This window comes from Dipodomys spectabilis, unplaced genomic scaffold (assembly GCF_019054845.1).
Source record: "Dipodomys spectabilis isolate Male_0828 unplaced genomic scaffold, ASM1905484v1 ptg000157l, whole genome shotgun sequence".
Lineage (NCBI taxonomy): Eukaryota > Metazoa > Chordata > Mammalia > Rodentia > Heteromyidae > Dipodomys > Dipodomys spectabilis.
In genome coordinates, this window is record NW_024870834.1 from 10,053,119 (window position 1) to 10,197,297 (window position 144,179).

Here is a 144,179-nt window from a genome sequence, read left to right on the forward strand (position 1 = left end):
ACGGGCAAGATGTGACTCCTGCAGGCAGCAGATAGAAGGGTCTTGTTTTTTAATCCAACTAGACAGTCTATGTCGCTTAATTGGAGAGTTCAGTCCTTTAACGTTAAGAGATAGGACTGAGAGGTATTTGGGAGTTCCTGCCATGTTATCCACCTTCTTGGGGGCTGCGAAAACTGGGTTCTTCCTATGGTTCTTGGCTTCTCAGTTTGGGTGCAGTTTCTTGGCCTTTATTGCGGTCTTGTTGGTTTTCTATGTGTAGGACATCTTTAAGAATCTTTTGTAGGGCTGGTTTGGTGGAGATGTATTGTTTCAATTTTTCTTTGCTATGGAAGGTTTTTATTTGGCCTTCAGTTATGAAGGAGAGTTTAGCTGGGTACAGTATTCTTGGTTGATAGTTGTTTGTTTTTAGGGCATGGCATACATCATTCCAGGCTCTTCTTGCTTTGATTGTCTCTGCTGAGAAATCTGAGGTGATTCTAATTGGTTTTCCTTTATAGATGATTACCCTTTTCTCCTTGACAGCTTTAAGGATCTTTTCCTTGGTCTGAGTTGATCCTGTGTGGATTATAATGTGGCGGTGGGATGTCCTATTCTGGTCTGGTCTATTTGGGGTTCTAAAGGCTTCTTGTATCTGAATAGGCCTATCTTTTTGCATGTTTGGGAAGTTCTCTGCTAGGATCCTGTTAAACAAATTTCCTAGACCATTAATTTCTGTTTCTAGGTGTTTCTCTACACCCATTATCCTTAGATTAGGCCTTCTGATGGTGTCTTCCAGGTGTTGGATAGATCTATCATATTTCTCGGACTTGTCTTGGATGGTTGTATGTTCTTTCTCTATAATACCTAGGCTGTCTTCAATCCCTGAGATTCGATCTTCTGCATGGTCTAACCTGCTGTCAAGACTCTCTACTTTGTTTTTTATCTCTTTTCCTTTTAATTGGTCAGCTTTGATGGCTTCAAGTTCTTTGTTGAAGCTCTGTTTTAGGTCTTGTATGAATTTCTTTACTTCCTTAATTTGGTGTTCAGTGTTTGTTCTCAAATCACTTAGTTGATTGGTTATGGTTTCTTTGGACTCCCATTCCTTCTGTTGGGTTCCATTCAGCATTCTCTTTGTGGTCTCCCTGACTTCCTTCAGCTCTTTGTTAATGGATTCCATGAATGCCTTTAGTGATCTTTGTGTGTTCTCTACCTGGTCTCTCAATTCCTGTATTACTCTTTGATTAGCTTCCTCCCGTTCGTAGGATTCCTGCAGTTCTCTTTGAGTGTTCTCAGCCTGCTCATGCCATTCCTCCCTTTCTCTTTGAGTATTCTCAAGTTGTTCACGCAAATCCTGTATCAGTTTTTGAGTAGCTTCCTCACGCTTATGATATTCCTGTATAAGCTTTTGGGATGCCTCCTCTCTCTCCCTCTCACGCTCATACAGAGTCCTTTGTAAGTTGTCAAAGTTCTCCTTTATCATGTTTGCCAGCAGTGTTTATAGAGCTATTTGGGAATTCTCCTCTGGATTATTCATTATCTGTTCTGTCCCCTGATTATCAAGGTTGGGAATTGAGATATCCAGATTTGCCATTTTTCTTGTGTTTTTCCGGCTTACTCTGCCCATTTGAGATGAAAATAGCACCAGTTTTGTGCTAGAACACTATCTTAAGGCAACCATCAATCAAAGTTTGCATTTGTACATTCAATAGTCTACAGATACAATCTAGTTCAACAGATACATCTATTCAACATCAAACAACTATATGTTAATGGGCTTCGAACCGCAGAGAAGAATTTGGAATACCAGAAATTCTTAGGGTTAGGGAGAGATGTGGGTAAAAAATAGGAATAGATTGGTGTGGGGAGGCACAGGGAGAGTTAACTATGTCCTAATCCCAATGCAGGAAATAGGTTGTGTAGGATGCAAGTAGAGAGAGAGAGAAAAAGAAGAAAGGGAAAGGGAAATGAAAAGAGACCAGAAAAAAATAGAAATGTAAAAATTAATATTATTGTGGAGATTAAAAGACCATCTATTTAGAGAGGAATGTGAGTATATTAAGAGAAGAGGAGGGACATAGAGGAGATGTGAAAAACTTAAAAAAATGCTTAAAATATTAGATAAGTATAAAGAGGTAGTACTGCTATTAAGGAATTTAAGTCTCAGAGGTTTTGAATTGAGTAATAAATTTGTGGATTAAGTGTGTACACAATGGGGGATAGGGTCTACTAGTTAACTACGGGTTTATCTGAGGATGTGCAGGACAAGAGTTAAGTCACATAAAGAAGTTCAAAAGAGAAGAAAAGGTGAAAAGGTTAAGAAAGGGAGAAAAAAGATCAGAAATTCAGTAGAGCTAGACAAAAAACAAAAAGATAAGAAAGATAAAGAGAAAGAAGACAAGAAAGGAAAGGAAACCGCACATTCACGTATTCCTAAAATAAAAATTATAAGAGGAAAAAAAAAGTTACTGGAAAACAATTATTTTTTCAAAAAAGGCAAAAATTAAAGATTAATAAAATTTTTAGAAAAGGAAAAAAAAATTTTATATATATAAGGTACCAAAAAAAAAAAAAGAAGAAAAGAAGAAAAAAAAAAAAAGTTCTTTGATTTTTTTTTTGATTTTTTTGGGAGGGGTGGGAAGAATCCTGTATCTCCCTTTTGTCTATAATGAGCCTCTTGTTGGAGTCTCTGGTCAGCTTGAGGTCCTGTGGCTTGATTGGTTTCTTAAGTCAGTTTGTTCAAGCAGGCAGAAAAATGCTCTGCTTTACCCAAGATTTTGAGATCCCCCTCCCAGATTAGTTTAATGGGAGGTTGATCTGCTTTAAGAATCACAAAAGAGAGGGATGCAGTGGTGAGGCTAGGTTCTGGGTAGAGTTGAGGCCTTTCAACAATCAGTAGCTTTTCCCTGGGGCTATTTTGTGAAAAAACTCACAGAGCCCAGCCTGGAGCCATTCTCAGGGTTTCTGTTTTTCAATTGATTGTTGAGGCTGCTAGAGGGAGGGGCAGCCTCTGGCTCTGGTTACCCAGTGAGGAAAGCCACTCTAATGGTTGGCGCCTGAGCTGGGTGACTTTTCCCTGGATGGAGCTGAGTCTGGCAGGTCACTTCGCCGTTAAGTTCTTGTGACCTGCTAAATGACTCGTTTTATTCCAAGGCCTGAGCTGGAGCTGGCAGCTCCTCCGAGCTTTGTCTGTATCCAAGATGGAGATCACCGGTGCTGGGGGGGAGGGGTGGCCTTCCCTCCTCTGCTCCCTGAGAAGGAGTGAGGAAGTCGGGCTTCTTCTCACGCTGAGTCTTGGATCCTGGGTCGTCTCTGGTCTGCAAAGTGCAGGATGAAGATGTCTGCTCCTTGTCGGTTCTTGCTGGTGTTGAGTAGAATCCGCTCGCCCGCTGCGTCTGACTCCGTCCCGGACTCTCTGTGTGAGCGCTCAGCTATGGCCCGGCTGCGGTCTCCGCCAAGACCCTGCTGCTGCCGCCCCAGCGGTTGCTGGCAAGTGCTCAGATGTGTCTTCTTGCCTTGGCTTTCCCTCTCTTGACTAACTCTCTGTCCTGTGATGGCACACTTGGTGTGATTCTCTGGCTTAGGACTGTTCACTGGAACTCTAAAAGTGCTTTCTATGCAAGAGCTTGTTCAGATTCCAGCTTCTCCTCCGCCATCTTCCCGGAACCGCCACCTTTGTTTATTTTCATACCTGTTCCTTGTGCACAGAAAATATCCTGGGCACTCTTTTTCAACTGTCAAATTTCTCCTCAAATTTCAAAACCTAGTGAAAGGTCACCACTGAGAACCATCCCTGACTTTCTCTGGCAGAACAAGGTACGCCATGTTTTTTATGATTCCTTGCCCTTGCGTACAAGTCTGTTTTAGAAATTACCAGATTGTATGAAATATGAAGACAAGAATTCATGAATGTTTTGGAGTTAGAGTTAGTTTTACTAGAATTCCAGCTTGTCCATTGACTTATTGACTGCCTGGTTGTCAGTTCAGTTTTTGTTTTCAAATCCTAAGCTGACCTCAGTTTCCTCCTTAAATTGGTATTATTTTGGTATTTCCTTTTCCCCCTTATTTTTAAAATAACATTCAGGGCCAACCCATAGGAAGCACTTAGTAATTAATTAAAATTGTTGGAAGCATCATCCTCTAATCTCTTCCAGCCTCATTACAGAAGACACATCATTCTGGTTGATATGAAGACAAAGCCAGGCAAAATTCTTGACTTCCTAGTGCTTTGATTCAAGTAGAGAAGAGTTAAACAATAATTACCAAGCATATAAATATGCAATGTCAAGTGAAAATGATACATATGTTGAAGTAAAATAAGCTAGGATAACAAGATAGTGAAAACATACATTTGCGGCAATGCAGAAGAATGGGATTTGCTTTTCTATTTAAATTTATTTTCTTTAAGTAGTTGTACGGAGTGGTTTAAATCCAGCATCTCAGCTTGAGTATCCTGTATTTTGATCAGTGTCATCTTTCCATCATTCTCTCCCATCTCTCCCAACCCTACTTATCCAATCATTTTATCTGGTTCTATTTCACACATACACATGGAGGTTATAACTGCATGCATCCACCATTTCTCTCTTGATTCCTCAGATTCTTCTTCTTGACCTCCCTGTTCTCCTGATGACACAGGCTGCAGCTTCATAGGTACTCTTCCCTGCATACAGTGAAATTTTTATGATGGTACAGCCAGCTAACGACAGTTGATAAGAAGCCAAAAAGCTGTTAGTAAAACATGGAGAAATGTGTTTTAAGGAAAAGGAAAGAGCAGGTGCAGATCCTAAACATGGGAAGGTTTGTCTGGAGGCAGGGGAGGTTGAAGAGTCCAGGGAGCTCTGAGGAGGTCATTTGGAGGTAAATGGCATCTGGGAAGAGCCAGGGGACTTTGCTTAAAGCTGAAGCCACCAAGAAACGAATTCTGAAATGTAATCCAAGTGGACAGAATTTGTATTTTTCTGCTTGGGAAATATTCTGTATTATCATGAGGTATGTCAGGAACTGAAACATTTACCTGGAAATTCTGGAAATTATCTGTTGTTTTGTTCACAGAAAGGAGATTGACAAAGAAGGAACAGCACTTATAAATTAACTTTGCTATGGATTTCAACTTACTGCACCACTGGAGCAGGGCTCTGGCCAGGGATATGTTCTCTGTCTACACTAACATCACTTGCTCATTGAGTGATCCTGGGCAAATAACCTGGTCTCTACATCTATGTCTTCATCTGTGAGCAAGAAATAATGCGGTTTGACATGAAATTGAAGAGGTTTTGGGAGAAGAGGGGTTTAAGGAAGGTGCTTTGCCTTATATGTTCCTCACCAATCTAGTTCATCCATCTAGTTCAGCAGATAAATTCACTGTTAATGATGTCACATGAGTGAGCTGGGTGCCGGGCTCACACCTATAATCCTAGCTACTCAGGAGGTTGAGATCTGAGGATAGAGGTCCAAAGCCAGCCTGGGCAGATAGTCCATTAGACTCTTATCTCCAATAAACCACCAGAAAATCAGAAGTGGTGCTGTGGCTCAAGTGGTAGAGCACTAGCCTTGAGATGAAGAGCTGAAGGACAGTGCCCAGGCCCAAACTTCATGCCCCACAACCGACAAAAAATAAAAGGTGTTGTCAGGTGTTTGTATGTTGATTGCTTCTGTTCATTTAGGCATCACCTCTGATCTCTACTGCCTCTTTTCCATGTCATTCTGTGTATCTCATTTAATGCTGTTCATTATCATGTTGGACTTGCCTACACACATGTCTGTTTTTGAGACATCCCACTCCATGATGCACTGTGGACTTGAGAAACCCCTCTTACTATTGTATTTCTTTCTCTATCCCAGACAGAATGTGGTGATAGCAGGTGCAGAATGATTACATGTTCATTGCTCCCCAAATGTAGGAGGGGGAGGGAATTATTAAGCTTCTTTATTTTCTCCTCATTTAGTGGAGAAGCTGCATGTCATCAAATTTAGGATTAACTAAAAGTTATTTGCTACTGCCAACACAGTGATTTCATGGTGCAAGTAATAACTACCCAAAGTGAGAGAGTCCAGACCAGCACCAGATGACCAGAAGCAGAAATACTGGAGAGGTAATGTGAGCATCATATAGATGCTTTGAGAGATTTCCCAACAGGTCTGCTGTGATGCTGGAATGTTTGTATGTAAGTGTTTTCATGCAGCATGTAGTAATAAAAACAATTCTATTGGGAGGATGAGAATAACAGCACTTATGGTAATAGCCACACTTCATGATTCCCAAAGCAAAATTAGTTTCCATGTAACTTCTTATCACCTCTTGAAGACCGTTTTGGACATTTCACCTTCTCTTACTGCTTCTGAAGGTGACAGGCAGGTAGCAATTACTTGCCAAATGTGCTTAATAATCTTGTCTTCCAATTCATCTGGTAATAAGTGAGTCGAAGAAGAGTATGGATAACTGCATTTCCATTGAGCGAAGGAGCCATGGAAAGCAGCAAGTATCTATTGACTGACAGAGAGTTACAGAACAAGTCAATGACAAGATGATTGAAACATCTGCCATTATCTTTCCATCTCCTGTCCCGTCAAATAAATGGAAGTATACTTTATCAATGACATGTTCAGATTGGGAGAAGCAGGGACATGCACAGTGCCTGATGCTGGCTTCTACAACTATTAGTAGAAAAATACCCAGCTGTGTTTGGATCCTACATAGCTGTTTATTATTTCAAATACTTGGAGGGAAGGAAAGATACCTGCATGTTTTGTCTGGGTGGTGCAGCCCCACTAAAACATATGATATGTGTATATCAAACTCAGTAAGCGAGGGAATTCTTTCCAACTTCAAATCTTGATGAGGCTTTTTGCTTATTTCTTATAGTGCCCCATTCAGTTAACACAGCCTAAATCATCTCTAAAACATTACCTCAGCAGAGTTTGTTAATGCATTCTTTTATGCCTCCCTACCTTTACAAAAATATCAGTTTACACTTACTCTCTCCTGGTTGACTTCACCCAGCACATAGGAAAACTTTGTCTGAAGGAGTAAAATGAACCTTACTATTTAAGCAACTAACTGATATACATTGTATATTTATATCAGGTCAAATTTAAAACTAAAAATCATCTTCTTACGTTTAAGAAGTCTCTGTTTCCTTAGCAATGCAGATTGAACCTTGTTTACAGAAAGACACCAAATGATATTCATTTTCAGCTTTTTTTTGGTTTTCATATTTCCTTGTATAGGACCCAGCATAATTTTATTTTATCCCCTGGTTATTTTTTAAAGCAAGTTAGCATGTTTTATTGAAGAGCAAGTACATAAATGTGGAAAGTGCATTCAGATATTTGATGGTATTTTCAAGACTTATCGAATTATATTCTTTCTTTATATGTTCAATAATTTATTTTTGATGAAAACGCTTTGTATTAATTAGGTGCTTAGAACATTTCACTAAAACCCAGACACAATAACTGTAATAAAAAAGTGGATAGAAATAGTCGAATCTTTTTGTTTGCACTTAACTTGTATCAGGTACTTAATGGGTGTTATTTCATTTAATCATCCACACAGCTCTATGATAAGGTTCTGTACATAATTTAATACATTATGGAGATATTAAAATAGTTAAAGGACTTGTCCAAACACATATTTCTAATATCTGAGGCAATGTTATAGCCTAGTTTGGTCTGCTTTGAAAGGTGTACCTTTTGAGCTGGATGTTGGTGATTCATACCTCGAATACAAGCAACTCAAAAGGCTAAGATCTGAGGATTGCAGTTCAAAGCCAGGCTGGGCAGGAAATTTCATGACACTCTGATGTCTAATTAACCACAAAAAGCCAGAAGTGGCTTTTTCATCAAGAATAATTCATTGAATTTATGAAGAAAGAATATAATTAGGCAAGTCTTGAAAATACATCAAATACTTAAGTGTGCATTCCCAAGTTTAGAGTGCTAGCCTTGAGTGAAAAAGTTGAGGGATAGGACCCAGTCCCTGCGCAGGTTCAAGCCCTGAGATCTGGAAAAAAGTGTACCTTTTACCTTGATGTATTCACATAGGAATCACATTCTACAGGGATTTTGGCTTCATCCATTTCAGACGGATGCAGCATAAGTACAATAATAATCTGAATGAATAACCTCAACTATCTTATGAATAAGAAGGATCTCTATGGAAAAAATAGAAAGTAGTTACGTATGAAGGAAAAAATCACAATAAATTACAAGTAAAACTTAACTCAGGTTTCCTTTGGGGTTAAAAAATAAAATCAGTCTTACAGGGTGCCAGTGACTCATGCCTGTCATCCTATCTACTCAGGAGGCCGAGATCTGAGGATAGCGGTTCAAAGCTAGCCTGGGCAGGAAGTCTGTGAGACTTTTATCTCCAATTGACCAGCAGAAAACTAGAAGTGGGGCTGTGTCTCAAGTGGTAGAGCACTCACCTTGAGCTGAAGAGCTGAGGGACAGCACCCAGGACCAACGTTCAAGCCCCATGGCTGACAAACAAAATAAGAAAATAAATAAATTAAATAAGAAAAAAATTTGATACAGATGAGCTGATTTTTAAAAAATCATTGGAAAAGAGTTACTAATTCCATTCTCTGTACTAATTGTTGCAGTGTAAAAGAGTTATGTCATTTGATCATTTTTTTTGAAATTTTAAAATGCTATGACTTTATTGTTTGATTTGAGGTAGGAAAAAAAGAAACAAAAGTGGAAAAAAAACAACAACAAGTATAAAACTAAGAGGTCTTCAAGTTAATGTTATTACAATCTCAAGAAGATGTACAGGTTTCTCCATTGTTGTCATAAATTGATCATCATTATAGTGGGCACTGAGGTTGAATATACCAAAAGAACTTACAGTTTCTGATTTAAAATCAAGTTTTTTTAAATCCATCATCAACAAGTAATATTAATTTCGGTTACATTTTACAATAGTCAGAGATGACAAAATGTCAATGAGATATTTAGGAAGCTTATTCAGAATTATCATATTAAATTCCTTGGTCTCTACTATGTAGGCAGATTTATACTGGTGCAAACCCCAAATAATTTGCCTGGGAATATCACCACAAGAAATATTATTATGAAAAAATGAAATATGTATCCACCATTGTGGTTTTGAAAGACCTAAGTCAAGATTTCCCTGAATGGTAGTTATTTTTATAAATATATTATTCTCTTTGGTAAATTGTTTCAGGTGTGTCTTCCAGAAAGAAAGCACACAGGTTGGAAAGAAGTAGATTTCTTTTGTTTGATTTACAATACCATTCTCCTTTTGGTCAATTCTGCATTTTTCCTGTGCAGTTTTCTCCAGGCATCTTTGAGCCTCAGTGTGAGAACTGAGCTGAACGAATCTTGGGACAGAGATGGTCCTTTTTCTTTTCAAGCATGGAGAGACTTTTACAAGAGTATGCAAATGAAAGAATAAGGTATTGTGGGGGTGAAGCTTTGACATTCTTTAAGGCATAAGATTGTGTGAAAACTGGGTCCTTCCTAGAGGGACTGGTGTTTCCCAGTCAGGAAATTTAGAAAAGAAATTCAGGAAATGGCTGACATAGGTTCCTAAGCCTCAGTACGGGTTCACAGTGTCTTTTTGTCTGCTCAAACTTCAGTAAACCCAGGTGTTCATGTGACTTTGATGATGATTGGTCTTGTATATTAGAAAACAAGACGATTCAGCACTTGAGATTTCAGATGAGTAAATAGACCACATCAAGAAATTACTGACTTTGGATGCACAAATGACCTGATGTGGCTTTCATTTGAATATTCCTGAAGATTGAGTTCCATTGGTTGTACCAATAATACCCAAAGGAGTGGTTTATGCAGTACGGGTGATAGTTTATTGTGCATTAAATGCCTTAGTATGGCTTTCTTGACATACCATGTTGGTTACCCACAGGTATTTCTGTGACAAAATAAACAAGAGGCCTACACATTTTGTTACCTAGTAATAAGCCACTAGGGGGCAGCAGGAGGTTATTGAATTTGAAGAGAACTGAACGATTTTCTAAGGTACACAACTAATTAAGACTTGCTCATGTCTTTCCAATGGATGGTACTTAAATACACATGTATTTATTTTTTCTTTTTTAATACTTTTTTATTGTAAAAATACGGTGCAGAAGGGTTACAGTTACATGAGCAAGGTAATGAGTACATTTCCTATCAAGCGTTGTTGCCTCCTCCTGTTTTTCCCCTACCATCCCTTCTCTCCCACCTCCACAACTACACTCCTCCCCCCCCATCTAAATTGTAAAGCTCATTTTTCAATATATATATATGATATATACATATATGATGACTATAAGCAAAGAAATTAATACTTGCTAAGAAGAACATAATGAGATTTTAAGAAAATTTCACTTTTATAAGGAACAAAAGAGATCATGTTCTATAGTCCAGGTCATCTCAACTTGTTCCAAAAACTTTGTTTCACTCTTATCTCAAGCTACCAGGGCAGCCACTGCGACATCAGTTTAATGTTTCTACACAAAACCTGCTCTGTATCATTTTCATAATTTTTCAAATGACTCAGTCTTTAATTAAGAGATCCACTTGATAGGAGAATCTAAAACTCCAAATTTCACATTTAGGGAGGGTAAAATCTTCCCAAACAAGACAACAGCAATGAAACCTTTAGCGGTGTGCCAATGTGTTGAAGGATTTGGAATCAGGTTCTTTGCTTTCCTAAATGATTTCCATAGCCTCTCCCAATACTCCCCACGAAATTTAGGACTGGCATGTTTCCTTGCATTTTTTTGTTCCAGCCTCCCTGCCTGTTTGTCTCTGTTTGGCTCCTTTAGCCAACTCTAATCTTCCCGCTGCTAGCATTATCGTTAACACAATCTGAAGATAATGCTGTCAATTTGCCCTTGCTCTCCTCTGCAGGACCTTCCTTCTTTTCTTGACCTCACAATCCTTCCAGTTTAGCGTTATCTATTTATACCTCCTCCCTTAGTAACATAACACCGTCCAATGGCTTTAAAGACCGGATAAATGTCTTTGACTCTCTTTACACTTTGAGCTGTTACATCTCAGTGCTCAGTTTCCAAATCCATTTGAATGCTGAATAAGCATCTTCCCTTTGCCTGACAACACATATCATATTTAATAACAATTTCTATCACTCTAACCTGCAGATCATTTCAGAACCTATCTACCTCTTATATCTCTAAGGATACCATGAATAATAAGTCCTGTCATGTTCCCCTGTACAAGGGGAAGATCACTTCCTAACTCACCTCTGCTTCAACCCTTTCCCTAAGCAGACAATTGGCACAGAAGACAAATGAGTTTTTAATTAAATTATGTCACTTCATTGGATTTTACTCTTCAAAGGTTTCCTACTGATAAGATTATAAAATTGAATCTTGATCATTAAGACCTATATGACATGAATTCTGTTTTTCATTTCTCTCTTTTGGTTCTTATTTCTTACACCCTCACTCTATCAGCCATACAACCACTTCCCAGCTGAAAATGACTTATTTTTATGTCCATTCTGTTAGTTTAAAAAGGATTTCCAAATCGATTCATCACATAATCTCTCAAATTATTGGGTCTCAGTTTTCTTCTCTGAGTCAAACTCAGACAGAGAAAGAGAAACTCAGTTCTCTTTCTCTAGTCAAACTTCATTAAGTTATAATGCAATGCTTACATAAATACACATGCAGTATGTATAGGCATACATTTGTTCATTTCTGTTTCCTTCCACATAGATGAGATCAAAAGTAGAAGATTTGGTTTTGTTCAATTTTGTCACCTCAACATGTTACTAATATGAATACGTTTGTGAATCTGTCTTTCATGTAAAGTTGGATTAGCGTAGCTTCTGATCTAGGAAATCCCTTCTACCTTCTCTCCTATGAGAGAAAGCTTTTTCAAACTAAGGTTGCATAGCTTCTCCAGTCCTCAATTATTGAACTCAAAGAAGTTAGAAATGGGAGCAACATCAAAAAGAAAGTGCAGTTCGGTGTGTTCTTTGCTTGCATGGCCATAGAAATCTTCACTAAGTGAAACCCATTGTCTAGTGCCCAAGGAGCAATCAATAGCTGCAATCTGATCTATAATATGAACATTTTCTTTTCTTTCCTTCAGAACATCTTCAATAGCACTTCTTAAAACTGTAAGACATTAACAAAACATAGTAATTTTTCTTTTCTTTTTTGTTAATATGAACTTGATAAATATGGAAATGATCATAAAGACATGACTTGCCAAGGCAAAGACCAAAGACAACTGTTGTTGGGGCAGAACTGGTCCAATTCCATGCAATGAGTTTTGGTGGTAGCTCAGGAGAATTTCTTTTAACAGGATTTGGCTTCATAGTAGAAGACAGATTTAAATGAATTTCCTTATAGGTAATTAGTTAGCGTGAGACTAGTTTATTGGGATTGTTAGAATTTTACCAGTTGATGCATATACTAATTCAAGTTATGCCATCAGGTTACCAATCAGATTCATGACCACAGCTGGATCTGCTAATACCTATAACAAAGGTTTTTTTTTGTTTTTTGTTTTGTCCATTGTGGGGCTTGAACTCGGGGCCTGGGCACTATTTCTGATCGCTTCAGCTCAAGGTGAGCGCTCTACCAGTTGAGCCACAGTGCCACTTCCGGTTTCCTGGTGGTTAATTTGAGATAAGAATCTCATGGATATTCCTACTCTGGCTGGCTTTGAACCACGATCCTCAGATCTCAGCCTCCTGAGTAGCTAGGATTACAGGCGCTAGCAACCGGCACCCAGCTTTAAAAGTCATTTTTATGAGGCCAAGGACATTAAAAGGAAAAGAAAAAAATGTTGGACAAATTTTGAATTGTCATAGCCAGAAAAAGCCCTAGGCATTGTCAAAAGATACATGTGAATAATGAGCAATTATAGTGTAGGAAAAAAATAGAAGAAATATTCAACAGAAGGTATTGTTCATTAGTATTTAGAGTTTTACCATGGCTTTAAAAAATGTCCTTTATAGTTTCTAGAAATCAAAAGTTTATTAAAGATCTGCTTAATCCAATACAGTATTTTTATTTTTTTTAGGTTGAAGGATATGGTATGAATTTTTTTAAAAAAAACCTTAAAAATATATATGTATATATGAAAAATAAATTAAAATTCTCTTCTCTTGGATTTCTAATTTCTGATATTTTAAAGAACAGGGATTGCTGCTTTTTTAGTGATTATTTGCTTTGGGCTAGAAATTATCCATACTCACGCACCTTTTCTAATTTGAATTAGAACCTTGAAAGATGGATTCATTGTTTTCCTTGCTTAAGTAGCAGTAGAGTTGAAGTGAGTAAAGTACTTTGACCATCATTCTATGGTTAAATAAGTGGGAAAATGGGCTTTGATCTCATGCCAGGCTTCAAATTACAAGCTATTTTGCTAATCAGATCTGTGGATCTGAACTTATGAGGCTATTAAAATACTTAATGTTTAATTGTTTTGAATAGCTAAGGTGTAAGAAGGCTAAATGATTTGATGATTATAAACTGAAAACCAGACCTAAAAAAGGAGTCCAACTCAATTATATATACATGAAAAGGGAGAGAGAATGATAAATAGAGAGGAGAGAGAGAGGCGAGATTAAGATTGACTTAACTATTTTTTCTTTGTATATTTATTTACTATTTATTTACATGTTAACTTTCTTTTAAGGGTTACATATATAATATAGACAATTATATGTGTGTGTATGTAGTAAACCATCGCTTTATTTTGTAACTCAACTATCCTTGTATCTTCTTTCCACTTCAGAAGCATATCAACGCATGTTAATACTTGATTCCTCTTTTTCTCTCTTCTCCCACTTTTCAATCCATTCTCTTTCATTTCCACCCTCATCTGTCCATGAATTCTAACCAAGGCTTACCCTGCTTGAGGTCACCTGCCAATTTCACTTTTCTGTGCCTTATTTCTTAGTAGTGTTTTAAACTGAAGACCCTTTCCTTCCTCTGAGATTCTGCTAGTACTGGCTTCCATGACACAATGCAGATCTCATTGTCTTGATTTTCACCATCAGGAGCCTTTGCTTCTGTTGCTTCTGTGGTCTGCTCATTCCCTTGGCTGGACCACTCCCATGCAGGGTTCCTCAGGAACCCTTGGGTCTTGGCCTTTTGTTCATAGTTCTGCATCACTGCCCCTAGGCATCACTATCAATGTGCAGGAAGTTTCAACATTAGGAGATGCTTCCTTTGACTTCCACTGCTATCCACTCAAAAGCTACTGTATGTACCTGTCTTGCCCAGTGTATCTGAGGCACTTGAAAAGTTGATCAAATGGGTATAGGCTGTACCCACCTAACCTACCTACATTTCTTTTCTTCGTGTTTCTTTACTGATTACCATCATCAGTCACCAGGACCTGCTTTACTGACCAAAACTGAGCAAGGTATATATATTGTATACCCTCCGACTCTCCTTCTCCTCTGTTTCCTCTTCTTTCGCCTGTCCTAGGGCTTGAACTCAGAGTCTGTCCCTAAGCTTTCTTTTCTCTTTTAACTTTTTAATTTGGTGCTTAATTGAAGATAAGAGTCTTTTGGATTTTGCTGCCCAAGCTGACTTTGAACTGAGATCTTCAGAGTTCAGCTTCCTGAGTAGCTAGGATTACAGATGTGAGCCACTGGCACCCAGATATACCTTCTTTTAATTGTTAATAACATTTTAGATTGAACATGGCTATTGAGTAAATGTAAACTCAATGGTGTATGTGCATATACATAGTAACTCACATTTATTTATTTTTTAATTTTCCAAATAAAAATAGGGAAATGCCAGAACATCAGCCTCACATCTTGCTAAAACTTTCCAAACGCTTCCTACTGCTCTTCAACAAGTCACCAACTTCTCCACTGATAAACTGGAAATGCTTCCTTATTACTCTCTAGCCATTTTCATCTTTTTTTAAAATAAATTTTTTATTGTGAAAATATAGTACAGAGGGTTACAATCATATGAGCAAGGTAATGAGTACATTTCTTATCAAGCATTGTTGCCTCCTCCTTTGTTTTTCCCCTACCATCCCTTCCTTCTGTAGGCAATACCTTCATTTCTAACCACACTGGACTTATTTTAGTCTCTTTCAGCCTCTGCTTCCTCCTGGAAAGGGTCATTATCTCTTTGAAAGTTCCCTATTTCCACACCTTTCTCTCTCCTTCTCCTCCTGCTCCCCCTCCTCCTCCTGCTCCTCTTCCTCCTCTTCCTTCTTTTTGTCAATTGTGGGGCTTGAACTCTGGGCCTGGGCACTGTCCCTCAGCTCTTCAGCTAAAGGGGAGTGCTCTACCACTTAAGCCACATCACCATTTTCTGGTGGCTAATTGGAGATAAGAGTTCCATGGCCTTTCCTGCCTGGGCTGGTTTTAAACTACTATCCTCACATCTCTGCCTCCTGAGTAACTAGGGTTAGAGGCGTGAGCCACCAGCCCTCAGCTTCTCTCTCTTCTTTACCCTTCTCATATACAGTCATTCTTCAGTGACATTTCCTCTCCAGTATTAATTTCCTTGCACGATAATATCATTTCTAACAAGGATCCTTCTCCCATTATATCTACCGGGTATTCTACCTCTTTTTATTTTATGCTTACTGTGGACATTTCGCTCACTGGTGATGATCTGTTAATCTCTTGCTAACACAATGATGAATCTTCGAGGAAAGGGTCTATAGCCAGTTACATCTGTTCTCTCCAAATCGAACACCTGGCTTTTATAGTTATTTGCTGGACAGTGATCAGCTTTCCTAACTGATTCCATGAGAGCAGGAAAGGTAACGTTTCCTACCGAAACAACCCGGAGAAGGCTGTGGTGTTATAACGGATCATTATTGAAGAGAACTTTGGAAAACAGTAAACTTACTCTGATTTTGTTCCTGAGGAATTTACTGAAACCGGCGCAATGAATTACGATGATCCTCTAGGGCTCTATGTGTATTTAAATCTTGTTTGTCATGGGGAGAACTAGTGAATTAAGTAGCACCCAATCAGGAGAAGAATAAGAAAAAAGATCATCTGGCATTGTTGATGTGTGGTGAGTCTAGGACGTCCACAGGTCACAAAGATTTAAATGAGTAAAGTTTGGCAACTGAACTGCCAAAGTAAAGAAGTTATGAGTTTCTTTGTGAATGTTGCATAGCATTCAGGTGTCAAGGCTGAATGAGTTCAGCAGCCCATGAGAGGCTGAATGCAGACAGTGATGCTACTCCAACTCTTATTTATAAGTATAGCTTGTTCCCTCATCCCAGAGTATTCCTCTGGGCTTCTGGCTTGCTGGACTAGGACTACGGATGACAAATGCTCTGGAAAAGCACAGGTACAATGCAAGATTTCCTACCCAAGGTGCCAAGTGCCTCCACTTGGAAAAGGATGCGGGTGGATGAGTTCCTTGAGGTCGGGGTTTGTGATGTTCCTCTGGATATTCTAACAGCAGTCACAGTGCCTGACCTTCGGGAGATGCATCTTGGATGCCTAGGTATTTCAGTTACTTGCCAATCACCTAGATAGCATTATAGAAATGAATAAATGTATGACCTGATATTGATTTGGTGGGGGGAGGAGGGACCGTAGGAAGACTTGTATCTTGAGCAGAGATGGGAAAGGGCAATCCATTGTCTATGTAATAAGCAAAAAAAAAAAAAAAAAAAAGGAAAAAAGTAATCATCAGCATAGATCCATTCTGGAGAAAGAAGTGGTAACTGCAATTGGAAAGCAAGACTAAAACGTGAGCTAGGTTTGAATTCCCATGTTCTGCCATGAACGCTGCAAGTGGAATCAGTGGGTTATTCTAGGCCTCCTGTGTCACCAGGAAGAAGACTTACGGGGCCTCAGAGGGACTGTGTGAAAAAGAGCAGGCGTTTCCATGCGTGCATGGTGGCGTGAGGAGGGGCAGGGGTACAGGGGAGCAAAGGAAGAGAAAGCATCAACAGGGCTTGTCATCTGCCTGTGGTTTTCAATTCCCCCATAGCCTACCGTTGTCCTCTGCCATGGAGACACACTTTTTAGTCAGACTCAGCGTAACAGCGCTGAAGCACCAAGGGTAATCGTATCGATTGTGAAGGAATGTCTGGTTAATTTTTCACCAGGGGTAGATCCCTCAAAAATCAATAGCTTTCTGCTGTATCTTTATTCCTCCGAATAAACTGTGTCTGTCGAAGAAACTTGATTCTCAAGCTCAATTGGATTCATAAAACATTCACAGACACATTGCACAAAAGAAATGTAAGCTTTCCCTGGGAGGGGTATGTGTTTAACCTCAACGTAGGACAAAGGCGCCTTCCTTTTCGATATATTCTTGTCCTTGGACAGACATGGGCTAAACTAAGATTTCTTTGATGAACATTCTTTCTTTAAACCATACTTCACCAAAGGGAAGAAGTTTTAATGGGAAATACAAAGAATACTTCTGGAAAGCAGAGTCTAAGCAAAGATTTTTATTTTAAAGTAACTTAAAAAAAAACACCCTTGATGTTATTGTGAGAAATATATTAATTTTATTGTCCTTTTATTTACCAGAATCAGTATACAATGGTTTAAAAAAGTAAGAAGGAAATGAAAATATTCTTCGGAAGTAGTGCGAAAATGTTGCTAAGTAAGAGAACTTAAGGAAGTCTCTGTGTGATTCCTTTACTCTCGTGTTAAGATGGTATTGCTCAGAGAGGTTAAGTATTTTTATCCCCCCAAGATTACACAGTAAGTGCTTCATTTATTGAACTGAAATGCCCCACTGAAAAAGAAATCAATGAACATTTATTTATCAAAACCAGAGAAGGATGTGCAAGACTAGAAACTATGATGATGATGGAGGGTTGAGACAGGAACAAATGTAAGAACTGAAATGGTGTGATCACAATAGAGGGAAAAATGAATATTCCACAAATGCTTTACAATGCTTGTAGAAAAGTTCCCACATTTAACTAAATCATCAATGACTCATTCTCCTATAAATCAGCTCTACTTTTTGATAAGAGGTCATTGCTCTTCAGGTAATTATTTGCTAGGATGTTGAATTAAGTGTTGTACAAAAAACAGAGCTTTAAATATATGTAGACATACATACGCAGTTTATAAGGAACTTAGATATTATTTCTAAGAGATAAATTAAGAGAAAATAAAGTTCCAAAATGAACCTCATGATTAATTAAACAATTCTTTCCACCCTCCCAAAGCTTCTAACCTTCCATTTGTATCTTAGCCATATGAATGTGAGGTTCTATTTGTTCATGTGGTTGTATGTGTATTTGTGTGTGCTACAAAATACATCTGAGCTTGTGCACAATCCTGCATTGTGTTTATTAGTATTTTAAGTAAGATCATGGTAAGCCAGTCATTGCGGGCTGGCTTCTCTAGCCCTGGCAAAAATCAAGACCCTATTTCCAAAGTAGCCACAGCAAAAAGGGCTGTAGGCATGGCTCAAGTTTTAGCATCCTCTCTCAGCAAGCAGGATCTGAGTTCAAACCTCAGCCCCATGGAAAGAAAAACAGAACAAGGATATTATCAGATGTAGCAGAGAAATATAAATTTGATTGGAAATTTCTTAATTCGTTTAGTGGATTCTTTGAAAAGCAGAAATAAATCAGGATAGCAAAACCCATTGGGTATTATATTAGTTTCTGATGTTGTTTAGATCTTAAATGCTCCCCCAGTATTCACATGATAAAAACCTTGATACCCAGCATGGTTCTACTGAGAAGGGAGAAACTTTAAGACTTGGCGTCCAATGGGAGGATTTTAAATCATTGGGAGACTTGCCATGAGGAGAACATAGGTCCTCATTCTTTTATCTTCCTCTAGTTCTTTTCAGCCCAGGAGGTGAATGGTCTTCCTCTACCATAAGCTGCTGCTGTGATAAGCTGCCAGGTATCCAAAGCAATGGGGATCAACTGAGTTTGAAGCCTGTATATCCGTGAATCAAAACAGTCTTTTATCTTAATAGGTTCATGATCTCATGTACACTTTACAGTGTTAGGAAGCTGACTAACCGTTTCCTAACAGGATGTTCTGTGTCATTCAACAAAGAACATTAAATAGTCTAAAAAGTGACCAAGGACAAACCCTATAGACTCTTTCTCCCTAATAGGATGCTCTGCATGTTAACTACAAATTAGAAGTATTTTAAAAAGAGGAGGTAGAGCGCTGCTGTTGGTCCCAGGTGTCGCCGATGTTACAAAGTCAACATTGGAGGGGAAGTTTTGTCTAGTGCTGTTGCTTAGTCAGGCCAGCTATCATACATCACTCCCAATTAACTTCAGAGAAAACGGCTTTTAATTGAGAATTATGTTTATGTTTTCTTCTTGATCAAATCCAGTTTAAAGGTAGAAGTTCGAGTATCCCCATGGCTACTTATAATCTAAACCTCTCAGCAGTCACATTTATTTAAAACACATTGGGAATAAAGCTTCTGGATGTCCTTTTTACATCCTGTGTAGATTAAAAAAAAACAATGCATTTTCTGACAAGCACTTAGTTGTAGCTAGCAGTTCTCAAGTAATGGGTCCCACAAGGAGACAGGAATGAGCTTGGTAGGAGCAGAGTTGCACAAAAGGGATGGCTTACCTGGGTCCCTGGTATGCCTATTGTGCTGCAAAGTCTATTGTCTGCACCTGTCAGCTGAGATGTACTCAACTAGATTTTTTTTTAATTGGGAAAATACTGTACAGAGGGGTTACAATTACATGGGCAAGATAATGAGTACATCTCTTATCAAGCATTGTGGCCTCCTCCTTTTCAACTAGATTTTTGATTACAAAAATACCCCAAGATATTTTAAATCTGGGTTTGGAAAAAGAGATACATTGAATATTACCAAATGCCCAAAGATAATTAGAATTACCAATTATTACTGAAAAGACGATGTAAACACATGACATATGTAAACACAAAAACAGCATCCAATAGCTCTAAGTGAGTCAGTGGAGAACTGTTATCAATTTTTTTAGAATCTGGAATAATTAGTAGATGGATATATTTTCTTAATTTGTTTTTCTTTCTTTTTTTTTTGGTTGGTAGTGGAGCTTGAACTCTGGGCCTAGGCTCTGTCCCTGAACTCTTCAGCTCAAGGCTAGTGCTCTACCACTTGAGCCACTGCACCACTTCTGGTTTTCTGGTGGTTTATTGGGAATAAGAATCTCATGGACTTTCTTGCCTGAGCTGGCTTTGAACCATGATCCTCAGATCTCAGCCTCCTGAGTACATAGGATTACAGGCATGAACCACCAGTGCTCGTTTTTTTTCTTAATTTTTAAAAATATTTAACTGAGTGCTGGTGGCTCACGCCTATAATCCTAACTACTCAGGAGGCTGAGATCTGAGAATTGTGGTTCAAAGTCAGCCCAGGCAGGAAAAGTCTATGAGACTCTTTTCTCCAATAAACCACTCAGAAACCCAGAAGTGGTGCTATGGTTCAATTGGTAGAGCGCTAGCCTTGAGCTGAAGACCTGAGGGATAGTGCCCAGGCTCAAAGTTCAAGTCCCATGACTGACCAAAAATAATATTAGTTTTACAGAGGAACTGTCATACAAAAAAACCGTTTATGAGTATAATGTGCCTTGATCAATGTTACCTTCTAACATTCTCACCCACTCCTCCCAACTGATGCTTTCCCCCCGCTTTCCTTAGTTTTGTAAGAAATGTATTAGATTTCTTTTGCCATTAAAAAACGCAGTTTATACATACAATGCATCTTGATCTGTGTCATCCCTTCAACATTTCACCCTCTTGAACCCACCCTTTCCCTTATTTTACTGAGTTTTGTCATATATATAATGAATATTTGAATGCATTCTCCTGCTTTCCCTCTTCATTTTTCTATTTTGCTCCCCTTGGACCACCATTCCTTGCAAGTACTCATTTCCTGGTACATATTTTGTTAGACTTTGTCTTAGTTGTTCTAAAGAATCATACTATTTGAGCCCTTCATAAAGTCCATTGTACTTCAGTTAATTAATTTTCAACCACTTTCATAGCATCCAGTGGGTTTACTTATAGATTTACAGGCACACTCTAGCTATTACAAATGAGGGAAACCATTCAACGTTTGTTTCTCTGGGTGTGGAGAAAATGTGGAATTCTACTCATCCATCAGAAACAATGATATTATAAGGAAAAGGAAAGAAGGTATCTTTTAAGAGAAAAGATAATGCTTTCTTAAATTTTCTTTGTGTCTCCATAGATACGTCATATGTCATTAATGGCCCAAATGAATACAAAATGGGGTGCTAGTGGCCTTCATTTTATGCTGAAAATTCATAAGAATAAGGATTTTGTATGTCAATTTTCAACTGATTTGTTGGAAAAATGCCATTTCAGACACTACATTTATATTCCATGGAAAGCTCTACTAGTAATCTGTATTTTTGATGATGCATACTGAAAACTTTCATGCTTCTACCTCAAATCTTAAATGACATACTTTCAGTGATGAATCCTAAATCACTGCCTCTTGATGTCTACTGCCGTATTTTAACATAGATCTCAGTTTCTCTGTGTCCAAGCATTTCATGATGTGTCTCATACTGTTCAACACAAGAAGGTTAATTTATAAGCTCTGGATATATGTTAGTAGGTGTGTAGAGTGTCCTGGTTGAGTCTCTGCCAATTCACACAAAAGTTCATGGGGCCATCTATCAATACTCTTCATCAGGAATGTTTTAATCAGTTCTTGGCAAGCACTGTGAAGACTTCTACATCCAGAACCTACATTATCTTTGTTGAGATTACTTTATGAGATAGAGTATTGAGGACACCTGATGACATAGACATCCTGTGCATCTGTAGTCATCTGACACCATTTGGGATTATTTGCGTTTCTCATTTCAGGCCAAATATTTATCCTCCAACTTGGAATTATAAGGCAAGGGAGAAGGCCGGGGTCGCTGTGCCCAACTGCTTTCACCTAGGAGCCACATATGCCAATTTTGCTCATATTTCAATGGCTGTCAACAGTCATATGACCACGATCTTATTAAAAATGAAATTTCAAAAAAAAAACCCAAAAAACAAAATGAGAGAGTATCCCATGGGCATTTCCTAAGAAATAACTGTTTCTGCCATGCTTCCATTTACCTATGATGTGAACTATAGCATAAAGGAGCCTACTGGGGGATAGTAATTGGTGGCTCACACTTATAGCTAATCAGGAGGCTCAGGGCAGAAGAACTTGGCCCAAACCTAGCCTGAAAAAAAAAACACATGAGACTATTATTTCTATTTAATGGACAAAAAGCCAGAGATGGAGATGTAGCTCAAGTGGTTAAGTATCATCCTTAATTGAAAAGCCAAGCAGGAGCAAGAGGCCTTGAGTTGGAGCCCCAGTACTGGCACAGTTTTTTTTAATTCTACTGATTTTTGTTCTCTATGGAAGGGGTCTCCACATTCTTCCTCTCATACTTCACCCAGTATCATCTGGAAACACAAGTTGAACATCAAAACACCTAAAGTAAGCCTTTCTCTCTCTCTGTATATCTATGTCTGTCTGTCTGTCTGTATCTATAAACTATAGTTCAAAAATACAAAAAAGTAACTCAGCAACTGATATATTATCATAGTTAGTTCAGAATCAAAAGAACTTTTAAAGGTGTTTGTAAAGGTAAAAATCCTTGAAGTGAAAAAACAAACTGGCTTTGAATTTGACTTTCAAATTTTATTATATCACTTTGCTTTAATGTCCTTATCTGAAAACTGATGTTTACACCAAAATACTTATTGTTGATTGTTCCACAAAGATGGATGCTGACCAGCTGAGATCAGAGTTCAGAAAGCCTTTTGAAAATGTAAATTGCTAGATTAATATACTCTACGTTGTCAATTGTTTATTGCTTTCAGAAAAGAATGATAGCTTCTAGAAGTATAGGTTAGATATCAAATGTATTTAATACACAATGCTTTACATTTTTATGGAGAAAGAAAGCTTCCGATTTCTACTTCAACTCCTAGTATAGAAATACTTAAAAAAATTGGGATAATTTATTAAAATTTTCTAAATTGAAACCTAGTTAAAATGATTTTTAAATGCTGACATTTTTAAATGCTGACATTGTTTATAGTCATGTTGCTAAGCAAATAGGTCATTTTAATAATACTGCTAATGATGACTGAAGTTCATGGATCATTAAAAATTATTTTATTTCAAAAGAATTTATGTAGCTATCTTCTATCAATGTTTTCTTTTCTAGTGATAAATATCTCTCTCCTTTCCCTTTTTTAAATATCTTATTCAGAAAGACAAAAGATGGTTTTATGAGGATCTTAATATCTCAACTTCTCTGCTTAGGACAACCAAGCACATATTGAGTTTATGTGTGTTGCTTTATATTTTCCTCTATTATCCTTGAAATATGAGATCTAAAAATCAATATGTATAATTTTACTACACTGATGTTTTCACAAAAATGCAGAATCTCTTGTCTACATTTATAGCAGTATCTTGGGAGTGATGCCTCAAAAAAAATCTTTCTCTGGAGCCTTTGGTCAGACCAGTCTGCAACAATTTCTTTTGAATGAAACCCATCATTTACTTATAATAAATACAAATTCCCCTCTATGTCTACTCCCTTTAAATGCCAGTGGCCTTTTCTTTGACTACACATTAGATATTCAGCAATTCTTTCTTAGATGTGAGTTATTTCAAAAGAGTTTCAGTGGAATCATAAATTTGTATGGTGTTTACAATATTTGACATTTAAGCCCATATTATTTTCTTCTTTCACAATAGGATTTTGAGTCATTGATGGTTAGTTTTACAACAGTAATGTAATTATCTGATCATTAACAGCTACAAAATAATACCTGTACTCCATGGGAGGAAAGGGGAATAATACATTTTCTCATCTAAAACTTACTCCACTAATGCTTCATCCTTGTGTAGTATATTTTCTTTTTTTTGTGGGGTTGTAGAGGAAAGGAAAACTCTATGATTGGGCCTGTGCTTCTTCTTCTGTATGTTTGTGTGTATTTACAATAGGTCTATTTTCTATTATAAGTTAGCGGACAGCCTTTATGACATTCTTGACAGTTCTTTATATTTAAAGGTATGTTATTTTGTGAAATATCTGTACCTGAATTCTTTTATCAAAGACCAATAATATAATCAATATATAAAAAAGCTTTTACTTATTCATAAATGTGACATCCACGTAATATATTAAAAGACATATAACATAATTAGTGGGAGCTTTAATCAAGTTAAAAAAAAACCCAAAACAGAATGCAAGCATTGAATGGATCTTACTTTTTGATCCAATCTGCTATTCTTCTTTTGATTGGAGAATTGAGTCCATTAATATTTAGGGTTATTAAAGGAAGATGTATTATGTTTCCTGCTGTTTTGATTCCCTATATTTTGTTTGTTTCCTCTGTCTATGTTTACTAAATTGATCTTTACTGGTTTTGTTCCTGCTGTGTTTATTTGATTTTTACTGTTTCCTCCAATTCCTTTAGAATTCTTTGTAATACTGGTCTAGTGATCATGAATTCCTCTAATTTTTGTTTGTCACAGAAGGTTTTGTTTTCACCATCTAATGTAAATCATAACTTTGCTGTGTATATCAGTTTGGGTTGGCAGTTTCTGATCTTCAGTGCTTAGATTATGCCTTTCCAGGCTCTCCTTGTGTTGAAGGTTTGTATGGAGAGGTCTGCAGTGATTCTTATTTTCATTCCATTGTAATATAGCTCCTTTAATATTGCAGCATTTAAAATCAGCCCCTATTCACATCTAATGTTCTTACTATAACGTGTCTAGAAGTGTTTCTTCTTGGATCTGATCTACTGGGCAGTCTATATGCTTTTGTTAAGCAGGCAAGATTTTCTCTCTTAAGAGTGAAGAAGTTCTCAGCTATTATTTTACTGAATAGGTTTTCAATGCCTTTACTATTAAATTCTTCTCCCTCTCCCCATATTGATTCCAATTATGCCTAGATTTGATTTCTTAGCTGAATCTGCTGATTTCTGGACACCTCTTTGCTGGGTTCTGAATGTTTTATCATGATTTCTGAAGTTTTGTTTTCCATTTTACTTATTCTGTCACCAATGTTTTCCACTCTGGTTTGCATTTTGGAAATCGAACCTTTTATGATTGGAAAGTGAGTTCTTACAGTGTCTATTTCGTCTTTTAATGTGGTGTACAGTGTGTCAATTTTTCTTTCTGTATCTTTCTGGGAATCTTGGATTTTGTCTGGTTATTTCTTCTTTGTGCTCTTGAAGTTGTTTTTGCATCTCCTATTTTATTTTATAGACCAATTCTGTCATTGTTTCTTTAATGGGTCTTTTGTCATTCATCTGTTTTTCATTCTCACTGGAGTCCTCCCCTGGATTGTTCTTGGCTATTAGATTTGGTTTGCTGTCTTGATTGCTCATGAATCCTATAATCTTTCTTTGTCATTTAGGCTTTGGGTTCAGAGATTGTCAGGGCTGTGACCTCAGCTTGGTCTGTCTGTGTCTGACAAGTAGCAGCCCTTGCTTGGCTTGGCATAGCTCACTCTGGGTAGGCTAGCCCACACTGGGTCCCAGGCCAGTGAATGCCTCTGTGTGTGTGTGTGTGTGTGTGTGTGTGTGTGTGTGTGTGTGTGTGTGTGTGTGTGTGTGTGTGTGTGTATGTTTGGCCTGAGCTAGTTTTAGGGAGCTCATTCAGGTCTGCAGTGGGGACTAGACAGGTTAGATTTGGGTCTCTGGGATGGACATACACTAGGCTGCTCCTGCTGCCAGCCACTCCTGCAAACTGAGTTGTTCCTACCACTGGACCTCTGGGCCATTCCCACCACTGGGGCCTCTCCTGCCACTCAGCCACTGGGCCAAGCATTGCTGGTAGGTTCACCGGTGACACGGTGGGAGTTCTCTGGGGCTGGGTATTGCAGTGGCTTGCTGCTGGTCTCTGTCTCCATCTGCACTGTCCTGGTCAGTACTGTGGGAGTTTTCTGAATCAGAATGTTGTGGTCCACTAGTGGGTGATAGAATCCAAGGCAGCTTCCAGGCTGCTTTGGGGCATGCTGCCAAAGCAGGATGGGGGTGAGGCATTGTCCTGATGTGTAGAAAGTATGAGTTTGTTTTTTTTTCAATTCCCACGACTCTCTGCTTGTGCATATATTTGTGGGAGAGAAGGCCACGTTTCTGGGTAGAGGGAGCTGGATTGTTTCCCTATTGTTTGGCTGCCATCATTCTTCCTCTTTCCTGTAGTATATTTTCTTTGCCTCGGTTTTCCATGTTGTCATCTTGCTCTTGTTGTAAAGAGGTGATTTTAATGGAATATAAGGAATAAGGAGTTCCTGAAGCTGGAGTTCCTGAAGATGAAGTGTTACAGTTTTTGATGATCATAGTAGTGGGTTTTTGTCTCCTGAGGGACACATCTATAAAGAGCAAAACATTACATAGAAAGAATGTAAGTCTCTGATTCCCTACATCGTTATCCATATTTGGCTTGGCAGAGCCCACATTGTGTCATCTAAGCTTTTCAGATATATTTGGCAGAAGAAAATGATCTTATCATCCACTCTCCACAATGTTGGTAATTCTTTTCTGAGTCATGCTAATACACTCTTAATAACCACTCTTTATCTATTAAATGATTAGAGGATGTGACAGATTAAAAGTGGCCACAAAATTGTTCAGCATAAATCATTGAAAGCTGTGGTCTAAGCAACTTTGGCTTGGATCTAGGAAAGATACTGGACCACTTGCTACAAGAGAATACAGAAAAAGTAAAAATGATGAATTTGCTTCCCGGATGAGGATTAAGAACCTGACTTCCCTCTACTTCCTTTTGCTTGAGTCACTATCTTTTGAACTCCTGAGTCAGGATACATATATGTCATCCTGCTGGAGAGACCATGAAGACAGGCTTCCGTCACTATGTAGGGAGACATTGGTATTGTCCACTTAATAGTATTGTCCACGTGCCCAGCCATAGATCCAGCCCAAAGTATCAGGAAAGTGATGAGGACTTTCTTGGTTCCTCTGAAACAGCAAAGACTCGAGTTTAATACCCAGTTGATGACACCAGGAATAACTGTCAAGCTGAATCCTGCACACTGTAAAGATCCACATCATCATAAAATACGATACAATGCTTACTTTAAAAAGATTACTTTAAAAATGATGTATCAAGTCTTTATTTTCTTGGAATCCTTCATGTTTTGGGTTTCAGACAATTTATTGAGTGTATATATATATATATATATATATATATGGAAGTTGATTGTTGAGTGATGGAAAGATATATAAAGGGATTGGAATTTTGATTCACTTGCGAAATCATTGTGTAAAACTACATGATTAAACCATGTAACTTTCTGAGTTTGGATACAAGAAGTTTGGCATAAAGAAGCATTATTTATCTTATGTGAAATTGTAAGGCCAACATATATATTTGGTTTTATGCCTTCCAAAAGAGTTGAAGGAAAATTACTTTATATGTTTTCATATCTATGGCTTAAACTGATAAATTTCCAGGTTGTATTAAGAAATTCTCCAAACATGAGAATCATGGAAACAGTATCTGTTTTCCATACCTTCTTTCAGCAGTGTAAAAAGGTACAATTATACTATAGGTAAATCATGCATCCTTAGATGGTTTTATTTAAGTCATGATGATTTGCTGTGAATAGCCATTCCAGAAGTTCAGCAGGGTTTATCTGTACAACTGTATACTGTCTTCCTGCTTTCTAGAAACTCTTATGGGATGGAATAGAATCAGTTCTCCAAGTATTTTGCAACTGTTTCTTTTTCTCACAAAAAAGAAGAAATAAGAATGTGCCCCTTTAATTTTCTCGCCAATATTATTTTTAACAGGGCCTATTTACTATGCGCAGGTGACTTCTTTTCTTGGTCAGAGATGCATTCAGGGGAACAATGTCAAAGGGATGAGAAAACACACATAATAGGGTTCACTACTTCCCAGAGTATTAATGAAGCAATCACAGCAACAAACTGCAATCTGGCTTTGCCTTTTCTCCTCCATTAAACAGCTTTTCCTGGGTCACGGATCATGCTTACACTCCAGAATACAATGGTCACTTTCCAGTCCTCATCTCATTCAGGTGTCATGTAAACACACTCTCAGTTCATCTCCATTCTCTGTGCTACACCATGTACCTTCTGATGTTCTTCCTTCAATGACTATTAACCTTCACAGTCTGCAAGACTGGTTCCCCATTGGAGACACTCATCTTTTAATAGAAAGCATCCAATCTTTGTATCACTTCCCATTTAGTCTGGATAGCCATACATATCTCCTGTGCATGCTGCAGGTATTTTATTTTGTAGCTGTTCTCTGAATGCCAGGCTCATAATAAAGTTGTCTGACATCTACACTTAGATGCATATTAAACATACAATAGACATATCATCACCACCACATTAAAATGAAATATTTTGTTAATTCCACCATTCCCTCAAATGTTTTTCCTGTCTTTAATAGAAATTCTCTCTCTCATTCTTCAATGTAACATTACATAGCTACTTGTCTCCATTCTTATTATCATAGCTCCGATCCAATCTATAATAAAGTTTTCTGGCTCTACTTTGAAAATATAAGCATTTTACTTCCACCTAAAAAATAACCGTATTCCCAACAATCACGTCTCATAAATATAGTATTTTTATTTTTGTTCAATATCAATTAACAAATCTATTCCTGCACACAATGATTTTAATTGGAGAATTGAATACATTACTATTGTATTTTAAAATCAAGAGAAATATAACAGTTTCTGTTATTTTCCCCTACAACTTTAGCTTTATATACTCTTATGTTCCTTTTATGCTTATCTACTCACCCGGAAGCATTTTCCACTATATATATTTATATATATTATTGTAAAGATACTGTAGAAAGGGAATACAGTACACTTCCTACTGAGCATCGTTACCCTCTCCTTTGTTTTTCCCCTACCATCCCTTACCTCCCCAATCCCCCAAATCCTCCCTTCCACCAAGCTGTAAAGTTTGTTTTCAACATAGTACTTTGTATATCTCTTTCTTACAGTAGGTCAACCTGTATCCTTATTTCAGCATTTCATTATTTCCCTTCCCCTCCTCAAATTAGAAAAATGTATATATATACACAAGATTCAGGGCACTAGAACCAAATAGAGTGAAAACAGGGGAATAACATGAGGGAAGAACATACAAAAGAAACAAAAAAATCACATAGTACATGAAAAACAACAGCAAGAAAGATAAAACCTCTTGTGTCACTATCTTGGGGTAAATTTTGCTTAACATTTTCTTATATGGTCATATGTACATAGCTTTTGACCTTTTCTGCTTGTCTGGTAAGATTATCCTAGATGTATAATAGTTATTGCAAATAAGGGAAACCACAGGACCCATCTTCCTTTGGGCATGGCTTATTTCACTTAATATAATTTTTTTCCAAGTCTTTCCATTTCCTAACAACAGGGCAGTGTCGTTCTTTCTGATGCAGCCATATAAAATGTGATATATATATATATATATATATATGTGTATATATATATATACACACACACACACACATATATATATATATATATATATATATATATATATATATATATATATATATATATATCACAATTTCTTGACCCATTCATCTACTGAGGGACATTTGGGTTGGTTCCATATCTTAGCTATGGAGAATAATGCTGTGATAAACAGTTGTGCTGGTAGCTTTAGTATGGTCTTGTTTGTGATCATTTGGATAAATGCCCAAAAGTGGGATTGCTAGGTCATAGGGGAGCTCTATGTGGAGTCTTGATATTCTGACATTGATTCTCAGAAATTCCTGGAAGACTAGGGTCATTTTTTTGAAGTCCCTGTGCAGATATATGCTAGACAAGAACATATAAGCACTAACACTGTACTTCTATATGCGGTAAAGTCATATTGTACATTGTAACAGGTTTTTGTTCTGATTTAAAAAATTAATCAAATTAAATTAAACATATATCCATCATATTTATTACATATTTATAGACTCATATGTAAAATACAACAAAGGCATTCCTGATACCACAATTTGGCTGAAAGATAATTTGTAAAATAAGCCATTTCCTTCAATTAAAATTATTGACTAAATACATAAATAAATGCCTTATAGAGTTGAAAAACAATCTGAGCTATTACTTGAAAGGATATCAGTAACAATTGCAATATTGCATATGCAATATATTTTATAGATTCATATTGAACATTTAAACCTTATTACTATATAGCTCAAAAACAATTTACATTCACTTCAATGCTAACCTTTCCTGAAACTTTACATTGTTATCGCTGAACATGTTTTAAATATGTCTATAATCTGTTCCATTTTATTATGTAAATTTAAATACCATTTCAAAATTATCTCAGTTACCCTTATTCATGTTTTTGTAGAGTAAATGTAATTTTTAAATTACATTAATAGTGTTGGTTGCTACTTAAAATAGTCAAATTCATGCTGCAACTAGAATAATTTATTCTGGAAACATTAGAATGTATAAAATGAATAGAAACACATTAGACACTGAAACAAGTACAGTTAGCTCTGTCTCTTATAGGTTTTTGCATTACATATGTACATCTCTATATATGCATATATGTGTGTATATACATATATATAGTTAAACTCCTTTGCATATTTGTCTATATTTAGAGTAATATAAAATTTATCTCTTAAATATTACTGGGTAGAAGTCATTCCAGGTGGTATTTTTCATGATTTAGATAAAAAGATGTATGTTTCTATAACAAATATCCCCAAGAATTGGAAAAACACTAGGAAGCATTTTTTTTTTTGGTTGTGGGGCTTGAACTCTGGGTTTGGACACTGTCCCTGCACTCTTCAGCTCAAGGTGAGTGCTCTACCACTTGAGCCACAGCACCGCTTCCTGTTTTCTGGTAATTAATTGGAGATAAGTGTCTTAAGGACTTTCCTGCCTGGGTTGGCTGTGAACCAAGATTCTACTATCTCAGAATCCTGAGTAACTGGGATTACAAACGTGACCTGGGCGTAGGGAGGATTTTAAAGAAAAGATGGCCCAATAAAGGATTAAATGGTAGCATCAATAAACAACACTAATCTCATTCTTTCTTTTTAAAACATTTATTGTCTTTTTTGTGTCTCAGACTCCTTGGTCACATATTACTATTCTGTGTCACATGAATTATGCTGAATTATTTCGTACATAGTTTATGTCTAGATTAAATTAAACTGCTTTGTTTTGGAATGATACTAAACAATCTTGTGCTTCATGAATTCTAAATTAACCAGAAACTTACATATAAGAAACTATTTAAAAGTTTCTTTTGGTTTTCAAAATTGGAACCAATCTTAAGCATTCGTATATAATTGCTCTCAATTTCAGTAGGATGAATAATCTTGAATTAGCCCTAATATTATGTAGTAAAGGCAGAAAATTTAAAAGACTGCAATTTTCTATGCCTATTTCCAAATGTGCATCTATAAATAACAGCCAGATGCATTATACTTAAAGACAAATACAAGTACAGGCAACAGTTCATGTTTGGCAGTGAGCTTGATCCATTTCATATTGCCCAAGACAGCTAATGACCTAGAAAGATACATTTCAACTTCAAGATTTTTGTTTCCCATGATGAGTGCTTATTCAGTCTTTTTGGAAATATTTTACTAAGTAGGAAATGCTGTCAATTTTATGTAAGGAAAAAATTATAAAAAGATAATTTGAAGCAGACCATTTGAGAAAAATCATCCATACAAACCCTTAAAGAGTCCATCTCTTTGGCACCTCGCTTTTTTTCCTCCAATTTTAGTCCACTCATCTGGGACAAAGATATAAAGACCAGCAGTCAATCTTATTTCTTTGAATAGATGTCAGATTTTTGTTTAAATACTTGACTGGAGGGAGCTGTCATGTCTGCTTTGAAATTGCTGTCATTGCCTTACTCAATTGTATGTGTCTCAGATGACTGGAAAGAAGGGTAAAAATTGTAGTCACTAACTAGGGAAAATATAAATAGAACAGTGATCTACAATATCTGCAGTTTTTTTTAATGGTAGACACTTTTATATAATATACAAGCTTCAGCTAGATCTTGAAGATGAATCTATATAAGCTTCATTTTCAGGAAGAATCCATGACGTGAAGTGCAGCATATAGCAAAAGATAAATTTTATAATAATGAAGTCTCATGCATCATAGAAAACCATGCGTGGAAAGAAAAAACCCCACAAGTGGTCATGAAACTTGGCTGCAATTGAATCACTGATGACATATTTCTACCGCATTTATCACGAAGGGTTTTCTTATGATACGTTGCAGATGCTGCTGATTCAAACATCGCTTCCTTCTCTGTTCATTGACTTTGCACCTTAATGGTGTCATAAAAGATTCACCAAGACGTATCTTCCATATGAGATATCTTAGCCAATTGCACATGCCATATCTGTACATGTCTAAAATTTGTCCATTGAATTTATTTCCATTGAATAAGAATCAGATTAGGCCCATGTTTAAATTCATCAAAGTTTGCCATTCACTTCTATTTCCTTAGTGTCCATAAGGTAACAGCAGTCTATTTGGCAATATGATTTCTTGCTTGCTTTTTTTTTTTTTTTCGTCAGATGTGGGGCTTGAACTCAGGATCTGAGCACTGTCCTTGATCTTTTACCCCAAAAGCTAGTGCTCTACCACTTTGAGCCACAGCAGTACTTCTGATTTTCTGGTTGTTAATTGGAGGTGAATCTCATGGACGTTCCTGACAGCGCTGGCTTCATACCATGATCAGTGTCCTGAGTAGCTAAGATTACAGGTATGAACTACCAGTGCCCTCTGGCAATATTATTTATCACTTCTGTTTATACACTTCAATTTCAAGTCCTAAGAAGCAGCTTACTTTCAACACAAGATGGAAACCAGTTGTCTGTCTCCTCAGTAATGAAAACAATATCACTTTTTCAACTCAAATATGTGAGAATAGAATGACTATAATGGATAAGTATACTGTTTTAATATACCCACACAACAATTCACTGGATTGTTCACATTTTCTAGCACATTTACATACGCTTAAGATAAGAGCAGGAATATTTTACTGAGTGGATAATGAAATATTTACTGAGTTGTGAATGAAATTATCTTCATGTATTATACCCATTATGACTCAGAACTGCCAGGGAACTTATTGCACAATTTCTACAGGAACGCAGTACAATTGCAGTGTAAGACGTCTGCAGTTGAGATAATGACCCAGAAGACCCTCATTTAAATAAGATCTTCACTTACCAGGTGAGGTGTTATCGTCTTTATAGTCAGACAACACTATTTATTCAGACAGGCTTAATACACATATTTTCACATTTTCTAAGTGTTATTGTGTTTTAATAAACTCTTATTTCAGTTCTGATAAATTCTGTGTCCTTGGATTCACATAACACATTATCAGAGACCTACAAACTACAGAAATTCATATAAGACAATCACATTCTTGTCACTAAGAAAAGAGAAATGGAAATATACCAAATTAAGCAATAAATATTGAGATCCTATGTTAATGTCCAATGAAGATAATTTCTTAATAGACTTCAGTATTATCAGTAAATGCACTTCTTTCTTCTCATCTGTGGCTTACAAGTTTTTTTTTTTTACTTCAGTGTCTAAAGCTCCCTGTCAGTGAAATAACTGGACTGCTTTTTATTAAGTAAAGAACCACTAGGCTGACATTTTCAGATTGAATTCATGGAAAATAATTGCATTTTAACATTGCCAATTTATCATGTCAGGTTTATAATAGTTACAAGATCATCTTAGCTTTGAAAAGTTTAGAGAGAAAAAAAACCTCCTCAAACACTCCCTTCCGTAGCAATGCATTTTTTTTACCTCTGTCATTCAACATTCCAATTATTTTCTCAGAGAAGGCTACCTTTAACCCCCCCTCCCCCACTGAAGTACCACAGAATATATACATCGATCTTTGATGGTGCTGTTTGGTAATTTTTTATTGTTCTTGGGTATTTCAAGTTCTCAAGAGCCCTATTAGTATAGGAATGCCCTGAATCTCTTTAGTTCCTTACATCTCTGCTCTGGGTTTCTGACATAGCAGACATTAATACCTTCTCCAGCAGTGGAATGGCCATGAGATTTCATCTTGTGTATGATCAGAACCTGTCTCTGGTCACTTAGTATCGGTCTTGTGCTAGCCCCTGGGCATGTATACTTGCAATGTAGTATCATCTTTTCAGTATCCCAACACATCCTTCATTTGCTTCTACCACATTTGTTCATATCTTTCCTATCACCAATTCCCATACCCTTTAAAATCCTAGGATTTTTAATACTCATCTTCTTTTGTCCAAGGTCGCATTGATTTTCTCTTAGGTAACACTCATTTTAATTTTTGCGAAAAAAATTGTTTGTAGTGTGTGTGTGTATGGATGTGTATGTACAAATACATTTCTCCACACATATAGACACATACTATAGACACACCATTCTTACCTTATTTAAATCCTTTTATCCTTCAGCCATGATGAATTTTATAATCAAGCACCAGACAAACATGGTTCTGTACAAAAGATAATCCATCCCTTGTTACGGTAAATGTAATTCTACTAAAGTAACATGGCCATGCTAATTTGTTTATGTGTTATCTTACCCAGATTCATTGAATTGTTAGTCCAGAAAATCTGATTATTTGCTATCTGTTCTTTGCAGAAAGCTTTCTGCTTTCTGGGCACTGTTCAAAATCATTCCATTCCTACCTTAGGATGTCTCAATGGTTTGCTATTGTCCTCAAGAACGAAGTCCATATCAACTGTGTCTAGCCTGTCTTCATCTACTCCAAATTCACACTCCAGCTTTCTATAGCCAGCATTTTTTAGACTCACCACTTTCAATCACTAGGCATTTCAGTAAACTACCTTGGATTATCAACAACTGATTATCAATAGTTCCATTTATGGACAATTTCTCTTGACCCAGGAAGTCTAAGATAAATAGATTAATACCTAGATTAAGAATGAATCTTTGACTATTTCTTTTGCCTCCCTGCTAAAGTTTCCTCAAATGAATAACAAAATCCCCAGTCTATAGCAAACTCTCAGCCACGTTTTATAAGTGAAGGAATAAATGTTGTTTATATCTTTCTGAACCTTTCACATAATAAAATGTAATGGTACTTATTTTAAAAAGTTTTTCATTTCAACATCATGACAATGATGGTGATATTGCATTAAGATGCTTGTCTGCCTTGAGCCTCTGAAGCAAAGGCAGTAGCAAATAACATTATGTAATATTTGAGAACTTCAAAGTGTGTTTTGTATATTTTCTCAGTAAAATGATTCTTTATTTTTTTGTCGGTCATGGGGCTTGAACTCTGGGCCTGGGCCCTGTCCCTGAGCTCTTCAGCTCAAGGCGACCTCTCTACCACTTGAGCCACAGTGCCACTTTCAGTAAAATGACTCTTACAAGAGCTGTATGTGTAACATCTCGTAGAGATCCTCAGAAACACCATGCACCTCAGTGGAGTGCTGTAAAAACATATTTTTTAATGTGATGCCAAAAATTGATCCTTAAAAGACATGGACTCATGTGATGGGTTAAAATTAAAAGAGTGTTAAAAAAAAAGGTTTCTGTGAAAATTCTGTAGCATAGCGTTTTCCTTCATTTCTGCCTGTAACTCAGGCTCCTCTTGTTCTTAGCTATGCTGCATTCTCTTGTCAGAAAGCAAAACCACAGGGTCTTATGCTGTTATTATTCTTAAGCAATGAATTCCTGAGTGTTTTTCTCCTAAAATTTAACTTTCTAAATTAAAAAATCTTTATTGTGTTCAAAAAGTTAGGACTCCTTAAGTCTCAAATATATTGGAAATAATTTGTAGAGTATACACTTTACAATATTGAGATGCAATAAATGTCTTTATTAACTTTTTATTTTTTTATTTTTTATTTATTTATTTATTTTTTTGTCGGTTGTGGGGCTTGAACTCTGGGCCTGGGCGCTGTCCCTCAGCTCTTCAGCTCAAGGCGAGCGCTCTACCACTTGAGCTACAGCGCCACTTCCAAATGTCTTTATTAACTAATATCTCACTTACCGGTCATGGGGCCTGAACTCTGGGCCTGGGCGCTGTCCTTCAGCTCTTCAGCTCAAGGCTAGCGCTCTACCACTTGAGCCACAGCGCCACTTCTGGCTTTTTTCTTTTTGCTTATGTGGTACTGAGGAATCGAACCCAGGGCCTCAGGCATGCAAGGCAAGCACTCTACCACTGAGCCACCTTCCCAGCCCCTCACTTACCTTGACATTGTATTCCTCCACCCAAAGAGCCTGTATTGATTGGACATTGGTATTCATAGATACAATATCTGAAAATTCATCAATTTGTTAAACTTTATGTATAAACCTTAACTCTGCCTTCAAAGGGCTGTTAGAGTCACTGGTGGACTCTGGGAAGGAGTGGAAAAATTATAGTTTCTTTTTTACATACATTCCCAGCTGTGGTTAAACAAGCTTTGACTTTTAGCCCTTACACTGGAAGCTAGTGTCTTTATCAAAGACTACATAGTGCCAAGATTTTCATTTTCTATGTTCTTTGTGGCTGATTTTATTGTTTTAAATACCCCCAAGCATTTTGTGTGCTGGAGTACAATACTTCTAGGCACAAGGCAATGGTAGGAAAACACACATTTGTCAGATAAGCTACTTCAGGTATGACATATAGTATATTCTAGGCCCTTGTGTTTAACAATGAACCAAAAATATGTTCAATGAGGTATCTTTAAACAGAAACACACATAATATTAGGATAATATTAAGGGCTAATGAAAGAATTTTGATTAAGTATTTTCAGGTATGTAACTCTGAATTTCCATTCTAATAGTATACGGTGTCTAGATATTTGATTAAACATCCAATCTTCATGTATTTCTTTGAGCCTTTCTGAATGAGATGAAAGTTTGCCTCATGATCTGAGTGAAGAAGTTTGTGTCCACCAATGTGGTTGGGAACAGACCGGTCAGTTGAACATTTGAGTAGAACAAAAGACTGAGGGAGAAAACATTCTTTCTGACAGTTTCATCCTGGGATGAAATCCTGTGTGATTTCAGACTTGACTGTGGACTGCAACTTCTACCATTGGCAATCTTGTATGTCACTCAGCCTTTTAGAAGTAGGCTGAAAGTGACATCAGTCCTCATGGAGCTCCAGCTAGTAGACTGAAAACTCTGGATTTGGATTTCTCATTCTCTGTAATTCATATTCAATTCTTTATAGTAAATTTTCTCTTTCCTTGTCATCATATGTACACATATACATATGTATACATAAATACACAAATATATAGGCATAAATACATATATACATAAACATACATGTATATGAGTATGTAAGTATATATGCTTATACAAGTTATGTATACATATATCTGTATATATATGACCATATATGTTTAAGAGTTTACCTAAGTATTCATGTAAGAATAATAAATAGCAAAACACACATTCACACTGAGAACAGACTGATTGGCAAGGCAGCATTGCTTTTCTGTCTCTTTATGCTTTGGGAAAGTATTAGCTCTAACATAAAGACTGGTTACCAGTTTATGCTGTTGTTAATGCATATACATATTTAATAATTATCAATCTAATGAAGGTGTCTAAATAAATATACATATTCATTTATATGTTGAGTTGTTCTTTTTCTCTGTCTCCAATGAAAATAATATATGATTTTAGAAACAGGAGTTCGGCATTTACTAATTCATCACTTGTAGCAATTTTATAAAAACTAAACAACTGTGAATGCTGAAAATCAAGTGTCTACATAGCATCTTAGGACCTATATTGTTCTGTAACAACTTTCATACTACAATTATTACCATTTTAAGTAATACTTAATATATATTTATTAGGGAAATACATATGTATATAATTGCATATCGTAATAGTGCTGGCGGAATATTTTATGGTGTTGAATATTATAACACATTAACAGCATGTCTCTTAATCTTGAATAGTAAAATATATTCCAATATTTGCTACTCATGCAAAGAAAGATTTTTTTGGGGGGCGGTAACTTCCTAGAACCAAATATCCAGGTATCAGAGTAATTAATATTTTTATGTACTTGTGAACGATATTCACAAATTCATAAAGGAGTACATCCAAAATTGTTTATTTTCTGAAATAATTTTCAATATTCTACATGGTTATTCATTTTATATTTCTTAAGTGCATTAGGAAAATGTATTTTGCATTTTCTTTTATGTTTTATTGTCCATGTTGGGTAATTTATAATACAACTATGCCATCATGAGTGTTTGAGGATGGTAACTTGTTTTCTTCATTAATATACAAACTATTTCTGTGTAAAATAAGCTAATTTTGTTAAAGAAGTTTTATTTAGCATATTGATAACTAAATTAATTTTTAGAAAAATATAGTTCTGTAGAAGTCTTTAATATTTTTCTTGGTTACTTACTTGTCCTTTAACATAACATACTTTGTAGTAATTTTTGAATATAAATTCAACCAAGTATAGCAATATTTATCTTGTTTTCTACTCTGAATCTTTGCTTAAAATTCCTCAAATTTCTGCTTTTTTGTACCTATGACAGAACTTTTATTAACTTTAGTTTTCTTATATGTTCTCTGCTGAAGGTGAAAGAAAAGTAGATTCATGTATTTAGTTTAACATTTTTGATAGCAAGTCATATCACATTTTATTGTTCCTTAACTTGAAATAAGTTGGATATTACCATTTTGTCATTAGTAAGACATTATTGCATTCCTGGAATTTCCCTGATATGATCATATTGTAATACCATGTGGGATTCAATATGTTAATTCATTCAGATTTTTTAATGAACATATTCATGTTAGATTGATAAACCTGAACACATGTGCTAAGAGGTATATTTGCAAAGCAACCTTCATCCTATTTCTCCACCCTTTGGGAAGTTTTGTGTATAAGGTTCAGATTCCAACGCTTGTTTATGTTGTTCTTTTTTAAAATATATTTTATTATAAAGATACTGTACAGAGGGGTCAGAGTTACATGAGTAAGGTAATGAGTACATTTCCTATAGGGCATTGTTACCCCCTCCTTTGTTTTCCCCTACCATCCCATCCCTTCCCACCTTTCCAGCTCCTCCTGACCCCACTCTCCAAACTGTAAAGTTCATTTTCAACATAGTGTATTGTACATCTCACTGTTACAATAAAATATACATATAGCGCTACTCAGAATTATCAGTCATATGTGCCTTTTAAAATTAAATATACATAGATTAATGATACAGATTCAGACATTTTACTTTGACAATTAGTTTATTAATATTTATAGCCTTTCTTACACAGAAAATTGCTTTAATGTTACTTAATATCAGAAACTTTTTAAAACTTTGGTGTGTTGAACCTTTTTTTTAATTTTGTCCACTATCATCATCTGGTATCTTTTGTGTGCCAGAGAGTTTCATATTTATTTAAGTCACAATACAATTTACCATTGTTTTATACTTTAATTTTGTTTGTTTGCTAATATTTTGCATAATATTTTTATTCATTCTATTACAGTTTCATGTAAGATAAACCTGAGACACAGAAGAGATTTTGTTATTTAACTGCATACGGCTAGCAACTTGAACAACTAGGGTTAAAACTGAGTTGTCTGCAGTCTTCTAATCATTATACTACGTAATAAGAAAACTCTCATGTGTGTGTTTATGCTTTTTTTTAACTTCTGCCAAACTTTTTCCTCTTTAAATTCCTGCTAGATACCCCCATCTTGATGGCTAATTGTTTCTTTTCTTTTTTTTTTTTGAAACTTTTTTTTATTATGAAAATATCTTACGAGGGGTTATAATTACATGAGCAAGGTAATAAGTACATTTCTTATCAAGCATTGTTGCCTCCTGCTTTGTTTCCCCTTACCATCCCTGCCCTCCCATCTCCCACCCCCCTCCACCCCCCATAGCCAAAGTTATAAAGTTTGTTTTTCAACATAACGTCTTGTACACCTCATTGTTGCCATGGGTCCACCTGTATCCCTATTTAAACAATTTGTTTTTTCCCTTCCCCTCCACAAATTATACCAACATCAAATACAGTGAAAACAGGGGTTATACCATGGGGGGAGGGACATACAAAGCAACAAAGAAATCATCTTACAAATATGTTAAAAACACTAGCAAGAAAGAAAAACCATTTGAGTCCTTATCTTGGGGTTCATTTCACCTAACATCAACTAAAATATACCTGGAACTCAAAAAATTAAATCCCCCAATAATTTTTTCAAAAATGCCTTTGCTTGTTCAAATAAATAGTCAGTATGAGACAGAAATTCCCTTAAGAGATGTTAAATCTATATTGAACAAAAGCATGAAAATAAAGGAGACAAAGAAAGGAATGAAACAAGAAAGAAAGAACTTTGCTTAAGTAAAAAAAATTGCTTTTATCGGTAAAACCTAAGGCCAATCACAGTTAGGAGCGCTATGACCTTAGGTGCCCACAGTCATTAAAGGTAATGAGGTGTGAGTACCAGCCAATGACTGATGAGAACGCAATATCTTCTCCAGGCCTCATGCTGCAACATCCAAAATTAATGTATTAGTATCAGTAGATGAAACATGACGAATCCGAAAGCTCATTTGCATAATGGATGCAACTTGGGAAACAGTTCCAGATGGCTGATGAGCACCTTGAGCCAAAAGAAGAATTTTTTTAAGCCTCAGCATTTATTGGCTTAGCATATTGAGATGAAGTAACTAAACAATCGGAATATGTTTAAGAGACTGTGGACTTCTGAATAATGTTGTTTGCTTACATTTGAAATAAATTAGGTAACACTGTCTCTATAGGAGGGTAGTGAGGAAACCAATGATCACTTCCATCACAATCCATTCTCAACTCCCGACAAAATGAGAAATAATAAATTCATGGTGTAAACTTTGTGTGAATATAGTCAAATCTTAGTGCAGACGTAGAAAAACTCCAACTATGTTTTATGCAATTTCTCATTTGTGCCAGAATTTGAATGAAAAATTACATTGTATACTTACATCGACTGGGAATTGAACATGATAGACAGGTGAATTACCATGGAACTATGCCGCAGTGAAAAAGACTTCTCTCTAAAAGAAAACATTTGTAAGACTTAGGCTTAAAATTAAGCTTACAAGGAAGTAATTCCTTTAATTCAGAATAGCACAAAATTATAACACATTTAGACCTATACTTAAAGAAGTATAAAACCTGTAAACAAAACTCTGAAAACAGTGTTGACACATGCCCCACAATGAGCAATATTCTAGCTCAAAATTTCTCTGATTGAGAAACGTCAGAGACATTACATTCTAGGAGGTAATGTGGGAGATAAGAGCTTGAATAAAAAAGAACCAACTGCATATTTATCTGGAAGGGGAATGATGCAAGTAATGGGTAGAAATATTACAAAACCTTTGAAGGCGGGCTGGGAAGGTGGCTCAGTGGTAGAGCGCTTGCCTTGCATGCCTGAGGCCCTGGGTTCGATTCCTCAGCACCACATAAGCAAAAAGAAAAAAGCCAGAAGTGGTGCTGTGGCTCAAGTGGTAGAGTGCTAGCCTTGAGCTGAAGAGCTGAGGGACAGCGCCCAGGCCCAGAGTTCAGGCCCCATGACCGGACCCCCCACCCGCCCCCCAACAAAAGCTTTGAAGGGGGTTAGTAGTTTTAAGTCTAAGTGACAACTGGGTGTTGGTGGTTTACATTTGTCATTCTAGCTACCCAGGAGGCTGAGATCCAAGGATCATGGTTCAGAGCCAGCCCTGGCTTGAAAATACATGGTACTCTCTTACCCTCCATTTAACCATCAAGAAGCCAGAAGTAGACAGCTATGGCTCAGGTTAGAGAGTATTACCCTTGAGCAACAATGCGTAAGGACAGACCCTGAGTTTAAAGGGTAAGACCAGATCAAACAAATAAACAAAAACAAATAACTAATTAAAACCTAAGTGAGAGAAAAATGACTACTCCTGTTCTTCTGGAATGCAAACTATCACTTGCAATAAATAACTAAATATTTCAAGAAAGAAGGGCAGGATCAGGATTATATTCAAAATATATTTGCATAGGGGAAGAAGTAAGGTATGTAATTTTAATATGGTTGAGTACATTCCCAACTGATTAAATGAATTCAAATACAAATAGGATTTACACATGAGAGGAGTCCCAGCATTGTTGTTGCTATTGTTTGTTGGCTCTGTTTTGCTTTCTCTTTTCTATTTGTACATTGGTTATATACTGTTAGTTATTTTAACATTGGATAAGAACCAAGAAGATAGGCTATCCAATCTGTGCCTGAAAACAATATCAAAAAGATAACAAGCATAAAGATTGACAGAGTCAAACTCAAAGGCTATTGGACAGGCTGAAATAGTAGGTTGCCTCTAAGAATATGTCATTTAATAAAGATAAATGCAGTATCTGCAACTTGGGTCAAGAAGCATATAGTTCAAAACAGAGTAAAAGTGAGGCCAGGTCAAACAGTAACACAGGTTAAAATGGTACAGGCTTTCTTTCTTTTTTTCTTTCTTTTTTCCAACTATAAGATTAATGTCAGCCAGTGAGGTGACTGGGTCAAAATTGAACTCAACATGGACCTGGGATGCATTGATCAATATATGCTGTCCACTTCCAAGAGGACTTCATTCTTTGTCTACAATTCTCTGGCTGTACTAGATTTAAGAATTTAACAGACCAGGGCATATGAAAAGGTCAAAGAAAATGAGGAAGAAGGGTCTTGGATCTGCGACTAGACTCACAAATTTTTCACTTACAAAAGGACTACTACAACTCATGTATTTGAAGGTCAGTAATCTTTCTGTGAGGAATTAGACTTAATTGAAGGTAAAATATTTGAATATAGATTAGAAAGAAGAAATATAAGTGGTCATATTGAGTTCACTTGGGTTGATTTTCAAGGTGGTAAATTCTTCCTTACTTGAAACTCATGCACAGGCAAGAACAATGTGCTCCATGGAGTATTTCATAAAGAGGCAATTCATTTGTAAAGACAGTTAAATTCATTCCAAAAATGGATTATGGTTGGTGTCTAGTATGTTGAGTCCTTAAAAAAAGATTGTCAGCTGTGCCAGTGGCTCATGCCTATAATTGAAGCTACTCAGGAGGCTGAGATTTGGGGATAGTGATTCAAAGGCAGCCCATTTGGTAAAGTGCCTCGACCCTTATGTCCCATTATCCACCAGAAAACTGGAAGTGGCGCTGTGGCTCAAAGTGATAGAGCACTAGCCTTGAGCTGAGGAACTCAGGGTCAACACCTAAGCCAAGAGTTCAAGCCTCACAACTGAAAAGAAGTAGAAGAAAAGAAGAGGTGTTATTTCAACTATGCTATTCATTTTCGTGAACAAATTTTTGTTTTCTTCAACCCTATGTTGGTTTGGATAAACTAATGTTTCTGTTTCCAGGGGCTTCTTCTTTAATTTGGGCTGATGCTTCTTTTTCACAGGCTGGTCCACTTCTTATATACCTTTAGGTAGTTAAACAGCTCAAGGGGAAAAACAAAGGAGCACGCAAAAAAAATGCTGGATAAGAAATGTACTCATTACCTTGCTCATGTAACTGTAACCCCTCTGTACAGTATTTTCACAAATAAAAAACTCATTTAATAAAAAGTAAATCATGGCCTACATCACAGCATCTAACATCTGAGATGGAAAAAGCAAAAGGGTATATGTATAAATTTTTATTTGTAATATATATAATATAATATATATGTATATGTATATATATATATATATTTCCTACTGGCAGAAAAGACATTCACTTGCAACAGAATCATTTGGTAGCACAATTTTTTTTTACAGGGAAATGCCAGAACCTTGGGTATGAATTCCATATTTAGGCTTGTTTAGTCTTCTATAAGGAATTGCAGCCATCAGAAGATCCTTGAAGAAGGTTAAGAAACTATAGAGTTGAAATCAGTTTCAAGGGTCTTTGGTCTTGTTCTACTTCAATTTCATTATTATGTTGTCCATGAGTTGAAGCATCAATAATGTAACTAGGAAGGATAAAAGAAAAAGTGACTTCAGTGGTTACAGAAACTGAGTCATTGTAATTGTCCTCTCACTTCATGTATTTTTTTTATTGTGAAAATACCGTACAGAGGGGTTACAATTACATGGGCAAGATAATGAGTACATTTCTTATCAAGCATTGTAGCCTCCTCCCTTGTTTCCCCTTCCCATCCATTCCCATCCTCCCCCTGTCCCCCCACCCAATCCTCACGCTCACCCCCACACCCAAGTTGTAAAGTTCGTTTTCAACATAACGAATTGTACATCTCATTGTTGATCTCATTGTTGCAATGAGTCCACCTGTATTCCTATTTAAATGATTTGATTTTCCCCTTCCCCTCCACAAATTATACCAACATCAAATACAGTGAAAGCAGGGGTTATACTGTGGGGGAGGGACATACAAAGCAACAAAAGAAATAATCTTATAAATGTCTTAGAAACAATCGCATGAAAGAAAAAAAAAAAAACATTTGAATACATATCTTAGGGTTCATTTCCCTAACTTTACCTTATCTGACCTTTTCTGCTTGACTCAGACATATACTAGAATTTACAAATAAGGGAAACCTTGGGACCTATGTTTCTTTGGGCCTGGCTTACTTCACTTAATATAATTTTTTCCAAGTATTTCCATTTCCTAACAAATGGGGCAATGTCATTCTTTCTGATGGAGGCATAGAATTCCATTGTGTATATGTACCACATTTTCTTGATCCATTCATCTACTGAGGGACATCTGGGTTGGTTCCATATCTTAGCTATGGTAAATAATGCTGCAATAAACATAGTCGTGCTGGTAGCTTTAGTGTGGTCTTGTTTGTGAACATTTGGGTAAATGCCCAAAAGTGGGATTGCTGGGTCATAGGGGAGCTCTATGTGGAGTCTTTTGAGGAACCTCCATACTACTTTCCAAAGTGGTTGAACAAGTTTACACTCCCACCAACAATGAAGTAAGGTTCCCTTCTGTCCACATCCCCTCCAGCATCTGTTGTTATTAGAGTTCTTGATTTTAGCCATTCTAACTGGGGTGAGGTGGTATCTCAATGTTGTTTTGATTTGCATTTCTTTTATGGCTAGGGAGGTTGAGTATTTCTTCATGTGTCTATTGGCCATCCTTCTTTCCTCTTCAGAGAAGTTTCTCTTTAAGTCTTTAGCCCACTTATTTATTGTCCTCTCACTTCAAAGAGAAGAAAAGCAAGACAGGCTGATAACCTACATGCACTATTTAATCCTGGTCTCATGTGGGAATTGATGAGGGATTTTTCTTAAAAGAAACTGTTGTTGTAAAAACTTTTTGCCTGGGTTTTCTAGGACTTTAGCATTCTGATATACTAGATGGTCATTCAAATGTATTTTATCATTTGGTTGGATTTTAGAAATAAGCAGTCTTTTAGCCAGTAACTATTCTATAATGGGAAATGCTAAGTAAATATGGATTTATGTTTTTACTAAATGCTTATGATATTTGAATATATTTCCCCCCAAAAAGGAAATGAAGTCTGTCAGACCGACTACAATGTAATGGCTTCAGAAAATTGAGATTTAAGTAATCAAATTATTAATACCTTTAATTTCTCTTTTAAAAATGGAAAGGGGTGTGGTGCTAAAATTAAACTGTAGAAAAATTGCCAAGTATATTTTCAGATTTATGATCACTTTGACTCATTTCTCAGAATTCTTCAAAAATATTTAAAATGTCTGTGTATATGTGTGAGAGTGTGTATATTTAGACATTCTCTACTATCTATAGTTGGCACGAAGAAACTTTACATATATAGATAAACTAGGTTAGATGCTTATTACCCTTAGCTTTGGTAACAAATACCACAAACGTGGATGATAGAAAATTATTGTCTCACAATTACAAAGATCAATCTATGATCAGGATGCAATTGCTTAAGTACCTCTCTAAAATTCTGTGATTTCCTTATAAAATTCAGTATAAAAATGATAAAACAAGGAACCAGAAGATCAACAAAAAGGTATTTCCCAACATTTTTGTACTTCAGAGGCATATTCTTCCTCTGAAGCAGCAGAGATTTTACTTTTCCTCAAGTTGGATTCACCAGTCAATGCTTAGTCTTGAGCTTTAAACTTTCTGGGGCTTTTACAACTTGAGTTTCCAGGGAATCAAAGCAAGTCAAGAGAGATAGGAGACCAGGTTGAGAATCTTGAACTGAAGGTGTACTATAGTTCAAGCATATCTGCAGGGTTAAAAGTAGATTGCATGGAATGTATATCTGTGATCTTTTATATTATTCTCATTTTATCTTGACGTATGGTAGAGAGTACATAGCAAAGTCAAATTGCATGAATTACAGTAAATGGGTTATGGAAACAGACTATCACTGTATTTTACCTGCTCTCTGATAGAATTTTTTTGTGACACTAGTGATAGTAACATGTATTCTCATTGTTCAGTACAGTATTATCTGTCTTGCATATAGCTACCATGAACTTGCAATGTAGCCAGTGGATGACTGATGCTCACCATTTTTTAACAGAAGAATTCCAAGGTATGACAAGCATGCCAACAAGTTTGATCAAAACTATAAACTATATCAAATAAAGATCTAATCCTGATGAAGTCAGACATTATCCCCTTGATAAAAAATAAATTAAAAAATCACTTATTGAGTGGTGATATGCACCTATCTGCAATGTGGCCACCATGCCCATGTGGTTTCTGACTCAGGTATCAGAAAAAATATCATATTGTATTCATGATACAACAAAGGTGAGAGATTCTGCAAAGCAAAAATTTTAAAGAATCCCACTGTATATCTTGGACCAATCATCCTTTTAACATAACTTTTTAAAATCTCACTTTGGGCCGGGCGCTGGTGGCTCACACCTGTAATCCTAGCTACTCAGGAGGCTGAGATCTGAGGATCGTGGTTCAAAGCCAGCCTGGGCAGGAAAGACTGTGAGACTCCTATCTCAAATAAACCACTAGAAAACCGGAAGTGGCACTGTAGCTCAAGTGGTAGAGCGCTCTCCTTGAGCTGATGAGCTGAGGGACAGTGCTCAGGCCCAGAGTTCAAGCCCGCGACAGAAAAAAAAAAAAAAAATCTTACTTTGGTAAAGAGTTCTTCTGCCTCAATTAATTTCCACTTCTGTCTATAGCCCACTATTCCTATTAAGACCTTAAATGGAGCCTGACCATTTGCATACATCCAGCCTTCCCGGCATGGTAATGACACTCACAGCTTTTCTTAGTTGTGTCATAACTTTGCTTTAAACTAATTGTGAGTGCCATAGAGTCAGTTTGTGGCTTCTTGTCTTCTTCTAAGCAATAATTTGATGATACTATCAAATCTCCAGACATTTTCCTTGGCAAGAGCCCTTAGATTTCTCTGTTTCAGCAATTATTCTTCTGGCCATATTCTAGATTTTTCTTCACTCAGAATCAGTTTATATGTCAAATCTCCAAAATTCTGTATACTTACAGAATGTCTCAAAATACTAGGCATCATGGTAGGATAAAAAAGATACTGATTAGTAATATCCCATGTACCTTACATGCTAGTGAGTAATACACATAGAGAAGACATTGGGGAAATAATAAACAAGAGGTTAGCCTACATGAGAAGAAGAGATAGCTTTCATAGGACGGTAAAACTTGAGCTAAAATCTGAAAAACAAGCAAATAATTAACAAATCAAGATCTTGGGGGAAATTCTGTTCTATTCAGAAGCATGAAGTGGAACCAAGTTATGATTGAGAATATTCTTGCTGTTTACAAGGAACTCTGGGAAATCCAATGTGACCAGAGTTGACTGTTTATGGATACATGTGTGAGAGTCTTACTAATTTCTTCTATCTCCTTTCCTTCTGAAGTCTAGTCCTAGTACACAGGTACTTTGATGATTTTTTAGTGTCTAATTTCTTGTTTCTTCTTTCTGTTTGCCTTACCAACTCCTGGCAAAGACTTCTTTATTTCTAAATCTAAGTTTGATGCACTACATAATTTTCATTTTGATAGTAGCCAAACTCATAGTATCTGGGATTGGGAATTTTATATCATTGAACAGTTATTTTATTTGATATGTGTAAAATCTTTTTCTAGAGCTATCTTCCTCAAACCTTATAGTCATTTTCTACAGCTCTCATTTTCAGCAGAGTAAGTAATTTCTGAGTAACTAATTATTGACCTCTTGACCTCTCTGATTCTGTTAAATTAAACCTATAGTCTCCTCAACTCAAGCTCTTGTGAGTCAATCATTTCTTTCCAGATTGTTTGTTGTCCGAACTATGTTCCCTATCATCCCTTTCACTGTCTGCCACTTTGTTCTTACAAGTGCCCTTCTGTTGGTCTCAATTATTCGTAACTCTTGGGATGCAGCATTCACTACTATGACACCTATAACCCACACCTAATCAAATCAGAATTGTAAACTAGGATCTTGTGATTTATGTCAAAGCTCCATAAAGCTTCTCAAATTTGGCTCATTTTAACATGTGCCATATGGACTCAGGTAAAATATCCTTTCCTTACTTTCTCATATTAAATAGTGAAAAAGACAGCACCAACTTATGATAGTCACTATCATAACAACAAAACTATAGAACACATAGAGCAATCACTTTCCTTGGAGCTTGCTGCTCAGTAAAACACATATTGCAAAGATTCACAAGTCCAAAGAACATCCAAACACAGTTATACAATTTTTATTATTTTATTGTCTACATTACCATGTCAGATATATAGACTATATTTGGACCTTAAAAATGTGTCTCCCAACTGGATACTGGTGGCTCAGACCTGTAATCCTAGCTACTCACGGAGCTGAGATCTGATGATCATTGTTAGGAGCAAGTTTAGTCAGATTTACCTAGAGACACTTAATTCCATACAACCAGCAAATAGCCAGAATTGGAGGCAGTAGATAAAGCAACAGTCATAAGAAGAAAAATCCAGGGAAATGTGAACCTCTGAATTTAAGTTCTACCACTAACAAATAAATGAAAGTTTAAAAATTATGCCATTATTTAGTATCTTCTTACATTTAGAACTAAGATTTTCTCAACTATTCTGTACTACTCAAATATCCCTTTTTCTATCTTTTTAACTCATTGGAGCATCATTATGTAGAATGTGGGTCTTCCTTTATGTTTGTACATGTGAAACAATGTCATTATTTGTATGTCCCACCATTAATTGTGATCATCTCTTTGTTTCAGGTACCATGCCTTATGTCCCAGTAGCTTCAAGTGTAACATGATATAGAGTGAAAAGCAGATGAATTTTTTTTACAAGAGATTGCTTACTAATGTTCAATTTATTTCAAACCTAGGGAAAGTTATTTAATACAAATAATGTCACAATCATTGAAATTTAGAGCTGGGGGTAGAAAACGAGCCCTTTCTGCCCTTCTGGGCATAGCTTTTTAGACTCTTCTATTTTAAGCTTCCACAGTGAATGTGAAATGAGCTCTTCCTATTTTCATTATTTTGGGAACAAAGTGAAATTGCTTACATAATAATTATTTGTTCATGGTCTTAAAACATAAATTTGATCAAACTCATTAAAATCCAGGAAATGTGATGGCTAAATGCAGATATCCAAATGTAGACTGTCTACTAAATGACAAATGTGATTGAAATAAATTCAGTATGGCTTAATTGATATATAGAAGAGAGAAGAGGGTGAAGATTTCTGCACATTATTCAAGACTATGGGACCAATTTGCAGATGCTTGGATAAATGAACACCCACTGCTTTCAAGAGCTGTGTATTCCATTAAGAAAATGTCAACATGAATTATACACTAAGCAGATAAGATACAAGCATAGGTCAGGAAAGACCTCAAAGTAAAATGTAGAATCTAAGCTATCTGTGTGGTCTTTCATAATAGCAAATGAATCAAGAATAATAGCCAAAGGGATAAAGACCTTTGTGGTCAAGTGATTATTATTTCACTAAATCATTCTGCTAATATAAAATAACAGGGAAGAATAAACTCATGAATCTTTAGTGCAAATTGCATGTGTTTCTACAAAAACACTAAGAGGCCCAAGAGCATGGTGGTGGCACGTGGTGAATAGTATTTGTGTTCTGCATCAGGACAAGAGAAAGCATCCCTCTCCTAGTTGTACGACAGCATTGATAATCTCAGGAGATCTCCAATTCATGACTTCACCTAATGTTCATAGGCTCCACTTTCTCGTATAATCAACACATTTATTTGGGAACTGTTAATAATAAATAAACTTTGGGGAAATGGTAAAAGGTAACTTGTCCAATGATGTTCTTCACTTCTAAGTAGTTATAGAATTTAGTAGATATTATAATCTCCTTATATTCTAAATATTTGGCCATATGGATTTATGAAATTTGCCTATTTCTAGTGGACAAAGACTCTTTGTCTTAGAGATTATAATGTTTCTATAGAATAGTGTTTGATCAAGGATAAAGAGGAGATGGACAATTTATAAATTAGGAATGAGAAGGGGAATTCATAAGAGATCTTGTAGCTCTGAAGAATATACTCAGGGTGTTAAGTAAAGTGATACCAAAATAAATGTAATAATTCTTATGTAAAACAAACAAACATGGGCTGGGAAGGTAGCTTAGTGGTAGAGCGCTTGCCTTGCATGCATAAAACCCTGGGTTCAATTCCTCAGCACCACATAAGCAGAAAAAGCTGGAAGTGGTGCTGTGGCTCAAATGGTAGTGCACTATCTTTGAGCTGAAGAAGAGCTGAGGGACAGTGCCCAGGCCCAGAGGTCAGGCCCCATGACCAACCAAAAACAGCAACGAAAAACAAAAACAACCCCAATAACTTGAAGGTGATAGTGGCCTCCACCTATAATCTCTATAATCCTAGCTAGTCAGGGATCTGAGGATTGTGGTTAAAAGCCAGCTCAGTAAGGAAAGTCTGTGAGACTTATCCTCAATTAACCCAAAAATCCAGAAGTGAAGCTGTGGCTTAAGTGGTAGAGAGCCAGACTTGAGAAAACATGTGCAGGGACAGTGACCAGGACCTGAGTTCAAGCCCCAGGACCACCACAGAAAAACAAAGTGAACAAACAAACCAACCAATAGAAACAATCTTACCAAACTAGTCCTATCAAGCCTAAAATGGGAAGAAAGTAAATACATATACATGCACTGAAAGAAATGTACTTCTGAGTGCTGGTGTCTCACTCCAATAATCTTAGCTACATAGGAGGCTGGTACCTGGAGGACTAGGGTAACAAGCCATCCTGGATAGAACAGCACTTGAGACTCTATAACTAAACAGCTAAAAGCAGAGCTTGGGGTGTGGCTTAAGTGCTAGAGTTCCATAGGTATGCCAAGAAGCCACTGAGCCATTCAAGGTTCTGAGTTCAAGTCCTGGTAATGGCACACACACACACTCCTCCCTCTCGTGTGTGTGTGTGTGTGTGTGTGAGAGAGAGAGAGAGAGAGAGAGAGAGAGAGAGAAGATTTGACTTCCACTTGTAGGCAAGAGATAGGAGAGTTAAATTCACCCTACTTACTCTAAAACAACTGTACCTTTGAACAAATACAACAAATGCATGAAGAAACATTTTTTTCCTGCATCTGATCTGACAACTGACCCTGGAATGACAGTAACAGATTGGAACCATAGGAAATAAACATTAAGAAAATGTTGATTTTTTCCATTTTAAGGTATATTAGAGTCGAGGTAATGAGGATGAGCCCAGATAGTCTTAACAAATGTTTTAGGTAACTGTAGACTTGATTTTTGAAGCTAGTTTTTTGTTTTTTTTTTGTGAACATACTGTACAGAGGGATTACAATTACATGGGCAAGATAATGAGTACATTTCTTATCAAGCATTGCTGCCTCCTCCTTTGTTTACTCTTCATATCCCTTCCCTGCCTCCCCCCGCCCCCCACCCAATCCTCCCCCCCCCCCCACCAAAGTTGTAAAGTTCGTTTTCGACATGACAACTTGTACTTCTCATTGTTGCAATGGGTCCACCTGTAGCTAGTTTTCAATAACATGCAACATGCTTCAGTTACCCCTTCTAAGGACAATCCTTTTCATTTGCCTCAGAAATTATACTGTAAGTATCACAGCTAATGCAAACTTGATTATGCAAATTCATATTTCATCCACAGGAGCCTTTTTTCTCACCCTTATATGACTCAATGCTTGGAGAAAATAGATAATCCTTTTAATGTTTCCTGCATGCCACTAGCTCACCGGTTACTCCAGGCAGTTATAAAAGACTACTCAATATTCTTTTACATATTAAACATTTCATTTACTTTTATTATTTTAATGAAAGTCATATACTCACCTGCCTTGCAGGGTAAATGAGGATCAACTAAATAGCATATGGGGAAGAACAAACATTAAAATGGCACATCGCAAAGTACTTCGAGTTATTAGTTTTGAACTGAGTGCAAATTATCATTATGGTTGGATCATATTCAGCCCAGTAATGTAATATATTTATTAATGACAAACGTACTACATTGCTACTAAAGATGTAACAACTAAGTGCTTTGTGGCATTTATTATAAAAACTATTGCTTGTGATGGCATACTCACTAAGGTTTTTCTTTGTTTGCTTCTTTAAGAATGCAGAGTCTAAAACTTTTTCCTCTGATTTGTAGACAAAAATCAAATTTTTCACAAGTACAAAATTGGGTTTTATTGGAATGATTATGGAAACAAAGGCAGAAGGTATTTCTCACCAAGAGTCTGAATACTGGCTTTCTACTTAAGTCAATTTGTTGGCAACATTTTCTCATGTAGGTTTGTGGTGTGTGAATGTGTGTGTGTGTATGTGTGTGCGTGTGTGTGTGTGATGTAATGTAATGTGACACAATGTGTGGTGTAACACAGACCACAAAGGCTATGCTTTTAAGGTGACTTTCTCTGGTTGTAAGTTGATAGGAAATTCTCAGGGACAGTGAAGAGGAGCCGTTCAAGCAGCCACAAAGCACACATCAAACAAACTTGTCGAGTTTTCTGTCAGCTCAATCTCTGTGGGCAAGATGGATACGCAGGAAAATAATCCCAGTGGACTATAAAATACAGTGTAAGGCTACACTACTGAACAAATAATGGGCTGTATGTAGAGTGAGTGGCTTACAGGTCAAGCTGAAAGGTTACAGGAATGGGAGAGGCCACAGGGAACAGAATGTGGGAAAACTCCCTCTTGGGCTCACCAAAAGTATACATTCATGAAATCGGAAGGCAGAGAGTTTGGGCTGTTGATTTTGTGTCATATGGACTCTCTATAGTGCAGAGGTTTTTTTAAAGAGTTTAAAAATAAAAATTATGTAAAAATTAATATTTTAGGGAGAAAGGGAAGCAGAGAAAAAAAATTAGGTAATGTTTGGCTTACAGTCTTTTTGTTGTTTTATGAAGAGATTTGTACCTTAGAGGATTCGCTGGATATAATGCTGATCAACTAAGCAAAATGAGTTGGGAATGCAAAAGCACTGGACAATTTTTTTTCTACTCACCAAGCAATGACTCCAATTTAAAACATGGTAACCAATTTTTCTCTAGCGAGGAAGAGACCAATAATAATAGTGAGCAAAATTATGAATCTTCTACTTAGTCAATCCTGGACTAGACCAACCCTGGAAATTTTTCAGTTACTCAGACTTTTCATTCACTGTCTGTCTCAAAATTTCTCTATGACAGTCTCACCCTTAACCACAAATTCAGTCCATGGGTTATTTTTATATCTATTGATTTTATTTCTATTTCTCTGTGTAAGTCCAAAGCCTAAGGCCCATTGTACGTGGATAACACACTGCAAAGTAGGAAGCACTTAAATTAATCACTGTAAACTCAACATTTTGGGCACTGATCATTGTAAATTGATCAAAGAGGTAGTCGTGAGCCTCTAATCTTAGAATATTATTTATTGGTGTTAAAAATTGAAATATTCATAGTTTGAAGGTTTTTCTAATATTTGAGGTTGCTTTATATTATTAAAATGAATAAAATGGCTGGATTCTACAGGACATATTAGTAGTGAATGAGGATAGTCACAGGGAGATGCACAGAAGCTTAAACATGTCTAAATATGTTTGTTTCATGATTAATCTTTTAAAGGAGAAACATCAAAAATTACATCAAACTTATTTATTATCTTTCTGACACATCTTAAGGGGTGCTAGTTTTTTTTTTTAACGAAGCACTATTTTACAAAAGGTATCAGTGGATCTTAATGAGTAAGCTGATAGGTGCTTGGGTCATTGATTTATATAATTCTGTTGCTTTCAAGCAGCCCCTGGATATTAATTATTCAATGTAACAGAAAAAAGGAATCATTCATGTTAATATGGCCTGTTTTTAAGTAAAAACACCTACTCAGGTTTTCTCGACAATGGTGTTAAAATCCAAAAAGTCTGGTTGCATTTGGAAGTTTTGGGGGACTGAGATTTGGAGGAATTGAGGAATTAAAGGTGTTGAGGTGCTAGTCAATCAGTCCATTTGATTTATGTAAAATTTAAATCTACATCTTAGTATTTCTTTATAAATCTTTATAAATATAAGGGAATCTTAAATCCCCTTCCTCACTATCTCCAAAGATGTTTTACAGGAAGTTTGATTGTACCAAATTGCTGATATTTTAACAAAAGTAGTTGAGGACAGAAATAAAATAATGGGAGAGTAGTAATAGAATCTATGTTACATAGGCAAAAATTTATTCTAAGGTAAAGATTGAACTTCAAACAGGAACTAAAATACTTAAGGGGAAAGGAGAGAAAGAATAAAGGAAGATGACATTAAACTGTCTTGTCTACATATGAAAATGGCATAAGGAATATCAATGAATGGAATTTAGAAGGAATAAGAGGAAAGAGAAACAGACAGGGCTATTCTGATTAAATACATAATGTAATAATCTCTGAAATATCAATTGGAATAATTAATAAATAACAAATGGATGACAGGAAAGTAAAACCGGCTCCTCTTGGGAACTGTTTTGAGCAGAAGGAAGGGGGGTCATCTAAGAGGGTGCATAAGGATGAATATGGTTAAGATACTTTACGTGCTTATATGACAATACAAAAAGGAAACCTGTTGAAGTTATTTGAAGTATGGGGAAGGGAGGGAAAGACCCAATGATAGAAAGGGTAAAATTGATTGGGGTATATTGTAAGCATGTATACAAATGTCAACTAATGTGTGGTAATAAAAGATTTGAAGACTAAAGTGGCTAGATAATGTTACTTAGTCTATGAGATCTAATATGTATGAAAATACAAGTGTTGATCTATCATTAAAAGATAATCTTCGAAATTTGTATTTTTTCCCCCATCGTGGTGTTTGAACTCAGAGCCACTGTCCCTGAGCTCTTTTGCTCAAAGCTAATGCTCTACCATTTTGATTCATAGCACCACTTCTGTTTTTTCTGATGTTTAATTAGAGATAACAGTCTCATGGACTTTTCTTCTCCAGACTGGCTTTGAACTATGATCCTAACATCTCAGCCTCCTGAGAAGCTAGGATTATAGAAATGAGCTACTAGTGCCTGGCATATCACAGTTTTTATAACAGAAAATAAGAAATGGAAGGAAATATGAAATTAGGGTGTACAAATAGAAAATAACAACAACAATAAAAGGACAGGACCTCTTAGCTAGAAAAGCATTAATTTCATGTGTAATGTATTATTCTTGTCTATAGACATTTAAATTTCTTAATGAAGGTGAATTTCCAGCTGCTACTAGAACAACTACAGTTATAGTTTGATGTATTCATACTTTAAGGCTTGTGTCATTCCAAGTCATAATTAATTAGGTGACTTTTCCTATCTATATCATGCTCTTATTTAATATACTGTTCATTAAATTTTCCTCAGCTGCTGTGTAAGCCCCTTAAGAACTATGTCAGTTTTCCATCTCTGAATCCCTAACACCTGAATGAGTGCTTTGCCCTAATAATCACTCAATGAATATTTATGAATAACTAAATTAGTATACTATTAAATATAGGACAACATATGTGTGACATTATACGTTCATTTACCATGTGTAATGTACTATTTTATATATCTTCATAATAATTCATTTTAGCAATCATTAAATTGGAACAGAGATGTTAAGCGGCAGGCTAAAGCATAGATATAATGTATTATTCAAACCTGATTAAGGTCAAATCTATGTTTATTACATGAGAGTCTATAATCATTTTTAATTTTTTAAATAAAAATTTCAGCTACATAAATTTGTTCCTGCTTAAAGAAAGAAGACTTCCTCACCTGGGGTTAAACAAAATAAATAAATAAATATTTTTGCCTCTCAATTTGATAGCTAGCAAAAAAAAGCTCATTATGAAATGCTACCTGTACAGGGGCACAGTTTTTGCCCAGATTTTCTAGAAATTTATCTACATATATTTGTTTCCTAACTATCTTAACATTCAATGGTACCTAGGACTTTAGAATTTCTGCAGAGATTCTTTGGAGGGGTTTTAAAATACTATAAAAATTATGTTTTCCAGCTGGGAAGGTGTCTAAGGGTAGAGTGCTTGCCTGGCATGCATGAGGCCCTGGGTTTGATCCTCAGCACCTTATAAACCAAAAAAGCCAGAAGTGACGCTATGGCTCAAGTGGTAGAGCATTAGCCTTGAGCTGGAGAGCTCAGAAACAGACCCCAAGCCTAGAGTTCAAGCCCCGTGACCCATTAAAAAAAAAAAAATCATGTATTTCATCTTGGGTGTTGACATTTTCTAAGTCATCCCTCTAACAACAACAATAGCAAACAACAACCACATTTCATTGATCGGCTTATTTGTGTATATCTGTTTCTTTCCACTAACATACCATAGAGGTTTTCTCTAGGTACTAGGAAATAAAACCCTGTTACTATGTATCTACCGTTAAGTCCCTAACAAAGTATATCACAGCTTGCATATAGCAGATGCCAGCTAAGAAAAGGGCTGATAATCGTAGAGCTAAGTCTTGCACAGACATTCCCCAATTCTAGCTGTGGGTTGACTCACCATCAGTTCATCCATAATTGTTAGTAGGAACCAAAGTGAGTCACCCTGGCATAAAAGACTTGCCAGAATTGTGGAAATAATTACAAGATTTAAACTTCAAGTGCCCGAGCACTGCTGTCTGATATTGCTTTCCGGTCTCAGTGTTCTCAGCCATTACTTTCCTCTCATGTAGTTTCAGATTTTCTATAAGTTGACAGAAATTGTTTTACACGGAGAGAAGATGAAGTCAGAATAATTACATAGACTTACTCAATCATAAATATATGTAATGATATCACTGTAATGATGGCATTATCTAATATTAACCTTAGTTCCAGCCATTTGTATTTTTATTTTTAGTCTGTTCTGAATTTACCATGTTTAGTGACACTCTGACATTTTATATTTTGTAGTTTAAATATTCCAGAACTGATATGTTAACAAATTTACATATTTCCCTTTTGAAGGGAAACTTCAAACTACTCTAATTCTCTCAAAAATAATAACTATTGAGGGCTGGGAAGGTGGCTCAGTGGTAGAGTGCTTGCCTTGCAAGCCGGAGGCCCTGGGTTTGATTCCTCAGCACCACATAAGCAAAAAGAAAAAAGCCGGAAGTGGAGCTGTGGCTTGAGTGGTAGAGTACTAGCCTTGAGCTGAAGAGCTAAGGGACAGCGCCCAGGCCCAGAATTCAAGCCCCACGACCGGACCCAAAAAATAATAATAATAATAATAACTATTGAAAGATGTTTATACAGGTTGCAGAAGCTCAAGATAAAATTATAGGCCTTGAAGGATATGGTATTCTTTACAAACACTTTATCAGGTCTTAAAAACCAAAGTGACCCATGAATTGTTGGATTATTATTCCTGTCAAATGTCTGGCATGAAGCTGAACTAGGATCTACAGCAGGAACTTTACCTAACAATATCCCTGGAATTCCAGATTCTTTCAAGAAAGAACATTTCTTTCACTGATTTTCACTTTTTACACTATGTCATTTACTATGACAAGTATGGTGTCTCTATTGTGGGTGGTGTATATGAAAAATGGTTATGAACAAGAGATAAAATACTAAAGCTAGAGAGCATTTATTTTCCTTTTTAAATTAATGTATTTCATAGGAAATTAAAATGAATTATCTGTTATTATTTTAGCAGAAGCCATAAAGTTCAAAAATCAAACAGTTGAACCAAATGCTTCACAGTCCTGGATGAGGAGCAGGCCGAGAATTTAGCCAGAAGCCAGTTTTGCGCACTTTGACTTTCTTGAGAGGTGGGTCAGAGGAAGGAAGCGAGTTCTGTTCAAGGTTAGATGATGGCTGAGTGCTTTCTCCTCATGCCACCTTTTATGAGGAGGGTTACAGGGACCATGTTGCAAAATTTGGTATGTATCACTCACACTTTATTAGATCCAATGGAGTCCCTGACTCCAATGTATGAATTATAAAGACAAGAGACTGTGTATGTGAGGATAATGAAATACTTTTGTCTTCTCCACCCATTAGAAATAGTATCTAAGTAAGGAGCTGCAGTGAAAACCAAAGGTCTGTTATGTCTAAGGGAGAATGAGAAGACATTTGAAGAAGAGAGGAGGTCTTTGCTGGTGTTTTTAGGTATTTTTTCAGTTACTTTAATACTTTCTTTGGTCTTGGTTATAAATTTTTTTCTGTTTTTTTTTTTTAATTTTATTTCTGGTACTGAGGTATAGCTCAAGGCTTTTAAACTTGCTTAGCTTACATGCTTGGGTGGCATTCTACCACCTGAGCAACTCCAATACCTTTGCTCTTCACTGGTTCATTAGAGATGAAGTCTTGCAGATTTTTCTGGCCAGGCTGGCTATAAAAGCCATGATCGTTCAGGTACCTAGGATTACAGGTCTACGTCACCATGCCCATGAAGGGACTTTCACATTCCTGATCATCCCTAACTCAGACAGTGAAGCACTGTAGAGTCCTAGTTTACAATGTGGAGCAGAAGCAGGCTTTGATATGCACTGTGTCTTTCTTTTATTGTAGAACTCCTTCTTGGAGTTATTTTAAGGAGAATCTTCTTCATTTGCGTAAGTCACCTTCCCTTATTTTATCTTCTTTTCATATGTGTGTGTGTGTGTGTGTGTGTGTGTGTGTGTATGCATCACTTGCTGATAACAAGAACTCTACCATCTCAAAATAGTAGATATTAAAATAATTTTACAGGTGTCAGTGACCCGAAGATAAAAATTATAGTCCTTTAAAAATTGGATTTTGTTGTGTGGAAGTGGCGCTGTGGCTCAAGTGGTAGAGCACTTGCCTTGAGCTGAAAAGCTGAGGGACAGTGCCTAGGCCCAGAGTTCAAGCCCCATAACTGACAAAAAAAATGGATTTTGTTTAAATAACAGTATTTTATCAGGTCCTCAAAACTATACACAAACCAAATTTAAAAAAAACTCACAGTTTAAAGAACTATAGTTTAAAGAACCACATGTTTAAATCAAGAAAAATTCAAGATATTGAAATATTTAACACTTACCTCCTATTTATTAAGTAAGCTACGAAATTCTTCATACTGAACTAATTTTTACCTGCATATATTTTCTTATGGCTGAATTTATATCATAGGCATTTTTACTCTCTTATATTATAATAATGGATAAAAAAGACTACTGTACTTCTAAAACTTGATATAAATAACATCTTTCCTGACAGTATAAGGCTCTTATATGAGAAAGTTTACATGCACTTGTGCATACACACACACACACACATACAATTTCTTTATAATTCAAATTGTAAGCATTAATTTCAAGGATTTCTCAACCATGTCATAAATACAAGAAATGTTTCATTTGCAATTGAGTTTAGGGATTCACCTAGAATTTTCATGTTTAATAATGTTTTAGCAAAATTTTATGTTACTTTTTAAAAATGCGTTTTCATGCCCACATATGTCAAAATGAACAAAGCTCTCTGCATGCTTAATTTGATATCAGTTTAATTTAAAGTACTTTCAGCAAGCACGTTGACATAGACATACAAATACATACCTATATACTCACAGATATACACAGACAGAAAAGGAAACAGAGCGAGAAAGTGAGAGAAACAGAGAGAAGAAGAAAGAGAGAATCTATGGATTTGTAAAATTCAGCTGACAAAATAAACAAAGAGTTGAGAGATTTTAGTGCAAAGGTCTCATTTCCATTTTCAATTTTCTGTGCTTAAGATATGTTTTTTTATGTAGAATTACACATATTCACCTGCCTGCATAAATGGACTCAAAATAAATACCAATCAATATTTTCTTGACTGTGGAATAAATTGAGAGCACTTTGCTGAATTTATTGTACAATCTCAGTGGTACTTGGGAAGTCAAACAAAAGACTTCGTCTTTAAGAGTAAACCCAACTAACTCAATTCTATATATTTGCACAGATGTCAGTCTCATTATTTCTTGTACTATGATAATTTCCAAGGCTAATTTTAACTTAAATTAGTGTGGTCTTTAAATCAGAAAAGGTCAGTAAAACTCTTCCTATATATTGAGGGTATGTTGTAGAAATAAATAGGTTGATATTCAAATCTAGGACTTACAACAATGAAGGTGCAATAAGGATGGATATTGTATTGTAACTCTACACAACACATTTTCCAGAAAATATTACCTGAATTCAGTAAGAAAGTGAGCATGTTGAATAGAAAAAGGAGGCAAATATTTTTGACAACTGCTCATTGCAGCCATTAGGTAATTTCATTTAAATTTCATGGCTCATACCAACCATAACTTCATTCATCTTCCCTTCCACTAGCTTCTAGTCCTCCTGTGTTTCTGTTGAACTCTTCATGATTTTTCAAATGGAAAATGAAGAGGGTTATTTATGAAATGCTGATAAACATGCTATGAGATGGTGGCTATTCTGCATATAAAGGGCTGAAAACATATCAGAAGAATGAACTATTGGATAAGAGAATAGGAGCCAAATTCTTGTTTTGGACAAACTTAGGTGCTTTTTAGATATTTGGGGTTTTTTATGTGCAGAGGCCATAGCTGAATAGAAGGGATTTTAATTTAAGAGAAGGTATTAAGATACTGGTCTTTTGAAATATATGACTAAACATCATGATTCTAGAACTCTTCCAGTTTTAAATAATAGATTGAGTATCTCTACAAAACTATGCAAGTATGTGTCCCTCAGAGTTCAGCTCCTCTAACCCCAGAAGAAGAAACAAGAGGGTCAAGTCTCCAAAGATGCCAAGCAGTGTTGGCGGGAGACCCCTGAAAGCAAAAGGACACACGAATGGAGAGAGAATAGGTGAGCAACTACAGTCATTATATTCAATGCTCACTATGTAAACCCTGACCTATATATCTGAGGGGAAGGAGAGGATGGGGCGAGATTGTAAAGTGTGATGGAAGGGGTGGCATTGACCAGGATGCATTGTATCCATGACCTGACATCAGTAAGTGAAACCCCTTTGTACAATTATGACATAAAACGAAGCGTTTGTTCATCGCCAAAGGACAGAAGCAGGGGGAATGTCCAGCTGTAGAGCGCTGGAGGCGGCAGCCCTGAGTTTATCCCTACCCCTTCCTCACACAAAGGTGAAAGGTGGCCTTTGGTATGACCTATTTTGGTCAAGTCAGCGTTTAGAATGACTCTATGGCATCTTCATCCTGGTATTCATGACCTTGTTTAGTTTCCTCTTCATGGTACTGAAGTTAAATCTATATACATAATCATGCATAGTAAAGATGGTTGTGCACTGCAGTATCAAACTATGAAGGCCCTAGCTTCCACCTGACCCTTACCCCTCCTTCTGTCTCTTTCCATCTCCTCTGATCTCTGTGTCATCACTCCCTGGAGACGGCCAGCTGTCAGGTAACTTGCTTCTTTGTAAAGCCAGCTGTCAGCCAGGCTGCCTATGCAGCCCTACTCAGGGCCAGGAATGAACTGAAACCTGCCAAGAATAGAGTGAATTTGGAAGTGTATTTTCAACTGCAGGTAGGCCTTGAGAATCCCGACAGACAGCCTGTTAAAGACCCTAAGCCAGAGTCTTGAAGCTTAGTTGCTGTTTTTCCCTCAGAAGCTCTGTGGGGTGATCTGTCTGCTGTTTTAAGCTGCTAATTTTTTTTTAGCAATTCATTATGTTGATGTGATAGCTAATGTGATAGCTAATTGTGCTGTGACTGATCATGGTTTCCAGGATCTGATGGAATTTGGTCACTTATCATTTTGTCTGGGTTACCATTTGACCCGTTGTTCTTTGATAGCTTTCTAAGAACTAATGGAAAGAATTTCTTCTTTGGAAATTTGGAGTAAATGCTTTATTAATTCCTGAGAAATATGTTAAAATATGTTTTTTCTTACATAAAATGAAAACACTGTACAGTTTTTGGCATATTATGTGATTTTTTCGTGTGTTTATATTAGAATGTTTACCATCCAACCTGTGATATGTTTGGACTTGTTTTGACATTATATGCAAATGCATCTAATAAAATAAATAAGGTAAGTTTTGCCTGAGTTGCCTTTTATCACACACAGCAGATGTATTTTGCGATTTTTACCATAAATTGTATAAATACAAGTTATGACACAATAATTAAAATATATGCATAAATCCAGTAATGTATAATAACTATAATTAAGTAATTCCTTTCCATAGAATTCTTGCTATTTAGTTGGACTCTATTATAACTTTGTCTTTGTGAAAATAAATTTATGAATAGGACTTTAATCCGTAGGGTGAAATGCTTCTAAGGGTACAATTATCTCTAGCTTTCACATATTTAGATCAAGATTCAGAAAAGATAGCAATGTATATGAGGATGTGAGAGTAGGTAATGAAAGTCAAATAAAAGTCACACAGAGTTCCTTTCAGATTGCAGTTTGCAACTTTCTGTCATGTCAATCTGCATCTATTCCAGTCATGTTACATTGAATTTACAATAGTTTCTCTTGTCATTTCTTTGCACAGAGTACTTTCACTTTGAATATACTTGGCTCAGAGTTTTTATTCCGAACATGACCTAAACAGACATATCTGCTGAAATAGTAAAACCTTTAGCCATATAATATGTTTGGGGAAAAAGAAACATGGCTTCCCCTTGAAGAGGTGCTTTTCCTGTAAATTAGAGATGGGCTTTGTTGATTCTAAGTATCTCTGGGTGCAGTTGTCTGATAACTGAGTTCTTATTCTTCAAAATAGCTACTTAATCATCTCTCAGTTTTTCAAACATTACCTCTCAGTCCCCATCTTTGCCTTTGCAAATATTATCTACATCCGTCAAAACTCCAGATAGAAGATTTTCTCACATTGCCTTCAATACTACAAATTTTATCACTGACTGAGTACACCTAACTGAATGGATACTTTAGGAAAAGTTATTAAGTTAATGCAAATTATGTATTTATGGTAGGCTACTTTTTGTTTGGAAGAATGTGTTTTTTATTTATATTTTTAGTTTAATTTTATTGTCAGCGTGATGTACAGAGGGGTTACAGCTATATAAGGTAGTGAGTACATTTCTTATTGAACTTCTTATCCCCTTCCTCATTTTTCCTACCACTTTCTCTTCCCTCCAACCTCGCCCACCCAGTTGTACAGTTCATTTCCAACATATTGTCTTGTGAATATCACTGTTGCCTTGGCTCACTCTTTGTCCTTTGTCTCACCCTTTAATATCATTATTTTTCCCTGTGGAAGTGATCATAGATCCTCTGTGTAATATTTTCTCTATCCCCTCTATGAAAATCAACAAGAGTCTTGGAGAACTGAATGAATATAGATCCTAGGCCAGGTCTTTTCAGATGGTTGAGGTTTAAAATGCCTTCCATAAAATTTAAAAGTCATCATTCAATCCAGTGTTTCAGGTTTTTTTTTCCTCAAGGAATTTTAATTCAGATTTATTGAGTAATGTCACGCTCTGATAAAGACATGCATTTTATAGAGAAAGCAATACTGACGGCAAATGTTTATAAAACTTTAAACGTGGCCCGTGCTGTAAAACTGTTCTAGGCATCACCCTAATGCGTGCAAGCCAAAGGACATGAGAAAGGAAGGAAGGGAGACTCCACAGGGAGAGTTGGGAGAAGTAAGCAAGAGTCACAAGGACCAGAGCAATGTGGTGAGGCTGAGGGAAAGGACCAGGCCTTTGGTCTTTTCATATTTCTTCTCAATGTTCAACTTGTTATTAACTAAAATGAATCTACTCTATCAGAAGAGGCAGAAACACAGAAAAAATAATAATCTAAGGTTTTATGTCAATATATCAAGCAATACCTACATTACTTTAAGAGTGTTCTTAAAACCCTCAACTTCCTATTCCTTTAAAAGAATAGATTTAAAATTTACTAGCTTAGGAGTTGGAGAGTTTATTAAGTGGGACAAAATGTGGAACAAAATGTTTTAAAAAATACAGGAAATTTGAGTTCATAATATCACAGAGCTCTTTGGCAAGTGAAAGATCTCAAACAATGTAGCCAGTGATTAGACTTTGATGGAAAGTAAGGAAAAGAAAGAATTCAAAATAGAAAAGTGTGTTGCTATAAACATAGATTTTGTGTTCATTTGGATTCCCTAACACCTTTCTTTAGCTCAAATTTCAGGCTATAGACTCACTATCATAGCCTGTGTCTTGGGGCAAAATGCTTATGATAGTCAATTCTTTCCCTGATACAGGATTTCTGGGACTGAAAATGCAGTTGTATTTCTTATTACCAAGGCTTCCCAGAATATCTCCTGTATTCAAGTCACTTGTTCACAGGTAGGAGCTCAATTCTACTTGTTTGCTGGATTTTTCTTTCTCTAGTGATGCACAAATTAAATATTCTCAAAATAATAACCAGCTCAAGGGTGAGCACACTTTTCCCTTTTCCTCCTGTAGTTTTAATTAGCATCTCAAAAGAGATTTCCCTTTCTTTCCTTTATACCTGTCTATATCTTTATACCTGTCTATATCTTTATTATAAGATATTAGCTGTAAAGGATTTGTTCTTTTTTATTGTAAAGATCCTGTACAGAGGGGTTATAGTTACATGTGTAAAGTAATGAATACATTTCCTATGAAGCATTGTTACCTCCTCCTTTGTTTTTCCCCTACCATCCCTTCCCACCCCACCTCCTCAACTCTTCCCTCCCTCCTGCCCAAAGTTGTAAAGTTTGTTTTTACATAGCATCTTTTTTTAAATTTTTATTTTTTTATTGTGAAAATACTGTACAGACGGGTTACAATTACATGGGCAAGATAATGAGTACATTTCTTTTTTTTTTTTTTTTTAAATTTTATTTTATTTTATTTGAGAACATACTGTACAGAGGGGTTACAATTACATGGGCAGGATAATGCATACATTTCTTACCAAGCATTGCAGCCTCCTCCTTTGTTTACCCTTCACCTCCCTTCCCAGCCTCCCCCCTCCCTCCCACCCAATCATACCCCCCCTCCCCCCCCACCGACATTGTAAAGCTGGTTTTGACATGACTTTTTATACTTCTCATTGTTGCAACAGGTCCACCTGAATCCTTAAACGACTTGTTTGTCCCCATCTCCTCCACATGTTATACTGACATCAAATATAGTGAAAGCGGGGGTTACACTGTGGGGGAGGGACATACAAAGCAACAAAGAAATAATCTTATAAATGCGTTAGAAACACATGCATGAAAGAAACAAAAACATTAAAATACATATTTGAGGTTTCGTTTTCCTAACATCACATTATCTGACTTTTCCGCTTGACTCATACCTATACTAGATATTGCAAATAAGGGAAACCATGGGACCTATGTTTCTTTGGGCCTGGCTTACTTCACTTAATATAATTTTTTCCAAGCCTTTCCATTTCCTAACAAATGGGGAAATGTCATTCTTTCTGATGGAGGCATAGAATTCCATTGTGTATATATGCCACATCTTCTTGATCCATTCATCTACTGAGGGGCATCTGGGTTGGTTCCATGTCTTAGCTATGGTAAATAATGCTGCAATAAACATAGTTGTGCTGGTAGCTTTAGTGTGGCCTTGTTTGTGATCATTTGGGTAAATGCCCAAAAGTGGGATTGCTGGGTCATTGGGAAGCTCTATGTGGAGTCTTTTGAGGAACCTCCATACTGCTTTCCACAGTGGTTGAACAAGTTTACATTCCCACCAACAATGAAGTAAGGTTCCTTTCTGTCCACATCCCCTCCAGCATCTGTTGTTGTTAGAGTTCTTGATTTTTGCTGTTCTAACTGGAGTGAGGTGATATCTCAATGTTGTTTTGATTTGCATTTCTTTTATGGCTAGGGATGTTGAACATTTCTTCATGTGTCTATTGGCCATCCTTCTTTCTTCTTCAGAGAAGCTTCTCTTTAAGTCTTTCGCCCACTTACTTATTGGGCAGTTGTTTCTTTGAGGATTTGTTGTTGGGTGGTTTAATTTTTTGAGTTCCAAGTATATTTTAGATATGAGACCCTTGTCCGTTGTATGGCTAGTAAAGATCTTCTCCCAGTCCGTGGGCTTTCTATTGATCTTGCTAGCTATGTCATTTGCCCTGCAGAAGCTCTGCAACCTTATACAATCCCATTTGTCCAGCCTTTCTTTGATTTGTTGTGTTTCCGGGTCTCTATTCAGAAAATTTTGGCCTGAGCCAAGGAGACCCAGGGTTTCTCCTATTCCATCCTGTAATGTTTTCAGAGTGTCTGCTTTGAGTTCAAGGTCTTTGATCCATTTGGAGTTGATTCTGGTGCAGGGTGATATATAAGGATCTAGCTTTAGTTTTCTACATGTAGTTAACCAGTTTTGCCAGCACCATTTACTGAAGAGGCTGTCTGATTTCCATTCTATTGTTTTAGCTCCCTTATCGAAGATTAGATGGCTATAGGTCTGTAGGTTCATTTCTGGGTTTTCAATTCTATTCCATTGGTCCTGAGGTCTGTTCTTATGCCAATACCAAGCTGTTTTGATTACTATGGCTTTATAGTAGAGTTTGAAATTTGGTATTGATATTCCTCCAGCAGTGTTCTTTCCGTTGAGGAGCGTTTTTGCTATTCGGGGTCTTTTATTGTTCCATATGAATTTTTGGATTGCCTCTTCTATTTCCTTGAAGAATGAGGGTGGAATTTTGATAGGTATTGCGTTGAATTTGTAGATAGCCTTGGGAAGTATTGCCATTTTCACGATGTTAATCTTTCCAATCCAGGAGCATGGGAGGTTTTGCCATTTTTTAAGTTCTGTGTTGATTTCCTTTTTCAAGATTTTAAAGTTTTCATCATAGAGGTCCTTCACTTCTTTAGTTAAGTTAATTCCTAGGTATTTTATTTTTTGTGGGGCTATTACAAATGGAGTTGCTTTCCTAACTTCAGCCACACTTTTCTCATTGTTGGCATACAGAAAAGCCATTGATTTTTGGGGGTTAATTTTATAACCTGCTACTTTGCCAAAGTTTTGAATCAGCTTGAGTAATTTGGGAGTGGAGTCTATGGGATTCTTTAAATACAAGATCATGTCATCTGCAAAAAGGGAGAGTTTTATTTCTTCTTTCCCTATTTGGATCCCCTTTATGTCTGCATCTTGTCTTATTGCTGTAGCTAGGCATTCTAATACTAGATTGAAGAGAAGTGGAGAGAGTGGGCAACCTTGTCTTGTTCCTGAGTTAAGAGGAAATGGCTTTAGTTTTTCACCATTGAGTATAATGCTGGCTGTAGGTTTGTCATATACAGCCTTTATTGTATTGAGGAATGTTCCATGGATTCCTAATTTTTCCAAAACCTTCATCATAAAGGGGTGTTGGATCTTGTCGAATGCTTTTTCTGCGTCTATTGAGATAACCATGTGGTTCTTATTCTTGCTCCTGTTGATGTGATGAATAATATTAATTGATTTGTGTATAATGAACCAGCTTTGCATCCCTGAAATGAATCCTGTTTGATCGTGGTGTATGATTTTTTGGATGAATTGTTGAAGTCGGTTGGCCAAAATTTCGTTGAGAAGTTTTGCATCAATGTTCATCAAAGAAATGGGTCTATAGTTCTCTTTCTTTGATGAGTCCCTGCCTGGTTTTGGGATGAGGGTTATGATGGCTTCATAGAATGTGTTCGGTAGTGAGCTTTCTCTTTCAATTTCATTGAAGAGTTGGAGGAGAATTGGTGTGAGCTCTGCTTTGAAGGCCTTGTAAAATTCCGCTGTGAAACCATCTGGTCCTGGACTTTTCTTAGCTGGGAGGTCTCTTATTGCTGTTTCTATTTCAATGCTTGATATGGGCCTGTTAAGATAGTTTGCCTCATCTTGGTTTAGTTTTGGCATGTCAATATTTGCTAGGAAGAGGTCCATTTCTGTCAAGTTCTCAAACTTATTAGCATAAAGTTTTGAGAAGTATTCCCTTATAATGTTCTGAATCTTGCTTGTTTCCGTGGTGATGTTTCCATTCTCATCTCTGAGTTTATTGATTTGGGTGTGTTCTATTCTTTTTCTGATAAGATTTGCTAAGGGTCTGTCAATTTTGTTAAGTTTTTCGAAGAACCAACTCTTTGTTTTGTTGATTCTTTCTATAGTTTTTTTGGATTCTAATTCATTTAATTCTGATTTAATTTTGATTATTTCTTTCCGTCTACTGGATTGGGGTTTATCTTGCTGCTCTTTTTCAAGGAGGTTTAGATGTGTCATTAAATTGTTGGTTTCAGATCTCTCCAATTTGTTGATGTAGGGGCTCAGAGCTATAAACTTGACTCTGAGTACTGCCTTTGCTGTGTCCCAGAGGAGCTGGTATTTTGTGTGTTCATTTTTGTTGAATAGCATGAACATTTGAATTTCCTTTCTAATCTCTTCCATGACCCACTCATGATTCAGCAGTGTGTTGTTCAGCCTCCATGTGATACCGGACTTTCTTTGGTGGCTTTTGGTGTTGAGTTCTAACTTTATTCCCTTGTGGTCAGAGAGAATGCAAGGTATAACTTCAATGTTTCTGGATTTAGACAAGTTTGCTTTGTGGCCTAAAATGTGGTCTATTTTAGAAAACGTTCCATGTGCTGCTGAGAAAAACGTGTATTCTGATGCTGCTGGGTGAAATGTTCGGTAAATGTCTGTTAAGTCTAGTTGATCTATGCAGCTGTTTAGATCTGCGGTTTCTCTGTTGAGTTTTTGCCGAGTTGATCTATCTAGTGGGGAGAGTGGTGTGTTAAAATCCCCAACAATTAATGTCTTTGGATCTATATGGGATTTGAGGGAAAGTAGTGTTTCTTTGATAAATTTGGGTGCTCCATTGTTTGGCGAATAGATATTTAGAATTGTAATATCCTCCTGAAGGAGAGATCGTTTAATTAGTATGTAGCGACCTTCTTTATCTCTTTTCACCAATTTTAATTTGAAGTCTATTTTATCTGATATTAGGATTGCAACTCCCGCCTGTTTATGCGGTCCGTTTGCTTGGTAGATTTTGTTCCAGCCTTTAACATTGAAAATGTGTTTGTTTTTACGGGCAAGATGTGACTCCTGCAGGCAGCAGATAGAAGGGTCTTGTTTTTTAATCCAACTAGACAGTCTATGTCGCTTAATTGGAGAGTTCAGTCCGTTAACATTAAGAGATAGGACTGAGAGGTATTTGGGAGTTCCTGTCATGTTATCTACCTTCTTGGGGGCTGCGAAAACTGGGTTCTTCCTATGGTTCTTGGATTCTCAGTTTGGGTGCAGTTTCTTGGCCTTTATTGCGGTCTTGTTGGTTTTCTATGTGTAGGACATCTTTAAGGATCTTTTGTAGGGCTGGTTTGGTGGAGATGTATTGTTTCAATTTTTCTTTGCTATGGAAGGTTTTTATTTGGCCTTCAGTTATGAAGGAGAGTTTAGCTGGGTACAGTATTCTTGGTTGATAGTTGTTTGTTTTTAGGGCATGGCATACATCATTCCAGGCTCTTCTTGCTTTGATTGTCTCTGCTGAGAAATCTGAGGTGATTCTAATTGGTTTCCCTTTATAAGTGATTACCCTTTTCTCTCTGACAGCTTTAAGGATCTTTTCCTTGTTCTGAGTTGATCCTGTGTGGATTATAATGTGACGGTGGGATGTCCTATTCTGGTCTGGTCTATTTGGGGTTCTAAAGGCTTCTTGTATCTGGACAGGCCTATCTTTTTGCATGTTTGGGAAGTTCTCTGCTAGGATCCTGTTAAACAGATTTCCTAGACCATTAACTTCTGTTTCTAGGTGCTCCTCTACACCCATTATCCTTAGATTAGGCCTTCTGATGGTGTCTTCCAGGTGTTGGATAGATCTATCATATTTCTTGGACTTGTCTTGGATGGTTGTATGTTCTTTCTCTATAATATCTAGGCTGTCTTCAATCCCTGAGATTCGATCTTCTGCATGGTCTAACCTGCTGTCAAGACTCTCTACTTTGTTTTTTATCTCTTTTCCTTCTAGTTGGTCAGCTTTGATGGCTTCAAGTTCTTTGTTGAAGCTCTGTTTTAGGTCTTGTATGAATTTCTTTACTTCCTTAATTTGGTGTTCAGTGTTTGTCCTCAAATCACTTAGTTGATTGGTTATGGTTTCTTTGGGCTCCCATTCCTTCTGTTGGGTTCCATTCAGCATTCCCTTTGTGGTCTCCCTGACTTCCTTCAGCTCTTTGTTAATGGATTCCATGAATGCCTTTAGTGATCTTTGTGTGTTCTCTACCTGGTCTCTCAATTCCTGTATTACTCTTTGATTAGCTTCCTCCCGTTCGTGGGATTCCTGCAGATCTCTTTGAGTGTTCTCAGCCTGCTCACGCCATTCCTCTCTTTCTCTTTGAGTATTCTCAAGTTGTTCATGCAAATCCTGTATCAGTTTTTGAGTAGCTTCCTCACGCTTCTGATATTCCTGTATAAACTTCTGGGATGCCTCCTCTCTCTCCCTATCACGCTCATACAGAGTCCTTTGTACGTTGTCAAACTTTTCATTTATCATGTTTGCCAGTAGTGTTTGTAGAACTGTTTGGGAACTCTCCTCTGGATTATTCATTATCTGTTCTAACCCCTGATTATCAGGATTGGGAATTGAGATACCCGAATTTGCCATTTTTCTTGTGTTTTTCCGGCTTACTCTGCCCATTTGAGATGAAGATAGCACCAGTTTTGTGCTAGAACACTATCTTAAGGCAACCATCAACCAAAGTTTGCATTTGTACAGTCAATAGTCTACAGATACAATCTAGTTCAACAGATACATCTATTCGACATCAAACAACTATATGTTAAAGGACTTCGAACCGCAGAGAAGAATTTGGAAAACCAGAAATTATTAGGGCTAGGGAGAGATGTGGGTAAAAAATAGGAATAGATTGGTGTGGGGAGGCACAGGGAGAGTTAACTATGTCCTAATCACAATGCAGGAAATAGGTTGGGTAGGATGTAAGTAGAGAGAGAGAAAAAGAAGAAAGTGAAAGGTGAATGAAAAGAGACCAGAAAATAAAATAGAAACGTAAAAATTAATGTTATTTTAGAGATTAAAAGACCATCTATTTATAGAGGAATATGAATATGTTGAGAGAAAGGGAGGGACATAGAGGAGATGAGAAAAACTTTAAAAAAATGCTTAAAATATTATATAGGTATAAAGAGGTAGTACTGCTATTAATGAATTTAAGTCTCAGAGGTTTTGAATTGAGTAATAAGTTTGTGGATTAAGTGTGTACACAATGGGGGATAGGGTCTACTGGTTAACTACGGGTTTATCTGAGGATGTGCAGGACAAGGGTTAAGTCACATACAGATGAACAAAGAGGAAAAGATGGAAAGGATAGGAAAGTGAGAAGAAAAGATCAGAAGTTCAGTAGAGCTAGAAAAAAAAACAAAAAGATAATTAAGAATGAAAGAAAAAGAGAAAGAAGACAAGAAAAGAAAAGAAAACACACATTCACGTATTCCTAAAATAAAAATTATGAGAGGAGAAAAAAAAAAAAAGTTAATGGAAAACAATTATTTTTTCAGAAGAGGCAAAAATTAAAGATTAATAAAAGTTTTAGAAAAGCAAAAAAAAAAATTTTATATATATATAAGGTAACAAAAAATGAAAAAAAAACAAAACAAGGAAAAGAAAAAAAAAAGAAAAGAAGAAGAAGAAGAAAAAAAAAAGTTCTTTGATTTTTTTTTTTTTTTTTTTTTTTAGGAGGGGTGGGAAGAGTCCTGTATCTCCCTTTTGTCTGTAACCAGAGTCTGGTTGGAGTCTCTGGTCAGCTTGAGGTCCTGTGGCTTGATTGGTTTCTTAAGTCAGTTTGTTGGAACAAGCAGAAAAATGCTCTGCTTTACCCAAGTTTTTGAGATCCCCCTCCCAGGTTAGTTTACTGGGAGGGTGATCTGCTTTGAGAATCACAAAAGAGGGGGATGCAGTGATGAGGCTAGGTTCTGGGTAGAGTTGAGGCCTTTCAACAATCAGTAGCTTTTCCCTGGTGCTGTTTTGTGAAAAAAAACTCACAGCACCCAGCCTGGAGCCATTCTCAGGGTTTCTGTTTTTCAATTGATTGTGGAGGCTGCTAGAGGGCGGGGCAGCCTCTGGCTCTGGTTACCTGGTGAGGAGAGCCACTCCAATGGCTGGCGCCTGAGCTGGGTGACTTTTCCCTGGATGGAACTGAGTCTGTGAGGTCACTTCGCCGTTAAGTTCTTGTGACCTGCTAAATGACTCGTTTTATTCCAAGGCCTGAGCTGGAGCTAGCCGCTCCTCCGAGCTTTGTCGGTATCCAAGATGGAGATCACCGGTGCTGGGGGGGGGGAGGGGTGGCCTTCCCTCCTCTGCTCCCAGAGGAGTGAGGAAGTGGGGCTTCTACTCACGCGGAGTCTTGGATCCCGGGTCGTCTCTGGTCTGCAAAGTGCAGGATGAAGTTGTCCGCTCCTTGTCGGTTCTTGCTGGTGTTGAGTAGAATCCGCTAGTCCACTGCGTCTGGCTCCTTCGTCCCGGACTGCGTCTCAGGTATGCCTCCGCGGCGGTGGTCGCCGCTGCGACCCTGCCGCCGCAGCGGCAGCTGCTCAGATGTGTCTGCTTGGCTTCCCCTCTCTTGACTAACTCTCTGTCCTGTGATGGCACACTTGGTGTGATTCTCTGGCTTGGGACTGTTCACTGGAACTCTGAAACTGTTTTCTATGCAAGAGCTTGTTCAGATTCCAGCTTCTCCTCCGCCATCTTCCCGGAACTGATGAGTACATTTCTTATCAAGCATTGTAGCCTCCTCCTTTGTTTTCCCTTCCCATCCTCCCCCTCCCCCTCAACCTCCCTGCCCCCCGCCCCCAACAAAGTTGTAAAGTTCATTTTCCACATAACGACTTGTACTTCTCATTGTTGCAATGAGTCCACCTGTATCCCTATTTAAAAGACTTGTTTTTTCCCCTTCCCCTCCACAAATTATACCGACATCAAATACAGTGAAAGCAGGGGTTATACTGTGGGGGAGGGACATACAAAGCAACAAAGAAATTATCTTATAAATGCATTAGAAACAATTATACTGTGGGGGAGGGACATACAAAGCAACAAAGAAATTATCTTATAAATGCATTAGAAACAATCGCATGAAAGAAAAAAAACCATTTGAATACATATCTTAGGGTTCATTTCCCTAACATCACCTTATCTGACCTTTTATGCTTGACTCAGACATATACTAGATATTGCAAATAAAGGAAACCATGGGACCTATGTTTCTTTGGGCTTGGCTTACTTCACTTAATATAATTTTTCCAAGACTTTCCATTTCCTAACAAATAGGGCAATGTCATTCTTTCTGATGGAGGCATAGAATTCCATTGTGTATATATTCCACATTTTCTTGATCCATTAATCTACTGAGGGGCATCTGGGTTGGTTCCATATCTTAGCTATGGTAAATAATGCTGCAATAAACATAGTTGTGCTGGTAGCTTTAGTGTGGTCTTGTTTGTAACCATTTGGGTAAATACCCAAAAGTGGGATTGCTAGGTCATAGGGGAGCTCTATGTGGAGTCTTTTGAGGAACCTCCAGACTACTTTCCAACGTGGTTGAACCAGTTTACACTCCCACCAACAATGCAGTAAGATTCCTTTCTGTCCACATCCCCTCCAGCGTCTTTACATAGCATCTTGTATATCTCATCTCTCGTACATCTCATCCTGTGTCCTAATTTCAACATTATGTTATTTCTCTTATTTCTACATTTCCATGTACTTGATCCAACTCATCCCTCTGTTACTCTCCCTCATCCCATTTTCCTAAACTCAATTTCAAAAAGGTTCATTTTTCCATTTGCACATATATACATAAGATATTTTCATCATATTTATCATTTTTCATTCTCTCTGTTTGCCTCCCATTTTCTATTAGTACCCCACTGGAATCAAGAGTTATTGGTTTTTTTTTGGGGGGTGGGTCCAGTCGTGGGTCCTGAACGCTGGGCCTGGGTCCTGTCCCTCAGCTCTTCAGCTCAATTCTAGCACTGTACCACTTGAGCCACACCACCACTTCTGGCTTTTATTTTCTTTTTGCTTATGTGGTGCTGAGGAATCGAACCCAGGTCCTCATGCTTGCAAGGCAAGTGCTCTACCACTGAGCCACATTCCCAGCCCCAAGAGTTAGTGTGTATTCTTGTTGTTCAGCTTTATTTAGCGTATCATAATTGTTCAACCATGGATTTCCACATTCACATATACAATATTTTAATGAGATTGTTTTTTTTCTCATTTTTCTATTCTATCAGTGAGTTTCCAAATGCAATATATTTGAGGATTATTTATCTCTAATTTTCTCTTAGCATCAATCCAAGGGAGTAACAGTTGCCTTCAAAACTGACAGTCTTTTCGCACAAAGCAAGTTGCATGTCCTAAAGAGAGACTGAAGCTTTCTTTTCTCACTATGCTTTAGCAGCAGTGTGATGCAAAGTGAAAGTCCCCACATAAATTGGATGTGTGCCTCACTTACTGGCTGCCAAGAGCATGGCAGACGAAGTGGTACAGTGTATGTTTTGATTGAGGATGTTTTTGTGCCTCCTTTCCTTTTGGGATGGAGCTAATTGTAGCATTTGTGAACGTTGTCACATTGCTTTTCCGCAGCATTTTCATTACTAAATGTTTATTAGCATGATATCATCCATCAGGCCTAAGAAGTACACTAAACATAGAATGAGTTGCTTCTTAAAACTAGCTCTTATTTTACTATTACTGGGTCAACAATTTAGTACTACTAAGTAGTACTAAATTTAGACACCAGGCTAGAATTTTATGTGTTGTCCCATTAATTCTTATAATAATCAGGGGAGAGAGATCAACAGCCCCCTCTGACTAAAGATTCTAATACAGCTTTACCTGACTCTACAGGAGGCAGCCATTATGCCAGTGCAGGCATGAACAAAATTGCCCATTGATGCCTTCATTATGTGTGCTGAATTATACACATAAAAATCAGATCATGTGACCGATTATGTAACTTTCTCCCTTTTACTTAGTGTGTTAGTCTGGAATGGGAAATACACCCACCTGACTACTGGCTTCATAGCACTCCCAAAGAGGAGTTTAGCTAAATGAAATGAAGCCACATAGTTTAGATGATTTTCGGTGTACACTGACACTGATACGCATGCTGTCCTCTGTGCCCGGCTTCACCTGCCCAATTCTCTTACCAAAAGAATGCTGTATTTCATTCTCAGGACAAAGACTCTTTAATACTTTTATGTAATATAAGTTTCATAAAACTCCACTAATTTCAATAATCTGTAGAATAAGAGGAGTCTCATATTAAAGTGGACTTTGAGAGTTTTGAATGATTAAAAAAGAAAACGATTTTATTTCTTAGGTGAACACCCAGTGCTTCCTGAGGAAGCTTTTCTTTTGCGACTAAAGGGAGAAGATTAGTTTCTTTTTCATTTTTAAGTATTTGGAGATCAGAAGCAGAACCACAGAAGGCAGCTAGATAACCCACATACACTAGTCTTGAAGGTAGGAAATCTCACTGATATAAATGAAATCCAGTTATCTTAGATTTTTTCATCAGTAATTCCTTAAAAAAGTGATGAAACACAAATTGGCTCTGCTTCAACTAACTGCTTAGATAACATCTTTTAATAAATATATGTAAAAACAATTCCAGGGAAAATTTATGTGCACTAATATCCTTTTCTTTGATTTCCATACGGGTTGTACAATATTTCCATACAGGTTGTACAGTATGTATTAATGACTAAACCCTGAATGTAATCAACTGATTACCTCTTGAAATTGGTAGTCAGAGCTGGTAGAAATGCTGACAGTGAAAAAAATTACATCATAGTACTAGAAACAAACAAAAATAAATGGCAATTTCATTTTATTATCCATTTATGAGAATCTTAATAATTCCATTTCAAATGATCACATTTCATAATTCAACAAAATGATAGTTCTCAAGTGCACATGTATGTTGTTGTGTGTTATGCATTAAGGGTCATTGTTGAAAACAATTATAACATATCCTGTCAGAAAATCAGTTCCACTTAATTAAATATCTAATGAAATGAAGTGTTGGAATCATTGACATAGAACTGTTAAACTATTCTGGTGTTCTTTCACATTGCTTAGGTTAATCTAGATTCACATTTCAACAACTAATAATTTCAAACATTCACAATAGGTTATCACATGAATTTTGCTTTTTAATTCAACCTCTCTTAAGAATGGTTCACGGAGGAGAAACACACATTAGTCCTATTTCTGAGGTGACGTATTGCAGATTCTTCCTGCCTTCAAATAAAGTTATTTTATGATTATGTAAGTCAGTGTTAAACATTAGCCTCTTTGGAGATCCAAAGTCCCTAATCAGACACATTAGACTAAAGTTTTGGGGCCCAGAAGCTGGTTCTTTTATTTTTGTTTTGTACTTTTAGACCCACATGCTGGTCTTTGTCAGTTATTGGAAGTTGTCTTCAATCTTTAGCTTCTGGCTTCTTCTTCCCATTCCCTTCCTTTTGCCATCATATGCCCTATTTTGAATTCTAGCTCTACTACTCCCTTCTTATTAGTTTAAGATTACAATTGGTGCATTTCTATAATCTGGGATAATCCTTCAACTGCATTTGCAAAGCTCATTTTGTTATATGAACTATATATATATATAGAGAGAGAGAGAAATGTATGAATATATATTCCTATATTCATATATATTCACATTTACTGAAGGTCAAGATATGGTCATTTTTGAGAGTAGCATTTGTCTACCTCCTGAACTATATTTAAAATGAACAGGTAGCTGATGGGCTTATGAGTACCAAGAACAAGTACACTCGTTATGTATAATGGGAAATGGGGTACTACTGAAGCACTCAGTTCTGTGAAGGAAAGAATAGTGTTCTGAAGCGATACATTTCTAGGTATTCAACACCAGTGCTTAAGGCTGGGGACATTCAGAGGGAGTTATCCCTCCTGCAGTCCTCCATAGACCTGTGCAGGAAAGAGGGATGGTGTATTTCTGATTAGGGCTGCCATACGTTTCAAGGACTCCATGGCATCATGTAAATAAAATTCATCATTTTTGCCAACAGCTAGCTATCAGGACAAATACCTGTTAGGGTTGTTTTCCACCTAAGGAGAGGTAGAAGCTAGTATACTATCTCAATATATTTAGACTTAGTGACTGTGAATGATCAAATGCAGCGTTTTAACATAGAACCCGCCCCGTGTGTTGCTTACTAGTCAATAAATGGAAGATAGTGGTTCCTATAAAGAAACCCATGTATGCCACTGGCACTTCTCCATGAAGCAGGGTCACATGATCTGTGGTCATGCTTTGGCTCTTCCTTACTCTCCTCAAATTCACGAAGTTAACAGTGAGCTTGGAAGATTTGGGAGAGAACAATGGTAAGGGTGACTTTGATTGAGATAGATTGTACTTATGCATTGTATTTAATCTGTTTTGAAAATTGCAACACCCCTTTTTTATAACTATTCAGCAAATGTTTTAAAAAATATAGGAAGATAAATTTGAAAATATCTTTTTTAAATAGCTAAATCTGTTCTCTTGATTCCAAACATGGTCCAGGTTCTTTCTAAACCCCACTGTAAAGATATCACCTTTGCCTAGCTATTACAATCCTGTCACTTGAAGGAAATTCCCAGGAGGGAATTCCCCAGGATTCCCCAGGAGGAAAGCAAGAACGATTTAGACACACATTTATCTGTCTCTTAGGTGAGAACTTAATTTAGTTTGTCTTCTTTCTTTCTTTCAATCACTGTTCTCCAAAGAGGCATAATGAAGTCGAGAAAGAACCTTGAAAAAAATAAAGCCATAGGGTTGGATGTAGGTGATGTCTGTGCTTCATTTCATGGAAACTTAAGATTGTGAAGGAACATAAACAAGAAAGCTGAAAAACCCAAGTTTAAGCTTGGATTGGCCAATGGTGAGCACTAGGTAATTTGAGACCATTTCTTTCATATGCCTTCGCTTCCCTCAGTTGTGGAACAGGAAACTCTCTTTGCTGAAAGCGTAAGGGACCAGGGAATAAAGTGATGATAACATAGATGGGAAGGGATGGGAAGGGGAAACAAAGGAAGAGGCAACAATGCTTGATAAGACATGTACTCATTACCTTGCCCATGGAATTGTAACCCTCTGTATGGTATTTTCACAATAAAAATATGATGATAACACTTTGGAAAATACTTAGAAAAAATATTTCCTATAGAAAATTTATATCTCTCTTTTCTTCTTTTGTTCCTCTCTCTTTTCCCATAATTATATTGTTCTACACCCAGAAATCCTTGCATAATGGTCATGGTAGACTCTGTTTAAGGATGGGTACCTAGCACTCAGGTTTTTATGGGACACTCAAACTTTACGTGATTTCCACTTTTATTCTGATACCTACACATTCTCTGTAGTGTTCAGAACTAGTTTCACGTTAAAAGTTTCCACCAGTGATACTTCTCCAAGTACGTTCTGTAGCTATATAGTTCAATATGTGGTTTATCTTAGCCTTTGGGAGAAGAATGCATTTTCCTTTACAAATGTGGATTTCTTTGTTACCATTTTCTCCTCTGAAATATTAAAACAAATCTAGGGCTGTTTTTTCCTTACCTCTCTTACTCATGTTCTCTTTTCATAGAGTGAAGCATATAGTATTATGAATAATATTGTAATCCCTTCTGGAACTAGAAGAGAAACATGGTTTTTATTAGAGTTTATGGCACTTTTATTCCATTCTACAAAAAAGGAGTCAAGCAAAGTAACCCCTGGAGGCTCAAATTTCTTTTTATAATTGTAGACAACATCAGCTGGAGAACCAGATTTTCCTGACATTATGTATCTTTCCATTTTGATTGGTTCACTGTTTTGTTCTCTGAGCATTTTCTCATAATGCTTTCTTAGTATTGTAAAATGGTCACAATGTGCCTAAATGTAGGTATATTTGTTAGCCCCCAGAGTTGTCCCTAGAACTCACTCCCTTCTGTCCACATGTCAGGGCTCAGTGGTTAAAAACAATGCTCTCTGACTTCTTACTGGTTGCACCGTGTCATTAAGCTTGTATCATTTTTCATTGTGTTAATCAGTGTTAAAGCCCTTTCTTTAATAAGTGCATGGCAGTTTGTAATGTATCATTCAGCAGTTGACTGTGGTTCTCTGTTTATGTGTTTGTACTAAAATCTATTTCCTTTTGTCATTTGCCAACTCTAATTAATACTAATAGTTATCAAGAGTCTAGATTCATCATAAAAATTCTGCTTCTGTTTGATTTGACTTGAAAACAGAAAAAGAATGCAATTGGTACTTTTTTTAACATCTTTCCCACAGTTACATGTTAGGATTGGGGAATAGTCCACACAACTCCCATGGCGGTCTCTGGAGTGGAATCTGAAAAGCCTAAGGCAGTGTGGTTGAGGGATAACATGTTTGAATTTACAATAATCCAGAATGGGTGTTAGGGACTGTGACGATATTTATAGGTCCTCAATTTAACCAGGCAACATCATAGTTGCTGTTTTATTCTTATGTTTCTGGTGGAAACTGAAGCCCAGATATTTCAATGACTTTCTTGAAGTAAATGCAAGATTCAAAAGATAGACCTTGGCTTGTTGGAATCCAGAATTCAGACTCCTTTTTTCAATTTTCTGTGGTGTTTTTGTTTGTTTTATTGTTGTTGGTGGTGTTTAGTTGATCTGGGGGTAGAACATCAGACCTACTTGATAAGCAAATGCCTTTTCACTGAGAAACATTACCTCTTGAAACTCCCTGGCCCTGTCTTTCATTATCAGTAGATTCACTGTAGGTTTATAAGTATTATGCTATGTAATATTTGTAGTGCTGCAACCTCTCTGATTTCCTTGGCAGGATGGAGTTGATTACATTGCTGATCAATTCCAGTTGAGTTGATGCTTAAAGTGATCTAATTTTGCTACTGATCTGCGGTTTATAGTAAGGAAGCTACAGGGGAAGCAGGCCTGTCTTCCTCAATGTTCTGCATAACTTCAGAAATAAAACACATAGAACAAAAGAAGCACTGATAATGACCTACTCTGGCTAACCAATTGAAATGATCTGATGAGTAGGCCTTCTTTTACTTATCTATAATTCCATCCATCTGTAGCCATAGCTTAATAGCAGGGATTTGGAACCATGAGGTTCACGTTGTACCACAAAGCCTAGAGAAGTAGCTGGAATGGAGCTTTTCATTGACTATCCGGTGTGAATGTTCATTTTTATTTCAGTGATTGTGTCCTTTTTCTACCTCCTTCCTGCTATCTTTTTCCCCCTATGGTACATACACAAAAGCTGTCTGTTTACTTTCTACATTGTGGATTTGTATATAAATTATCTGAGAGGTGAGTTGGTATCTTATTCACTTTTTCATCTGAAGTATCCAACTGTGCATGAAATAAATATTTGTGTTCAATAAATATTTTTTGGAATTGCTTTAAAATGAATAAATTATTTCCATTCAACCTAGAGTTTTAAGCACGTTTAATTTTCCTCTCATTTGAAAAGGCACTAGAGACGAAGGCCTTAGCTTTCAAGTAGCTTGTAATTGAGCTTGACATCGAAGGTAGCATGATGTGCTGATTACTAAGGTGCAGTCTCTTGGCTGCATACTCACAGTCCTAATTTTTGTTTTGTGAGGTTAGCAATAATGGTTTACAAAATAGATTTCTCTCATGCAATCTGGCTTCCTGATTTGCTCTTCCCAAAGGGGTTAGGAGAGGGGCAGGAAGAGAAAGAAATGTAATTTCCTCCTTTAGTTTGCCCCTTGTTCATCCTCCTCTCTGTAGTTATCTGTGGCCTCCAGTATCTGCTGGTATTCACAGGCTCTAAACTCACTGTGTGCTCTCAAGAGTGAAGCCTGCAAAGCTTATTAGTGTTTCATGCAGAGAAGGTAGATATCTACCTATCAGCTTTATTACGGTAAATGAAAAAAAGCTCCTCTGAGTTTTGGGACGCCAAAAATCTCAAGTCCAATCAAATAAGTGTCAATTTTTAGATTGCTATGAAAAGTACACATACCCATAGTTAACTTAGAATTTAGTGGCTTCATTCATTCATGGTTAAATAGACAGGACGTTGTAACCATCAAAATTGATGACTGAATTGCAACCCAACCTCCAATCTCGTAATAATGATGACATTGAGCAAACCGCCTCACTTCTCTCTACCTAAATCATCATCTGGACCTAAATTTTACCAATCTTTTTTACTCTGTGTGCATATATATATATATATATATATATATACATATATATATATATATACACACACATACATACATATATATATACATATATATTTATTGTAAAAATACTGTACAGAGGGGTTACAGTTACATGATAGTGGTAATGAGTATATTTCCTATCAAGCAATACTACTTCCTCCGTTGATTTTCCCCTACCATCCCTTCCCACCCCATCTCCAACTCCTCCCCTGCCCCCCAGAAGTTGTAAGTTCACTTTCAACATAATGTCTTGTATGTCTCATTGTTACAATGGGTCAGCCTATATCCTTATTTCAGCATTTTGTTATTTCCTTTCTCCTCCCAAAATTAGAAAGAATGTATATATAAGATGTAGGGCACCAGAATCAAATACAGTGAAAACAGGGGTTATACCGTGAGGGAAGAACACACAAAAGAATCCAGAAAAATCACATGGTACATTATAAATACAGCCAGAAAGATAAAACCTCTTGTCCCTATCTTGAGATTCATTTCCCTTAGCATCATCTTACATGTTCATATGTACATAGCTTTTGACCCTTTCTGCTTGACCTAGACATATACTAGTTATTACACATAAGGGAAACCATGGGACCTATGTTTCTTTGGGCCTGGCTTCCTTCACTTAATATAATTTTTTCCAAGTCTTTCCATTTCCTAACAAATGGGGTGGTGTCATTCTTTCTGATGGATGCATAGAATTTCATTATGTGTATGTATATAAATAAATATATATACAAATATATATCTATTTATATATAACTATATATGTAGTTATATATAAATATATATTATATAATATATATTATATAATACATAATATATATATATATATATATATATATATATATATATATATATAGTTGTGCTGGTAGCTTTAGTATAGTCTTGTTTGTGATTGTTTGGGTAAATGCCCAAAACTGGGATTACTGGGTCATAGGGAAGCTCTATGTGGAGTCTTTTGAGGATGCTCCATACAGCTTTCCAAAGGAGAAACATTTTCATATCCTTCATAAGAACAGAATAAATGGGTAAATGTGAACTACCTTAACATTGTTACCAGCTTGCAGTGGTTGATATATAAATCTTACTTTCCATCAATACATCCCTCATAAACACCCAATGAAAGGAACAAATGACATATGGATTATGTAGTACCAATAAGTTATTAGTTTGATAAGTAACATGTTTACAAAAATAGCATATAATAGAGTCTTAGTACTTTACACATAATTGAGGAAAAATAGTATCAAAAGGAAGTAAAAGATCAGTTTGAGGATATCATAGGTTCTTAAAAATTCAAAAAGCAAAAAATACAATGCTATCAAGATATCAGTGATACACACTACAATTTAAGCTTAATTTAGATTTAAAGCTTGTGATGTTAACACAATAAACCCTTTGAACACATCACCTTAATCAAGGCAATAAAGAGTTGTCATATCATAAATCTCTTATGCTACACCCTCTGTGAAGCTCCCGTCCATTAATGGTCAAAGAATAATCATGTCCTTATCCGATCTGCCTTTTCCAATTCTCCTGGCCAGTTCCTCAACAATCAAGTTAACATAATACCTCTAAAAGGAATATTGAGTCCAGCTGGGTGCTGGTGGCTCATGCCTCTAATCCTAGCTACTCAGGAGGCTGAGATCTGAGGATCACAGTTCAAAGCCAGCCCAGGCAGGAAAGTCTGTGAGACTATCCCCAATTAACCACGCAGAAAATGGGAAGTGGCACTGTGGCTGAAGTGGTAGAGCGCTCGCCTTGAGCTGAAGAGCTGAGGAACAGCATCCAGGCCCAGAGTTCAAGCCCCATGACCACCACCACCACCAACTATATATATATATATATATATATATATATATACATACATACATATATACAGAATATATATGTATATATGTATATATATTATATATAAGAGTACAACAACATTGGATCCTATTTGATGTTGATATTTCTCATACCTTTAAACTTAAACAACTTTATATCTTTCTAGGTTAATTGAAAAACAATATTTTATATCCTATTTATTTATGCACATAGATTTCTAGACAACCATTAGATGAAATACAGTGTGTTTCACCAACCAGGATACCTAAAGAAAAAATTTTTTCATATGATATATACTTACCTTTTAAGAATGCAGCTTTTGCCAGGTGGCTCACACCTATAATCCTAGCGATTCAGGAGGCTGCGATCTGAGGATCTTGGTTCAAAGCCAGCCCAGGCAGGAACATTTATGAGACTCTTATCTCCAATAAATCACTCCGAAAACCAGAAGTGGCACTGTGATAGAGTGTTAGCCTTGAGCTGAAGAGCTGAGGGACAGCACCCAGGATGAGAGTTCAAGACCCATGACTGAAAAAAAAAAAAAGAATGCAGTTTTTTGCCCTGTAAAGCAAACTTTCCTCCCCATTTCCTTTTGAAGTGGTTTTTGGAGCAAGTTTTCGTGGGAATCTCTTTCCCTTGAGGCGAGTCTGGTATTGATCTGCAGTGAAATGAGAGTCCTGTTCTCAACAACTTTCCTTATTGATTATTTGTCCATTGCACCAATTAAAGAAAATAAAAAGTTGTATGTTTTACCCTAGGGTTTAGTTTGAGACTACATTTACTTTAAAATTTTCCTTTGACCTAGAAGCCACATCTCTCTAAGATGCTGCCTTCATTGCTCTGGATGGAGAGAATTTCCCTTATAGAGTATGTTCAGCTAGCTTTGTTGATTGGCAAGCAAAAAACGAATGAGAAGGAACAGAAATAATAACATGGACAGCTGCCACCACTCCTTTAAGGAGGTAAATAAACGAGATCACATTAACAGCCATGGACTGAGGGATGAAATTAAAGCTAGTGTCTCTTTAATTTGGTTAGAAAATGTTTATTGAATGACAACTTCATATCTGGGAGTGTCCAATAACAACACTAGAGTTGCAGTAGATAACATGAGCATGGTCTTTTAGGTTCGCAGTTACTGTTTTGAAAATCTGCACATCTACATGACACAAAACATGTGTGCTAGCAGTGAAAACAGAGCAATCTCAAGACTTCAGGACTATGCCAGGACAAGACATGGAAATGAGACAAATGATGTGTAGAATCCTAAATCTCAAGTAGTGAGTTTGTCCTACAAAATTGTTAGTCAGTAGAGCTGTTTGTAAGTTGACTTGAATTGGATCTTCTCTCTGGTTTTACAGACTTACATCTGGGGCATTATGTAAGGTTGCTTCAGGTGGTCTTTCTTTTCTGCAGTTAATCTTTAGTAAAACAAACAACAACAGCAGCAGCAACAAAACCAGTGTAGCTATAACATGATCTCTGTCCATCTTGCCTTCTTTTCCAGAAACTATTTATCCCAAAGCTCTTTCTATGATGTACAAAATCTGAAAGTTCTAGAGATCTCTCTGTCTCTATTTCCTTTTATTTCCCCCCATTGTATGGCAACAGAATACATGCTGATTCTTCAAGCATAGTACCCATTCTATATCACTTCTTCAACTAGTCAGGTAATAACTCACGTCTGTTGCTTGTCATCACTGAAATGGAACAAATTAACTTGCAGGAGTTAAGGTTTATTTTGGCTCATCTTATCATAGGTTTCAGCCCATGGCCATCTAGATTCATGGTTTCAGCCACGTGACAGGGAAGGAACTTCATGGTCAAGGTAATTGTGAAGAAAACTGGCCATCTCATGGCAGCCAGGAAACAAAGGGCTAGGAAGGAATCAGGAACACATCACAATTGACCGACTCCCTCCAACCAAGCCCAAACACTTTGTTTCTACCACCTCTCAATAATGTCATCAAATTGTGAATCTATTTTTCTAATGTACTGATGATGTAAGAGACCTCATGATACAAACACTTCTCTAAAGTCCAGTAGTTGGTAACCAAGGGCCTGGACACTGTCCCTGACCCTCCTTGTGCTCAAAACTAGTGCTTTGCCCCTTGAGCCACAGTGCCACTTCTGGCTTTTTCTGAGCAGTTTATTGGAGGTAAGAGGCTCACAGATTTTTCTGCCCAGGCTGGCTTTGAATCACTATCCTCAGATCTCAACCTCCTGAGTAACTAGGATTACAGGCGTGAGACACCAGTACCTGGCCATGATCCATCTTTTAACACATGAGCCTGTGGGGGGTCATTTTAGATTCAAACCATAAATCCTGTCATCTTTCCTGTTGCAGACCCCTTCCCTTCTCTATTACTGGATAATATTAGACTAAGTATTTCTATATAAAACCAAACAGCATTAACCATAAATTGAATTTTCTACGAGTAATCATAGTCTTTGGAAGATACTCAGCTGCAACTGTGATGACTTAATCTTTTGTCCAATAATGTCCATGAAGAGCTTATGGACTTATTTATTGTTGAGCTGGCCTCTGTTGGAACTGAAGCATGTGGAGCATGCCCATAGCAATTTCCTGGGACAAATCTACGTGAGGCAGAGATAGTAAACACTGCTTCTACATCTCAGTTATCACCATAAGTTAGTTAGATGTGCTGATCAAAGCGGCATGTGTTGAACATATTCATGAGTCAGTTTCTCATGTAATAATAAAAAAAAAGCAGAAATGAGGAACATCTTATCTGTGACATTTTAGAAGATCCATTATAGTTTAAACCAGATTTTTTAAACAAATCAGAGTGACTTTATACCCAAAGGACATTTACTGAGAGCTAAAAAAGTTAATTTTGATTGTGACAACTGAAATTGGTACCTAGTAAATAGAGTCAATAGACATTTGAAAGTATTCCATCATGAACAATAAGCTCCTCACACGTATACACACACGAACACCAACCCACAAAAAAAAAACCCAGAACCTACCCAAAAGATCAATAATCCCCATGTTGAGACAGCATGATCAAACTAAATCATGGATCTTCTTGGAGATCTTTTGAATTCTGTATTCTTCATTATGAATTTATTTGCAAATTAATAGTTCAAAGGTGAATGTAATTCCTATGTTTCAGTGGAAGAAAATAACTGTAGCTGATGGTTCTCCAAATGCATTTCTCTGCAACAGTGTAAACTATTGGCAGAAAGCCATATTCCCACTTACTGTTCAGGAAGAAATTAACTCTCTTTGTTCTGTGTAGATGCATGTTGAGCTGGTGAGGATATATCTACGTTTTCTAGGCAGACATACCTTGCTGCATTTCATTATACTGATGCCCGGCCCACCAGGAGATGGAGACCAAGAAGGGACTAGAAGGTGGATGTATTATTTATTACTTCATTCACCAAGGAGGCATATCTTCTCTGCTGTCCAATTTCTGCTCTCATATGGGAAGCCCTTCTTTCCTAAATTCAAACTGGAATGTTGAACAAATGTAGAATCAAGACTGAATGCGATATTAAAACCCAAGTTGTAGTCACAGTGGTTATACCAATTATTAAAGTTCTTTGCTTCTTTTTCTGGGTCTATCTCTTAAACACAGCACATGGAATTTTTTGGGTTATTTTCATAGATGCGTGCTAATTGTACATAATATATGTCTCATTATCACACTTCCATGTAGACAAGGTATTTTGATCATGTGAACTACTTTACAAATGTGATTAAAATGTGGTATTTTGTCTCTGCTTTTGGAAGTCATTAAAATTAGGGAATCTCTTTTTTTCCCACAAAAGTCTCATAGCAAAGGAAAGTATGAGCAAAGGATTCTTCACACATTTTTAGATTAGACCAGTCTCTAAGATTTCCCAAGATTCATTTGTCCACTGGCCTCTAAAATTCCTTGCTTGTCTTTGTGATATTCCTCACTAGTGAACTTCCTTTCCTTATTTGATTGTGGGATCCCAGTTGCATATATAAAAGGACTAAAATTTCAATTAAAGATTCCTATCACAGCAAATAATGTTTGTGGAACATTTAGAGTAGTTTCTGGTATATGAGATTCTTAATAAATTGAACCTTTTTTATTATAATGGTAATTATCTTTGTGAAATCTTTCAGTGATTTGGGAACTTTAGTTACTTCAATAAGTCTTCTTTAATGGTTTTTTTCTTTTCCTTACTTTTAAACTTACTTATCCTGGAAGCTTTGATCACAAACTATTATAATCACCTAATAGAGTTTGGCACCTCTTGAAATAAAGGAAAGACATTTTTTAAAAGTCAAAATAAAAACTACTCAGTGTTTTGGTTTAGTTTCAAAAAATGAGCATAATGTAGGAAGGGGAAAGTAGGATTACTGTTCAGGGAGTTTTAATACCAAGCTTAGAAAAGAATTTTTAAAACTAAAATTTGCAAGGACAGGAGCTTTGAAAGCAATCTTAGATAGAGCTTTTGTGTGGTCCCTGGCTTAGAATACAAAATCTGGAGGAGATTACTATTGGAGTAAACAGTAGAATCTGAGTTTTGTATGACATAGCCTGAGAAATTAGAAATCAATGTAGGAAATAAATGAATCAAAAATTACAGACATATATGATATATATGCCTAACTAGAATGTTTAAAAAACACAGAATACATTTTGCATTTAAAATAATTTGAATAATTAATCAATAATTTTAATGTTTATTTGCTAATTCTTACCTTCTGAAAAGTATTAGATGCGTAATGGGGAAGACAGTATGATTTTTTTCCCTAAGAATATACTTTCTACAAAAAGAAATAGCAACCTAAATTTCATATAATATAAAATAATTCTTTTCGTATAAAGGCAAATCCCATTACTCTAAATGATATTTAAAACTAAAATATTGCAAAATATTTTCTTAAATATCAAACTAAAAATTTCAAAGTCATCTTTTTAAAAGAATAGTGACAAAAAGGGAGAATAGAAGAACAAAAAGCCACATTTGGTTATTCTGTACATAATTGCAACTGATACCGAAAGCTTGCCTTTTTTTAATACAAAATACTTTTTTAGTAAAAAAGTTTAAATCTATTTTTTAAAAATTTTATTTTCAAAATACAAGAGTTATCTAAAGAGAACTTTTTGGGTCATCTGGATTTTTAAGACACATTTTTCTGACTCTGCAAATTGTGGATAATTGTTGACAAAACAAAAGAATTATGCTTTATGGACATACAAATATATTCTGTCCAATTCAGACTCAATTAATTTGTCTTCTTCCATTCAAAGGTTTATCTTCATTTACTCACAAATCCACGTCAGTATCCTTCTTCGGTTTGTATTGAGATTTGACATCTGCTGAGTTAATTAAGTTGCTTAACAAATTCAACAAAATCTTCAACCTTGTTCACTTTATACTTGTATAAGTGTCTCAGATTTACTAATTTTTGACAGTAATGTGTTGCCACTGAGCTGTTTTGTTCAAGGCTAATACTCTACCACTGGAGCCACAGCTCCACTTATGCTTTTCTGGTAGATAATTGAAGATAAGAGTCTCACTGACTTTCCTGCCCTATATGGCTTCAATGTGTGATTCTCAGAGCTCAGCCTCCTGAGTAGCTAGGATGACAGGCAGAAGCCACAATAGAAACATCAGGGTGACCAACACTATTTTCTTGCTTACATGTCTTCTCTCTGGAAACACACTGCTGATACTTCATTTGGTGCTCCCTTCTAACCACTTTTTCCTTTTAAAAAATGTGCCTACCTTTTAGTTCTTGTGCTTGACCTCAGGGCCTAGGCACTATCCTTGAGCTTTTGTGTTCAAAACTAGCATTCTACCACTTGAGCCACATCTATTTGGTGGTTAATTGGAAATAAATGTCCACAGATTATTTTTCTAGCCAGGCAGGCCTTGAATCATGTTTCTCAGATCTCAGACTCTTAAGTAACTAGGATTATAGTCATGAGTGGCTGGTGTTTGGCTATTATTTTCATTTCTCTCTCTTATGAACACTACTTCAATTCAATGTATTGCCTTTTGCCAAGATTCTTTTAATAGGTTTTGTCTGAATTGTCTGCCTTTCTTCTCTTTGCATGTTACTTAATAAATCAAAGTTCATGAAACTTTGAAAATCTAAAACAACAATTTTAAAAGCAATTAGTCTGTTGAATTCAACTGGGTGAAACAAAATACCAAATTAATCTCCTAATTAGGTAAGCCAAATTTCTTGAGTACTCTATTAAGAAAAATCATGATTTTGACAGTCATAGCGGCATCTCAAAGAAAACATATAAAAAGCAGATTATTTGTGAGGAACAAGGAAAGAGTGGTTAGACTAAGGGAAGATATCAGTGCAGTGAGCAGATTGGAATCAAGCAAAGTTGAAGATGCAAGATTTTAGGACTTTTAAGTCTAGGAGATGTACAGAGGGGTTACAGCTACATACATAAGGTAGTGAGTACATTTCTTGTCAAGTCTTGTTACCCCCTCCCTTGTTTTTCTCCCACTTTCTCTCACCCTCAAACCTCCCAAGTCTTGTGAGTATTGCTGTTGCATTTCTACAATAGACTATATACTAATACTCAAGTTCAAATACTCATGTGCATGCTTCTAATACAAGTGAGGATCGGATACTGTATTGCTTTCAGACCTTGCTAGAACTTTCTCTTCTGCTCTAGCATGAGGAAACTTTTCCAACACTAGATGCCTTGTGACCCCCTAGTCATTTTACAGAAAGCCAAGGGAAAGGTATGCTTCAAAAGCTTCTATGGAAGCTTCAAAATAGGAGTTTGCTATTTCCCAGATGAGAGTAATTAGGTCACAATGAGACTCTTTTTGAAACTCACATAGTCATCTAGAATACTGTGCTAGATCATGTTCTGATTTGATTCTATGTCTAAGTTTTTATCTTTGAAGACTTACATATTGTTAGTTCTATACGTAAATTCTCCAAGGACAGTGGGCAATACTAAGAACACTTGATTATTTCTACCCTTGCATTATTTAGGTACACAGCCAAATCAGATAATGTTATATCTTTTCTAAAGTATATATCTTATACCTTAGAAGATAATGTTATAGAAGTCAATGTATATCTAAAAATTAATTAATAGCAAGGACTAGAACGATTTTAACAAGGACTAACATATAGCATAAAGTCTGATATTTAGTAATCCCCAGTGTAATGGTACCTTTTCAGTGACTGAGTCTGAATGAGTGAATACTGTATATCAGACAGCTTGATGTTGCTTATTACTAAATAACTACCTTTGCCCATTTGACTGCATTCTGTGTATGAGAGAAAAAGTAAGGAGAAAGAGGGAGACTAAACATTTATCTACTAATCTAAATTATACAAAAATGTGGGCAAATATACTGCATAATGAAAGAAATTATTTAAAACAATGCCTGTGCTACTGCTAACAACAAATATATTTATTATACATATGTGGCAAGAAAATAAGGATATTATAAAGATTTAAAGTATTACAAGAAAAAACGTCCAGAAAAGTTCTGGGCAACAAGAATTAGGGATTGATTTGAAAGTCAAACAAAATAAACATTTCCAATTTTATGTTCTTTTATTTATACATTGACGTTGTTCATTTTAAAACATTATTCTAACTCAATTAGTATATATACTATTAGCATCAGGAAGTAAAATGCTGCTACTTTTATTGCATGCAAACAACCAGAATATCAATTACTTGACATCATGCCTAACCTTTAAAACAAGTTATATTATATTAGAAACTCATTTGACACTGTTACTTTTCTTTTTTCCTCTTCCTTCTTTTTCTTTTCTCTCTCCTTCCATCTTCCTTTCTTCGTATTGGTCCCATTAATATTTATCACTCTTCCTCCTTTCTCTGTCTCTGAATATATTAAAAGAGATATCAGTGTAGTAATGTGTCAATTTAGTATGTCAGTAAATGTATAATCCTTGTTGCATTCAAGCTCTAAATTAATCTGGCCAGAATCTTCCTTCCCAGTCTAAGGTTATATTACAAGAACCATGAAATTTACAAGGAGTTACTGTGATGTGAAAACCTGAAAGTCTGCATCAAAATGGCCAGTTTACAAACAGCCAGCTGATGTTTATGAGGCGATGAAAAATACTTTGCTGTAAAAAACAAAAATATTAAGATGAAACCCAGACAGGAATGAAAAAAAGAACTAGGGAGGAATAAGATCAAATATTTTGATAGAAAAACAAAATTACAAACCCAAAGAGTGTGGGAATGAGAGAAGCAGAAATCTAAACACAGAAATAGGAGACTTAAAATAAATTGATACAATCAGGGGAAAATAAACTAAATTGTTGGGCCAGATAGAAATAAAGTACCAAAATTGGAGCCATGTGTGTGACCGAAGATGGTTGACTTATGAAACATTATAGAACTACGCTCACTCATTAGGATCCTAAAGTATTCATAAGGTACATTTAGAGGGTACTGCATCTGCTAAATGAAGATTAAAAGCGGGCTAGAATCTTCCACTTAAATAGAGTACTTATTGCCTTTACCAGAAATGCAAAAACTGACTTATTGGGGTGTAGTCACTCGTTTTGGCCCTAGGTTACCACAAGCCATAGAGACCTGGAGAATATGTAGTGATTTCTAGACCAAAATAAAGACACAATAATAGACAAACCCCCCACACAATTAGGTGAAGTGTCAGTGTCTCTTCAAAAGTAATTAGTAAATTAAAAGGTAAAGATGGGAATGAAAAAGGGTCAACTGCCCTATTTCCTGGACTGCACTGTCCATTGTGCCTTGATCCCAACTTTCCTACTAATTAAGAAAAGTTTTGCCTATCTTTTATTTTAGACTAAGCAGAAATGCATACGCTAAACTAAAAGTTTATTAATTTTTAATGATCTACAATAACAATTGAAGAGGGTCATTTAAAAATATTAGATATTAGATAGGAAAGACAGATAAGAGTAAATAATTTAAGGAGTTATGGGGAATGTTGCTTCATATGATTGAAAAAAAGGACAAAGGCAAAATAAAGAATGTTGCAAAGGTATTTCAGCTAGAGATATTACCCTCAGCGATGTGCTGCTGTTGTGGTGATTGACACTTGTAACCCTTGAAGCCACTCAGGAAGATCACCAGTTTTAGTCAGCCTGGGTTCCACAGGAAGAACTTGTCCCCAAAACAATTAAAAATTAAAATCAATGATGTTCTAAGACCCTAGATTATGCACAGATATTAATAAGATATAGAAATAATAATCTTAGGGAAAAAGGAACATTAAAATTCTGTTCTAATTGGTCAGAGTGAAAAATGTGACTCATCATTGTTGTTTACGTTTTGTTTTCTACAGTACTAAAAAAATTTCCACTTCTCAAAATCTGAGTGGAAAAAAACTATTCTATGTCTAGAAATATATAATGTAAAAGAAATGTGCTTTTGCATTCAGAAAACCTATCATTCTGCTTACAAGATTCATTTGTTCAGATTATTTATTTATTTTTTGGCCAGAGTTTGCAACAGACTGTGCATTACTCTTTCAGAAAAAATTATGAGTGTTTTTCTGAGACAAAATGAAGAGAAATGAGCTAAAATGAATACCAACCTCTTTCATAAGAGAATTCGCCTCCAAATCTACATATAAAATCTTGAGAAATTATTCATAAACATAGAAAATTCCATTCCAGAACTATATGCTTCATAACATTCTTCTATTAAAGGAAGGTTATACTTATCGTACAATTGTTTATCAAATTGGGAAAATTTACTTCACACCCAGTATAGCTTGAGGTCCTTCAGATTGTTTTGAAAATGTAAGAAAGTCATACTATGAAATTACCATTATCTAATGCCTGAAGTCCAGTGTAAGTAAATATAAAATGGATGTGAGGGCTAGTCCTGATAATATTTATATTACTATCTCTCTTAGAGAGTGTCTACAGCTGCATTATGTGCATCAATATTAATCCTTACAAAAGATTAAACATTGCAAAGATGTCCTTGTTCCGACTTTATAAATGAGAAAAGTAAGATTTAAGTGGTTAAAAAAAACTATTACAAGTGTCCATGACAATCTTTTCACTATAGAAGAGCACTGAAGAACTGAGCTCAAGGTTCAATGTTACAGGGAAATAATAGTGTTGAATTAAATGATTTATGAAGTGTATCTATTAAACCGGGCGATGGTGGCTCATGCCTGTAATCCTAGCTACTCAGGAGGCTGAGATCTGAGGATCGTAGGTCAAAGCCAACCCAGGCAGGAAGAGCCAGTGAGACTCTTATCTCCAATAAACCACTCAGAAAACCAGAAGTGATGCTGTGACTCAAGTGGTAGAGCACTAGCCTTGAGCTGAAGAGCTGAGGCACAGCACCCACGCCCAGAGTTCAAGCCCACGACTGACAAAAAAAAAGTATGTCTACTATGCAAATAATAAACTTTTCTATTGATTATGTTTTGTTTTTCAAATGTATGTCCTGGTGTCTAATAATGAAAATGCATGTTCTCATATATAGAGAACCCTAAAGTACTCAATTAAAAAAAAACTGTCAGAATTAATACAGTCAGAGAAGTTACAGGATCAAAAACAAACTGGCAAAAATTATTTGCAAGTCTATATATAAACAGTGAACTCTCTGAAACAATTTATTTATAATATCATCAAAAAGAATATAATACTTAGGAATAAATTCACCCAATTAGGTAAGGTATCAGTACCCTGGAAAATTATAATGTATAGATAAAAGACATTGAGAAAAATCACAAATAAATAGAAATTTATCTTCTGTTGGTAGCTAAAGGAGTAATTAGAATCAACCTGATCATAGTACCCAAAATGACATGCAGATTTGGTATAGTCCTTTAAAAAATTCATATGGAAAAAATCAAATGGTAATTTTTTCCACAGAAGTAGAAAAAATAAAATTCTAAAACTCTTTTGGAATGATACAAGAACCTGAACAGCCGTAGAAATCTGGAGGTATCACAATATGAGATTTAGAAGTAATTTAAAACTGCAGTAAGGAAGTAGAACATTGGCTCAAGTTGTAAAGTGCTAGCCTTGAGCAAAAAAGCTCAGTAAAATCACTCAGGCCTTGAGTTCATATCCAAGACTGACCCATGCATGTGTGCATTCACGCACGCACATGCACACACACACACACACATACACAAGCAAAACAGCAAAACATAGATATTTAGACTATTTAGATGACTATAACAAAATATATAATTGAATGCATTTGTAATCAATTGATCTTAAATCAGAGTGATGTAGTCATTATGTTTAATATGTAGTATATAATGGAATCTTATGTTCAGCACACATATAAACTCAAAAATGATCACTATGTAAGGTGATGATTGCAGTAATTATTCTACAAGGTAGATATGCACCATAATATCACATTAAATACAATAAATATGGTCAACTTTTATCAATTAGGTCTCAATAAAGTCATAAAATATTCTAAAAAATAAGGCAGAAAAATGAATACACTTCATGATATATTATATGACAAAACTGATGAGAGAGTTATTCATGATGAGTAGTCAATTCATTTTGATTTCTCTGATGATGTGAATAGTTCATGTCTTTGTCTCATTAGATTTGTTAGCAAGCTCACTAGCAAATATTTCTTGAAATTAATTTGACATAAAATGTATAACCTCAAAAAATTTATAACCTACCATTTTTTTCTAGTCTTCTCCCCTTTTTCTCCCCTTTTCTAGTCTTCTTCCCCATTCTTCTGTGAAAATTGGAATGTCCTTCTTACTCTTAAAGAATTTAAGCATTGATTTGCAAAATAAGGATGCTTTCTAGGATGTATAAAATAATAATACATAAAAGTGATTTCTCCCAAACTCCAAAGAGTTCTGTTTTGTTGTTTAAAGATATTCTAAATTTAAGTTTCAAAATTTAGTTTTTGCCTTAGAGTGACAGTCATACCTACTGCATATTCTTTCTCTGCCTCACTGGCTGTATTCATGAGGACATACTGCCTTTCTAGAATTGGTGATGTAATCCACAGTGTACACTGCAGACAGTGCCAGGCTTTGGCCTGGAACATCTTTAACATATTAGATCAGCATGTGAGATGAGGGGTAAGGCATCTCTGGCAAATATTTTCACAATGCATGTGGTGAAAATTGAGCCGGCTAGACTTCCTTTTATTTTCAGTACCAAAGGTCCTAATAATAGATATGCCTTTCATGTTTTTCTTCTGCTAAAACAGAGAATACAAGAAGATGTCTGCTTAATAAAAGGCTTGTTTTACATGGATTTGGAAAGGAAAAAGACATAAATCCAATTTTAACAGAGCACATAGATATTATATCAACCTATATATATATATATATATATATATATATACATATATATATATATGTATATTCCATGCTGCCTGTTAGATCTTGAACTTTAATAGAAAAAAATTCTTAAAAGATTAATTTACTTACTATATAGCCTGCACAGCTCTTACTCAAGAATAATTGGGCTCCTTAGAAAACCAAGTAATAGTAGTTTAGAATATTTATATAAAACCAATTAAAAGACTTACTATGATGTAGGCAGCATGGGGCGTTTTCTGAAGAATCAAACAGCCTAATTAATGTGTCCAAACCTTTACTGCAAGTGAGATCTCTTACCTTTGCAGGTAACTATTTGTTCTTCAAGAGATAAACAAAGAAAATGTTCCAGTTTTATCTAAATAATATTTTATTATTAATATTTATAAATTATTGTGACATGTTTAAGCAAAGAACATGTAAAATGGAGTAAACCAACTGCAGTTGTAGAAAAGACAGGGACTAATTCAGTGTACTTGTATGCTATGCATTCATCTGATTATCTTATCATATATTATATCTTAAAGAGAAAAGATCATTCATTACAGCTTGTATGCTCATGCAGAAAGGCTCAGAAATTCTAAGCATACATTTCCTTTTCAGTCCACAAGCAGAAAATTACAAGACTGAAGAACTACTGGGATCTAAGAAGATTGGTAAAATGTAAGAAGTAAGACTCAGTGATATAGGGAAAATAGAATTTGGATGGAGGAGACTCAATATGGTCAAAGTACCAGGATACAGTAAAGCCACCAGCATAACCATGTTTATTGCAACACCGTTTACCATAGTAAAAGTATGGAATCAGCCCAGATTCTTCTCAATGGATGAATGGATCAGAAAATGTGATACATTTCCCAGGAGATAGATAGATAGATAGATAGGTAGATAGATAGATAGATAGATAGATAGATAGATAGATAGATAGATAGATAGATAGATAGATAGATAGATAGACAGACAATAGATTATATAGATATATCTACCTATGTATCTATATCTCTATATATCTAACATATATATATATATATATATATATATATATATATATATCTTGGAAATTGTTACATTAAGTGAAGTAAATCAGTCTCAGAGAAACAAAAAAATGATTGTTTCCCCTTATATAGAGAAGCTAGAAATAGTTTACAAACTCATAAGTAAATACACTGTGTGCCACGCAAGTGTATTCAAATGTATTGGCTTAAATATGGTATATTCAAGGAAGAAAGAAAAGAGCATAATGCCTTAGAAAGGCAAAATTCAACTAAATAAACCACAAGGAAGCTTGAAAGGGATGGAATGGGGTCAAGGGGAGATTACTGGACAAATGAAAAAGAGAAGAGGGAGAGAATACAATCATGAATCAAATGTACATGTTACAAAATCAGTAAGAGTGAGGGAAGGGTACATGGGAAGAATGGGTGAGAATGTTGAGAGGTGACCTTGATCAAGATGCCTTGTATTAACAAACCATCATTAAATGACAACTCCTTTGTACAACTACTTAAATATAACTTTTAAAATAGTGACACCAATTTTAAAAACCATATTGGAACAAAGAAACCCATTAAAATTACTTAAGAAGGAGTGATAGATTAGAGCAAGTAATAGAAGGAGTGAATGTAATCAAAATACTGTATACTCATACGTGGAAATAGCACAATGAAACACTTCGTACAATGAATATCTGCTAACAAAAATAAAAAGATAAGACAATATGAAGATTCACTGAATGAAATATAGATGCATTAAAATTGTATAAATGAGTCTATTATTTTCAGATAAGAGGACTCATAAAGTAATCAAGTTTTTAAGATTAATCTGCAAGTTTAATGTGCTTTAGTTTAAAATGATGATAAAATATATTATGAAAAGTGACTTGTTTTCTGGAATTTACTTAAAAGAATTAAAACTAGGTGTGAAGTATCTTTAAAAGATGCCAATACATTGTGCATGTGTATAATAATTAAAACCATCTGGTTGAGACACTATGGAACAGAGTAAGAATTAAGAGTCATATAAAAAAGTTGACATCATGTATCAACCACAGAAGAGGAAGGGTTAAACAGTCAACATCTTTGCTGCTATCCAGGTGGAAATGTGCAATTTTCCCATTATTATTTACTCCAAAGTAAACCTTCTTTAGAGTCTTGTTTAACTATTAAACATAGGAAGTTTCCTTAAAAAGATCCAAAAGGTAGTCAAAATGTAAAGTAATATGTAAAACTATAAACCAACATTAAATACATAAACATTTTCAAACTGTTTAAAAGTGCACGTCACAAAACAAGACATTTGAGAAATTAGAGGTTTATTTGCATATTGGTTCCTAAGATGCTCATTTCCTATGCTCATCTAGCAAAAAAGTTATCAACAGTTCAATGAAAAAATGAACAAAGGCCTAGGAAGTTATTTATTAAAGGAGAGAAAAATATCTTTTATAAACATGAAAAGAGTCTTTCCTTTGCTCATTAAAACAACAAATCAAAACATGAAATGCAGTATTTCAGTAGGAAATAATCAGAAGCTATGGTATGTTTATTGATGGTGAGTTTATGAAGAAATTGCATGTGATTTGAAATCATTGTGGTGCGAGACTTGCCAGATAAAATGCACACAGTGTTGACTATTTCATTTCTAGAATTCACCTTGTAAATTTTTTGCTGCTACATTCTTGATAGATACAGACATTTACTGCAGTGCTGATCGTAGAGTCAACAACTGTAAGCAAGCTAAATGTTTTCAAGGAATATGGGCTAAAAATTATTCACCCCTACAGGAGGACACACTATTTTGAGAATGATATGTTTCTTTTCTTTTTTTAATGTATATGTATATATAGAGAGATTATTGTGAAGACACTATTGAGAGGGGTTACAGTTACATGAGTAAGGTAATGAGTACATTTCCTATCCAGCATTGTTACCCCCTCCTTTGGTTTTCCCCAACCATTTCTTCCCTCCCTACCTCCCCAATTCCTCCCTACCTCCCCAACCACCTCCCTCCCCCACCACAAATGGTAAAGTTTGTGTTCAACATCGTTTCTTGTACATCTCATTGTTACAATGGGACAACCTTTTTCCTTGTTTCAGCATTTTGTTATTTGATATCTCTTTTCTATACATTGCACTATAACATGATTCTCATTACATTATAAAGCAAAATATACATATATATGTGTATATGAATTTTTATCCAATCACACCTTGAATACAGAGCTCAATGTTTGTTTTCACAGCGTAGTTCTCCAAGGATAGAAGAAAAAAGCCAAAAACATTTATATGCTCTCTTACTCAGATGACTCATGCTATTACAGAACAGTCATTTGTAGAGGTGCATATCTCTGTCTAAAGAGTTGACCCAAGAAATTGGAAACATGGGAAAGAAAGATCATGCCTGATTTTTCCAATGAACCTTCATTTAATGGGGCTTGAGGCCATGGCTGATACAGGAGAAGGATTTTTCTTTGGATGCTAGCAAATAGATTACCTGGAAAGAAGGCAGTATACACTATGTACAAAGAGAGAGCAGAAAGTCAAAGGATCATGTAAAATTCCTCATACCCCAAATCTTGAACTCTGCCAGACCCCAAAATATCTTGATTAGGGAATTGTGTACTCTGATTTCTCAGAGGAAGGGTTGATATGTGAATTCATACTCAAAGGAAGAGTAAGTAGTTATTTGAGAATTAAATAAAAAGAATTTGTATATTTTGGTTACCAGACATTTTTTTGCCAGAAGTAGCCTGATAAACATTTTTCTCCAGAATTTGGGATCTGACACTACCAATTTGGCCTATAGGTGATCGGTGGGTCACATAGCTTTACATCATTAATGCAAACAAAATGGAGTTATGCAAGCACCTTCCACCGTTCATTACTCCATCTAGAAAAACCTTTGATTGAAAGGAATTGCTTAATGTAAATCCACTTCCAAGCTGTGAGTAGATACATGATTCTTCCACCACTTTAAAAAAAAGAAAGGAGAAGAATGAAGGAGAAAAGTATGGGTTCCTCTGTAAGCCCTCTTCCATTGTCTGGATACCTTTACCATCAACTTCAAGGCATGAGGGTGAGGTGAGAAACATCGATGAGTCACAGATTTTTAGCTGCACTAGCTTTAAAGGTGAAATGGCAGGACAAAGTAGAGAAAAATATCCTGTATGTGTCGGCAATTGCTTCAGAAATATCAGTCCTCCTGTTATAAGAACTGGATGCCTGGAGTCATGAGACCTAAGTTAGAGGAGACAAATCTAGGATTACGCAAAGCATAGTTTATTGGGGATTTATTGGTAGAGCATGTTTTGGACACTAGCAAGACAAATAGAGCTTCAAATCCCTCTAAAAGAGGTTTAGATGCTAAGTTAAAACACAACTACATTGGGCCAAGTGCACTGTAATTGTTCTTTTAAAAAACTATTAACATGCTTTGACACCTGAATGGTTCTCTATATCTCAGAAATGGTTTTCTGTCTTAATGGCTTTGTCCCTTAGGGCTTGGGATGTGTGCCAATGAGTGGGCAATCAATGAGTGGACAAAGTTAGTGCCTACAACCAAGATGGCTGTAATCATGCTAAGCTCGATTTCTATAGCTCTATAGCTTCAGACCTTCAGGAAATAAAGAGAAGGGAAAAATGATCATGTTTACCAAGTATTGGCCTGGTGCTTTGAGATGTCATGTAACATTCCATTATCCCTTAGGACCACACCACCAGATAGATATTAATGGCTATTTTACAGATGACGAAGATACTTAGACATCAGGAAATTAAATGATGCTGGTGGATAAAGAATAAACTGACCACAAAGTCCATATTCCTTCTTCTCTGCTCACCGACTGACCAATCTCAGACCTTAAGCAAGAGAGTAGATTTCTCCCTGTGTATCTGATTGTATTGGTTTAGTTAGAATCCATGTACCAATGACAGCAAGGCTCATAGCTTGCTATATGTCTTATCATTTTTCTATCTTTTCAGAAACATCTCTGCTATACTTTTAGAGACACAAGAGGTTTTTATAAAGATATTAATAACTCAGATTAGACACCTAAATTCCACGAACAAAGGTATTAGGTATTTGGATATAAGCGGTTGGTATTTGACTGAGGAAAGATCAATTACTGAGCCAAATGTAGGAAGAGAAATGACATTGTTTTCTAATATTATTTTATTTTATAGGGAATTTTTTCTATTAACTGGAAGCCAATTCAGACCAAATACATAGAGTTAATTATATCTAACATCAATTTAGCTTAAACCAGATGTATTTCAACATCTGAAAAGTACCATACATTGATAGTTATACAAAGACTAAATGCAGTTCCTACTGTGAGAAATATATCATCCTAGCTCTTTGTGAGCAATGCATTTCAATAAAAAACTGCATTGAAACTAAGTGCAATTTAAAGCAGGGATGCTTGAGGTTGAAAAGAGATATATTAGACAAAAAAATTATTTATGTTCTTTTCAAATTCCATGCTTAAAAGGATGTATGTGCTCATCCATCTTGGAAAATGTTTACCTTTCTAATAAGAAGGTAATTTATGAATATTAGCTATTTCAGTGACACAAAAAATAGATCTACTAATAATCAGGAGCAATGAACTAAGTCTGGGTTTTTTTCTACTGCTGAGATTTAAAGTACTTAAAAAAAGGATGACTCTTTAGCTTCTTCTACAGTAATATTTTCCTGACATAGCAAGCACTCTTTTTGCTTCTTCGACATCATCCATTAATAGTCAAATACTTGTTGACAGAAACCTATCACAAAAATTTATGCAATTTTTTTGACATCTTTCTCCCCTTCTGCCAAATGAGCAGTAGGCCAGGAGTACTAGAAATGTCTTTCTTCTCAAGAGGAGCCTCATCTAATGTTAGATAAAATGTTTGTAAAAAAACTATAGCTTTGAGGTATATTCTACCATCTCCTTCATGAAGATTAAGCCATGTTCTGTTCCTCCAGGCTTGTGCCCTTTCTATCTTTCTTTTCATTTCCTACAGTATTTCGTAGGACCCCTTCAATTTTATGTTCTTGTCTTAGGAAATATAACTGTAAAATGCAATGTCTAAATTCCTATCCTCACCTAATTTACAGAATGAAAAAGTAGCAATTAAATGAGAAGGAAGGCCGAAAGTGTGGAGGTTTATCCAAAGGTTTCCACAGTTGAAGGTGAGGGTAATGTAGACCATGGAGAAGCAGGAAAATAAAACTAATTCAAAACAAAGTTAGAGGCTGATAGACAAAAATTGGCATATGTTGGAATACAACTATGCTATTCTGAGCAAAATAAGATAGATTAGAATGGAAATTCATGACCAGATGTTTTTTAAAAGACATTTTATTAGAGAATAATTGTGTTTGTATCAGAATGGATAGTGGTCCATAATTTTTTTCCATTTTATTGATTTACTAGATTATTCAGAAATTCAAGTGTAACTACTTACTGAAAACCAATTTATTTCTGAGTGAGAAAATAATTGTATTTTGCTTTTCTGGAATGTAATTACATGGTTTAAGAATATGTAAGTACATCTAGTCTGTGTGTCAGCATACTTCTAAAGAATTATTTTTCAACAACAACATTTTAAAGAAATATAAGAGAGGAGAACAGTTTCCATGTGCTATTCACCAGCTTCCTTTAGAGATGAAATCTTATCAAAACCACAAAATTAAGAATGATACTTTTTAACTTTACTATGCATGATTCTTAAGTATCACCAGAAAGATATATACACACATCAGAAAATTTTTCACAAATTCTAGTTGGAGACATATTGTAAAGCCTAAAATTTTGGTTTATTTTATTTTTAAACATACTCTAGCTGGGATGCTCACACATGTAATCCTAGCTACTCAGTATGCTGAGATTTGAGGATGATGCTTCAAAGCCAGCCTGGGCAGGCAAGTGTGTGAGACTCTTATCTCCAATAAACCACCAGAAAACCAGAAGTAATGCTATGGTTCAAGTGGTAGAGCACTAGCCTTGAGCTGAGGTGCTCAGGGACAGTGCCCAGGCCCAGAGTTTAAGCCCCACGATCTACCCCCACCCCAAAAATACTGTAATATAATAAAAGTGGCTTCTTAGAACATCAAATATATAGAGGCCTCAAAAAATATTAAATCATAGGTGGGGAGAGACAGAGCATAAAATGAACTTTGCCATTGAGATATTTACTTTTTGTAATTATGTTTTTCATTGTATATTTGCAAGAGAGCTCATACCTTCCCTGTTCTTCTCAAACTTATCATCTACAACACATGCAAGGTATTGGTGTGAATGGCTAAATGTATGATTCATCACATATATGTTTTCTAGTAGTAAAACTTAGAAAATATGTAATCCAAATTCTAACAGAGAATATGTCTCATTTTCCAATCAAAGGGCTTGATTTTGATTAATGTATATTGAAGTACATTTTGGGGTGATTTTGTTCATTCATAAAATATTTTTGAATTATCTAAGTCAGTCATGGCATATACCTGGTACTTCACAGAGATATAAGGAGCTAGTTCCTACAATGCCCCATATTGTATCTCAAAAACAAACAAACAAACAACAACAACAATAAAAAAAATCCCAACAAAATGCTGACCAAATATTCTCACGGTGAAACTGTAGCAATTCTGTTGAATCCAGTCTTAGAGTCATCATTCTTCTGGTTCCAGCCCTAAATTAAATGCTTCACTTTTTATATGACACGTTTCTTTCTTTATAGTATCATTCCCTAATTCAAGTTTAACTAAGGGACATGAGGATCAGAGTTTTTCTCTTCAGGTTTTAATATGCAAACCAAGCTACAAATTAAAGTTCAGTTCTCCTCAAACAAATGAGTTGGTTTGATTTTCCTGAAATATCAGAAGCTGATATGTTCCCATTTCATATCCTAGTAGTTTGACTGTTTAAAATACTTGTTGCAAATGAGATGGGGATGACTTTAGGTGCATTAGGAAGATCGTCCTTAATGTTTCTCTTCATAATTTTATACTCTGCTCCCAGAGCATGTTTCTTTTGTCTCAGTATATTTTCCATCTACATAAAAATTTTGTAATGGAGTCTAGAATATAATTGTGTAAGAAGACACTGCTTCTTTATGCTCTTGGAGGTCAGCACTAGCTAAGTGGTAGAAACATTACTTTATCCTATATCTGTATAAACTGGAGGAGTACAAATTCCAGGTGAACAAACCACACGCATCTCACTATGTCCAATCACAGACCGTTGGCCTTAAAGGCTAGCAGCACAGAATAGCAACACATCACAATATGTCAGTATCTCCTGAAATCTATCAATTTATGAAACGGCAGCTTTTGGAAAGGACTTTACCTACAAGACTACTAACATTGTCCAACTTGCATCTGTAATTATCCCTTTAGACAAACTTTACATCATAATAAAGAAGATAGAATTGCCTTGATGATTTGAAATGTCATGCTGTCCACGCTCCTCTGAATCCAAATGACTAGCATGACTTGAAGCAAGTCATGCTGTTCAGCCTACTGTTAAACTGAATGCTTGTTAAGAACAAGTAGAATGTGAAAGAAAATCAAGAGAAAAGAACAGTCTGCATTTTCAGGTATACCCTGTGGAGCTGGTTCTATGATCCACCTTTTCCTTTCTTTTATAAGATAAAATGCAAGAAATTTGATTAAATTAAATAGCTTCCAAAAATCTCAATGCATGCAAGAGATTCCACAAGAAATAACTTAGAGATGTCATTAATTCTGACATGTAATTGCCTTTCAATTTATTTCACACTCTATTCTTAAAGTATTTATAATTTAAATCTTTTATCTAAGGCAAGAATGCATAATTTGTTTCAATTGTCTGTTGTTTCAATTAGCCTCTGGTTATCATTTCATATTTAAATAGTTCATTTGGGAAGATTTGTTTCTGCCTCTTTAATAAAAGGAGAAAAAGCAAGAGGAGTTACAATTTCCTGCAGCTCCCATTATACTTGAGGACCACACTGAGAGAATGTGTTTTATATTTGTTTTGTTTTTTCTGCAGATAGAATTACTTTATGAAAACCTATTTTCATTGATATCAAAATGAAAATTTGTACCCCAACCACTGACACTTACAAATTTTGCTTTTTATTCAGGAATATTACAAGAAAGTTGATGAATGGGCTTTGACACTGTAATTCTGAAGGAAAATTTATATTTGTTGGGTCCTTAGGTCTAAGAACATTCCTTCATTTGTTTAAATGCCATTGACACATACTTTATTTGCTCTTCAGAATCTAATTAGATACTTTTTTTTACTTTTAGCAACAAGACATTTGAATGTATTCAAAAGTAAAGAGCATCATTCTACTAGAGGTCAAAGATATTTCTAGTTGATGCAAGGTTTCTGTTTCTTATTTTGTATTGTATTGTTGGGCAGTTTGGTAAGCAATCAAGAAGACTGAGATTAATGTTGGTGCTGGCTCCCCCATCTGTAATCATAGCTAATTAGGAAGATGAGATCTGAGAATCTTGATTCAAAGACAGCTCAGACAGGAAAATTCAAAAGACACTTATCCCTAATTAACCATTTTAAAAAGTCAGAAGTGGAGCTACAAGTCAAGTGGTAGAGCACCAGTCTTGAGCAAAAAGCTAAGGGATGGTACCCAGGCTCATATTTCAAGTCCCAGTACCCTTTTTTTCCCCTGAAATTATTTTCTTTCTTTCTTTCTTTCTTTCTTTCTTTCCTTCCTTCCTTCCTTCCTTCCTTCCTTCCTTCCTTCCTTCCTTCCCTCCCTCCCTCTTTCCCTCCCTCCTCCCTTCCCCTCTCTCTCTTTCTCTCTCTTTCTTTCTTTGTTTCTCTCTTTCTCCTTTCTTTCTTTCTTTCTTTCTCTCTTTCTCTCTTTCTCCCTCTTTCTTTCTTTCTTTCTTTCTTTCTTTCTTTCCTTCCTTCCTTCCTTCCTTTCCTCCCTCCCACCCTCCCTCCCTCCTCCCTCCCCCTCTCTCTCTTTCTCTCTCTTTCTTTCTTTCTTTCTTCCTTTCTTTCTTTCTTTCTTCCTTTCTTTCTTTCTTTCTTTCTTTCTTTCTTTCTTTCTTTCTTTCTTTCTTTCTTTCTTTCTTTCTTTCTTTCTTTCTTTCTTTCTTTCTTTCTTTCTTTCTTTCATTGTTACAGGAGTTACAATTACATGGGCAAGATAATGAGTACATTTCTTATCAAGCATTGTAGTCTCCACTTTGTTTCCCCTTCCCATCCCTTCCCATACGACCCCCCTCCCCCCACCTGATCCTCCCCCCAACCAAAGTTGTAAAGTTCGTTTTTCCACATAAGGACTTGTACATCTCATTGTTGCAAGCCCCAGTACCTTTATGGAAGTGTGTACACATGCACACACACACAACCAGGAGCAATGACAATGCCAGTTATTGTTAGTGAAAATACAGCAATTCCAAAATTAGTCTGGAGTAATGATTTAATAACTCATGAACAGGGTGAGAAATGTACTTGCATTTTAAAGATAATGGCTACAGTATTTTCTTTGGGAGACTGTATGGTGAGTATCATAAGTCCTAGTAAATCAAATGTGACAGAGAGGCATGATACCTCATACAAAATAAATATCCAAACTATTAATGTTCATTTTATTCTTCATTTTTAATGTCTCTCTGTGGTCTTCAAATCTTCTAGGTTAAAGTGCTTCTCTTGGACAGGCTTTTATTTACTTATCCCAGGAGTCAGCAAAATTACTGTTTGGCATAAATGATGTGTTATAGACTGATGGCAGAAATATTTTGAATGCATTTTCTTTCCTGGAAAAATACATCATCTAATGTGATTTGGCAGCTCCTCCCTTGAAGGGATGGTCCACTTTTCCATCCTTGTCCCTGGCCTGGCTGGATGCAGCAGCTGGATGCTCCTTCAGAGCCCAAGGGTATCTGCATGCTTCTAGCTTTTCGCTAACTCTTGCCATGGTTGTATGAATATAACAAAATCACCCCGCTGGATCACATAGCTGAGGTGGGCTACTCTTGCTAGTCCTCTAATGATGACAGCCAGACAATCACCAGACATGAAGGGAGCCATAGAAGATTCCAGCAGATCACAACTTAGCAAGTCATACTAAGCACTAATGTGCTTAGACAACTCCTTTCTAACCACAGAAACATACTGGAGTCAAGACAAAAATAAAAACTAAACAGCAGACCCATAGTTTCCTGAGCAGAAGAAATATAAACTCAAGCTATTAAAATTTATATGATTTTATTATGCTAAATAAATAATAAAAGGGAATAAACCACCGTTCAAAGTACAAAGAATTCCTATATATGTGTACATATATGCTATATAATAGGATAAATATTTTTTTTTTTTTTTTTTTTTTTTTTTTAATTTAATTTTATTTTATTTGAGAACATACTGTACAGAGGGGTTACAATTACATGGGCAGGATAATGCATACATTTCTTACCAAGCATTGCAGCCTCCTCCTTTGTTTACCCTTCACCTCCCTTCCCAGCCTCCCCCCTCCCTCCCACCCAATCATACCACCCCTCCCCCCCCCCCCCCCCCCCGACATTGTAAAGCTGGTTTTGACATGACATTTTGTACTTCTCATTGTTGCAACAGGTCCACCTGAATCCTTAAACGACTTGTTTGTCCCCATCTCCTCCACATGTTATACTGACATCAAATATAGTGAAAGCGGGGGTTACACTGTGGGGGAGGGACATACAAAGCAACAAAGAGATAATATTATAAATGCGTTAGAAACACATGCGTGAAAGAAACAAAAACATTAAAATACATATTTGAGGTTTCGTTTTCCTAACATCACATTATTTGACTTTTTCCGCTTGACTCATACCTATACTAGATATTGCAAATAAGGGAAACCATGGGACCTATGTTTCTTTGGGCCTGGCTTACTTCACTTAATATAATTTTTTCCAAGCCTTTCCATTTCCTAACAAATGGGGAAATGTCATTCTTTCTGATGGAGGCATAGAATTCCATTGTGTATATATACCACATCTTCTTGATCCATTCATCTACTGAGGGGCATCTGGGTTGGTTCCATGTCTTAGCTATGGTAAATAATGCTGCAATAAACATAGTTGTGCTGGTAGCTTTAGTGTGGCCTTGTTTGTGATCATTTGGGTAAATGCCCAAAAGTGGGATTGCTGGGTCATTGGGGAGCTCTATGTGGAGTCTTTTGAGGAACCTCCATACTGCTTTCCAAAGTGGTTGAACAAGTTTACATTCCCACCAACAATGAAGTAAGGTTCCTTTCTGTCCACATCCCCTCCAGCATCTGTTGTTGTTAGAGTTCTTGATTTTTGCTGTTCTAACTGGAGTGAGGTGATATCTCAATGTTGTTTTGATTTGCATTTCTTTTATGGCTAGGGATGTTGAACATTTCTTCATGTGTCTATTGGCCATCCTTCTTTCTTCTTCAGAGAAGCTTCTCTTTAAGTCTTTCGCCCACTTACTTATTGGGCAGTTGTTTCTTTGAGGATTTGTTGTTGGGTGGTTTAATTTTTTGAGTTCCAAGTATATTTTAGATATGAGACCCTTGTCCGTTGTATGGCTAGTAAAGATCTTCTCCCAGTCCGTGGGCTTTCTATTGATCTTGCTAGCTATGTCATTTGCCCTGCAGAAGCTCTGCAACCTTATACAATCCCATTTGTCCAGCCTTTCTTTGATTTGTTGTGTTTCCGGGTCTTTATTCAGAAAATTTCGGCCTGTGCCAAGGAGACCCAGGGTTTCTCCTATTCCATCCTGTAATGTTTTCAGAGTGTCTGCTTTGAGTTCAAGGTCTTTGATCCAATTGGAGTTGATTCTGGTGCAGGGTGATATATAAGGATCTAGCTTTAGTTTTCTACATGTAGTTAACCAGTTTTGCCAGCACCATTTACTGAAGAGGCTGTCTGTCTTCCATTCTATTGTTTTAGCTCCCTTATCGAAGATTAGATGGCTATAGGTCTGTAGGTTCATTTCTGGGTTTTCAATTCTATTCCATTGGTCCTGAGGTCTGTTCTTATGCCAATACCAAGCTGTTTTGATTACTATGGCTTTATAGTAGAGTTTGAAATTTGGTACTGATATTCCTCCAGCAGTGTTCTTTCCGTTGAGGAGCGTTTTTGCTATTCGGGGTCTTTTATTGTTCCATATGAATTTTTGGATTGCCTCTTCTATTTCCTTGAAGAATGAGGGTGGAATTTTGATAGGTATTGCGTTGAATTTGTAGATAGCCTTGGGGAGTATTGCCATTTTCACGATGTTAATCTTTCCAATCCAGGAGCATGGGAGGTTTTGCCATTTTTTAAGTTCTGTGTTGATTTCCTTTTTCAAGATTTTAAAGTTTTCATCATAGAGGTCCTTCACTTCTTTAGTTAAGTTAATTCCTAGGTATTTTATTTTTTGTGGGGCTATTACAAATGGAGTTGCTTTCCTAATTTCAGCCACACTTTTCTCATTGTTGGCATACAGAAAAGCCATTGATTTTTGGGGGTTAATTTTATAACCTGCTACTTTGCCAAAGTTTTGAATCAGCTTGAGTAATTTGGGAGTGGAGTCTATGGGATTCTTTAAATACAAGATCATGTCATCTGCAAAGAGGGAGAGTTTTATTTCTTCTTTCCCTATTTGGATCCCCTTTATGTCTGCATCTTGTCTTATTGCTGTAGCTAGGCATTCTAATACTAGATTGAAGAGAAGTGGAGAGAGTGGGCATCCTTGTCTTGTTCCTGAGTTAAGAGGAAATGGCTTTAGTTTTTCACCATTGAGTATAATGCTGGCTGTAGGTTTGTCATATACAGCCTTTATTGTATTGAGGAATGTTCCATGGATTCCTAATTTTTCCAAAACCTTCATCATAAAGGGGTGTTGGATCTTGTCGAATGCTTTTTCTGCGTCTATTGAGATAACCTTGTGGTTCTTATTCTTGCTCCTGTTGATGTGATGAATAATATTAATTGATTTGCGTATATTGAACCAGCTTTGCATCCCTGAAATGAATCCTGTTTGATCGTGGTGTATGATTTTTTGGATGAATTGTTGAAGTCGGTTGGCCAAAATTTTGTTGAGAAGTTTTGCATCAATGTTCATCAAAGAAATGGGTCTATAGTTCTCTTTCTTTGATGAGTCCCTGCCAGGTTTTGGGATGAGGGTTATGATGGCTTCATAGAATGTGTTCGGTAGTGAGCTTTCTCTTTCAATTTCATTGAAGAGTTGGAGGAGAATTGGTGTGAGCTCTGCTTTGAAGGCCTTGTAAAATTCCGCTGTAAAACCATCTGGTCCTGGACTTTTCTTAGCTGGGAGGTCTCTTATTGCTGTTTCTATTTCAATGCTTGATATGGGCCTGTTAAGATAGTTTACCTCATCTTGGTTTAGTTTTGGCATGTCAATATTTGCTAGGAAGAGGTCCATTTCTGTCAAGTTCTCAAACTTATTAGCATAAAGTTTTGAGAAGTATTCCCTTATAATGTTCTGAATCTTGCTTGTTTCCGTGGTGATGTTTCCATTCTCATCTCTGAGTTTATTAATTTGGGTGTGTTCTCTTCTTTTTCTGATAAGATTTGCTAAGGGTCTGTCAATTTTGTTGAGTTTTTCGAAGAACCAACTCTTTGTTTTGTTGATTCTTTCTATAGTTTTTTTGGATTCTAATTCATTTAATTCTGATTTAATTTTGATTATTTCTTTCCGTCTACTGGATTGGGGTTTATCTTGCTGCTCTTTTTCAAGGAGGTTTAGATGTGTCATTAAATTGTTAGTTTCAGATCTTTCCAATTTGTTGATGTAGGAGCTCAGAGCTATAAACTTGCCTCTGAGTACTGCCTTTGCTGTGTCCCAGAGGAGCTGGTATTTTGTGTGTTCATTTTTGTTGAATAGCATGAACATTTGAATTTCCTTTCTAATCTCTTCCATGACCCACTCATGATTCAGCAGTGTGTTGTTCAGCCTCCATGTGATACCGGACTTTCTTTGGTGGCTTTTGGTGTTGAGTTCTAACTTTATTCCCTTGTGGTCAGAGAGAATGCAAGGTATAACTTCAATGTTTCTGAATTTAGACAAGTTTGCTTTGTGGCCTAAAATGTGGTCTATTTTAGAAAACGTTCCATGTGCTGCTGAGAAAAACGTGTATTCTGATGCTGCTGGGTGAAATGTTCGGTAAATGTCTGTTAAGTCTAGTTGATCTATGCAGCTGTTTAGATCTGCGGTTTCTCTGTTGAGTTTTTGCCGAGTTGATCTATCTAGTGGGGAGAGTGGTGTGTTAAAATCCCCAACGATTAATGTCTTTGGATCTATATGGGATTTGAGGGAAAGTAGTGTTTCTTTGATAAATTTGGGTGCTCCATTGTTTGGCGAATAGATATTTAGAATTGTAATATCCTCCTGAAGGAGAGATCCTTTAATTAGTATGTAGCGACCTTCTTTATCTCTTTTCACGAATTTTAATTTGAAGTCTATTTTATCTGATATTAGGATTGCAACTCCCGCCTGTTTATGCGGTCCGTTTGCTTGGTAGATTTTGTTCCAGCCTTTAACATTGAAAATGTGTTTGTTTTTACGGGCAAGATGTGACTCCTGCAGGCAGCAGATAGAAGGGTCTTGTTTTTTAATCCAACTAGACAGTCTATGTCGCTTAATTGGAGAGTTCAGTCCGTTAACATTAAGAGATAGGACTGAGAGGTATTTGGGAGTTCCTGCCATGTTATCTACCTTCTTGGGGGCTCCGAAAACTGGGTTCTTCCTATGGTTCTTGGATTCTCAGTTTGGGTGCAGTTTCTTGGCCTTTATTGCGGTCTTGTTGGTTTTCTATGTGTAGGACATCTTTAAGAATCTTTTGTAGGGCTGGTTTGGTGGAGATGTATTGTTTCAATTTTTCTTTGCTATGGAAGGTTTTTATTTGGCCTTCAGTTATGAAGGAGAGTTTAGCTGGGTACAGTATTCTTGGTTGATAGTTGTTTGTTTTTAGGGCATGGCATACATCATTCCAGGCTCTTCTTGCTTTGATTGTCTCTGCTGAGAAATCTGAGGTGATTCTAATTGGTTTCCCTTTATAAGTGATTACCCTTTTCTCTCTGACAGCTTTAAGGATCTTTTCCTTGTTCTGAGTTGATCCTGTGTGGATTATAATGTGACGGTGGGATGTCCTATTCTGGTCTGGTCTATTTGGGGTTCTAAAGGCTTCTTGTATCTGGACAGGCCTATCTTTTTGCATGTTTGGGAAGTTCTCTGCTAGGATCCTGTTAAACAGATTTCCTAGACCATTAACTTCTGTTTCTAGGTGCTCCTCTACACCCATTATCCTTAGATTAGGCCTTCTGATGGTGTCTTCCAGGTGTTGGATAGATCTATCATATTTCTTGGACTTGTCTTGGATGGTTGTATGTTCTTTCTCTATAATATCTAGGCTGTCTTCAATCCCTGAGATTCGATCTTCTGCATGTTCTAACCTGCTGTCAAGACTCTCTACTTTGTTTTTTATCTCTTTTCCTTCTAGTTGGTCAGCTTTGATGGCTTCAAGTTCTTTGTTGAAGCTCTGTTTTAGGTCTTGTATGAATTTCTTTACTTCCTTAATTTGGTGTTCAGTGTTTGTCCTCAAATCACTTAGTTGATTGGTTATGGTTTCTTTGGGCTCCCATTCCTTCTGTTGGGTTCCATTCAGCATTCCCTTTGTGGTCTCCCTGACTTCCTTCATCTCTTTGTTAATGGATTCCATGAATGCCTTTAGTGATCTTTGTGTGTTCTCTACCTGGTCTCTCAATTCCTGTATTACTCTTTGATTAGCTTCCTCCCGTTCGCGGGATTCCTGCAGATCTCTTTGAGTGTTCTCAGCCTGCTCACGCCATTCCTCCCTTTCTCTTTGAGTATTCTCAAGTTGTTCACGCAAATCCTGTATCAGTTTTTGAGTAGCTTTCTCACGCTTATGATATTCCTGTATAAACTTCTGGGATGCCTCCTCTCTCTCCCTATCACGCTCATACAGAGTCCTTTGTACGTTGTCAAACTTTTCATTTATCATGTTTGCCAGCAGTGTTTGTAGAGCTGTTTGGGAACTCTCCTCTGGATTATTCATTATCTGTTCTAACCCCTGATTATCAGGATTGGGAATTGAGATACCCGAATTTGCCATTTTTCTTGTGTTTTTCCGGCTTACTCTGCCCATTTGAGATGAAGATAGCACCAGTTTTGTGCTAGAACACTATCTTAAGGCAACCATCAACCAAAGTTTGCATTTGTACAGTCAATAGTCTACAGATACAATCTAGTTCAACAGATACATCTATTCGACATCAAACTACTATATGTTAAAGGACTTGGAACCGCAGAGAAGAATTTGGAAAACCAGAAATTATTAGGGTTAGGGAGAGATGTGGGTAAAAAATAGGAATAGATTGGTGTTGGAAGGCACAGGGAGAGTTAACTATGTCCTAATCACAATGCAGGAAATAGGTTGGGTAGGATGTAAGTAGAGAGAGAGAGAAAAGGGAAGAAAGGGAAAGGGGAATGAAAAGAGACCAGAAAAAAAATAGAGACGTAAAAATTAATGTTATTTTAGAGATTAAAAGACCATCTATTTATAGAGGGATATGAATATGTTGAGAGAAAGGGAGGGACATAGAGGAGATGAGAAAAACTTTTAAAAAATGCTTAAAATATTATATAGGTATAAAGAGGTAGTACTGTTATTAATGAATTTAAGTCTCAGAGGTTTTGAATTGAGTAATAAGTTTGTGGATTAAGTGTGTACACAATGGGGGATAGGGTCTACTGGTTAACTACGGGTTTATCTGAGGATGTGCAGGACAAGAGTTAAGTCACATAAAGGTGAACAAAGAGGAAAAGTTGGAAAGGATAGGAAAGTGAGAAGAAAAGATCAGAAGTTCAGTAGAGCTAGAAAAAAAACAAAAACAAAAAGATAATTAAGAATGAATGAAAAAGAGAAAGAAGACAAGAAAAGAAAAGAAAACACACATTCACGTATTCCTAAAATAAAAATTATAAGAGGAGAAAAAAAAATTAATGGAAAACAATTATTTTTTCAGAAGAGGCAAAAATTAAAGATTAATAAAAGTTTTAGAAAAGCAAAAAAAAAATTTTTTATATATATATAAGGTAACAAAAAACGAAAAAAAAAACAAAACAAGAAAAAGAAAAAAAGAAAAGAAGAAGAAGAAGAAAAAAAAAGTTCTTTGATTTTTTTTTTTTTTTTTGGGAGGGGTGGGAAGAGTCCTGTATCTCCCTTTTGTCTGTAACCAGAGTCTGGTTGGAGTCTCTGGTCAGCTTGAGGTCCTGTGGCTTGATTGGTTTCTTAAGTCAGTTTGTTGGAACAGGCAGAAAAATGCTCTGCTTTACCCAAGATTTTGAGATCCCCCTCCCAGGTTAGTTTACTGGGAGGGTGATCTGCTTTGAGAATCACAAAAGAGGGGGATGCAGTGATGAGGCTAGGTTCTGGGTAGAGTTGAGGTCTTTCAAGGAACAGTAGCTTTTCCCTGGGGCTATTTTGTGAAAAAAAAAACTCACAGCACCCAGCCTGGAGCCATTCTCAGGGTTTCTGTTTTTCAATTGATTGTGGTGGCTGCTAGAGGGAGGGGCAGCCTCTGGCTCTGGCCACCCAGCGAGGAGAGCCACTCCAATGGCTGGTGCCTGAGCTGGGCGACCCCTCCCTGGATGGAACTGAGTCTGTGAGGTCACCTCGCCGCCAAGTTCCCGTGAACTGCCAAATGACTAGCTCTATTCCAAGGCCTGAGCTGGAGCTAGCCGCTCCTCCGAGCTTTGTCGGTATCCAAGATGGAGATCACCGGTGCTGGGGGGGGGAGGGGTGGCCTTCCCTCCTCTGCTCCCAGAGAAGGAGTGAGGAAGCGGGGCTTCTACTCACGGGGAGTCTTGGATCCCGGGTCGTCTCTGGTCTGCAAAGTGCAGGATGAAGTTGTCCGCTCCTTGTCGGTTCTTGCTGGTGTTGAGTAGAATCCCTAAATATTTTATAATATGTATTATATCATATATATATCACATGTGCAATATAATATATCTATATCATATAGATCACATATATGATCTATATGATAGATGATGTCATATATATGATATATATGATATATAACACATATATGATATAATGTATTGAAGAAACCAATAAATAGATAAATAGGTAAATATATATGAAAATCATAGGGTATTTTCCCAGATGACTTCAGTTGTCAAAGTACTCAAAATATGTCAGTAAAACAAAATAAATCGTTTATAAAATATAACTGGAGTTTCAATATAATTCAACTTATCCATTGACTAAATAAGGAAAATTATGTGACCATAACCAATGCAGAAAATTTCAATGCCTATTCATATTTTAAATCTCACAAAAATATTACTAGTGTGTAATGTTCTCAATTTTGACAAAAAATCATATAACTTTATAGATAACAGTGCATTATATTTAGTGGTAAAAGATTAAGTGTTTTTTATCTAAAATTAAGTACAAGCTAAATATGCTTATTTTCATCATGTTAAGTCAATGGAGTACTAGATATAGTCATCAATATTATACAGCAAGTAAAAGAAATAGCTGATGAGGAGGAAAAATCTTTTTTAATTTTTTTGCATATGTAAAGTGAGAATCTCTGCAGAATATCCCAAGTGACATACAAAGCATCCTGCCAGAACTGATTGCATTATCAGTTTAACAACAATGTAAAATGATGATGAACATACAAAAATTAATCACAGCTAGACATGGGGAACTACATCTAGAAATGCAATAGCATTCAAAAGTTCCCCAAAGAAAATGAAATAATTACAAAACATATAAAAAGATTTAAATAGGGCCTGTATATTAAGCATGAAATGTTTATAAATATAATTATGGATTAATATCTAATGCATTTCTGGATGTTAAATTTTAATATAGAAGAGATGTCAACTGTCCCAACATTGATGAGTATCATTCAGGTGATTTTATTCAAAATTTCAGCAAATCAGAGTGATGTGGAAAATTTTAAATATTATATGGTAAAGCCCAGCACAAAGCAGTTAAAACAGCCTAGAAAAATGAATAAAATAAAAAATAAAGTCAGATGAACTCTGTTGTTTGAGAAGACAATATATAACTAGAGTCACCTACATAGCATGCAATTGATAGATGACAGATACATAAATCCATGGAACAGGATAGAAAACCAAAAGATTTAAAGAGATTTACCCTATTGATTTTGGATACAGCTGCCAAAACAATTGAAATTGGAGGACGGGTAGTGGAGAAATAATTGGAATTCTCGAACAAATAAAGTGCAATTTGAATCTGTCTGACATCTATAGAAAAATGAAACCAAAATGGATGATAATTTTATGTATCAATATAAAATTATAAAAACCTTTAGAAAATAAGTGTAATGTTGGCTCTCAAGGGCTAAACAGATATCTTAATTTTGACACCAGAACAAAATTTTGTTAAATGTACATTATATTCTTTTTTTTTTTTTTTTTTTGGTCGGGGGCCTGAACTTGGGCCTGGGCACTTTCCTCATCCCTGCTAGCACTCTGCCACTCGAGCCACAGTTCCACTTCTGACTTTTTCTGCGTATGTGGTGCTGAGGAATCTAACCTAGGGCCTCAAGCATGCAAGGCAAGCACTCTACTGTTTAAAACATTTGCTATATGACAGAAGAATGAAAGGCTACAAGGTAGCAAGACATATTTGAAAATTACATATTTGACAGAGCAAAAATATGTTGATGCTATAAAGGTCTCCATGGCTCAACAAGAAGATGTGTTTAAAAATTAGAAGATGACCATATCAATGAATAAACATAGTTTTCAACCAAACACCGAAATCTGTTCAACATCATTAATCGTCAAAAGAAAAGAAAATTAAAAGCAGAGGGAGAATATAAACGTATAGCTCTCTTAAAATCTTCTTTTTAAAGGTGATATAAATAAATATTGGTAGGGACAGAAATGATCTCTCATACATGATGGTGAGAACGATAAATGGTATGGACAATGTGGAAAACAATCTGGCCTTTTCCTAGAATACCAAGTCATCTAGAATGGGACACGTAAGCTATTATACCAGAGAAATGAACATTTATGTTCACACAGATCCTGTATGTGAACTCTATGAATGTCAGAACAGATTTATTCGTAATTTTCAAAAATAGAGAAAAATCCACTTTTTTTTCATGAAGTGAATCCTTAAACTGTGTGTGTGTGTGTGTGTGTGTGTGTGTGTGTGTGTGGTGTTCATTATAAAATATGGAATTAATTACAAATACATATGATGGCCATAGGTATATTTACATACCAAAGTATAGGGAACTATATTGTGTACAAATGACAGTCCCAAAAGATTACAGAAAATGTGATTGTATTTATACAACTTTATATAAATAAAGTCAGTATGTTAGAATTAGGTAGTTGCTAAGTGTTAGTGGTGGAGATAGAGAGAAAATAGGTATTGGATTACTAAGGGGTAACCATAGGTGTCTTTATGGTAATGGAGCTATTATATTTAGTAGTTGAGGTTATGAGAAGAATAAAACTACACAAGGTAAAATTCTATAGAAACACACATATGCACATGAAAACTCCAAGTGAAACTAGAGAATTCTGAATGTGGTGTATCAATATTCTGGCTGATATATTATACAATACATTTATTTTCCTTTATGATTAGAGAAAAATAAGTGAAGGTTAACATGGAATCTCTTAATCTATAATTTTCTGTGTAATAACTTCAATGAAAGAATAGAACATACAAAAGATGTCTAAAATATCTAATCATCTAACTTCTATCTAAATGATATAGCAAAAGAAGAAACATAGGAGGTAATAAAGTAATATTTCAAAAAGCAAGAGTCAAAAGCTTTATAAAATTTATAAAAGATAATTGTTAATTTTCTTAAAGATGGCCATTCTGAATGGAGTGAGATGGAATTTCAATGTTATTTTGATTTGTGTTTCTTTTATGGTAAGGGATGTGATTTATTGGTCATTTGCACTATTTCCAAGAAGTGTCTGTTTAGCTCTTTATCATTTTTTTACTCATTAATTGATTTAACAATTTAACAGAGTGCAGAAATTATTTTGAATAAAGTAAAAAGGGGCAAAAGAACTAAAAAGAACTAAAAAAGGCAATGGTAAACAAGTACATTTATAATACTTATAATGCATTTAAATGAAAAAGGAGAAAATGATATGATTGGTGGGTAAAGATGTGGGTGAGAGGGAGAGAGAAAGATGGAAGGGGTTACTCTTACCTAGATGCACTGTGCACATAAATGGATATGTCAAGTCTTAAACCTTGGTAAAACCTTTGGAAGATTAAAAAGTAAATAAAATAGTTCATAAATAGATAATGAAAGGGGATAATCAAGAGTTTTAAGAAGTACAGAGCAAACATACATAAATATGTGTATCTAACTACCTACAACTATACTATATACATCTATAGTATGGATATACTCTATAATATATGTATAGTATAGATACACTATATCTATACTTAGATTATATGTACTGTAAACATAGTATATATTCTATAGATATACTCTAGTATATTCTAATATACACTATTGGTATGATATAGTATAGATATAGAATAAGTATAGATATCTATAATAAATCTATGTTTAAAAATATACTATACTTACCTATATTATATATTGATATGTAATATATAAGTACAGATATATTTATATAATAAGGATATTATATAAGTATGTCTATATATAATATATAGATATATAGCATATGGACTATAAGACTGTAGTATACAGTCTTTACACTGATAAATACTAATAGATATAGTATAATACAGATAGATATAGTATATAGTATATCTATACTTTAGATATGTAGATATATACTATACATACTATATGTAGTATAGATGTAGATTGATATAGTGTATATATATAGATAGCTATATGATATACATGATTTGTAGTACATATGATTATATATGTATATAATTCCTGTATATTAGAGAAAATCATATGACTTATATATGATATATATGTAAGACAAAAGAGATGCAGTGCATTCAACAAATGCGAAAAAAGTACAAAGATTTCTCTTAAAATAATGTGGACAAAGTGCTGAAAATTAAAACCCACGAGCAAAACTTTGAAACAGAAAAAAAAACCATCATTATAGAAAAATGGAGATGAAAGTCGTGGCAGAATCCTTGCCTGAGTTTCCACAAGCCAGAAAGTTTAGACATGTGTGCCCTGCAGAGAGACACGTTAACATATAGTGAAACTGTCCTTTGAAAATGGAGGCGAAAGAGACAATCATTACCATCAGACTGCATTACAAGCAGTGTTAAGGAATGTTCTTTAAGTATAAATAGGATGCTAGAAGTCTGTCTTTAAGCCTTTAGCCCATTTATTAATTGGATAGTTGTTTCTTTAAGGGTTTATATGCAGGGGGTCAGTAATTTTTTGAGCTCTAAGTGTATTTTAGATATGAGGTGCTTGTCTGATGCATAGCTAGTAAAATCGTCCTATTCTCTGGGCTTTCTGTTTGTGTTTCTAGTTATGTACTTTGCCGTGCAGAAACACTTAAGTTTGACGCAGTCCTGTTTATCCAGTCTTGCTTTGATTAGTTGATTCTGGAAGTTTTGACCCCTATCTAGGAGCCTTAGCATTTCCCCTACCCCTTCCTCTATTATTTTCATAGTATCTGGTCTTAAATTAAGGGCTTTGTTTATATTTAGAATTGATTCTGGTACAAGGCGATATATAAGGGTCTAGCTTCAGTTTTCTGCACGTATATAGCCAATTCTGCCAGAACCATTTGTTGAAGAAGGTGTTTTCTTCCATCCTGTGTTTTTGGCTCCTTTATCAAATATTAGGTAGCTATAGGTCTGTGGGTACATTTCTGGGTCTTCTATTCTATTCCATTGGACCTCAGGTCTATTCTTGTGCCAGTACCAAGCTCTTCCTATTACTGTGGCTTTGTCCAATGATACTAAGTAAAGTAAGCCAGACCCAAAGAAATGTAGATTGTGTGGTTTTCCTCATTTTGAGGGCTATATTGTGCCTATAAATCTACAAGTAAACATTCTGGATGGTAAAAGACAAAAAAGTACACTTGGACATGATAAAATATACAGGACTTTAAACATTAACACAATGAGATGAAAGGAAGATATTTTTAGGAGAGGATCACAAAGGCTATAAAATAGCTATGAGCATACGATCATATAAAGTGGTGTTTTTTGAAATGAACTCAAGATATGGAAAGGAGGTTTTTGTTATTTTGCTGTTTTGTTTTCGTGTTTGTTTTTTTTAATGCTTTTTCACTGTCTTTGATTTCTGTACCTTTTGTCCTGTATATAAGTTCATTGGTTTTGGTGCGGGTAAGGAGAAAATAAATGGTGAGAGAGCTCAATAGCTGTGTACGTATGAGATGATGCTAAGTGAAATGAATTCTAGGACATGGACACAAGATGTTTGTCTTTTTAAAAAATGTATTATGTGATTTCTTTTTTCTTTTGTGTTTTCCCCTCTATGGCTTATCCCTGATTGTCAATGTATTTGATTTTGGTACTCTGGTTATTGTATATATGTGTATCTGAATTAGGGAAGGGAAGGGGAACAAAAAATGATGAGACAAAGGACAAAAGGGCACCCAATGCAACAGCGATACTCACAAGACACTATGTTGGAAATGATCTGTACAACGTGAGGGGATGTGGAGAGGGAAAGAGGAAGAAAAATGAGGGAGGTGGTAACAAGTTCGACAAGAAATGTACTCAGTAACTTACTTATGTAATTTTAACCCTTGTGTACATCACTTTGGCAATCATTTGAATGTTTTTTGTTATTGTGAAAATACCATACAGAAGAGTTATAATTACATGAGCAAGGTAATGAGTACATTTCTTATCAAGCATTGTTGCCTCCTCCTTTGTTTTTCCCCTACCATCCCTGCCCTCCCATCTCCATGACTACATCCTCCCAACAATATTTTTTTAAAAAGAATATTTAAAAAATAGGATGTAGAAAACAATTACAATCTACCCAAATAAACATCAATACTTCATTGTGCCATATATTTTTAATTAACTACCTTATTTTAAACATTTTGCATTTTTAGTTAACATATATTTGTCATATGTGGTGTTTCATTTTTCCTAAGCTGTAACTGTAACCATTAATTGACTTAGTTGATTATTTAGTTGATTTAAGGGATTTCTATGTAGGCACACATAGAAACAAGACATGAAAATTAATAAGGGAACAGATTCCTGGAACCACAGAGCACAGCAAAAATTCAGAAGAATCCTTGGGCTGAGTTTGAAGCCATAGTCATGTATGGGAAAAATGAAATAACAACAACAGCAACAACAAACTTCATTCGTACAGAGTATCATGTCTCTTCAGACCCATATTTACTCATGCTGTTCCTTTCTCTAGCGGGCATCTCTTGACTCATTTGTTATGACAACTGACTTTGCTACTGAAAGTATGACCTGTAGCCAGACACAGTTGTAATCATGAGTATTGGACAGACAGAATTCAAAACATTGGAATCTTGGTTACAACAAAACATTGAACAATTTTTATTACCACTGAATTTAGAGAAGCCCTGAATTAGTACATTCATAATAACTGACAGATGATGAACTCTATGTTTTTTATCCTAGATTAAGTCTAGAATACTATTTAATTCTGGTATCTAAGTTGCAGAGGGTGGGAGGGGAGAGAAACTATGAATCTCATAGTAAGGTAAATTATATTTGTTACATTTTATGACTCTCAATATAATATAAAATACAGTGATAAATTTTAACATTTATCAAATAGCTGCTAAGAAGATTACTTACTTTATTATTACTTATAACTCAGTTTAAATATACTTATTGTTTCCATTTTGTAAAATTGGAAACTGAGAATCTAGAAAGTGTCTTGCTTTGCTTGGAAAAAAATACTCAGAATGTCAACAGCTGTTAAATAAGGAGTAGGGTTATTAGGTTTTTATGATGTTTCCAGCACTGTAATAGTACCTAGAAACACCAAATATTATCACTATTGTTGTTGATACAAATAGATAATATATATATTATGTGTATATATTATATATCATACATCTTATATAAAATGGAACCTATAAGCAAAGCTAATACACATACACACACACACACATATATATATATATATACATATGAGCAAAAGTATATATATGTATACACATTACCATTGCTCATACATCTCATTTTGTTCTTCCTCTCATACACTTCTTTTTTTCCTTTTTTATTATTAATAAGTATTTTTATTTTGAAAATAAGGTACAGAGGGGTTACAATTACATGAACAAGGTAATGAGTACATTTTTTATCAAGCATTTTTGCCTCCTCCTTTGTTTTTCCCTTACCATCCCTGCCCTCCCATCTCCATGACTACACTCCACACAACCCTGCCCAAAGTTTTAAAGTTCGGTTTTCCACACAGCATCTTGTACATCTCATTGTTACAATGGGTCCACCTGTATCCCTATTTAAACAATTTGTTTTTTTCCTTGCCCTCCACAAATTATACCAACATCAAATACAGTGAAAACAGGGGTTATACTATGGGGAAGGGACATACAAAACAACAAAAAATCACCTTATAAATATGTTAGAAACAATAGCAAGAAAGAAAACCACTTGAATCCTTATCTCGGGGTTCATTTCGCCTAACATCAACTTAGCTGACCTTTTCTGCTTGTCTCAAACATATATTAGTTATTGCAAATAAAGGAAACCATGGGAAAAAACCTCTGTTTCTTTGGGCCTGGTTTAGTATGGCGATTCCTCAAAAGACTCCACATAGAGCTCCCCTATGACCCAGCAATCCCGCTCTTGGGCATTTCCTGAATGATCACAAACAAGACCACACTACAGCTACCTGCACAACTATGTTTATTGCAGCATTATTTACCATAGCTAAGATATGGAACCAACCCAGATGCCCCTCAGTAGATGAATGGATCAAGGAAAATATGGTATATATGCATAATGGAAATCTATGCCTCCATGAGAAAGAATGACATTGCCTCATTTGTTAGGAAATGGAAAGACTTGGAAAAAATTATACCTCTCACACATATTTACATGCATTTTCTCTTCCTGTCCTTGTCCTTAAGATTTTTAAGCTCCTACCTGGACTATAGTACCACAGCCATACAGAGCTTGCTTAATCAATTTCCACATTTTCATAAGACCAGAGCCCTAGAAGAATCCTTTTGTGTAATCTTAATAATTTCATTTGAATAAAGAGTTAAAATGTATATGCAAAGATGTTTACCATAACATCACTTAAAAATATAAAAACTAAATGGTGGCATGCAGATGCCTAATGATAGAATAATTATTACTAAATTTCTCAACAAGATAACACTATTTAGGTCAACAAACAACTGTGAATTATTTATTAGTTTAGATTTTCAAATAGTATTTTGGATACCAAATGAAAATGTATTTATAATGCATTCAAAGAATTTTTGTAATATATGTTATTATACTAGAAGTGTGATTAAATAATACTATGTGCTTTTTGATTAAATTTTTGCAACTAGGATCATAGATTATTTGAATTATCTTACTGATAAATATGCTTATTGTCTACAACAAATATTTTTGCTAAAAACATAAATACAAATTTCAAATATTGCTAAGTAAATGAAATTCCAACAAAATAATGTGAGAAAAAATGATAATTTTTAATCTATAGATCTGCTACAAAAGATAAAAGCTAGGATATATCTAGATGAATAGAGTCAGGATGATATTTAAATAGTAATTTAAATAATATTTATTAAACTGCTGATTTGTTATAAGTAATTTAAAACTACGTTCTTTTATGTTCAATCTGGAATAACAATAATGCTCAGAAATATTATTGTTGTTGTTAGTATTGTACATAATTATAATTTAGCAAATATATTTTGAAGTGCAAGTATTCAGTCATAGCAAGATTATAGTACTATAGAACTCTCATTCAATTCTGGAATCATAAACTAGGGTTCTGGATTCTAGAAAATTGAAAATAATCAAAATGTGGGTAATTATAAAAATTTTTGATAAATCATTGTACATAAATATTCATTATAATATTACTCAGAAAGAGGATGAAGTTAATGACATATAAAATTTAATATTATTAGTCACTAACTTATAAATTATGTAGAAAATAAACTATCATGCAACCATTGATCAGTATGTTTATAAAATGCTCTAAATAGAAATGTTCATTTATCAGTATTATAATAAAAAGGGATAACATATTCCTAATTACATAAATATAGAAAAAGGTACAAAATAATGAACTTAGAGTTTGATTATTTTAGATTTATTCTTGGCACTTTATTATAGCTTTTAAATACTTATATTGTGCAAAGCCTAAATTATATATTAATTGGCGAATGAGAAAGCAGCCCAATGCAGCAATGAAATGTAAGCATTAAAAGCCCTGATATTGGTAGGACGTGGAAATCCATTAATTAAGATGCAACACCATGGCAGCTGATAGACATGAACTCAGTTACATCAGGCCACATGAATTATACCAAGGAGATTAGACTGAACTTAACTTGTTAGAGTAAGACTGAGCTGGGAACTGCATTACATAATACCATTTGCAGTGTAAACAAGGAAATCTTCCAGCCAGTTTTTACTTCTCTTTTATTGTCTGTCAGATACTGTACTGAGTGCTTGCTGTCAATCATGTCCACAAATTCTACTCTCACATAAGCACCGTATCTTGAAACCATTGGTATTTTAATAGAAAACACAGGAAATACATATTTTCTTGAAGCCACTCCCCATTCCTCTGAATACAGAGAACTAGCAGAGGAAAAAAGAGAACATTGAAAGCTGGGTAACAATTGCTAAGCTATCAAATAAAAATAAATCCAAAGCTAGACAGAAACATATTCGAGAAGGTTATTGCAAGAGGAGCAGAGGGAACATAGCAACAAAGAGAACATTCTGACTCTAAGATCTGCAAATATCAGGCAAGACTTGTTTTTATTGAGAGGTAAACAAGGCTATGAGAATCCTCTGTGCGGAATGTCTAGGGGGACTGCATGAGAGCTCAGGCGGAAGGCCTGTCTAAGTTCAGGTTATTCTGGAAAGTATGGAAGTTAAACTGAAATTCCAGTGGGCTATTTCATCCAGATAGGTCAATGAATCCTAATAGCAGCTCATCTAATGCTGAGACAGAGAAAGGAATACAGAGGGACTACCTCTGGCTTAGTCATGGATGAAACCTGGGACAAGGAGCAAGCTTTCTGGTCTCTCTTACAATATTGATCTCGCTGAAGCAAATCTGGGAACTCACCTTCGGATTTTACTCTAATATAGCTATATTAGGTATTATGCTATGAATTCTGAGGGAGAAAACATACATGCAAACATTCAATCTATAACACATGCATAGTATATAGACTCATTTACAATTCCTTTTTTGTTTTCTTTTTTTAAATTTAATTTTATTGTCAAGGTGATGTACAGAGAGATTACAATTACATATGTAAGTATTGTATGTTGTGAGTATTGTGATTTGGGCTCAAGGGATGTTTTTTGGAGGGGGGTGGAGTACAGAAAGACCCTGTGTTTGGGACTGTTCTTCTTCCTCTCCACCCCCCCTCCTCCTCTTCTTCTTCCTCCTCCTCCTTCTCCTCCTCCTTCTTCTTCTTTCCTTTCCCCTCCCCCTCCCCATTTTCCTCCTCCTCTTCCACCTCCTCCTCCTTCTCCTTTCTTCTTCTTCTTCTTCTCCTCCTCCTCCACCTCCTCCTCCTCCTCCACCTTCTTCTTCTTCAAAAGGGATTTTTCTATCATGTTTGTTTGATGGCCTTCATGATGTCCTTGATAGTTCTTTATATTTAAGGGTAGGTTATTTTCTGCAAATTTCTGTATCTGAATTTTTTTGTCAGTCATGGGGCTTGAACTCTGGGCCTGGGCTCTGTCCCTCAGTTCTTCAGCTCAAGGAGAGCACTCTATCGCTTGAGCCATAATGCTACTTCTGGTTTTCTGAGTGGCTTATTGGAGATAAAAGTCTCACAGACACTCCTGCCTGGGCTGACTTTGAACCAGGATCCTCAGATCTCAGCCTCCTGAGTAGCTAGGATTACAAGCATGACCCACCAGCACCCCGCTGTATCTGAATTATTTTATCTAAGATCAGAAGTGTGACATATAGGTAATATATTTAAAGACATATAACATAATTAGCGGAAGCTTTAATCAATTCATACAGAATGCAAACATTGGATAGATTTTGTTTTTGATTAAATCTGCTATTTTTCTTATTTTGATTGGAAAATTGAGTCCATTAATGTTTAAAGTTATTATATAGAGGTGTGTTATGTTTTCTGCCATTTTCTTGATTTCCTATTCTTTTTTTCTTCCTGTGTTTCCTAAATTGACTTTTTACTGATTTTTGTCTGATGTGTTTCTTTGGTTTTGATTGTTTTCTTCATATGTATTCCTCCCTTTAGAATTCTTTGTAATGCTGTTTTAGTGATCATGAATTCCTCTAATTTTTGTTTCCATGGAAGGTCTTGGTTTCATTATATAATATAAATGGAAACTTCACTCAAGGCTTCTTATTTGCTAGAACGTAGTCCAACTTTTTACTTTTTGATTTGAAGATGAAGTCCAGAAAACCTTTGGTCCTGGCTAGCATCAGAGAAGAGTTTGAGTAGTGGGGATTATAGGTCTGAACCAATAGTAGCAGGAAGGTTTCTACTGGTTTTTGAGGGACATAACATTAACTTTGTCTCTTCTATATTCACATAATCCATTGAATATCTCTATTTCACCACTTATGTGGCCTCTATGCTGCTCTCTCAAGAGCTTTGTAATTTTCTTTTTATTTCCCCTGAGTCTACTATGCTTTTTATTTCCTTCTTTTTAAGTGACATATCTAGTTTGCTTATCTTTTTTTAAAAAATTTCGTTTTATTTAATAGTAATGGTGATGTCAGAGGAGTTACAGTTACAGAAGTATGGCAATGAGTACCTTTCTTATAGAACATTGTTACCCCCTCCCTTATTTTTTTTTCCCACTTTCTCTCCCCTCAACTCTCCTCTCTGCCCCCTCACATTTTGTTATTCTCCTTCCCGTCCCCAAATCAGGTAAACATATATACAAGAAGCAGGGTCCCCAAATCAAAAACAGTGACAACTGGGGATAAATAAAAGGGAAAAAAAATGAAAGAAGAAAGAAATAACCACATAGAACATTAAAAAAAAATCAAAGAAACAAAAAACCCTCTTGTTTCCATATCTTGGCATTCATTTTGATTAGCATCACTTTATATGGTCATATGTACATAGCTATTGAGCTATTGTGATCCTCTGCTAGGACGATCCTGGGCACATGCTAATTATGACAAACGAGGAAAACCATGGAGCCTATGTTTCTTTGGGTCTGACTTATTTCATTTAATATATTTTTTCCAAGTCTTTCCATTTCCTTATGAATAGGGCAGTGTCATTCTTTCTGATGGAGGCATAGAATTCCATTGTGTATATATACCACATTTTCTTTATCCATTCATCTACTGAGGGGCATCTGGTTTGGTTCAATATCTATGATAAATAATGTTGAAATGAACATAGTTGTGCTAATAGCTTTAGTGTGGCCTTCCTTCCATTCAATCTTATTTCATATTTTTATCACAGACTTATATGGACAATGGACATACATTTTTCTTATATTAAGTATAAATATTTGATAAATGAATGAACGTGGTTAAATTTTGACTTTCAGTCTTTTGTTGTTGTTGTTGTTGTGGAGCTTGAACTCTGGGCCTGGGCACTGTCCCTCAGCTCTTCAAGTCAAGGCTAGCGCTCTACCACTTGAACCATAGTGCCACTTCCAGTATTCTGAGTGATTTATTGGAGATAAGAGTCCTCATGGACTTTTCTGCCAGGGCTGGCTTTGAACCACGATCTTCAGACCTAAGCCTCCTGAGTAGCTAAGATTGCAGGCGTGAACCACGGGCTTCCTTTTAACAAAAAGTACATCTATATATTTTTATCTTCTCTCCCATTTCTAATTTTGTACCTAATGCTTTCTAAGGTTCTTTTGTATGATAGCAAAGTCTCATTACAGCTTGCTGGACACGTAGGACAGAAAGTACAGAGCAGTTAGATGTATAAGTTACTCTACATTGGCATTTGTTCTTATACTACAGAACACACGACTTTCTCAAATGCTTCACTGTACCTGAACTATTGAAAGCCTGCTATTTGATTGTCACTTCTAAGAGTTGAGCCTGGCTCAAAGAATAATGTCAAAAGTTACTTTTTGACATTGTGGAAGGTATGTCGAGTCTCAGAAAAGACTAATGTTCTCATGAGAACCATGAGTTAATTCACATGAGAGCGCCAACACCTGACCCTGAGTTCTTCACTGTCTCCCTGTCCAATTCGGGGACTGATCTTTTCCCTAATGTGTTCTTGCTATTGTGATGTCGTGAGGAAATACACACAGGCATGTCATCAACAGAGCTGGTGGCACGCTATTTGATCTTTCTCATTCCAAATATGTGAGCTCACTGGATCTATTTTCTTCATCAATACCCAGCCTCAGGTTTATAAACTAGGCTAAATCTGGAAATCTAAGTATTTGAAGTAATTTTCTTTAAGAAGTAAGAGAAGTAATGGCTAAATTAATTCATTTCTTAAATGGAAAATAACACTAAAACCATAACATAAAATAATACCTCCTGTAAAAGTATTTCTAAAACATGGGTTCATATGCAAATGGAAGTTGATAGCCTTGTCTAAACTTACATTTGCTTTGACACTTTTGTAAGTGACTCTTAGCAGTTTCCTATTTCTGTTGTCACAGTCTGACAACCAAGGATTTAAAAACTCAGGACGCATTGTAAAATAAATTGTTTAAAAAAAAAAACATTCTGGAGGTCTTGGAATAATGGTTTTGACATTCAAGAATAGTTTTTAAAACAGTAAATAAATGGATGAAAGTTTATTTCTAGAAGGAAAAAAAAAAAGCACACGTGGAAAGCTCTCTGGTTTATAAACCTGGGGATCTAGGAAGCTCACTGTCCCAGAGAAATGTGACTTCAGACACATACTAAAATTTTCTATTTTTGAAATTTCTGAATTTCAGATGTGTGATCGAGAAAAATTGCTCTTTCTGTCCCCTTGATCGCTTCCACATTGTAGCTTTGACATTCAAGGTGCTCTTCAAAAGAAAGCAATGATTTGCTACAACGTATTTGGATAATTTACTACAGAATACTAAGGAGCTGGGAGATATAATTCTGTTTAGAATTTGAGGAAATGGAGAGGAAGGTGCTTAGCATGACAAAATCCTAATCATTGGGAATGTCAGGATGTGATCTCCCTCACATACAATTAGTGTGGTCATGTTACTAAGCCACACTATTCTAATTAGGGGACTAGAATAAAAATGTCATTGTTTCACAATTTCTCTCTCTTTATCTTTCTCTCTATGTGTGTATGTGTGTGTGTGTGTGTGTGTGTGTGTGTGTATGTGTGTGTGTGTGTTTAACATTTCCTCAGACCACATACAAATGTTTGTAAAATAACATTTCTACTGGGCCTTGTGAGTCATATTTTTAGTTTGTAGTCACAACGTCCAAATGTCTAGCTTGCTTTTTAATACCTGTCAATATTAGCCTATATTTGAGAGAAAAGTTTAGGATGCCATCGGTTTCTAAAGTAGATATGAGACATTAAAAACATGGGGCTGGGAAGGTGGCTCAGTAGTAGAACACTTAGCCTTGCATGCATGAGGCCCTGGGTTCGATGACTCAGCACCACATAGCAAAAAAAAAAAAAAGCCAGAAGTGGCGCTGTGGTTCAAGTGGTAGAGCGCTAGCCTTGAGCTGAAGAGCTGAGGGACAGCACCAGGCCCAGAGTTCAGGCCCCAAGACTGGACCCCCCCTCCAAAAAAAAACCCAACTAGATGTCATTGACGGAAGAAAAGTAAAAAGGAGTAATAAACAAATGTATCATCATCTATCTTGCACTACTGAGTGCTGCCTCTTTTGAAAACCTCTCATGTAGGCTAACACATACAGACATGTTCTCAGTCAATTCCTTCTTTTATTTCTTTGGAAATAGATCACAAAATAAACTTTTGTACCAGAATCATCTGAAGGTGTTCTGTCTTGTCTCCTTTGTTTAGCCTCCAATATGGAATAGTTTATAGAATTATTTAGGTCTACTGAGCTTGTGCTGCATTGCTATAATCTGAGAGGACTGTGGTTGTCCAAAGCAAATGAGATCTCTTTGATACAAGCAAATGTTAACTTAGCATCGATTTAAGGTCTATAGTTGCAAGTTAAAGTTCCCACAATGAAAGAAGTGTGTTCTTACTTCCCTAAGTCTTAGGGAAAAAGCAACATTAGGTTTTGCAGCATTTAGTCTTCACAGGTCCTATCTATACCTTGTTACTGTTTAGAATTGTTCAGCAAATGCACTCAGTATGAACAGTTTATTCAGCCACACATTTAATTAACAATAGAATTTTGAGTTCCTTCAACTCCTTCTTGCTGGGAATTTACTAATAAGCAAAACAGACAATATACTGCAATCGCAGAGTTTGTATTTCAATTGGGAAACCTACGGCGAAATTTAAACTTTCTGCCTGAATAAACTAACATGCCAGAACTGAAAATTTCACCATGATGTGATCACATCACCCCTTTGCGTGAGAAATTCTCTAATACATCACTTCCCTTACAGTGAGAGAGATGAAGATGGCTTCATCCTCCTTATGTGCCTCCAGATAGCTACCCAGAAGCCACACAGGAAATGGAAATCCATTCCTGCAATCTTTCCTAGGTTGTTGTATCCACAGTAAAATTCTGGATTCTACCACCATTTCTTTTAAGATACAGAGAAAAATACTTTTCCTGACTGTCAACCCGAATAGCTACTCAAATGAATTCACTGCTTTCAGGAAAATGCCTTAATTTGGTATCCTCCAAGTCAAAATGACTTTTGAAAAACGCAACTCTTGTTATCGCAGTAAAGGCTATGCCAATAACTTGTATTTATTTTAGCTCATGAAAGCACATGAATAATTCTTTATTCATGTTATTATGTCCTATTACAATTTGCCACCCTAAATCTTATCTACCGCTACCCTTTCACTTCCATACCACAAGTTGTTCCCCTACTGTAAGTGGTCTTCCCTTAATGTTCTGAAATGGTTTTATTCAGATAAATTTTTCACCCTTTGCTTCAAAATGAACTCATGTGATCTCCAATTTCTCACAGAAGAGCTCTCTTTCTCATCCTTGTTTACTTTGATGTAGCCTTTGTCACTTTCATTCCCCACTAGAGTGCATATTTTATAAGGGCAGAAACCATTATTGTGTTGTCTAATATTACAACTCCAAAATAGTCACTAAATAATAAACCTTGGTAAATAAATAAAAGACATTATAATATATTAAGTTGGTGCTATCAAGTCAAAATATGTTATGCATTATAGCCATTTTTGATATCTTGTCAATTTTTTGATTAGCTATTTCATTAGAGAGATATTTAAGAAGACAGAAAATTCTATTGATCTCCACATCAGCAATGATATAGCTGTGACCACGTGGATGAACTAATTTAACTTCTCTTAGTATAGTCCATCTCTATTATAATGATAATCCTCACTATAAAATAAAATTGAAAATTTTAATTGGAATAGTGTTTATAAGTGTCTAGTTTAGTGATTACATAGCACAAATTGGTGCTTAATAATACTGAACACTGAAGTATATTGCTTAAATTGCTTATTTCCCCATATTAGAGAATTTTTAGATCTCATTTTTCTGATATTCATTTTTGAACCACAATTGACTTTTCCATATATGTATATATATGTCTATATGTAGAGAGAGAAGATAGATAGATAGATAGATAGATAGATAGATAGATAGATAGATAGATAGATAGAATAAATAGGGCTGGGAATGTGGCTTAGTGGTAGAATGTTCCCCTTGCATGCATGAAGTCCTGCATTTGATCCTCAATACCACATGAACAGAAAATACTAGAAGTGGCACTTTGGCTCAAGTGATAAAGTGCTAGCCTTAAGCAAAAGAAGCACAGGGTCGGTGCCCAAGCCCTGAGATCAAATTCCAGGACTGTCAAAAATAGATAGAATAAATATATAGAGACCATGGTTTCCCTTATTTGCAATATCCAGTATATGTATGAGTCAAACAGAAAAGGTCAGATAATGTGATGTTAGGAAAATGAACCCTTAGATATGTATTTAAATGTTTTTTTTTTCTTTCATGCATTTGTTTCTAACACATTTATAAGATTATCTCTTTGTTGCTTTGTATGTCCCTCCCCCACAGTATAACCCCTGCTTTCACTATATTTGATGTTGGTATAATTTGTGGAGGAGAAGGGGAAAAACAAGTCGTTTAAGGATACAGGTGGACCCATTGCAACAATGAGAAGTACAAGTTGTCATGTCGAAAACGAACTTTACAACTTTGGTGGTGGTGGGGGGGAGGATTTGGTGGAGGGGGTGGGGGGGGCTGGGAAGGGATGGGAAGGGGAAACAAAGGAGGAGGCTGCAATGCTTGATAAGAAATGTACTCATTATCTTGCCCATGTAATTGTAACTCCTCTGTACAGTATGTTCACAATAAAAAAATAAAAATAAAAAATAGAGAGAATGCGTTATTTTGTGTAGCTAATACAGATGATATAAGGAATACCAAGTGATTAAATGTTCTTTTGGGCTCTGTTAGAGCTCATTCTCTATGCCACATGCAATAAAAATCTCTGGAAAAATTAAATAATTATCCTGATACCTACATTTTCTATGAGATGGTACTTTTTTCTTGGTGTACCCTTCTTAGAAATACGGACATATCAGACTGATGTCTGGGATGATGCAACAGACTCCAGCTCCAGCTCCTCGTTCCAAAAATGCACTTGATATTCTGTCCATGGAGGATTTCTCAGAATATTAAACGGATAAGGACACAAACTATACTTAGTCTTAGCGAAAAGTCTGAGAAGTAACTCAGACAATATTTTTTCCCCTAACAGTGAGAGGAAACATACCCTAATTGTGGTATAGTAATGTCATTCTCTGTGATTCCTTTGATGTTTTTGTCAGGATAGTTTTTCCAATCCTATGTCCTTTGTTTTCAAAGTGTAGAGGGGGGGAAGAGGCAAGAAAAAAATGAAATAAAATTTGTTTCTTTTATAAGGAAAACAAAATGTTTTCAGATAGTTCTACCATCTATTTCAAAGATTATATCAACTAAAAAGGTTAGGTTTTCAATAATATGGGGTGGTGAAAGAATGCAATGATGACAGAATACTTGGAAGCAGCTCACAGAAAATACTTATTATGTTTTAGAGCCTGTACTGGGATGAATGATTCATTTGTAATTTGTTCAGATGCTTTCCAGGCTATTGCTCCCATATGATTAATGCTATTTACAAACACACACTGAGGTCTACAATGATATTATCTACCAGATCATTTCTATTCAGAATATTCAATTATTAAACACTGACATCAGGATATTGACTATTTATGGTAGGCCTCTTTGGGTCAATGTTTAATTTCTAGGGTGTCTTGGTTTGTAGATTATAAGAGATTCCATACTCTATTCATGAGAAGGTAGAAATAAGTGGAATAAAAAAAAACAGTTGAACTCCTGACTTGAGGAAGGAGTGGAAGGTATCAATTGGTGCAAATTATTTTGGAATTCTACTTAGTTTAAAAGGAGGCTCAGGTACAGAAGAGATGTTGAATGACAAAATGCATTAACTTTTAAGGGAGCCGAGATAGTTACTATGGACTTCACTTTTTGAGAATAAAATTTTTCATTTTTCTTGAACAAAGGTAAGAAAATGAAGGAATAATATCAAATAATATAAGGATTAAGAAAAGGTGATAATAAATACAATAAAGAGTAATATTAAACATAATGCAGTGGACATACAAATCTGTGCATTTGTTTCTGGAAAAAAACATTTTAGGCAAGAAGTGGCAGGAAGAACAGAGGGAATGTTCTTACAAGATAGTTATATCCTAAAGGTAAGTCTCTCTTTGATATAGTTCCAAGGCTTTTCTTTGTCACGAGGAAGACTTCCTTTTCAGAGATAGCAAAATGGTGAAAAGTTCAATCAGAAGCCCATATCTACTGTCATTCCAAGGCATCATTTTCCTGCAGGAAGTTATTTTATACCTCGCTACAGTGTGCCCACAGACAGATCAGTGAGAATTACTCAACAAGGGCTTTTGACTGCTTTTTTGTTTTTCAATTTTTCTGCATTTGCAATTGGTCTGATGAGAGTAGCAGAAATCTAAGTCTAGGATTAAAGACTATTTGCCTGTGATTCATCTAGGAAAAGGCAAAAGTCTTTGTCCAAGTGATGCTTACAAAGTTATTCGTGTATTTTCTTTTTTCTACTGGAAGTCAAGAGCTCAGAAGAAAACTAGGTGCTGGTAAACATTATCATCTGATTGATGAGTTCATTTTCCTTCTAAAGTGTGTAGAACACAATGAACTAGGTAATAAAGAGGTCAGCAACTGCAGGCTTGTACTTAACTACAGTTTATTATATTTCAGAAATGATTCAATACAGTTGTGCAATCAACAATATAAATCACCTACTTTATATTTCCACATTTCCTTTTGAATGGCTGAGAACTCAAGTATCCTTGCATAACAGATTTTTGTTTATTTATTTCCTCCAACATACCTTTTATGCTATGCACACTAGAACCAGTTTGAACAAAGAAAGTCAAAGCTCTGAGTTACATGTATATATCTACTCTGGAAATGGTGAGGCTTACAATCATCATCTAAATGGATATAATTGGGTCAAGGTAAATAGTCAATATTACTGCTTAAGAGTTATGCATTATCATTCTTGAAATATGATACTTTTCAAGTATCTTGGGTTAAATTTTTCAGTAAGAGAAGAAATTGTGGTCTGACAATAAAACTAACACTTGAGATCTTAAAGTAACTTAGTTTGATATGATACCAACATAAATATTCAAAGGAATACTCACAAACATGAATAATTGTGTTAGAACTAACAAATAAGAAGAAGCCTATCCTATAAACAACAAAAAGTTTTTGCTTTGTTCCTTATCTATGCTTCAACATCAAAAATGTCAAATTTATTGAAGATCTCTTATTCTTAACATAATAATCTATTTAGATTTATAAATGTAATAAAAGAAAACAAAATCTAATATAGTCCTTTCAGGACTTAAAGATAAACATTTCCAATAATACAAAATGGTAGTATTAGATAGCCGGGTGGCTCACAACAGACGCTGTCAATGTGGAAATGAGGAGTATAGGAGTCTGAGACCAGACCAGGCTAAAAAAAGTTAGCAATTCCTTATATCATGCACACACACACACACACACACACACACACACACACACACACACACACACACACACTAGTCTAGGGTGTTGGTAGAGCTTGTAATACCAGCCACACAGAGAGATGTTTGCCAACACAGGAGTGCAGAAGCAAGACAGAGCTGCAGGCATGTCTCAAGTGGTCAAGCCTAAAATGCATGAAGTGGTGAATTCAACCCCTTACTCAGGATTAACTCTTATGACAGCTAAAATTCTACAAGAGTTCAGTCATGGGATAATGCATTCTGACTGGTCTACTGTGACGTGATTATAGGCATTGGAAGATTTCAGAGGTGAATGGCTCCTGAACATACAACTCTGTAGCTTATACCTGCACAAAAATGGTGATTCTTTGGAGGATGCTGGGGACAGAAAGGCAGTGACCAGTTCTTTCATAGTTCAATTGAAGACATTAGTAAGAACCCACTCTTGGATTGCTAGGCCAGGCTCAGACTGATGTCAAACAGTATTTATTGGATGATGAGAAAGCTGCTCAATATGTTGTAGAAGGAGAAGAAAGGGTGTATCCTGGCAAAAATAAATATCATGGTTAATTGGAGGTTGAATACATGAGCAATAGCTTTCTGAGGAGATTATGATGATTGTCTAGGATGCATAAAACAAGGGGAGGAAGAAGGAAAGTAAGTGTCATATAGCAGCTAGAGGTGTCCATTTCCTGGAGCTGATGTATTTACCTTAGTGACGGATATAGTCTGCATGCTCTGGAATTAGTCCTCATAATCATTGGAAGAGGATACATGGCAGCTCTTGGGGGGGCTAAGGAGGACAGCAATTAATGTTGGAGCATAAAATGATGTTCTGCTCTAGAGACGTGAAAATTCTCTCCTGTCTTCTTTATAGAGAGACATAAATGTTAAGCACTACTCACTAAACTGTGAAAAGAATCCGTAACATTTGATGCCTTAATTAAAGGCTGGGCTGGGATTTTTTATTCTTAGAAAAATTACTATAGGAACACAAGAATAAAATTCCCCTAAATTTTAGCTTATCTAGAATGGAGCTCCTTCTGTTCTAAAATTTACAAATTATTCAAAGGCCTTTTTTTTTTTTTTTTAAAAAAATTACATTTTGACCTTTAAAATTGTCCTCAGGTTCATACCATGTTCAATCCACTCGTCACTTCCTTTCTGAATGAAACTGAGATAGGAGGAGATAAATGTACGTCATTCATAGAGGTACCTGCCAAGAGCATGGAGAGTGTAGGGCAAAGTTAAGAGCTAAGTTAAGATCTTTTTTTTTTTTGGCCATACTTCTCTCATTTCACTATCAATGCACAGTCCTCAGTGACACTTGAAGAAATCATTCCTCATTCAAAATTCATTGCATTTTAATTGCGGATTTATTAACAAACCGGTGGCTTCCTATCGATTTCTGTAGGATGTTGTGGAAGCTGGCCACAGGCACCAAGCACCTTGTCAGACTGGCAGCACTTCACGCTAAGTGGCTGAGATGTTGTTACATGCAAACACTTGAAAAAGAGCAGACGAGAGCAGAGTGATGTGGGGTGAAATATACAATCAGAAAATATGAGGAAGGGAGGGGAAGGCCTTGGAGACCCCCATGTTCAATGTTAATAACGAAAACCTAGATTTAGTATAGAATGCTAGACTTCGATGTAGACTATCACTTTCATGAATTCTTAATGCCTTTATTATGCCTATGTTCTGTATGAGCATCTTCTGAAGGAAAAGTGACTCCCAAGGCATATTAGAGCCTGTTATAGGCAAAAAAAAAAATCAAATAAAGCGAATATACTTTGACATTCCATCAGCCTTAGGCTCAGAGAAAGGATACATTATATACGTGTGGCAGCCTCAATCATTACATGATAAGAAGGTAAATATAAATTTTATCTAAATGTAACAATTATTAATCGTTCAGTTTGGATCTTGGTCTTTCAAATTTTTCCCATTCAGTCAGAACAAAGAAGCAATTGCATGGAAAGTATTTCCATTAATATATCATATTAATCATAGAATGGTGACTCCTGAAAGTATAACCACATAATGGGGTAAATTGTTGACACTATTTGAAATCAGGATGCTTTCAAAACACACACACACACACACACACACACACACACACACACACACACACGAGCATGCACATGCGGGGGAAGGGGGAAGGGGAGGGAGAGAGAGAGATACTTATATATGTTTTTTGTTTGTTTGTTTGTTTTTGTCAGTTGTGGTGCTTGAACTCTGGGTGTGGACACTGTCCCTGAACTCTTCAGCTTAAGGCAAGCGCTCTACCACTTGAGCCACAGCGCCACTTCTGGTTTTCTGGTGTTTATTGGAGATCAGAGTCATATGGCCTTCCTTGCCCAGGCTGGCTTTGAACTTTGATCCTCAGATCTCAGCCTCCTGAGTAGCTAGGATTATAGCCACCAGTGCACAGCTCTTCTATGTGGTTTTAAGGTAGCCAGATTTAATACCTTACACCCTTTGATCACAATGTCCTTATATTTTCATGATCTTGACTAAACTTTACCCAGGCTTCTTTCTGATGGCATACCCCTGAAATCCCTTTTCTTCAAAACATTTACATTGGAAAACTTACAGCCCTACATTTTGATTAGTCCCTTTCTATCTTTCATGATAGCAATAAATGTATTTATTGAATCTGCATGTCTGAAAAATGATTTTCTTTATGCTAACATATCATTCCAACTTATCAGGTCACTAGCAAACATGTTCCTTAAATTTTGGGCCTATTCAGTAATTCTAAACACAACCTCTTATTTTAATCCTTTCAGTCTCTTTTAAAGTATACCAGTACAAACTCTACTACCACTTGCATATTTACCTTTAAAAATACTTAAACAGAACTGGGTGCTGATGGCTCATCCATGTAATCCTAGCTACTCAGGAGACTGAGATCTGAGGAGCCTGTGTTTGAAGCCAGCCCAGACAGAAAAGTCCATGAGACACTTATCTCTAATTAACCACCAGAAAACTGGTCCTCTGGCTCAGAGTGGTAGAATGTTAGTCTTTAGAGGAAAAGCTCATGGACAGTGCCCAGGCCTTGAGTTCAAACCCCATGACTGACAAAATAAATAAATACTGAAATACTTAAAGATGAAAACTAATTTACATACTTGAATAATATTCTGTAGGAGAATTTGATAGAGTTTTTTTCTCTGATGGATGGAAATTTTGGAGCAAGAAATAACTGCATTGGGTTCTTTTGTGTGTAGATCAATGAGTGAGGTTTGATTGAAATGTTTTCTTTCAATGGTATTGTTCACAAAAATCACAAGGTGACTTACTGTGATGACATCCACATTATCGTTCATATCCACACTTTCACAGACAACTACCGCTGCACCTAACAATGCATTTAAATCAGTGTTACTTTCTTTTTAACCTTCTGGAGAGACTGCCAGTCTTCCGGACTTCATTTTCATATTTGATAATGAATAGATGACATTAATGACAGATTCTGCGTTTGTGTATCCTTAGTCACTTGGCAAGAAATACACTCTTTTCAGTGTAAATTCATTCATTAGCATAAAGAATTTCATTTTTCATTCTTGAGGAGATAGAGTAACATTCGACAAATATATTTACTACTCTCATGAACAACAATAAAAGAAACAATAGTGGATAAGGTTCTATAGTTTATTGAGTCCTATGATGTTCAGAGCACTTGGTATTATTGTCCTAATCCCAAAGCCCTTCAGAGTCATACTGATTCCATTCAACTGTGAAGAAACTGAGGATAAATGGCATCAAACAATTTGATTACATTTATATAGCTTGCATTTGACGTTTGTCTGATTTTACTGCCTGTTATCCTTTCATTAAACTATATTGCTAAATTATGTATAAGGCTGGGGTAACTGATAGAAAATACTTAGGTATAGAAAGCCATTTGGGGGGGCTGGGAAGGTGGCTCAGTGGTAGAGTACTTGCCTTGCATGCGTGAGGCCCTGGGTTTGATTCCTCAGCACCACATAAGCAAAAAGAAAAAAGCTATAAGTGATGCTGTGGCTCAAGTGGTAGAGCACTAGCCTTGAGCTGAAGAGCTGAGTGACAGTGCCCAGGCCCAGAGTTCAGGCACCATGACTGGCAAAAAAAAAAAAAGAAAGCCATTGTTTGCTCATGAGCATGTTCCCTGTCCTCCATTACCCTTCCAAATTATGTTCAAGGTAGAATGATATTCATTTCCATTACAAGATTTTTTCCAAAGGTTTCCATTTTTTATCCCAATAATCATCCTCTTCAGTGAACAGTGTACACCCCAGATACATTTGTTTGCAATTCCTAATAAATCTCGTCAGTTGCCACAGTACCTATCATGGATGTGAATGTCAATAAGAGCTGAACTATGATAAAAAATAGATAATTGTATTTCCTGAATGTTCTTACATGCATACAGGGATATGAAGTATAAGACAATGTAGCAGAAATTCAAATCTCACATCCTAAATACTAACTCCCCTGAATTCCTGAGTCAAAAGCAGTATCATATATAATACATGGCTTTTAGAGTAGAGGGTCTATGTTTGTATAGCCACCTCTCCTCATACATAATGGTGCTCATTCTTCTGAGGTCGAGGATTTTCCAGAAATTTATGTTCATGACATAATTTAATCTTCCTTGAGCTTTCTTAGCAATGCAACACAGAAGACTTTATAAAACAGAATCTGGTATATATTTACATTGTCTCCCAGAAAATTCACACTTAAGATTGCAAAGACTTAGAAAGCTTTCTGTTTAACCCAACTACATCTGCTGCAGTTGACTATTATGTGAATGTATTTTCCCCTAAAATCATTGCAGCTAAGCTAGAATTCAAGATAGTCATATTCTACTATACTTCTTTTTTATCCTTTGGTTGCTTTGGACTTGCCCACCACAGGCCTGTTCAGTCTTTAAAATTCAGGTCTTAACACTTAATGCATGTTTTAGTCAGCAACCTGAATTCTCTCTATGAAATGTCAATAGCTACAGTGAATACTGTAGAATTTTTTTGTTATTTGCAAGTTGACAATTTGTATATTCAATAGCCAGTATCAGAACATCTCGACATTATGATTTCTCAGGAGATGAAAAGGTTTGGGACACCTAGAACATCTGGAGATTAAATGAGTAACAGCCCTCAATGAGCTGTGTGGATGTGATTTGCTGATTTCAGGTCATCCATCAACACAATCTCCTTTTTCACAATCTCCTTTGTCACTCAACATCACAAAACCGTGGTGTAGGGGAAATCTTTTAATTATTTTTTTTGGGGGGGAATAAAATATGCCTAGGTCAGAACTTGACTACTTTATATGAGTTGAGTTCCCCTTGTTGCTATCCATAGAGATTTTCCAGTGGAGCTATTCCTGTGTAGTATAACATGAATAATGATATCCAGTCTAAAAATGTATTCCTGGCTTCAAATTAGAATCTACCTTATAGGAGATTTGGGACATCGAATAAGCTGTTCTGTCCCTCAATTTTCACTGCTCTTTTCTTCTTAAAATTTTTTTAGATATTAAATATAATGAAGAAAATTGAAGTGGAGTAAAGTCAAAAGCCAAAAGTGGAAGTGATCCAGTGCTGTGTCTCTACCCTACAAAGTGAGAATGCGTGACATATTTAGTAGAAACTGTGCTTGCAATTCCTTTCAATGGGGGGAAAACTCTGCTCCCAGTCAGCTACATGACCGTAATCCCTCAATGCTTTGTTGGATAATATAGATATTAGTAATATTAACTGCTCCATCATTGTTGATAATGACTACAACAAACATCCTAATTGACTAGAAGAGCAGTGACATAAATTATATACTGTATAAAGATGTGCAACCAGTTTTTACTGTGGAGTTTATATTGTTATTATTATTATTATTTCATTTTACTAATTTTTATGATTTTAAGTGTTTTTATTCATTAGAACATATAAGAAGTCTATTTTACTGTAAATGGTGCTTACCTTACTACAAAATGATATTTTTGCTGCTTTATAAGATGAATTTGAATAGTTTGGTTGCCATTCCCTTATGGTAACTCATAGTAGAGCTGTATTGAAGGGCATGCAGATAAAGTTCTAGGCTCTGTATGTTTTTCAAATGTGGTCACGGAAGCAAATCTCCCAGACCATTCCTCGAATTGTAAGTACCATGTGTCAGTTCAAAAAGGATGAGAATCTCCTCTCTGAATATTATTGTATCAGTTTCTTCCCACAGATCTGTCAGGTTGCTCCTTTTCCTGGAAACTGAAGACAAACAACTGTAAAGTTGAACAAACTAAAATTATCCTGTACTCCACAACACATAGAGTTTAAAGATTTTATGAGAAATCCAAACTGTTCCTGACTATTTTACTCCAGAGCATCACCAGACTGGTGGCTAAGTAGATTGTTTGTTGGATTGTACCTCTGTCCATACTCAGGCCCAAACAAGGAAGATACTAGTAGCTAGCTAAATCCCTAGCCATACGTTGTTCTTCTCATATCTGACCTTGGCACTGATGAGACATGTCTCTTTGAATTTTTGTTAGAAGCCTTAAGTAACTTGGTGCAAAAAAGTTACAAGTACAAAAGAGAACCTTAATCTAGCCTCCCAACTCAATGGATTTGTAGGGTAACTATGAGCCTCAAATTGTTCTGAGTGAAACATTGTCAGAATTCATCTGCACAAGAAAGTCTAGAAATAGTATGATACTAAAGTCACTATCCAATTTTTGGCCCTATATGTCTTCTTTCCATAAAATTACATCTAGAATATCTTTTTTACCATCCAGCTTGTCTTAGACAACTAAAAGTAGTTGATATACATCTAAAATAGAAATGTATAGCATAGCATCACTCACAAGATTATTTTTAAGATGCAAAACCAACATTTTATAGAGCCTTATTATGCCTTTTGAAACATTCAGTTTTTCTTAGTGTTTCTTGTATAATCCATTTTCTCATGTTTCTAATAGTTTCCTATCTCCTCCTCTGGGTTCTCATTAAAGGCTTTGTTTTTGCTTTAGATATTGGACACCAAAGATGAAAAAATGCTTTAATTATTACCTTAATTGCATTACTAGGTCTAGGAGATTTTCTAACAACATTACATATCTCATGAGTCCTGATTTACTTGTTGAATAAAGAAACAGACTACATTAATGGCTGAAGTTGATAATTCACCAAGTCATTTTGTAAAGAATTTAACCAAAGGGTCTTTTCCCAAATTTAACACTTAGAGTTTATGTATGTGTAGGTTAAACTTCAATCTTATTATCTGCCAACTTCTACTGCTTGACATTTTTAATTAAAATTTGCCCTGAAACTATACCCTTGTAATTTCAAAATGTGTCAGGAAACATTCTTTCGTAGTAGTAATCAGAAATTGACTCTGAATAAATTAAATAACAGATCATTTCTGAGAAGGTGATGAGAGACTGATAAATTCCCCTAGAAGAGAATGAACTTAGAAAATGAGAACAACGAAGGCAGAATTGGTCCTATTGGAAGATTTGGCACATAGGTAGGCAGATCTAATGCCATAGACAAATCCACTATTTAGGTAGATCTAGTACCATAGGCAGATCTGTTATCATCATAGACAGATGAGGTGTATAGGCAGAGTGGTACCACAGATAGATTTAGGACCTAGGCTGATAACCTAGGTTATCAGGCAAATCTGCTACAAAAGACTGTTTACTGTTAGAAAAGAAAATGATAGGCTGCTAATTCTGCAGTTGCAAGACAACATATGAGTGGCCAATACTCAGAAACTGATGTGTTTTATATTGGCTAATGTACCTAATTATAATCATTTTGAATTTGTTGTTCTATCGTTTTCCCCTTTTTTAAATGAGGAAACCAAACCAGAATGATTTATAACAATTTCCAGTGTCACCAGTGGATGATAGGGTGAAGAGTCAAAGAGACCTTTGCTATGAAAACCCAGAATCCACTCCCAATATTAAAACTCCCCCAAACTTTGAGTCCTCTTTGGTTTAAGATTCAAAATGAATGACAGGTTCATCAGACTGGCCCCAATTTGTATTTGTGGAGAAAAGTACTCTAATTATAGTCCAACTAGCCAGATACCAAGAGGAAGAGCTAATTTCTCACTTTGAAATTAAGCCATGGATAGAAAAGAGAAATAGATGTCACAGAGCAAAAAATAAAAGCTATAATATTATAAAAAAAAGTTTTCAACATACACAATGGTAATAGATATTTGAAATTGTTTTCTTTATTTAGTCAGACTAGATATAGTAAACGTGTACATTTGCAATATCACTTCAAATAAAGATTTTCCATTAAAATATTTTTCAACGATTGCTGTCAAATTAAATTTGGCTAAAATAATGCATGATAACTAACAGCAGAAAGTGATGTATTAGCTGAAGCAGTGAAGACATTAACAATGCATTTTGTTTTGATTTGTTCGGAATGGGATAAGCTTAGTGGATTCAAGAGAAATCTTATTCCCATAAGGATGCTGAAATATTATAAAAGTCTCTTTTACGTAACACAACTGCAAAGCATTGGTCAAGGTTGCAATGTCTGCATGCATTTTCTATGTAATGGAATATGCAATTATTCATAAAACAAATTCATTGGTTATGGAGAAAAGAAACCTTCCAATAAACATATGCTCAGTGTTTGAAGGTAAGAACATTATTCAAATATGCGGCTTATGCAGGGTGTGTTTAACTAGGCTAAGGCTTTTTTTTCTTCTGTTTTTGTTTGCTTCTTTAATGTGATTTGCTAATTTCATGCTTCCAGAATGTCAACAAGGGTAATAAAAGAGCAATTTAAGGCTGCATTAAAAGCTGAACTAAATAGCATCATTCTACTAAAGACATTAAAACAAAATTATAGCATGTCCTCCTATCAGAAAGGTTCTTTGTAGCATTAATGGAGAGTGAGGAAGAAAAGACCTTTATTACCTACCTCAACCCTGCCACCTTCTTTCTGGGTTGTTGTAGTTCTGTGGGATCAGAAGTCATGGCTGTTGTGAAGAAAATTATTATTGTGAAAATTCAACTGTCTCTTTCTTCTTTGATTTTTAAATAGATTGTAAGTCATGATTGACATAAAGAGCTATAGATTTTTAATGTGATTGGAGAGGGTAAACAACTATGAAACCATCCTATCCTCATTAATATTGGGACCACTATCTAATATCACCTATTAAATAAATCCGGGCCATGTTTATTGTTATTATTATGATACATATGTATGTACATG